Source organism: Elgaria multicarinata, chromosome 7 (genome assembly GCF_023053635.1).
Source record: "Elgaria multicarinata webbii isolate HBS135686 ecotype San Diego chromosome 7, rElgMul1.1.pri, whole genome shotgun sequence".
Lineage (NCBI taxonomy): Eukaryota > Metazoa > Chordata > Lepidosauria > Squamata > Anguidae > Elgaria > Elgaria multicarinata.
This window is the reverse complement of record NC_086177.1, coordinates 12,743,376-12,882,744: the sequence shown is the minus strand read 5'-3', so window position 1 is coordinate 12,882,744 and position 139,369 is coordinate 12,743,376. Positions and strand designations below refer to the sequence as shown.

At 42.2% G+C, this 139,369-nt stretch overlaps 3 protein-coding genes across 3 annotated transcripts; 1 reads left to right on the top strand and 2 right to left on the bottom strand.

The window, feature by feature from the left end:
• The first annotated feature begins 44,986 nt into the window (after positions 1–44,986).
• Positions 44,987–99,165, top strand: CTNNAL1 (catenin alpha like 1). Its single transcript, XM_063130207.1, has 19 exons — positions 44,987–45,243; positions 66,584–66,773; positions 68,253–68,440; positions 69,133–69,252; positions 71,022–71,111; positions 71,700–71,870; positions 73,581–73,781; positions 76,213–76,299; positions 79,128–79,286; positions 80,402–80,494; positions 82,519–82,669; positions 91,895–91,932; positions 92,984–93,034; positions 93,134–93,288; positions 94,649–94,697; positions 95,495–95,551; positions 95,731–95,850; positions 96,779–96,862; positions 96,951–99,165. Exons 1-19 carry the CDS (start codon positions 45,079–45,081, stop codon positions 97,119–97,121), a joined length of 2,340 nt encoding a protein of 779 aa, XP_062986277.1. The 5' UTR covers positions 44,987–45,078; the 3' UTR covers positions 97,122–99,165.
• On the bottom strand, positions 98,771–103,634 carry ABITRAM (actin binding transcription modulator). The gene is made up of 6 exons (XM_063130208.1): positions 103,405–103,634; positions 101,799–101,850; positions 100,257–100,386; positions 99,507–99,583; positions 99,361–99,430; positions 98,771–99,262 (listed from the first exon to the last, which is right to left on the bottom strand). Exons 1-6 carry the CDS (start codon positions 103,532–103,534, stop codon positions 99,137–99,139), a joined length of 585 nt encoding a protein of 194 aa, XP_062986278.1. The 5' UTR covers positions 103,535–103,634; the 3' UTR covers positions 98,771–99,136.
• A 4,341-nt stretch (positions 103,635–107,975) lies between these two features.
• Positions 107,976–133,306, bottom strand: SLC39A6 (solute carrier family 39 member 6). Its single transcript, XM_063130206.1, has 10 exons — positions 133,244–133,306; positions 127,559–128,260; positions 124,738–124,918; positions 124,280–124,449; positions 123,694–123,906; positions 122,702–122,798; positions 113,011–113,388; positions 111,902–111,982; positions 109,923–110,113; positions 107,976–108,946 (listed from the first exon to the last, which is right to left on the bottom strand). The coding sequence occupies exons 2-10, from the start codon at positions 128,249–128,251 to the stop codon at positions 108,794–108,796; spliced, it is 2,157 nt and encodes a 718-aa protein (XP_062986276.1). The 5' UTR covers positions 128,252–128,260; positions 133,244–133,306; the 3' UTR covers positions 107,976–108,793.
• Between the last annotated feature and the right edge of the window lie 6,063 nt (positions 133,307–139,369).

Below are 139,369 nucleotides of genomic sequence, written 5' to 3'. Positions count from 1 at the left end.
GCTTCAGCTCCTGGGGTTTGTATATCCAACCCGTCCACTTTGTGTAATGCAAAGCAATCATTCAGTTTGTCAGTTTAAATTTGACCATGCCAAATTCCTTGCTTCTCCCATATAAAGCTATAGATCAGAACATCATTCTAAATATTGAAGATTCAGATCAACAGAATATATTTGGAATTAGATCATGGATGTGAAATAAGGCATGAAGCATTTTATTTGGGAACTAGTTTTTTGTCAGCCTTGCATCTTTCATTTACCCTTCCCTTTGTTGTATCCCTACAGTAACATTTAGTTCCTCAAGGCAGGAACCTGCTCTTTTTGTGCTTAGTTTTCTAATGCTATAGTTTATTTTCTTGCAAGTTGTAATATATGTATTGATTTATTTATTTATTCTCCCTATTTATATACTGCTTCACATCTGAACAGATGCTGGTGTGCTGAGTTGTATACTCTTAATATGTGAATACTAGTATTTAAAGGTAACTTCTGATAACAGAAGAATGCTAAGCTGCTGTTGCAATTTTGCATTCAGTTTTATGTATGCATGTTTTACTGATTTATTGCATGCAAATAGCTGTCTGAAAGTTCTATGCTTTGCAGATGCTCTGTGACCAAACATCATACGTTTAGACCAGAAGTAGCATTAGCAGACATTTCAATGTACGTTAAAAAGAAACATTGCAGTGCTGTGAATTAACTGATGCAATGTTGCATGTATTCAGGGTAATTCACTAATGACTTAAGGCACAGTCTATCAAAAGTCAGTCTTCACTATATAACATTTAAAGCAACAGAACTGGACATAGTTGTGGCCAACTTTATGTCTGATTGATTTCAATGGAATTTTGTCATTACTAACCTTGGCAGGATTGTGACTATAGTGATTTCTAATCTCACTGAGACCAATTAAATTACATCAGCGTCTTACAAATTGCCTCTTACAGGCATTCTGTCAAATTCCTAGAAAAAGCACCCCTGCTTTCTCTTCTATCTACGTAATACATTCCAGTTTTAAAAGCTACCCATTTTAAAGAGCTCTTTTTAGCATCTCCTTCCTACTTTGCAGGAGGACATTTATATTTGGAAGGAACTTTTTTAACGAGACGGGCAGGAGTGTGACCTTTCCTTGACAGCTTTCCCCCCCTTCTTTAAAAATGCAGACATGTTTATTATTAATTTATTTAGATTTGTAGGTGAGCATATCCTGAAGGCTCAAGATGCATTAATAAGACTATGATTTCCACATTAAGAATCCCCTGAGCATCTCGACCTGCCCAACTGAAGAAAGCCTACATTTAAAGGTCCTACATTACACTTAAAAGTTGTATGAGCTTTAGTTATTCTGTGGGGGAAGGGAATTCTAGAAAAGAACCAACAACCAATGAAAAACATTAGTCTATTTCTTTTATCTGATAAGATTATAGTGGTTTTACAAGCACTGATTAACATGATATGTATGGTTTTTTCTATTTATTTATTTATTTATTGTATTTCTATACCGCCCAATAGCCGAAGCTGTCTGGGTGGTTTACAAAATTAAGACAATTCAAGTATAAAACAACAGTATAAAACCATAATATAAAATACAATATAAAAGCACAACCAAGATAAAAACAGCAGCAAAAAAGTACAAATTTAAAAAACAAATTTAAAACAGGAAGTTCAAATTAATTTATAGACTGTAAAAATTTTGGGAGAATGAAAGGTCTTCACCTGGCGTCTAAAAGAATATAATGTAGGTGCCAAGTGAACCTCCTTAGGGAGCTCATTCCACAGCCGGGGTGCCACAGCAGAAAAGGCCCTCCTCCTGGTAGCCACCTGCCTCATTTCCTTTGGCAGGATCTTGCGGAGTGTTTCACTTCAGCGATTTAAAGAGCTGAGATTACATGCTGAATATTATAATATTTGTTTCTTCTTCAACATCTGTGGAGGCAAAACTGGGATTACCTATGTGATGTCTAGAATTTATATTTTGGACTTTAGTAATGTCTTGTTCCTTATTTTTTATCCCGTCTCCTGATCGTCCCTATCTTCACATTTCCTTTTCTCTGTTTCTTCCTTCTCACCTCACAATGCCTTTAAAGCAAGCATTGTAAAGCCAAGCTATGTGTTGTGAGACTCAGGCCATAGCTAGACCTAAGGTTTATCCCTGGATCGTCCTGGGGTCAAACTTGTTAATCTAGGTGACACACAGGGGATCCAGTGTTCAGGCAGGGGCGAACCCTGGATGATCTCAGGATAAACCTTAGGTCTAGCTGTGGCCATATATTCATTCGTTTCCAACCCTATTGCAGGCACTCAGAACAGCTACCAGAAGTTGTACGTTGTATTTACAGGTTGATGTCCTTAACAAGCTCTTAATCAAAACTGATGACATGATTGTCTCAGGTGAAGAAGGGAGTAAAGGAAAAGAATAGGGGTGGGAGACAGAATTTGGAAATAGTGATAGCGACAATAACAATTTCCACATAGGGTTGTATCCAACATTATTGTTCTGCTGATGGAAGCAATTCTGTCACTGGAAACGGGAGGTAGGGCAATTTCCCCACCCTACCCCATCCCTGCACACAGCCCTTGTGCACACTCAGAAACCTCTCCAGAAGGCTGGGACACCTTCTGGAGCAGATCTGTGGGCAGTGTGGCAGGCTGCAGGGGATACAAGAGAGGGAGAAAAAGCACCACTAGGGATTTTTGCTGGTCTCACGACAGGGAGAAAAAGAGTTGAACGTCCCCTCCAACCCCATCCCCATGGTTATGAGGCTGATTAGTGCTTCCCCACATAACAAAAACGCATGGATGTTAATTGTATTCATGCAGCTAACATCATATCTAGTTTGGCCCTGAATCAGGCCCTGACTCTCTGCACCATTGGAGCTTCTGGTCAAAGGAGGAAATTACAGATGGTGCTAGCTGAGGCAACCTCCCCACAACCCATCATTCTCCTGCCCTTAAGAAGTCATGTGACATAAGAGAGCCAATCTGGTGCCAATAGCTCATATACAGTTCTCAGACCAGCTACCTTAATCTGGGCAGGTTGTTGCTGAGGAAAACCACTAGGACCTTCCACTGCACCACCAGACTGCAGGTCTTCAGCATGCCTGCCTGTTCCCCATGGTGCTCTCCTGTCCTTATCCATGAACACCTGACCCTAACTAGACGCAATGTTTTTTGTAAATTGCTTCATTAATGTTCTGATTTTTCATGTACAAATAGTGATTTTTCATGTGCAGTGCAATTGTGGCAGCTATATAGCCCAAGAGCCAAACTGACAGCAAAGATAACAGTTTGTGTTTATTCTAGGTAGAGCAAAAGGATATTCCGTTTTCCATCTTCCATAGTAGCGTCTTCTGAAGAAACCTTTAATTAGACTTTTAATGTAGGGGGAAAAATATTTAATAAATATTTAACACAGAACACATCTCTGTGGATTTTTTATGGTTGAAAGTAAATACAAACTCACAGTTTTTACCATTATACCAATTTTGAATTATTTCAAAGTGCTTATAATAATAATAATAATTTTCAAGCTGACATTAAACAAAGACTACATAGCCAAAGAGTTCAATTTATAACCAAATTTGATGTCAAATTTTAAAACTGTTTTTATGTGTGACACTGCAAACCACCTTTGAGACTCGCTCTTGTGCAATCTGTGAATGTTACTGCAGGATAGTAAGTAGCCTATGACCATTTTAAAATAAAATATACATTCCAGCCCATCTATCTATCTATCTATCTATCTATATCATTCTTATTATGGGATTTAGAATTGCTTATGTGTTCTATGTGGAAACACCTTAACTATTTTCCAGAAACGTGATTTTGATTTCTGATAAATCTCCATTTCAAAACCTCGTACCTCAAAATCTTTGTCCTCAATATTGCTAGATAATTTTAAACCTACCCACCCTGCATTTAGTTGGTATCCTTCAAGTTGGTATCAGCAGCAATAATTCAGAGTAACAAAGAGTAGGAAAAATAATAGTAAAATGCTAAAATTAATATGAAGACATTTTATTGGATTTTCGCGCCTTACTATGAAGCTATGCATAATTGAAAATAATTGAAAACCCTCATTTAGAAACATTATTGTAGAAAAACATAAGCCAGACAACTTCTGTTTTCCAGCAACCCAGGGAAATATGTTATCATTCATAATTATATGAATCGTATTCATAATCATATTTTGTCAGCAGAACAGTAATTCATGTTTCCTCTGCGAATCAGAAGGTAAGGGTTCATTAATGTACAGGCGGCTTGAATTGCCACCTTCTTCTTCTGGTTTTAGACTGCACTTCTGGCAGATTGTGTAATGCAAAACCAAAACACACGAAGGCAGTCATGGTGCAGACAGCCCAGTTCTGGAAACACAAAGAAAACAGAATAATGCTCAAGTACAAATGCTTTTAGATTGAACTCAACACCTTCCTTATGCTTTGATGTGCAGCAGTTAAGCATAAGGTCATATACTATGGCCAGGACTTGAACATTACTAAGCATGTGTGGCTGCCACCAAATGCAGCAGCTCTGTGGCTCTACCTCCTATGTTCTCCCTAACGTCTAGTAAAACAAGATGACCTAGTTCGCATATAACACTAACCCATTATTTAGTTAACCCAGGGGTTGTTAAATTCTATGTTGTTGTGATGTGCATACACAGCTGTGCTAACAAACTCTGGTCTATTAACCACAAACAACTGAGAAAGAGAACCCAGAACTGTGGGTTGTTTCCCCTGGCTACAGAGGCAGCGGCCAAGAGTGGACCCCCCCCCAAAAAGCAGCCATTATACATGCGACTTCTACAGCTCCACAAAGGCAGTTGTGGATATAAGAAAAGAGCAGGCAAACGAGGAGGGGAACCCAAGGATCGAGAAAAAATAATAATGGATTGTTCTATCGTCTGTCAGACAAAACACTGGGTAGGGCAACAAACCATGGTTATGTGTGAACCAGGTGAAGTTGTGACATGGTGCATTGCATTGCAACTCTCTTAAGCAGTGGTATAGTGGAGTTAGGGTACCAGGACTTTTTGAATAGCTGAGACAATGATGTCGTCTGCCACCACCTTCAGGCTTCCTGTTCCATTCCAGTTTAGCTGCAATCCTCACAGTAACCGGGGAGAAATGGATTTTCTCAGCAACAATATATTGTGGTGAACTATCCCACTTGTAATGCAAAGTATTTTGGGGGTGACTTGGGCATCAATGCATAATTAAGACCCATTGGCTTTACAAAAGACATACATAATACACAGAGAAAGAGATGGATCATCATAGCTGCCTGCATTTTTGGACTCTCCTTGGGGGTTTGGCTAGGGTGACCCTATGAAAAGGAGGACAGGGCTTCTGTATCTTTAACAGTTGTATTGAAAAGGGAATTTCAGCAGGTGTCATTTGTATATATGGAGAACCTGGGGAAATTCCCTCTTCATCACAACAGTTAAAGTGCAGGAGCTCGACTAGAGTGAGCAGATTTAAAAGAGGGCAGGGCACCTGCAGCTTTAACTGTTGTGATGAAGAGGAAATTTCACCAGGTTCTTCATATATACAAACAACACCTGCTGAAATTCCCTTTGCAATGCAGCTGTTAAAGATACAGGAGCCCTGTCCTCCTTTTCATATGGTCACCCTAGGTTTGGCTATGGGGACTGTCATTATGAGCGACAGAGATGGAGGAGTGAGGCTAGTGTACTTCCCCTCCTTGCTTGTTTACTAAACTCCAAGGTAGGAGACATGCATGGGACTTAAGAGAGCAGTTGGAACTAATGAAGAAGCAGGCTATCTCTGTCACAGTGAAGTTCCCCTTCCCTCCTTGTCTATGATGTTTCTTGTGGTGCAAGCAGAAGTTTGCGACACAAAATATATATATAATTCTGGATTTTAAAAGGGTTACATACATATCTCTCACAGAAGAGCCAATTGTCCAAGCAGCAAGTCCTACTATTAAATCCCCCTCTTACACATTTATCCTATACTCATACATTCACAGCTTTAGGTCAATTACTTTGTCCAGAAAGGCAGAATCTGGGTCATGTGATGATACAAACATGAGTGAAATCTGAGAAACTGCCAGATCCTTTGATGTCAGAAGCCTTGATGTCCAGGAGCCTGAAGTGAAGCAGACAGGATGGGTCATAGACAGAGGGCTAGCCTGAGGGTATTGACTTCCCCTTAAATGTTTGTTGGCTGCTAAGATGAAAGAATCTGCAACCCAGGGGGACAGATGCAACTTCTGCTTCTCTTCCTTCCTAGATATAGCTGCCAGTTCTCATACCACCACCTGCCCTTGACCTACATGTCTTGCTGTTACCCCTCTGTCACCTTATCCCTACTCAGTGCTGCTACTTTAGCCTAAACAAAACTCTGTATGTATGAACATATGAAGCTGCTTTAGTCAGCCTAGTAGTGTTTATTACCCAATATTTTTTTACCTTCTTCAGTCTCAGGGCCAGGACATCAAGGGCTGCTTGACAGCAATGGGTGGGACCATTTCTTAATGTGGGTAGAGCCACTGCTAGCATGACCCACCCACCCACCCACTCTTCCAGCCTCATCTCTTCAGTTGATACCAGCCCCAGCACTGACATAGGGCTTCACTTTACACTGGGCTTGCAGACAGAGACAGGGCCTGAAAAAGAAACATGGTGGTCAGTGGTGGATGGCGGGGGAACCTGTACGGGCCATATCAGTCTGGTCAGCCAAAGGTTCCCCATGCCTGGTCTACTCCGATTTGAAGTGGTTGTCTTATCAAAAGGCCCTTCCCAGCCATGCTACCTTGAGATCCTTTTAACCAGAGACACTGAGGGTTAAAGATGGGCCCTTCTGCATGCAAAGTGGAGCCCCAGAAAGCACGATCTCAAAACCACTATGCCATACCAACACACCCACTACATAGGGCAAAGCTGAATGATCTGTTAGCTGGCTTGCAAGCAGGCAGCTGGAGGAGCAAGGTGAAAATTGCACTGGCCCAGCTATCGCTATATTGGATTCAGCAAGAGTACAAGAGTTTCTTGGAACATGTGTCTTTGCCTTTCCAGCGTGAACTCCTTGAGGCATGCAGAACATCAGCCTAGCTGTGGCAAGCAGAACTGTGTACCTTCCCTCCCTTAGCATGTAACACCTGTAGTGTTTGTTTATAAAAATGGTTTTATCTGCTTTAAAATGGTTTGCTTTCATGATAGTTTTATTGCTGCAAGGTGTGCAAAGAGTACTTTAGGAACATATTGAAAAAACAAATCATACATGCCAGCTTCTCTCTGAGTCATTCCCAAAGAATGTTGCCTATCCATCCCCTTTGAAAATGTAAAATGGAAATATTCCTTTCCTCTTCTTTGTTATTTGTAACCACTACACAATTTCTGTATTTGTATTGGGCTTTGTGTATTGTTACCAAACAGTACTTACATAATGCAGTTTTAAAACATTGTAAATATTAGTCCAGGTGATTTACAACTCTAAAAAAATATCGTAAAGAAACAAACAATTTCAAAGAAGATAAACTAATAAAATACTACAGCTGGCAGTGTTTCATTATGATGTGTATTTGTTTTCATATTTGTTGAGATACATGACTGAATTCTCCTCCATTAAAAATAAAGCCTGAAAATAGAAAAGTAGAAGACAAGGCATTGTAGGTTAACCTTGTCCCTCACATCTAGTTTTTTTAAATGCATTCATTTTTAAAATATATATAAAGAGGGGCATTCAGTGATGTGAACCCCCTAAAGCAGAGGTGGGCAACTTGTGGTCTTTCCAATGTTTTGGCCTAGAACTCTTATCAGCCTTAGCCAACATAGCCAAGGGTGAGGGATGCTGTGAGTTGTACACCAAAACATTGGGAGCTGCCTAGACAGTGCCAAGTTGCCACTGCATTTAAAGAAACCCTGTGCTTTCTCTGCTGCTAATTCCTATGCAGAGAAAGCATGGGGTTTCCGTCAGCCATTCAGCCTACTGGGCCCGCCCTCTTCCCGGGCAGATGGCGACCAATCAGGGGTCACCACACGCCCAGGAATGCCTCTGCTGCGACACTGGAATGAGGTTAGACAGCAGATGCACCATCTTTGCCTCACTCCAGTGAAAAAGTCACTGCTTTTTTAACTCGCCGCTTTGCAAGAAAGCCTGGCGATGGCTGCGAGGTGGCTGCTGCATCGTATAACCAACACAGCGCCACCACCCACTCACCATGGGGCTTTCAGAAAGTCTAGCCAGCCCCCTGGAGGACCACAACTTGCCTACCCTGCTCTAAAGTGACACAACTCAGATTTTCCACCTCTAGGAGAACTAGGCCAAAGTTTCTTGCTAAAGAACATTTTCATGAGAAAAACTCATTCTCCAAGTTTGGCTATTGCAAAACCCCCAACTTTTATGAGAGTTCACATCTGTTGACACAACAGATCTAGAGCACAATCCCTTGCATGTCTCCACAGAAGTAAGCCTCAATGAGTTCTGTGGGGCATTCTCCCAGATAAGTATGTATAGGATTGCAGCCTTAAAAGTGTCTTCTGGCTGCAAATATGTATTATTGGGCGCCATGTGCTGCCCTGCTTAGTGTCTTGGCCATTAACAATTAATGCTGTTCAGGCAGGGGCAATCAGAATGGACAGTGAAGATGTGGCTGAAAATACTACTTGCCCGCTACTTCTGAGTGGTTCCAGAGATGAGGAGGGGAGTCGTGCTATTATTGGGGGCGGTCATTTAATTGGCAGGCACTATGCTTGGGGAATAGCTAGTGATGCCTAGTGTTGGCCAGTAACATTGGGGATGGAGCGGTGGGCAAAATAGGCCATTTTATATTTGGCCAAAAAAACAGCAAGAAGCCTGCATTTTGCTGCTGGCTAGCATGAAACAGAATTAGAGAGCAGCCAGGCTTTGCTGATGCTTTTGAGAACACTGATGCTGCTATAAATTACTCCCTTTCTGGGTATCTCCCTGTTTACACCTTGCAAATATAAGCAGATACTCGAAAGAATACCATAAGTCTTCATTCACAAAGACATGCACCTGCAATGACTACTCCTGCAACTTCCTACTAAACCCAGAAGTCCTAGAATTTATTTCTGAAATTAGGTAGTTTCTGAGCTGGCCTAAATCATTTTGCTGCCAAGATTAGGATGATCAACTGTCAGGATTTCCCTGGATTTGTCCAGGTTTTTGTTCTATCCTGGGTGTTAGGGGGGATTTTTCTATAATGTCCAGGAATGACACTTTAAGGCCACCATTAGCATAGCAGGGGAGAATGGCACACTTTCTGGAAGCATGTCCCATCCCCCCACTGCTCCAATCGGGGCATTAAAGGGGAAAGTGTGTAATTCCTGGACATTATAGAAAAGTCCCCGATTGGAGCAGTGAGAGAGGGTGAGAATGACACACTTTCCCCTCCTCCACCTCAATCGGGGCCAATCGGATTGGAGTGGAAGAAGGGAAAGAGCACTTTCTGGGACCTCCGGAAAACATGTCATTCCCCCTTGCCACACTAATGGAGGGTGTGCTTTCCCGCCCTCCCCTCTGGGTGTCCTCTTTTTTGGTTCCCCAAATATGGTCACCGTAGGTTCCCCTGCTCTGCAATAACCAGAAGCCCAACTGGGCTGGCATTTGACGCTTTGACACTGGTGATGGGCTAACATACTTCAATACACTTGACAAAAGCAGGCTAGCTCAGGGCAGACTGCATGACACATGGAGCTCTGTCTGCTCACCATCTCTCAGCATCTGCTCCCTAAAGTGGCTGCCTCACTCTGTCTAATAATAGGACCGGCCCTGGCTGGTTTGGCTTCCAGACAGAAATTATTGCAATCAATGCATTTGTTTTTCTCTCTTTCTCGCTCTCTGAATAGATATAGTAATTAAACATGTGCATTTGTGAACAGATACCAAAGCTTTAAAAAACACCACAAAAAACATTGGCATTGATGTGTATCAGCACAGAGCAACCACATCTTTAAAAATACATTTTTTAAATATGGTGAAAGGGGCTGGAAGAAGAGACGTTGCTACTGCTATAGCTGATGTCGCTTGCTGCTCCTCCACCCACATGAAAACAGCATTACAATGAAAAGTGGTGAGGAAAACAAGCTGCCATATGCACAGAGACAAAACATACCAAGGGATAATGGCAAGAGGTCATGCACACAAGTGCAAAGTTCGAACACTAATAATGTTTTGGGAATGGGAAATAGATGAAAAATAGGCGGAGAAGACAGGAATAGCACCTGAGTGTTAAACTCCTCTAGGCCTTTATTACTGAAACAAAATAATAGTGCTTTGGTTAGTAGGACCAGTGTGGCTGGCTGGTAAATGATTCACTGTATTGTGTGCTTAATCTTAAGCAACATCATTAAGGTTAAAGGACCTTCTCTCCTTCACACTGTGCGTTCTTTGGCAGCAGTCAGGCATTTCATACCACTTGCTACACTCATTTCCTTCTGTCATTTGGCTAGTAAAGAGGACAGGTGTAGCTTAATGGTAGAATACCTGGCTTTTCACTCCATCCCACACAGTTGGCTGAAAAAAGTACTCGAAATATACAAAATACATCCGTCGATCCAAAGCTTTTTCTGACAACCATCAGGGAGACACGGAGAACGACAATACACCTAACAATAGACAAGGATCATGTACAGACAGACAAAATAAATATCAAACATGGCATATTTCAAGGTGATGCATTCAGCGCCCTATGGTCCTGCTTGTGTCTCAATCCACTGTCCAACACCCTTAACAGCAACACCTACGGCATCAACATAAAACACCAGAAACAAGCAAAGCACAGAACCAATCACCTCCTGTACATGGATGACATCAAAAGCTATGCTTCAGCATTGACACAGATAAAAGGCCTCCTGTGAATCACTGAAGAACTGACGAGAGACATGAAAATGGAATTCGGGATAGGAAAATACAAGATGCTACACTCAGAGCTATATCACACCAGCGTTATACTGTGCAATCACTGCAAATTGTATGGAAAGGACTCCGAAGTTTCCCAGCTTATAATCTGCTTTTATTGTGAAGTACTCCAATGCATCCTGCTTTAATTGTGCTATAAAAGCAAAAGACTCGCTGTATTTTGATACTAGTTTTCAAGCATATCATCCAAGCGGCCACTGGGGCGCAGGAGCAGGATTTGAAGAAAAATTAAACAAATGCTTACATCTGCGTAAGCTTTAAAAATAAAGACATCAAAATTGGCACAGTAATAGATATTAACGAGAGCTTTAAGCATACCAAATTTGAATTGGATTGGGTCATCTGTTGGTTTTTAATGTTTTTTTTTTTACATTTCCCCCCTTAAACCCACTTCCAGGTATGCAAAGGATCTTGCCACCCAGTAGCAACAACAACGCTTAGCGCTGTAGAAATAATTCGAAGGAAACAGGTACGTGGGATGAAGCTTGTTCTTGTTCTTGGTGGTAACAAGTAAGAGATGAATTAAAATAATGGTCTACTTGCAATCCTTCTCCCCAGGACCTGACATCCAGAGATATACTGGCCTTACAGATGGAGGTTCCATTTACCTAACATGGCTACTAGCTAGTGAGTACTCTACTAGCCACTGAGGCCAGATCTACACCAAGCAGTATATAACACTTTGAAAATGGTTTGAAAACTGTATATGGAGTGTGTCCTGGGCCTCAACAGTTGTCACTACTGTTATAAACCGCTTTAAAGCAGTAGTGTAGATATTGCACCAGTGTGGTGTAGTGGCTAGAGTGTTAAATTGGGAGTCAGGAGATCCAGGTTCTAGTCCCCACTCAGCCATAGAAGCTCACTGGATGACTTTGGCCAGTCACAGGGCCTTGCTAGACCTGCCGGATAATCCGGCCGGGAGTCGGGGCGACGGCGCGCTGCAACTAGCGCACGCCGTTGCCCTTTCCCACACGTAAGACGCGACGGGGCAAAGGGAAGCCCCGTCGCGTCCGCCATTTTCTTTAGATCTTAAAGGGCCATGTACACAGGAGCGCACCGCCAGAGCAGGTAAGTGATATTTTAAAAATAAATAAATAAAGGGCTCCCGCTCCCCCTGCCCCTGATCCCCCCACAGTTCCTGATGCCCCCCTGCCCACTCGCTCGCCCGTCCTCCCCCATGCCCGATGCCTTGTCCCCCGTCCTTTCCCCCGTCCACCATCCCCGATGCCCGCTCTTCTCCCCCCACCCCCCCGTCCCCGATGCCCAATGCCCGCTCTTCTCCCCCGCCCCCGTCCCCGATGCCCGCTCTTCTCCCCCCATCCCCGTCCGCCATGCCCGTCCTTCTTCCCTCGCCCTCATCCCCCATCCGCCATGCCCGTGCCCGTCCTTCTCCCACCCTCCTGCCAGGTCTGGCCTTCCCCCCGGCCCCTATCTCCCCACCCCCGTGATCCCCCCCAGCCTGATGGGCACAGCGCTCCTATGAGCGCTGTGCCCAGTCCGTGGCTTCTCCTGGCTACTCGCAAGTAAGTGAGCAGCCGGAAAAAGCCACAGACCCTGCTAGACCTTCCTGGGGTGGGGAATTAATAAGATTCTGGGACAGAAAGATTACTTAAGGTGTTTCAACTTTCCCTTACTCCCACCACATTGCTTGTGAATTGCAGTGAGTCCTAACAGAAAAGTCTCTGAGCCTTATCTGTTGCTATTTGCCAATAACTTTGTCTTATGTATGTTTTTTGGTTTTCACAGATTTAAAGATTCAGTTTGAAATTTGGCTTTCTGAAGAAGCCAAAACATGGCAAAACAGGACTGAAATGGGTGCATGTTATACTTTGCCTATCTTGTAGAAAACCTGTGTTCAATGCACGCTCTCATGTTCTCTCCGTCGCCCAGCTGTTAAACCTCATTGTTTTTTGCACTTTATTTACGTCTTCATTTCATACTGAGTGTCTAGCATGTTTTGTGTAGACTCGTTCAATTTACTATTTTCTGTTTAATTGCATCATTCCTATGTTATGGTTTGTCACGCATTATAATATCGTTTGTAGAGTTGTGTGCTCTTTAGCATTTATTTTTAATTGCAAATTCAACTGGTGCCCCCCTTTTATTGGACTGATGATTGGTTCTCAAGCCAGAAACGGGTGGGGGAGGAGGACACTGGAAACTCTGTGCTCCCTCCTTGGCGTGAGGATTACCAAGCGCAACCCTGCAGGAGGAAAACTGCGGGCTTTAGGGGCAACATGGTGTCAATGTGGTGCCGTCAAAGCAGCCCTCTTTTCTAGGAAGGTTTTTCATGTTACTGGGGCAGGGTTGGAAATGACCATGTGGGAGAAGCTCCTCTGCTCTTCTGACTTAAGGCCAGAAGAACAGTTCTTCAAATCTCAATCCTATGAGCTCTTACCTGGGAGTAAGACCTAGTAGGACTTACCTGGGAGGAATAGGCGTAGGACTGCACTGTTAAGTCCACTTCCTGGACATGGATTCTGCTGGTCAAATCATAGCAACGACCACCAAATGTTCATGGAGAAAGCTATCTCCGCCAAATGCTGCACTGTGCTATCCTCAGAAAAGTGGTAAGATGCTATTTTTTTATTATTTTATTTTGGATCCGTCAGTGTTTCTTCCTGTGTGACCTCAGGCTTAGGGATGGGAGAATGAGCTTTGCCCAAAGAATGTGCTCATGGAATCTAGTGGTTGTATAATGAAATGTAGTAGAAAGGCAGAGGAAGAAACTACCTGGAAAAAATCATGTGTAAAGAAGCTGATCTTAGTATCACAAAGAAACCAGAATGCCCATTGTCTCTTGCAGTGACTCCTTTAATCACATACAAGACTTTGAACACGTAGCGGCTGGTTCCTAGGCTGCTGCTCAAATCGGACTGCGATACTAGAGAAACGTTAGGGTTACAAAGCGCTGACTGATGGATGCCAGATTCAAACCTAGGTGAAGAAGGTGATGGTTTTTGCTCTGGATCAGAGTTGATGGAAAGTGTGGATGACTAGAAACTTACCTTGCAGAAGAAATAGGCCACTGCTGAAGTCTCCCTCTGGTTACAAGTTTTTGCATCAAATGTGCTTGATATAGAATTAGTACAACAATGGTCAAATTGTGCTTTGGAAAAGGGAAAGACAAGACCAGGCACGCAGGCAGAAAGACAACAGGTGAAAGCAGAAGAATGCAGATTAAAAGAAAGGGCATTGGCAATAGCAGTTAGGGGCACAAGATGAGAGTTAAAATATCTTTAGTTCAAATACCAACTGAGACATAATCTAATGAGTCACTCAGCTGCTTCACTGTAATGTGCAGTTTGGTGATGACAATAGTGGCCTACAAAACAAGGTTGTGGTGAGGATTGTTCTGATAATGTACACAAAGCATTTGCATTACTTAGGAGAAGGGCCACATAAATGTTAGTGTTTATTGTTTCATTGTTGCTTGCTTTTCTGATGATTAAATGCCTAGATTATCCTGTATTGGTGTATGCCAGGTATCTCTTCTGAGTGAGTTTTCTGCGGCTATGCATGGATCAGGAGTTACACCAATGTAAACAAGAGTAAAGTTTGGCCCTTAATTACCTTTCTCAAAGATTAAAAAAAAGAAGGTCTGTGGACTTGAAAACCGTTGATAAAAGCATAAAACAATTTGTGGAAAGAACATGGAGGTAATTTATTTCTTGATTACCTTTTTATACCGCCCAATAGCCGAAGCTCCCTGGGCGGTTCACAAAAATTAAAACCATAATAAAACAACCAACAGGTTAAAAGCACAAATACAAAATAGAGTATAAAAAGCCCAACCAGGATAAAACCACGTAGCAAAATTGATATAAGATTAAAATACAGAGTTAGAACAGTAAAATTAATTAAGTTAAAATTAAATGTTAAAATACTGAGAGAATAAAAAGGTCTTCAGCTGGCGATGAAAGGAGGAGGAGGCGTTCCTTCAAATAACCTGGCCTCAAACTGTTTAGGTCTTCAAATGTGAATACCAACACTTTGAATTGGGCCCGGATCTGGACTGGCAGCCAATGAAGTTGTAAAAGGACTGGCGTAATGTGATCTGGCCAGCCTAGCAATGTTTCTAGGGGGGAAATGTTTGGCTTCAATGCACAAATTGTTTATGTACATTGCCCTGAAGTTTCTTCTTCTGTTGCAGGAGAAGGCTGATAATAAAAAAGTTGTAATAAAATTAAGGGAAAAACAACAACTCATCTCAAAATTCATCTTAAGGTTTGCACTGACAAACAGCAAGCCAACAAAATTACATAAAATCTTAACCTTAGTTATCAGTAGACATTGAACTTTCAGTGTGTAAGCTTCTGTAGACATGACAATTACACATTAATGATCACACAATTTAATGTGAGGGGGAAAGTAAGGGGTTCTTCAGACATTACCTCAGTGAAATGATGATGATGATGATGATGATGATGAAGAAGAATCTGAGTTCACAATTACACTAATTAGTTAAAGAGGAGTAACTTTGTTTTGCTGTTGATTATAATAACACAAGGCTATAAGGAAATACAAAGGTCGCTGTTTGACTGTTGCAGGTAAATGCTATATTTACAAAATGTGAATGTAGTAATGTCACATTAGAGCTTTATTCTGCTGTCTAAGTAGAATAAGAGACCTTCACAAATATTCCTCCTTAGGTAAAAACTCCAGACATCCCAGGTGCAAAAGTTTCAACAAAACTAGCAAAATCCTCCAACTGGGCTGTGGAAATTGACATTCTCAAGGTGCTAACTTGCCACTGAATTCAACCTAAGAGAAAAGGAGAAATTTGGAGGCACTGGAATAGATGCTTTCTGAGGAATGTGATAGAAGTGTTAGGAGTTTAGATCTGAGGAGTGACATTTCTTAGATGGATTTCATTTGACACCTTAGTTATGAATACGTTCGAATAAGAAATGAAGATCCTATCATGATTAGGCATAGATCATAGAATTAATTGGAGATTTATAAGGAGTTCAGATTACTAGGGTTGGGCAATAGGATTTAACAGGATTTTCTATTCGTGCATACATTATTGAAATAGTAAATTCGTCAGAAAACCTGTTTCAGTCAAGCAATGGAATGGTATCATAGAAGTATCTTCGGAATAAGAATGAACCATATTTTCTGTCCAGCACTAGTTCATGTTCATGGTTGCATAAACTGAGCCTGATGGAAAACAAGATATTACATTAGTTGTCCATTATAGATTATGAATGAATGAGAAGGTCTAAGCGACAGATGAACTCTTAGCAGAACCATTTTAATGGATAATTAAAATGGTGCTGTTGATATGCACCTGATACAATTTGAGTAACTATAGAATCAAGTAGGGCTGTGCACGGACCCCCCACTCCGCTCCGCTGCCGATCTGCAAATTGCGGATTCTGCCCGCTCCGCCTCGATCCGCCTAGGGTCCGCTCCGCTCTGCTGCAGAGCTTCGGCTCCAAATCGGAGCTCCGCAGCACTGTGGGGTGGCGCCAGGTAAGGCCCCCTTCTTCCTCCCCCTTACCTGTGTCTGTCCTGGCCCATCGCCAGCTTCACTAGAGCCCACAGCTCAACCTGGAACTGTAGGCCCATCTTGCGGCCTACACTTCCAGGTTGAGCTGCGGGCTCTAGTGAAGCTGGTGACAGGCCACGACAGACGCAGGTAAGACCCCCCTCCCCCTTGCCCACTTACCTGGCTCTGCCGCTGTCGCCGCATGGGCGGCGGCCGCATGGGCGGCGGCAGCAGGGCAAGGTAAACTCCCCCTCCCTCCTCCCCCTTACCTGTATCTGTCCGCTGTCCCGCAGCTGCTTCAACTGAGCCCAAGGACTCAAACAGAAAGACCAGGCCGCACTTGGGTGGGAAGCCGGCTGTCGCGAGGGGGAGGAGCAGAATAGAGGCACCCCTCATGGCAAAATGTAGACCATGTGAGGTAGGGAGGGACTGTGCCTATAAAAGGCAGCCCACCCAAGGCATCGGCCTCTTTCATTTCATAAATGGAACTGCCCTTTCCTGACTTTTTTTCCCCTCCCCTGGCCCATACTGCCTCGGAACCTAGAGGTTCTATTACATCATCGTGGCTAGCAGGCTTGGATAGAATGGCCAGGTTTGCACATAAGGGAGGACTGAGGTGCAGGCCAAATAAGCCACAATGGCTTATTTCCTCTCCCTGGGTGTGTCGGTCTCATGGTGGGAGGATTAGCCTAATTAGCCCTGGGCAGCGTGGCTCTGGCGTGGGCTGGTCCATGAAGTCACGAAGAGTCGGAAGCGACTGAACGAATAAACAACAAAAGCATGGCTTGTCATGTTGTGTGAACCTGATGGCTTGTTGCCATTGGTAACAAGCCACCCAAAACCCTACAGCAGGCCAAACACTCATTCTAAGCTTGGTCAGGGTGGGGTGTGTGGAGGAGCAAGTACTGGACAAGAGGGAGAGAGAGGCCAGGGTAATATAGGGCAAATGTGGGCAAACGTACTCACATGCACATTGGCTTTGTTTCTGTTGTTTCAGATTTGAACTAAGGCCTTAAGCCAAAAGCTCCATGGAAGAGATTGGATTAAAGTCTAGGAAACATTATTATTGCATTTGGACTTTCATATTATTGGGACCAATAAAGGATTTTTTTTTTGGGGGGGGGGGGGAAACCTGCAGATATCAAGTCAAGGATATTGTTTATTATTTATTTATTTTATTACATTTATATACCACCCCACAGCTGAAGCTCTCTGGGCAGTTCACAAAAGCTAAAAACAGTAAACATTATATATATATATATATATATATATATATATATATATATACACACACACACACACACACACACACACACACACACACACACTTTAAAAACCATCAGAGATGTAACAACAACAGCATAAAAACAGCAGCATCCATTTAAAACAACAATTCTTGGGTCCATTAAAAAACAAACTTCGCGTTCAATGCCATTAAATGCCTGGGAGAAGAGGAAAGTCTTGACCTAGCGCCTGAAAGATATCAGGGCAAGGATTTATCTGAACAAAAATAATATTACACTAGCTGATTCTCTCCTTAAAGTAGACTAATATGTGAGCATTAATACACACAGCAAGTAAGATTGCACCTTTTATTGGATGTTTCTTCACTTAATCCTGGAAGCACACTTTCAGGTTATGCTAAATGCTTCTTCAGATGTAGGTTATGAGTTTGAAACTAAACATCACACTTGGATAGTCAGGCTGATGGTTACTTCGTTGCAGAGCATTATGTGCCACTTAGTTGCAGAGCATTATGTGGCACAGGGATAACCTGGTGAGTTCAAATGTTATGCTTGAATATCATGGATGATGTCACAATCAGGATACACTTTAAGTTCTGGCAAAGTGTAAGACAGTTTACAGTCAGACTGAGTCTGAACGCAGTAAAAATGGGTCTTCGTAACAGGTATTGAAAAAGGTTTATTTTGGAGCTATATTAACTTTTACTTAGGGCTGGTTTGCAGATTGGATTTCCAATTCATAACCCACCAAAGCTAAGGGCAATTAATACACATTTTAAACACTTTTCCCATCAAAGAGCCAACCTTATATGAGAGTGGTTTGGTGAGATCCACAAAACCATATTGAAGATTTAAATATGGTTAAATATGCATTGTGATCTTGGAAAGCCAGACCCACAGGATAATATCATTTTCTGTTTTATATTATCATATAAGGAAGACTTTTCCGAGACTTCAGCTGAAATGGTTATGAAATTCACCTTTACAGCCATACTCCAAGCAATACAAGGGAAGTTACTTAGTCATGGTCTGCCTATAATTGTAGGTCTTCAAAACTACATCCATACCGTGACACTAATTTATTTTATCCTCACTGTGATCGTCATGGTGATAGTTTAATACTTCAATTCTTTGTATTGAAATGGAAGGGGTTCTCCTACTGGTTGTATAGGACCACGTATTTGACAGAGAAGAAGCCCATCAATGGAAGCTTCCTAAGGTTTTAGCTAACATTGCTGCCAAGGGGGTTCTGAGCATCTCTTGCTAATACAGAGACTTCACTCTGGGGCCTCATCTACACCAAGCAGGATATAGCACTATGAAATCAGTGTGAAAGTGGTATCTAAAAGGCAGGAGCCACACCAAGCAGGATATAGTGGTATGAAAGCAGTATAGGGTATGTATCAATGGGCCCCAACAGTTGTCAGTGCACTTCAATACCGCTATAAAGCAGTAGTGTGGCTCCTGCCTTTTAGATACCACTTTTCATAGTGGAATATCCTGCTTGGTGTAGACGAGGCCTGGATGATAAGGGAAGGCTGGAATAAAATATGGTGCAGCAATCAAGAGGGGTCTCCACTAGGGTTGTTGACAGCACCCAACTGGGTCCTGGAGGTTAATGGACCTCCCCCACGTCTGGCCTTACATTTGGTTCTGGAAATCCTTTGTGGAAGGGAGGGCCAACTGGTTAGCATCAATTTGGTGTTGGTGCTAAGTAGCAGCGTTCTGTCTGTCTTTCTTTGTTTCCACAAGCTGATATGAAATTTTGAAAGAAGTTCTTGATCTACTTTCATTGCACAAAAATGTCTTATAACATTTCTTTGGGTTACAGCAACTCTCATCACAACTCTGGCATTTTACACGTGTTTCATTTTGCAACACTTCTGCAGGTTTTTCTCTTCGTTAAGAAGGCTAATGAACTGGAGGAGTCCCCATGTGTATCCAAAGGATGATTTGGGTGTATCTGGTGAGGATCTAAGTCTTGTACTTCTGGTGTCTAAGGATTGGCTTAGGCAGAATTGGGGTTTCATACCTTTGAATTGCTATTCCATCAGTAGGAAGTCTCTTTGGGATAAGATCTGATACGCATCCAGTGCTTTATTAAACTAGAAATCATACTTTTTGACTATATTCCACATCATCTGAACACATCATTGCCCTGCACTGCTGTGGGTGGCTTCTGCAAACATTAAGGCAGGAGCCACACCAAGCAGGATCTAGTGGTATGAAAGCAGTATAGGGTATGTGTCAATGGCCCCCAACAGTTGTCAGTGCACTTCAATACCGCTATAAAGCAGTATTGTGGCTCCTGCCTTTTAGATACCCTTCCAAAATTCAGCTACAAGTGCAGATTAGCCACTGAATTCTGCCTCTTGGAACAGAGGGAGTCTGTACATGCCAAGAGACACTGTTGTTGTAAGGGAGCCTTTGTGTTTCGTCAGGCTTTTTGAGGAAGAGAATCACTAAGCCCAGAGAGGACACCAATGGGCCCCACCTGTCCATTCATTCACCAATTTAGGATTGCCATGTTTCAGACTTTGCCTGAGATTGAATCCAGGGGCAGGGCTGTCTCATTCTGATGGTGACAAAATTAAATTGCAGGGATAGTCCAACAAACTTGTCCATTTTATGGAATAGCTAGGCAAACTTTTGGGGTTTGAGTGCTGTACTGGCCCTTGATGAAATGTTCAAGGGCTGCACGAGTGAGCAGGGTTGATGGTGAGAATGGCAGTGGTGGGTGGGGTAAGACCTACAATTCCCATTCATTTCTCACACACTCATGAATTCTCTCTCTCTCTTACACACACACACACACACACAAGATCACTGTTTCCCCACTGCTAATACAAAATTAAATTGAAGGGTGGCCCAGACTAGGAGTGGGCACTGCTGGAGCCCCAATGCCCCATCATCTGTCCAAAGATGACATGTATTGGTGCCAGGCCTGGTTGTGTCACTACATTCGATATTAGCTGAGGCTTTGGAACAGACTTCAAGAGCAGCCTTCCATGAAAGGGGGATAGCAGCCATTAAGTTCTGAAGGTAGAAAACATGAGAGTTATGGGTCACAGGCCTCTTTTTAAGGTAGGAGAGATCTAAAAAAAGCAAGAACTTGTTACTTGTTACTTATCCTTCTAGAAAAGGAGGTAGAAGTGCACATACGAGACATGATAAGGACACGCTGTCCTGTTGAACAAGAAGTCCTTGAAGTGTTTTCTGTAACTGATCTGTTAGTGTCACTTGCTGTAGGTCTTTTGTTTTCTCTTTCTTCCTAGATGCACAGCTGTGCTTTACACACCTCCAGAATTTGGGGTCAAGTAACACCTACACCTTGGCCCATTCTAACCTCAGCCTATGGGCCATGAGGATCACTCAGCCTGTGGTGGTCTTAACGAGTGCGTGCAACTACCTGCAGCAGTTTTATGGGGTACAACTCTTCTTAATCTTTTTAATATGGTATTTCTACTTGCATACTGGGCAACACTTTGGCCATAGCTAGACCTAAGGTTTATCCCTGGATCGTCCAAGGGTCAAACCTGTTCATCTAGGTGACACACAGGGGATCCAGTGCTCAGGCAGGGGCGAACCCTGGATGATCCCAAGATAAACCTTAGGTCTAGCTGTGGCCTGAGTTTCTGAACAACTCCTTGCTTTTTGTAAACCTTGGATGAGTGTTCCTTTCACAGAAAAGTATTGGTTGATTCTTTGGCCTACAAAGAAAAGACAAATTACACGCTGGCAGAAGAGACTACCAGCCACATTGGCAGCACAATCCACTTGCTCTTTAGAAGCTTTGTTTTAAATTCATTTTTGTGACTTTACATTTGCATACAACCCATTTTTGGGATGATCCCCTTCAGTTCAAGGGGACATAGGCCTTAGCTAGACCTTAGGTTTATCCCAAGATTGTCCCAGGGTCATCTCTGTTCATGTAAATGACACACAGGGGATCCGGGGAGCAGGCAGGGACGATCCCAGGATAAATCTTAAGTCTAGCTAAGGCCATATTGAGCTGGGGCACTATTATTTTATTTTAACACCCACTTCCCTTGTTTTAAAAAACGTTTAAATGTCTTGTTTTTATTCTTAGGCTCTAATCCTAAACATGGCTACTGTGGGGTAAAATGCATTGATCGTGATGGGCTTACTTGGGCATGGGATTGCATGGTTAGACCTTTCTTATTGTGGGGTTTTTGTTTTTGTTTTTTAGCAAATAGAAATCTTGGATTTGGTGTTTCCCCCTCTTTCTCTCTTGGAGACACGGGGACACACACACACAAGCAAACTGAGAAATTATTGATTTCATTTGAATTCTTACTCATTTTTAATCCTATGCAGATCGCACCAGTACACCGGATGCGCATCAATGAACTTTTGCCATCTTTTATCAAGTCGGCCAGTGAAATAAGTGGCAATTTGGCCATGAACCTGCTCCATCTTGCCATGGAGGACATTGATAAGAAAACAGTGAGTATCGCAATGGCAAGGTTGGACATTTATATGTAGTCTGGCCTGTTTGGAGATTCTGTGAAAAACGCATGCCTCCTCATTCCAAAAATGCAGTCTCACCAGTCCAAATTGTTTGGAGGAACATGCATACGATTTGGTGAGCCATGCACTGAGAGAAACCAGGGTTCTGCTTCCACATGTTCCTATGGCTATGGTGGCCCCTGGATGAATTTAAAGAACTTGGCAAGGAGGTTCGCACAGAGTCCATGTTAATATTGAGAGTTAATGTCACACTGCTTAATTTGTGACATTAACTAGCTGAGCCCCCACACCCATTAATTTGATGGGTGTGGGGGCTCAGCTACTCTGGTTCACTTGTCAATCTTCTTCATAATCCCAGATCTGTGTATAAGGTGTTGTGGGAGGGGGTCCTTGGTGGGAGATAAAAGCCATGCCAGTTACAGGCCAAAAAGCACTCTGTGCTTGCTTTCCCACCTCCTACCCCTTGTTTTCATAAGGCCCACTGATATTGGAATGCAGGTTCCCAGATTGAGCCCTGCTTTGATTTAAGCCCTATTCCAAACATTGCCACTTGATTAACCTGTTCTGAAACTCCTCCCCTTCTTCCTTAGATGAAGCCTATGCAACTTGTGACCCACTAAGCTTAATGTACCCCATTTGCCCTGTATAGTGGCCCATGATGAGCTTGAGAAATCTCCTGAACTTGCTGCCTGCCTAGGACTGCAAGCAGGGAGGCTGCCAAGGTCCTGATGCGGTACAATACATGGATGGTGGGGTTCCATTAGCTTGATAGATCCAAAGTTGTGAGGCCTGCCTTAGATGGTTCCCAAAAGGGTATGCCGATCTCTCTTTGTGCTGTAGGATCTTCAGAATCTGTACAACGACGCAGCTGGAGCCATCGTCGAAGCTCTCTGGAGCTACATCCCAGCAGAAGTCCTCACCAAGCTGCTGGAGACTTTCCAGGGCCAGCTGTTATCAGATCGCAGCTCCTGGAAAGTGCTCAGGACACTTGCCTCCAAAGGTAGAAGAGGGTCTCCCACCATGTCACTTTGATGTTTGCAGGAGCACAGATTTCATATTACCATAACAGCAGCAGTGAATCTCTTCATATGTGTGCAGCTCACTGAGGCCTAGGCCTAATTTACCCCAAGCAGGATATTGCACTATGGAAGTGGTATATAAAAGGCAGGAGCCACACCGAACAGGATATAGCACTGTGAAAGCAGTATGTGGTTTGTGTCAATGGGCCCCAACAGTTGTCAGTGCATTTCAATACCACTATAAAGCAGGAGTGTGGCTCCTGGCTTTTATATACCGTGTTTATTTATTTATTTATTTATTACATTTTTATACTGCCCAATAGCCAAAGCTCTCTGGGCTGTTCACAAAAATTAAAACCATAATAAAACAACCAACAGGTTAAAAGCACAAATACAAAATACAGTATAAAAAGCACAACCAGGATAAAAACCTCGCAGCAAAATTGATATAAAATTAAAATACAGAGTTAAAACAGTAAAATTTAAATTTAAGTTAAAATTAAGTGTTAAAATACTGAGAGAATAAAAAGGTCTTCAGCTGGCGACGAAAGGAGTACAGTGAAGGCGCCAGGCGGACCTCTCTGGGAAGCTCATTCCACAACTGGGGTGCCACAGCAGAGAAAGCCCTCCTCCTAGTAGCCACCTGCCTCACTTCCTTTGGCAGGGGCTCACGGACAAGGGCCCCTGTAGATGATCTTAAGGTCCGGGCTACATATGGGAGGAGGCGTTCCTTCAAATAACCTGCCCCCAAACCGTTTAGGGCTTTAAATGTCAATACCAGCACTTTGAATTGGGCCCGGACCTGGACTGGCAACCAATGAAGTTGTAAAAGGAATGGCATAATGAGATCTCGCCGGCCAGTCCCTGTTATTTATTTATTTATTTATTTATTTATTACGTTTTTATACCGCCCAATAGCCAAAGCTCTCTGGGTGGTTCACAAAAATTAAAACCACAATAAAACAACCAACAGGTTAAAAGCACAATTACAAAATACAGTACAAAAAGCTACAGCTTAGCTATAGCTTCTGTTAGTAAACGGACTGCCCTGTTCTGTACCAGCTGAAGCTTCCGGACCGTTTTCAAAGGCAGCCCCACTTATAACACATTGCAGTAATCCAAACGAGAGGTTATCAGAGAATGGATAACTGTAGCTAGGCTATCTCTGTCTAGATAAGGGCGTAGTTGGTATATCAGCCTAAGCTGATAAAAGGTGCTCTTTGCCACTGAGTTCACCTGTGACAGTTCTGGATCCAAGAGCACCCCCAAACTACGGACCCGATCCTTTAGGGAGAGTGCAACCCCGTCCAGGACAGGGCAAACATCAGCTCGCTAATACCACTTTCATAGTGCAATATCCTGCTTGTTTTCTAACGTCTTAGCTATAGCTTCAGTGGACACAAACAAACCTTTCACAATGTTTTTATTTTTTAAAACACACACAATAAAACAACCCTTCTACCATAGGAATTATGGGAGGAAGAAAGGCTAGATGGGTTGGGAAGGAATATAGAATACAGAATATGTGGGCAAATAGGATGCGGTAAGCAATTATTACTATTATTATTATTAGTAGTAGTAGTATTTGCGTTTTTATACCGCCCAATAGCTGAAGCTCCCTGGGGGGTTCCCCAAAACTAAAAGAATTCAAAATATAAAACAAACAGTATAAAAACATGATATAAAATATACATTAAAACGGATTAAAACATACCATACATGATAAAAACATCTTTAAAACATCTTGAAAACATTCTAAAATTTCACTGAATAGGCCTGCCACAATAGATCAGTCTTTATTGCTTTTTTAAATTCTAAAAGACTGTCAAGTTGACGAATCTCCTCCGGCAGGCCATTCCACAGTCTGGGAGCAGCAGAAGAAAAGGTCCTCTGGGTAACCGTTGTTAATCTAGTTTTTGCTAGCTGAAGGGGATTCTTCCCAGAGGACCTGAGTGTGTGGGGTGGATTGAACGGGAGAAGGCGATCCCACAGGTAGTCTGGACCCAAACCATGTAGGGCTTTAAAGGGAATAACCAACACTTTGTACTTTGCCCGGAAACTAATCGTCAGCCAGTGAAGAGATTTTAAAACTGGTGTAATGCGGTCACCCCTAGGTGTACCAGTGACCAGCCTGGCTGCCATATTTTGGACTAATTGAAGTTTCCGGACTAGGCACAGAGGTAGCCCCATGTAGAGCGCATTGCAGAAGTTGAGCAAATAGAAGGAAGAATCAGTGGGTAATGCGAAGAAGCCTTTGCCATCTTCAATTGGATCTTCCATGACCCAACTTTTAAAAGGAACTAAGCTTCTAGTTCTTATTGTTAAGTATCTTAGTTGGATAAAATGAAATCAGTGTGGGAGAAAATGACAGAAAGCTGGCAAAGAGAAGCTAATTCATGCAAATTCCTGCCACGGGTATCTAGATTAGATAGATGTAATACGCTCAATGTGGGCCTGCCTTTAGAATGTATTTGGAACGAGCAGCTGGTTCAAAAGTAGCTGCTAGATTGTACTGGGGCTGGCCATGTGGAGCATACAAATGCTGGTTTTACATGTTCTTTGGCTTCTACTTGGTTTGCAAGCCCATTCAGTTGCTCTAAACATGCTGGGGCCAAGATACTTCAAGGGCTGTCTTCTCCCATAGGAACCTGCCTGCCCATTAATATCTCCCACAGCAGCCTGCTCTGTGTTTCCCTCACTGTCTGAGGGTCAAGGAGGATTTTTTATTTTTTACTGCTGCTAACTGCCACATGGGGGTGTTTTCATCGGAGGGCCCAGTTGGGGAGAGAAGAATTAAACCTCCCCACACACTGCAGTTCCAATCCAGTTGGCAGGGAGTGTGTTTACTCTGAAATAAATAAATAATAGAAGGGGGGAGCAGCACACTAGTGAGTTAATGTAACGTGTAGTTTAACCCTGAAGTATAGCGAGTACTAACATGGGACCCCATTTTTTCACAGCCTATCACATTGTTTTGGGTCAGTTAAAGCTCCCAGACATATTGTAAATGGGAGGTTTCATGCAGAGCTCATTTTAGTTATTTTACAAGTCAGGCATGTTATATACTTGATTTGCCAGGTCTGATTTAGAAAGAAAACCTCACAGCCATCTTGTCCAATAGAACAATATTCCTAACCAATGTATTTCTTCTTCTTCTTCTTCTTCTTCTTCTTCTTCTTCTTCTTCTTCTTCTTCTTCTTCTTCTTCTTCTTCTCCCACAGAACTTTTAGAGGAGGATTCCTCAAAAGCAGAGGAATGGAGGAGCAAACTGAAGAGGGTAAGGAAGGATCTCCACCTCTTGCATCTGGGTTGCTTTCGGCTGGGTTTAACGTTGACATCAGAGAACAAAGCATAGAATTGGGAACTTCGTGGTTCTCTCTACATGATGGTCGATTTAATAAATTATTCTGGAAGTTATGCCCAGGATGGGGCCCATTAATGGCAGGGAAGCCATATTGATGTTACACCCAGGGCAGATAAAATGTTTGCTTGTCTTATGAGGCAAAACACATGGCAGGTGAAACTTCTGCCTTGCAAAACTATCCATCTTCATCAGTGGCAGCTCTGCTTTGATGGACTCCTGCATCTCCCCAGCACTGTTATCTGAGGGGTTCCCCCCTTTGTGCCAGCATGGCATGGCCAAGGACTGCTGATCAGAATGTGGAGCTCTGAACTAGGCTTGCTGGGTAACAAGACCTGAGATGATAGAGAAGTGTCCCTGTGTAACTCATGCCCTCCTGGAGGCCTACTCTGACTAGAACCTGTGAAGTAGACTGTGGCATAGCCAGAACCTGTCAGCCTAAGCATGGTGGTAGTCGGGAATGACTATTTCAGTGTCAGGGATACAATGGCCATCCTCAGAGCACCTTGACCTGAGATTGGAATCCAAAATAAAAGAGAGGAACAGAAGATGACAGGGCGCAATGGAAAGGCATGCTGGATCAAGCCTGTTCGGACAGTGGGAGGGTTAGACATCCATGAATGGTGAAAGGCTTGATTTCTTTTCCAACAGCTTGGCGCCAGATCCCTTCACTACCACCAGGGGAAGGAATTATCCGGAATCCTCCACCAAGTATTCAGGGAGGAGGGAAAGACCACAAGGGATTCTGCCCTGCCAAAGGTCAGTGGAAGCTGCCTAAAGTTTATGGTGACCAAGCTCACCGTAAAGCAAGGTGGAATAGTCCAGTTTGGAGATGACTTTCTAGATGCAGAGCCAGTATCTGCTTCTGTATTTTCTTTTTGATAATGAGGTTTGGTCCAGAGTGGCAGGGAGGTGTCTCTCTTTTTGTCTTTTTCTCTTCACAAATGAACAGGGGTACAGACTAGTGCTAATACAGCATGTTTAGACTATGACTAAGTTTAAGTGTGTGACATTGACATGACACGGAAGTCTTGCTCATTCATTCCTGCCTCCCCGTCCCTCCCCTCCCCTCCCCTCCTTCTGTTATCTCCCCTATGTCAAAATAAAGATTGTATATTGACCAAAACCTGCACTTTGTAAACTACCATGAAGATGTAATGGTGGTACAATAATAGTAATATCCAACTTTCTTTAGGGCAAGATGAAATCATGAGATAATGGAGTCTATCTACATTTGCTGTCCCAATAAATGCAATCTTTGCCACTCCTTCTTGCAGCTCTTCCTGTACCAATATTATGGGGCCATTCTCCATGCCTCAGGAGATCATGCCCTCGTGGAGGAATCTCTGAACAACCTCCTGCAGTCATTGCTGACGAAACCATCAGATAAGGAGGTGAGAGGAATACAGCTGTCAGGCTTGGAACCGTGATATTTATTTTGAGCTCTATTTAGCATAATCATGATTATTCAAGTGTTACATTGATACATGCATTGATACATAATGTTGATCCATGCATTGTATTAATATTTTACAACGTGAAACCATCCTGCACTTTTAGCTTCTTGCCTTCCATCCTGGTATGATTTGAAAAGGCCCTCAAAGTGTTGCTACAGTGACCCTCTCGGATTGTGACTGTGTTTGCAGCAAGCGGGAATTTACATCCTTTGAGATCCCTCCCCCTTCGGCATCCAGGCACCTGATAAGAGGGAACTTACTTCACTGCCAATTAAATACTCCTCCTGCTTCCCCATGTGTGCACATTAGCAGTCCGCCCCTTAATCAGACCTGGGTATTTAATGCACTTCCCTACCTGCGCTACAAAGGAATATGTCTCTGAGCAGATCATAGGCTGAACAGAGCTTGGAAAGGAAACCAACTTCCCTCATACTTTGGAGAAGAGAATTTCTTGTTAGAATATGGGGAAGCATAGCAGGGGAGATCCACAGGCTTCTAGAGTGTTCTGTTTTCTCAGCCTTTGTGGGATGTACGATGAAATTATGAATGTGCGATGTCTCGAAGATATCGCGCATTGAACAGGGATCTGTGACCCCCATTCACAATGGAGCTATAAATGGAGCCCCGTGTCCCTTTTCATTCTGTATTTCTTGCCCTGGAGTTGGAGAGCAGAAAGGAAGCACACCCTGGCTTCCAAAATCCGCCAGGCGACTGAGGGACACTGGGAGGCTGCCTCTCCTGCTTCCCAGGAATAACACCATGCCAAGGGGGAGACCAACCTGACCCATCCTTCAGCCAGAGAAGGAGCGGTTGCAGGGAATTCTCTCCTCCCTCCTTGCCAGAAAGACCACTCAGCTCCTACTGCCTGTAGCTCTGCAACTACAGTATCAACAGAGAGAATGCTCTGGTCCCATCCATTGGCCAAATAGCCACCAAATAGTATTTGAGCAAGAACCCCAGGGAGAGAACACCCGCTTGGCCCAATGTCCATTTAAATGCCACTGCTATAGCTCAGTGCTTTGTTCTGGCCTTGAAAAACAATCTCCCTCCTCTTTACTCCTTGTCTCTATTGTCTCTTTACTTTGCAACCTAATGGCAAGAACTGTCTCTCTTTTCAATTGTTGTGGACCACTTTGGGAGACAATAATTTGAAAATACATCAGATAAATGTTTTTCAGACTCTCAAGGAAATAGGAATCAACTGAATAACCCCTGATTCTTCCTAGGGCATTCTTTCTGCCATTGGGCTTATTGCATCTAGCCATATCGAGTCCGTTTGCAAAGTCCTGAAGAAGTACTCTTCAGAGGAGGTCCTTTCATCAGAACCTCATCAGGTATCATGTCAGAAAGATAATGCATTTGGGAAGAACTGTGAGCCAGCACACTAAGCATGTGCGAGAAGTTATGGTCTTTCCTCACTCACTGAACTGGGGCTCTGTACATCAGGGGTGGCCAGAAGATAGATCTCCAGATGTTTTTGACTTCAGTGTTTCATGGAGATCCATGTTCTGCTCACCCACCCCCAGCATAAATCAGCAGCTTCCAGGACAAACCTGACGACTAATCATGTATCATGATGGCCTGCCTGATGCTTGTTTATGTGGTCGTAGCCAGGCAGGCAAACCAGCCAGCCTTTGGAGGGCTTTTTAGCAGGATGACTTGAAGGAGCTTCAAAGTGTGCAGGCACTGGGAAGTTCATTTGTGAATTGATGTAACATAGGGATATCCTGTTCGTGGGATTTGATCCCTGATGGCTTCTTCATACTTGCACATAATTGTCGATTAACATCACTATACAATTTGATTAGTTAGGGAAGTTCTAAGTAAAAAGTCACTTTTACCAGTTAAGGCTGAAATCCTATACTAGGGATGTATGAGAACTTCCTTCACCTGTGAAAATGTGAGGAAAGCACCCTGAATGCAAACTTGTGCATTCTTGAGCTTGCCATCACATTTGGAAGGGTGTATCCGTTTTGAAAAATGCACACTCTAACATGAGCATTTTTCAAAAAAGGACACATTTTTACACCATGGTTAATGTGGTGTGGGGGCATTTGCATTCTTGCTTGAATAAGTGTACATTTTCCCTGTTCGGAGATGTGCACACATTTACGTGAAAAGAACTTCCCTGAGGCTTACTTCCGAGTAGTCATGCATATCTGCACCGTAAGCTTTTCACATCTTCACATTACAAAATTCTGACAAGTTTCTTAATAGCACTAGAGGGACTTAAAAGATATTCTCTGTCTATTCCACTTAGGATAACATCCAGAACATACTGGTGGAGTCTATTGAAAAGATTGCTTCAACAGTAAGTGTCAATTTGAAGGGATGGTTGCCTGTTTGACTCAGCTTTTACGGTACCAAACGTATTTCGATAATCCTTATATTTTAAAGTTTGGGATACCATGAATTGCCATTCAATGTAACTAGAGGGGATGGCTTCTTAAGAGGAAGCCAAGGACTGGGGAGTGATATGAACTGTACAATAAGCGGGCAGTGCTGTGAAGTCGTTTTTCAAAACAGGCTCTTGGATTTGCACACCAAAAATCATTCCGACTCATTTCTGTACTAATCTGCAGGCTACAAATCCATGGCTTGTTTTTTGTGTGGATTATCCAAAGGTGCACATGTATGCATTTGCTCTCCCCATCAGATAAAGCGACAGTGCACGTATTTGCCCACATGACGTGCCTTTTGAAACATGCACAATTTGGGGACAGATTTTTTTTAATTGATGGAACTTTAGCCCAGCTGCCCAAGAAAGTGCAGATTTCCAGTTACAACTGCATTCTGGAATGCGTTTTGGTCTGAGGGGTGTGCCAACTGGATAGGTCTGCAGTAAAATGGAGACCCAATTAAATTCTCATCTAGCCCTAATGGCCAGTGCAGTTGAACCCACATGAGAACTAATGCTTTTTCCTTCATAACTCTTTCTCCAGGAAAGATACGGAAGCCTTTTCCAAGTTCGGCCCTTTAAGAACATGAATGAAGAACACCAGTCTTGAAGAGGGATTGATGACCTGCAATTATTTAGGCTGTCAATTCAACTGGGGCGTCTCTCTCTCTCTCTCTCTCTCTCTCTCTCTCTCCTTTGCTAGACTTACTGTTAAATCTGCAACTGAGGAGGGGAAAGCCCACGATGCAACTATCCAGACATCACGTGTGGTGAGCTCAAGAAGAGAGCAGTCACGTCTGCCATTTTTTTTGTTTTCATGCGCACAGGTATTGGTTTTTTAAAAAAATTAAATTGATTTTCCTGCTCCCCCCACCCTGCCCCCGATGGGCGCAGCACTCCTGGGGAGCGCTGCACCCCGTGCGCGGCTCCCAGCTACCTGCGAGTAACTGCGCGGGGCCGGAGTCAATCCACAGAAACGGGCCACACCTTCCGCGGTCCTGGGCTCAGCTTGGGACTGTGGAGAAATCGGGCCCACAGGCCTTTGCTAGACCAGGCTATATCCCTGGCGTATAACCGGGATCACCCCTGTGTGTCCAGATGATGCACAGGGGATCTCAGGCTCCGGCAAGGATCAACCCTGCCTGGCCTCGGGATATAGCCCTACACTTTGGGACTGCTTTTTCCACGGTGCCGGGCTGAGCCCGGGACCGCAGAAGGTGTGGCCCGTTTCCGTGGCTTGACCCCGGCTCCACGCGGTTACTCGTGCGAGGCTGGGAGCCGCGCACAGGGCGCAACACTCTCCAGGAGTGCTGCGCCTATCGGGGGCAGGGTGGGGGAGTGGGAAAATCAATTTAATTTCTAAAAATAAATTACCTGTGTGCGCGAGCGTTCGTGCGCATCATCCCTTTAAGAAAACAAAAAATGGCGGATGTGACTGCTCTCTTCTTGAGCTCATAACGCGTGACGTCTAGACTAGCGCAACAGCCCGCGATAGTTGCATCGTGGTCAATCCCCTCCTCCGTCGCAGATTTAACGGTAGGTCTAGCAAAGGCCTCTCTCTCTCTCTCTCTCTCTCTCTCTCTCTCTCTCTCTCTCTGACACACGCCTGACTCCAAGCAGTAGCACAGCCTGTTTTTTGAAGTGATGACACAATGTACTGCATGTATGAAAAAAAATATTAACATATTGTACATTAAAAAATATAAAGGTTCTATTGACTTCAGCTTCATTCTGTTTCATTATTACTGTTGGATCCTGGATTGGATCTGGTTTTTCTTTTTCCACTATTTTTCCAATTACCTGGAGACCTGAAGAAAATGAGGAGTCAGCAGAACATGCAATTCCCTCAAATGTCAAGGTGTCAGCTGGACAGTTATTGAATTGAACACCACAGGAGTTAACAGAGGCCGGATCAGAGTTAGAAACGCAGCCAGAACAGAAAGAGGAGGCGGCATTTATCCCCCCTCCCTCTCAGAGAGCAAATAAAGGAGTCCCGCCAAAGCGGTTTGCCTCTGAAGCCTTTAATATAAGCTTTGAGCCGAATTCTTACGCAGATGTACAAAGATTCGGTTCTTTAGAAAGGCAGAAATGGCTAGAAGCCATGGAAAGTGAGTTGAAAAGCCTAAAAGACAATGAAGTTTTTCAAGAAACAGTTTTGCCTCCAGGGCAGAAGTCTGTAATGTGTCGATGGGTTTTTAAGCGCAAACAGTTAGAGACAGGGGAAGAAAAATTCAAAGCCCGACTTGTCGCAAGGGGTTTTAATCAAGTTAAGGAGGTAGACTATACCTCAACTGTAAAAGCAGAAACTTTAAGATTATTTTTAACTATTGCAGCAAAAGAAAAGTTAAAAATTAGGCAATATGATTTCCAAACTGCATACCTGAACGCCCCAATTCAGGAAAAAATATACATGAGAAAACCTGAAGGTTTTGAGTCAGATGACAACAAAGTTTGGTTCCTGAAGAAAGCAATTTATGGCCTTAGACAGAGTGCCAGGTGTTGGAATTCTGTCCAAAACACCACTTTGGTAAGTGAGATGGGATTTGAAAGGAGCTGTGTCTGTACACAAAGGGGAGTGGTCAGAATGATAAAGCTCTCATGGTTTTTGTTGATGATGTTTTGATTGCTTGTCCTAGTGATGCAGAGGTCCAGAAAGTTGCAAATCAGCTTGGAAGCAGGTATAATTTGAAATCCTTAGGTCCAGTGAAGAATTACCTAGGAGTAGAAGTTAAACTAGCAGAAGACGGAGGTTTTTTGCTCAGTCAGAAGCAAAAAATTCTAAAGCTGCTAGAGGATTTTGGAATGCAGGATTGCAAAGGGGTCAAAAGCCCCATGGAATTGGATATCCAGAAAAACCTGCAAGGAGAAAGTTTCAGTGATCCAAGCCTGTATCACTCTGTGGTGGGTATGTTATTGTATTTGGTAAGCTGGTCAAGGCCAGATCTGTCTGCTGCGGTTGCTATCTTAAGCAGGGGGGGATCCGCACGTCACTCCCAGAGCGCTTCTATGGGACCCCAGTGCACCCCGAAAACGATAGTCTGACTTCCCTGTAAAAGAAACGAGGAAGAGCCGTCCATGCCGCCGCCGCAGAGAGCTCTCCGCCGGCGAGGAGAGCTCGGCAAAAGAGCTCTCCTCTCGGCAAAAGCTCGGTGAGGAGAGCCCGCCTTCTTTTGCCGAGCTCTCCTCGTCAGCGGAGAGCTCTCCTCCTCCTCCTCGTCTTCGGCGGCATGGACGGCTCTTCCTCGTTTCTTTTACAGGGAAGTCAGACTATCGTTTTCGGGGTGCACTGGGGTCCCATAGAAGCGCTCTGGGAGCGACGTGCGGATCCCCCCCTGGTTCATTGCCAAGCCAACAGTGCCTGCTTGGCATGCAACCAAGAGAGTGTTAAGTACCTCAAAGGCACCTTAAATTACAGTTTGAAGTTATCTGCTGAGCCAGATAAAAAGCTCTTGAGTTATGTGGATTCGGATTGGGCAGGCTGTATAGAAGACCGGAAGTCAACGTCTGGAATTGTGCTAATGTTGGGAAAAGGACTAATCTCTTAGAAGTCCAGAAAGCAGGCTTTTGTCTCCAGATCTTCCTGCGAAGCAGAGTATGGGGCACTGTCAGAGTTGTGTGGAGAAATCACTTGGCTAACGCAATTAATAAAGGATTTCAAAATCCAAATTGAAACGCCAATCACAGTGTTCTGTGACTCCCAGGCATGTATTGCGTTGGCAAACGCAGACATGTTCAAGTCAAAATCCAAACACATTGCTATTAAGTACCAAAATGTGAAAGAACACATAAGTAGTGGAACTCTGAAGTTGTGTTATTGTGAGTCACAAGAAAACTTTGCTGACATATTCACAAAACCTTTAGGAGCGACAAAACACAGGGAGATTTGGGAAACACTAGGTTTCAGGCAGGATGAAATGTAAACGTCTGTACAAGTGTTGTGTTGTAAAAACTGTGGCGTAAAAATCAAAAGAACGGGTGTTGGATCTTGAAGAAAATGAGGAGTCAGCAGAACGCGCAATTCCCTTAAATGTCAAGGTCATTTGGAAATGGCTATGTGGGAGAAGCTCCTCTGCTCTTCTGACTTAAGGCCAGAAGAACAGTTCTCAATGAACTAGAAGCCAACATGGATTTGTCAGGAACAAGTCCTGTCAGACTAATTTTATCTCATTTTTTTATTGGGTAGCCTCCCTTGTGGACTGTGGGAATGCTGTGGATGTCATATATCTTGACTTCAGCAAAGCTTTTGACAAAGTGCCCATGATATTCTGATTAACAAACTAGCTAAAAGTGGGCTAGATGGAACAAGTATTAGGTGGATTCACAGTTGGCTACAGAATCAGACTCAAAGAGTACTTATCAATGGAACCTTCTCAAACTGGGGAGAGGCAACAAGTGGGGTACCGCAGGGCTCAGTCCTGGGCCTAGTGCTCTTCAACATTTGTATTGATTTGGATGAGGAGGTGCAGGGAACGCTTATCAAATTTGCAGATGACACCAAATTGGGTGGGATAGCTAATACCCTGGAAGACAGAAACAAACTTCAAAGTGATCTTGATAGGCTGGAGTGCTGGGCTGAGAATAACAGAATGAAATTTAATAGGGATAAATGCCAAGTTCTACATTTAGGAAATAGAAACCAAAGGCAGAGTTACAAAATGGGGGATACTTGGCTCAGCAATACTACAAACGAGAAGGATCTTGGAATTGTTGTAGATCACAAGCTGAATATGAGCCAACAGTGCGATATGGCTGCAAGAAAGGCAAATGCTATTTTGGGCTGCATTAATAGAAGTATAGCTTCCAAATCACATGATGTACTGGTTCCTCTCTATTTGGCCCTGGTTAGGCCTCATCTAGAGTATTGCGTCCAGTTCTGGGCTCCACAATTCAAGAAGGATGCAGACCAGCTGGAGCGTGTTCAGAGGAGGGCAACCAGAATGATCAGGTGTCTGGAAACAAAGCCCTATGAAGAGAGACTGAAAGAACTGGGCATGTTTAGCCTGGAGAAGAGAAGATTGAGGGGAGACATGATAGCAGTCTTCAAATACTTAAAAGGTTGTCACACAGAGGAGGGCCAGGATCTCTTCTCGATCCTCCCAGAGTGCAGGACATGGAATAACAGGCTCAAGTTAAAGGAAGCCAGATTCCAGCTGGACATCAGGAAAAACTTCCTGACTGTTAGAGCAGTACGACAATGGAATCAGTTACCTAGGGAGGTTGTGGGCTCTTCCACACTAGAGTCATTCAAGAGGCAGCTGGATAAGCATCTGTCAGGGATGCTCTAGGATGGATTCCTGCATTGAGCAGGGGGTTGGACTCGATGGCCTTGTAGGCCGCTTCCAACTCTGCTATTCTATGATTCTATGACCCTGGAATCCCCTGTGCATCATCTGGATGCACAGGAGGGAGACCGGGCCTCACACCGGGCTAACGCCTGGTCTAGCAATGGCCACAGACTCTCAGCCAACCTACCTCACAAGGTGGTTGTGGTGAGGATAAAATGCAGAGGAGGATTATGTATACTGCCTTGGGTTCCTTGCAGGAAAAAAGGCAGGATATAAATGTAACAACAACAACAACAACAACAACTCTACTATCCATAAATTTAGTTAATTCCAAAAATGAATTATGTATTATATGAGGAACTGTAATTATATGAAAGCTTTTCCCCTTAGAGAGGAATTATAATTTCCTGGCCAATTAGAATGTATAAACCAGGACTCTTAATAGTGTTCTGTCTTTTCTATTAATTTTCTTCCGGAAATCTATTTACATCTGTGAATGTAACAGCTCTCAACCCAACTTGAAGAATACATTTCAGAAGCTGCTTCTAAGTAGGGCTGTGCTCCGCTCAGATCCAAAGGCGAATTTGAATCAGGTTGGGGGAGCTGCGGATTGAGGTGAAGCGGTTCGCCTCCATCCGGAGCTCTGAATGTAGGTATGTGGGGGGGCTCACCTGCTGCCGCTGCCACCGCCGCAGTCCGTGCGGTGATGGTGGCGGAGCCAGGTAAGGGGGTGGGGGGCTTACCTGTGTCAGTCGTGGCCCATCACAGGCTTCAGCTGAGGCGGACCACGACAGAGGCCCCAAGTAGGGGGGAAGGGGGCTTACCTTGCTCCACTGCTGCAGTCCATGCGGTGACAGCGGCAGAGCCAGGGAAGGGGGTGGGGGGCTTATTCGCCCCCCATTTTGCTCCCCTCCCCACTTATCTGCCTCTGCTGTCCTCCACGGAGGCAAGTAAGTAGGGAAGGGGAGGCAAAATCTCGATCCACCCCTCCGGATCTCGCTCCACGGAGCGGGGGAGGGTCGGATCAACCCAAAGCGAATCAGCCCGATCCAAAAGTTGTGGATCAGGCCATGAAGCGGTTTGGGGGGGGGGGTCCGTGCACAGCCCTACTTCTAAGCCACACATTTTATTTATTTATTTATTTATTACATTTATATCCCAGCTTTTTTTCCTCCAAGGAACTCAAGGCGGCGTACATAATCCTCCTCCTGTGAGGTAGGTTGCGCTGAGAGCCTGTGACTGGACCAGAGTCACCCAGTGGGTTTCCATGGCCGAGTGGAGACTAGAACCCGGATCTCCTGACTCCTAGTCTAACGCCTTAGCCACTACACCACACTGGCAGACTGGGTCTTTTCCCCTGGGATGGAGGGGTGGGTGAGGAACCCACTACCATTCAGCCAACCTATGGCAGACTGCTGTACTGTATAGATAAACAATTCAGTTAAAAAAGCAACCTGCTTGCATTGTTCTGTCAATCCTCATCAAGGATTAAATATTTAGCAGTGTTTCACCTAACTGTTGATCAAATATTTAAGACCCCTGGCAATTGTGGTTGAGGCCTCTAAGAATGTTCACTAAGGATGTACCTTGGATATATTATTATTTGCATTACGACTATACACAAAATGGTGATTCTGAATACCTTCTTGGAATAAAGATTTTGGGATCGTCCCACCACCGTTCTGTTTAAAATTTCTCATTTTGTGATGCTGTTGTATTAGTCTCAACAAATCGAGTATGTGCAGTTTGACCTATGCATGTTTACTCAGAAGTAAGTCCCATAGTGTTCAATGTAGCTTACTCTCTAGTAAGTGTGTATAAGATTACAGCCACAGAGAAAGTAAATGGATACTAGGTCAATTAGGGCACAATTCTGTTCAGAAGGTACTTTAACTGGGTCAATTAGAGGTGGATCCTGTTCAGACGATCTGCCAGCTGAGGGGCTTTGGGAAGCAGTAGAAGCCCTGCTATGCTGACACATCACTGGATCTACCCCCAGCATGATATCTGTGCTGATGCAACTACCCTGGGTATACCAGCAGAACACCCCATTATAAAAAGTAGCGTATCCCAGCTCCTGACATAATCTGTGTATAGGAATGCTCAGCCCATGATTGTGTAGTACGTACAAGCATCCAGGTTTTAGAACTCTTTTCTGCTGTTGTTTGGAACGGGAGAAAGAGAAAAAATATTTTTGGAAAGCTGGGATTCATATAAACTAGCTGGTGCAGAACCTTAGGCCCAGGTGCCAGATCTGCCCCCCACCCCCAATGTTTTGGTGTCTTCCTGGCTTTTGTGCAGTTCCTGCCCTGCCCTCATTCTAAAAGGTTGAAATGCCTCTTCTAAGGCTTAGTTACTGGCAGTAAGTGCATTAAGCTAAAATAGATTGGTATTTTGGGTTCAGCCTCACCCATCAATGGAATGTAGAGCCCCTGAAAGCTCCTTTGAAATGGAATCCAGCCCTTGGGCTGAAAGAGGTTCAACAGGTATGATATTAACCACAACAGTGATGGTCTTCTTCATTTCCTCATAACGTTGCTCCAATGACAGACATCTGAGTATTTGTACAGATGCCTGTCCTTCAGGATGTCTACTTTCAATATAGTTAGTATGACGGAGACATTTTGACACTACCTCGTAAGGAATATGCAGGGCCAGCAAGTCCTCCCCCAAAATGAACATGCACATACATTCATACAATGTACAACACTCCAGTATCTGTTTTATATACCACATTTGTATCCCCTCAGCTTCTTCCAAGGAGCTTGAGATGACATACATGGGATAATTCTGTTCTATTATCACATAACCTTGCTGAAGAGAACGTTAGGTTGAAAGACTGTGACTTGACCAAGGTCAGCTCCCGGCATCCTCAGGCAGCTGCTGAGCTCCACTGTTGACCCCTGCCATGAGACCCCCCATGAGAAAAAAAAATCTGGCTCGGTACTCTAAGCAGAGTAAACTACATCTAGCTACCATTCTAATTTCCCACAATTCCCTGGGGAATTGCTATGTTGAGGGCATTGTAGGATCTTTAAATGGCAGCTAGATGCAGGTTTCCAGCACTGCTTGGAGCATACTTATCATTTTTGTTCACTGCCCGCACCAGATAAGCCACCAGGGCCCACCAATTGAGGGATGAGACCAGCATTTCTGACAGCCCTTCAAATAGAGGTCTGTCCCCCATAAAGTAGGACACATGGGCAGCCTGAGTGGCAGAGAGCGAAAGAGAAGGAGATGTCCACATCCACTTCGGCCGTACCCACCAACCCTGTTTTAGGGGAAGTATTTAGCAGAGTATCAAGTAGCTTCTCTTTATGAAATAGACCATTTGGTATTGGCCCAAGCATATAATTAATTAACCAATGTTTCCAGCTTTTGCCAAACTGTATTAGGATTTGAAATTCCAAACCCTAAAGTACACAGCCAACCACACACTCCATTTCATACATATCTATAATATTGTAAATGTGTAGAATGCTGTGTTTTATCATTCTTAACTAATTTGTGTAGGACAGTTTGAGAAGGGTATTCGATTAAGGCTCCTAAAGGAAAAGACAAGACCGTTAAAAACATTATCACTCATATAAAATCACCTAATATCTGAGAGCACAGATGAGTCTCTGAGCAGAGCACAGTCTGCATCTGTTTATACCTCTGCAGATCTAATCACTAATGAAACATCAACCTGACCTGAAGACAACAATGCTGTCGTCATAGCTAGCGGCATCTGTGACTTTAATAATGTTAGTGTCTACAAGCCCTGCACTGTTCCTGATAATAAAATACAAGGCTTTCTGTATTGACTCCAAAAGGCAAAAAGAAAAAAAGAAAAGAAAAAAGGGGGGCGAGATGGTTTTAGATATGCTTCTTGCTCATTATGCTATAAGCTCACAGATACTTTTCTAAAAATTGTAACAGTGGTGATCTCTTCCCTTCACTAAATTCCACTGCATCTGAAATGTGAACCGAGAACAGAGAGCTTCGGCTATTGGGCGGTATAAAAATGTAATAAATAAATAAATAAATAAATAAATAAATAAATAAATGTCCCACTCTTAAGAATTGTGTATTAGGAGTTCCACAAGAGGCAAGGCATGTAACCACTCCTTTAAGGCAATGTTTGAACCAAAGGTAATGTATGTACCCACCCCATTATCCTTTGTGATGGCCGCCTTACCTTGTGTACTTAAAAGGCTAGAGGAGACCATGATTTGGCTGAAACTGGGTAGAGTCTGCAGATAAGGAATTCAATAACCCTCCCTCCAACCAATCTTTTCCCCTCTAATTTGAGCACTGATGTGATGTACAAAACAGATACTATGTGAAGAGGAAGAGAAAAGTGTTGAGACTCAAAACTACTTGAAAGCCATAACCTTGAGCTGGAATGATTGAACCCTTGTCTCAGATGCGTAGAGGACTTGCTGTGGTTACTCAATGGTGAGGGAAAGATACTTTGCTAGTCATCAGAGACACACCTTTTATTATTACTTCACCATGTTCCATGTTTCAATCCTGGCATTAAAACAGATTCCAGGGCTAAATCCTTGCTCAAAATAAGGGATTAGTTTAAGGCTGCCTTGTGAGTTCATGGCAGAGGTGAGATTCAGAATGGGCATTTCCAAGTTCAGAGCTAAACTAAGGTATTTTGCTGCCTGAAGCAAAGGAGAAGATGGTACTCTCACTCCATGTACAAAAGCTGATTGGGCTGGCAATTCAATCTTACTTCAACACTAGCAACACCCAATCATCTGTTGGGAGTAAAACCAACACACCATGGCTTATTTTCAGGGTGGCTTATAACGATGTGAGAACTGACACAGTGAAAGGAGTGTCCTCTGCTGTGCATCTATATCTATGTTTCTTGTGTGTGCTCTTTAAATACACTGGGGTGCTGTTGGTTTGTACTTCAGACTTCAATATATCCAACAACAGGAACCTCTACTGAAACTTGAAATGCTGTCTCTACCACTGAGATTCAAACAGGGTTGGGGTGGGGGAATGTATCTGTGTACTGTATACATAGGAACAGAGGCTGAGGACCTTTCAACATGAATGGGTGCCCATTGATTGATGTCTGGCAATTGAATGTTTGAATGGACTCCATCGAAAGGGCTATATGCCAAATGAGGTGCAAGTTCTACCCATCGTGTTTGATCTAGAGCAGTTAATTCCAACCTTCCAAAGTGACCACAAATGTGCAGTCATTAAGTGGTGAAAAGTAAGCATGTGTGAACTGGCTTCAGTTGTGAGTCCTTGCTTTTCTTCTCAGTGCTACAGTTACCACCTTTCAAAAGCATCTGATACCAAGCAGTGCTACCAAATAAAGGGCTTTTACCAGATATCTATAAGGCTACCTACCCCACCCCAACTTGGCAGAACTATAAAACTTCTGAGTCAGTTCTTAGCACGCCAAATAAACATTTAATAGTAGTTGTTATTATTTCAGAACAATTCTCACCTTTAGAAGTAACCTAACAACTTGATCCTAAAGCTTGAATCCTATGCTCATTTACTGATGAGAAAGGTCCATTGGATACAGTCAGACTTACTTCCAAATAGATTATGCATAGAATCAGGCTGTGTGGTTGCGAAGTTTAGCAAACTTACTTGCAAATTTCTCTGATTGAGGGATTTATTTCTGAGTAAATTTGATTCAGATGATCAGACTTCAGACATGTTTACTCAAAAACATATCTTGATCAGTTAAATGGGACTTACTTTGCAGTAAATATTTTCAGGAGTGAAACCATGCAGTCCAAATTCTAAGCATGTTTACTTAGGAGTATGAGTTCAATAGAACCTACTTTCTATTAAATGTTCTTTGAAAGGGTTATACTGGCTCCCAGTCCATTTTAAAAGAGCTACATTGCTGATTACGATCAATGTTCTAGTTTTAATCTCTAAAGATTTAAAAGCTTGGGACCTAGTTACATGAAAGACTATTCTTCTCCCACAAGAACCACCCTAACTATTGAAGTTTGTCCTCAGAGACCCTTATTTAAGATAAGGTGGTTGGTGACCAGCGAGCCTTTCACTTGCAGTGTACTGAATTCCTTCCACAAGGAAATGTGTCTGTTGCTGAGACTGTTGGGTGTGTGTGTGAAGGGATTGGGACAATTGAAGTTCTTTTTATTCACCCAGGCCTTTTAGATCTATCAGTTTTATTTGTTTTAATGTAGGACTGTTATCGTCTGTATTGCTATCTTCTAGTCTCTTGTCATCTGTTTTCATTGTGTAATTGTGATTTTCACTTCATTTTTTTAATGTTATCTGTTTTGGGAGCAAATCTCTTAAATAAATAGAGCTGCGATTCCTATGCACACTTACCTGGGAGTAACTGGATGACTGGAGTAACTGGGCTGGATGAGGGCCAATAAACTGAGACTGAATCCTGACAAGACGGAAGCCCTGTGGGTGAGTGGTTCCCAAGTCCGGGAGACAGGCTCATTGCATGTTCTGGATGGGGTTGCTCTGCCTCTGAAAGAACAGGTTCGTAGTTTGGGGTACACTTAGACCCATTTCTGTCATTGGAGGCTCAAGTAGCCGCCACAGCTTGGAGTGCCTTTTACCATCTTCGGTTGGTTCGCCAACTACGGCCTCTCCTGGACAGGGATAGCTTGACCACGGTGGTACAGGCATTGGTAACCTCAAGATTGGATTACTGCAATGCGCTCTATGTGGGGCTGCCCTTGAAGCTGCTCCGGAAGCTGGAGCTAGTGCAGAATGCTGCAGCTCGGCTGTTGTCTGGAGCTGCCCCTTTCCAGCATGTAACTCCTCTTCTGAGGGAACTGCACTGGCTGCCTATTCGCTACCGGGCCAGGTTTAAGGTTCTTGTACTTGTGTACAAAGCCCTAAACAACTTGGGACCAGGATACCTGAGAGAGCGCCTTCTCCCTTACCAACCTGCCCGGTCACTGAGGTCATCCGAGGGCCTGCTCCTGGGGGTTCCACCTAGATCCATCCTCTGATTGGAACCCACCAGGGGAAGAGCCTTCAGCGTGGTGGCGCCCCTCCTGTGGAATTCCCTGCCTCTGGAGGTCAGGCAGGCTCCAACCTTGTACTCCTTTCGGCACCTCCTGAAAACATCTTTATTCCAAGAAGCCTTTCTTTAACATGCAGCCTTGGATTTCTGTGTTGTTGTTTTTTGCTTCTTTTAAAATTTTGTTTTAACTGTTTTATTGTGTTTTTATTTTCATTTTACCTTGTACACCGCTCCGAAATTTTTCAATGGGGAGCAGTATATAAATATTCTAAATAAATAAATAACTCCATGGGATTTACATCTGTGCCAAAATGCATAGGTGAGCGTTAAATGAATCAATGCACTAAGACACCATGTGGCACGTAGCCTGCTGTTTCGCATGCTAGACTGGTGATGCTGATACTGAATTGTTCAGTGTCAGAGCATATGATAATACCACTAGGATTTTCTAACGTATCTTTAATTTAAAAAACAACACTCCCTTTCCTTTTAAAAATCAGTGCAGGACAGGTCATTGCAGAGGAAATTAATACAGCACACAGCAGATGGAGAACAGCCTTCTGGTGGTATTGATGGTGGTGCTCCAGCAATTTTCCTTGGTATGAAAATAGAAATGTTATAAATGGTGAGTGTCCCTATTTTAATATGTGAAATGTTGGAGGAGGATATATATTACCCACAATCCAACACAGAGTTCAACAAGCTTAAATCCATGGATTTGTGGCCATTATCTTTTATCAAGGAATTCTCCAAAATGTACATAATTTTTTTTTTGTCTCTCACAACATGCTTGGTTCAAATAAAGTGTGTACACAGTATGGGTGTTTAAGAACACACATCCGTTGTTCACACTTGCAGACATTGTCCTCTCTTGTACTCATTGCTAACAAAGCAATACGTTTGCAATAAGTAGAAGAGAGGACAGACATGCTTTTTGTTTACATTATCGTTTGATAAAACCTAGTTGACACACAAGTTGGGGTGTGTGTGTCTTGGATGTTGGACTACAACTGGGGAGACCCAGAAATAAATTCATGCTCAGCCATGAAATTAACTGGATGACTTTTGGAGAAGTCACACACTCTAAAACCAACCTCAGGTTATTATTATTATTATTATTATTTATTTATATAGCACCATCAATGTACATGGTGCTGTACAGAGTAAAACAGTAAATAGCAAGACCCTGCCGCATAGGCTTACAATCTAATAAAATCATAGTAAAACAATAAGGAGGGGAAGAGAATGCAAACAGGTACAGGGAAGGGTAAGCAGGCACAGGGTAGGGAAAAACTAACAGTAGAAAGTAACAGTAGAAGTCTGCACAACATCAAGTTTTAAAAGCTTTAGGAAAAAGAAAAGTTTTTAGCTGAGCTTTAAAAGCTGCGGTTGAACTTGTAGTTCTCAAATGTTCTGGAAGAGCGTTCCAGGCGTAAGGGGCAGCAGACGAAAATGGACGAAGCCGAGCAAGGGAAGTAGAGGCCCTTGGGCAGGCGAGAAACATGGCATCAGAGGAGCGAAGAGCACGAGCGGGGCAATAGTGTGAGATGAGAGAGGAGAGATAGGTTACTGTGAGGATAAGAGGAGGAGCCACGTGTGTCACCCAGCGTTCCTTGGAGGAATGGTAGGATAAAAAACGTAATAAATGCTGTTTCTATTTGAAAGCAGGTACCAAATATATCAATGTAAAAACGGGGTATTTTTATGGCAATCTGAGATACCATAAAAACCCGAGATGCCAGGTCATTTGATAACTGGCAAACATGTAAACTGAATAAATGGAAAGGCACCGTGTTGAGAACGAAAATTCTTGTCTGCGGTGCGTGCGCGGTTCCGCGACGGTTCGTTCTCACCTGCAAGGAAGTCGCCATCTGGTGCTGTAGACAGCGTGTTGTGAAGATGCATGTGTGGACACAGACACTGGCCACAGCTAGACCTAAGGTTTATCCTGGGATCCTCCAGGGTTCGCCCCTGCCTGAGCACTGGATCCCCTGTGTGTCACCTAGAGGAACAGGTTTGACCCCTGGACGATCCCGGGATAAACCTGAGGTCTAGCTATGGCCACTGAAAGGGTTCTAACAGTAGCACTTGATTTACGTCCCAAAGGCGGGGTGGGGGTGGGGGACACACAGACACAGGAGGCTTCGGGACAAAAATTGGTGTGTCATTCCTCCCCCTCTCCCCCGCCTGAGCGACGAACAAAACCAACTCAAGCCTTTGAGGCAGCCCTAATGCTCCGTTTGCAGCTGGAGGGAAGGGCGAGGGCAGAAGGCGGGAAGACGGAGGAGGAGGAGGAGGAGGAGGCCGGGGCGGAGCAGAGCAGAGCAGAGCAGAGCAGGAGAGCCGCGGCTTCAGCTCCTGCCTCCTCTTTCTCCTCTCCCCAGCGGGTCCCGCGCGGGCGGGAGAACCAAGAAGGAGCGAGCTGTGCGGCTCCGGAGCAATGGCCGCGTTTCCCGGCGGTGGTGTCGGTAGCAGCAGCGGAGTCTCGTGGCCGCGCTCCCCGCCGCGCTCCACTCTTGCCTCGGCTCTGGGTTGGGAGCTGCTGCCCGGGCTGCAGATCCGTTCGCGCTCGGTGGAGCAGACGCTGGTGCCGCTCGTGGCGCAGGTACAGGCAAAGCGAAGCTACGCGGGCGCTGGGGGTTGTCCGCGGTCCCGTTTCGCGTCCCGATCTCGGTCGCTCGGTCCTCATAGCTCCCGGGTTACCGGGATCCCCTGCGCCTTCCTTGCCTCTAAATAGCTCGGATCTATGTTTGGATAAATGCTATCCGGAGTCACTCCGGATCGGAACCTGAGAAGGCGCCCCCCTCCCCGGTACGGCTTTGCTACCGAAGTAGCTCCGGTGCCCTCCCCCCTCTGAAAGGCGGCTCAGGGATGGGGACTGATGCGAGGAGAGGGAGGCGGCTAGTTAAAAAACTCCTTGGAAGCCTCCGGGAGCAAGGACGCCCGCAAAACCACCCCAGTTGACCTCCTCCCCGCGCGCTTTTTCCCCACAAAGTGCCCGCAGGAACGACGATTCGGAACATGACTTTGGCCGCACATCCGGCTCCGTTCAATTCATTAAGCCCTCTTTTAAAATAGAAAATGCAAGCATGTCTTTTAACAACCCCCCCACCCCCACCCGCTCTTAAAAGACTGAGCCCAGGCAAGGGATAACCGGCTTGAGTTTAGACGGGCACATCTTGGGATTTCAGCCCGGCCTTTGTTGTGTTTTGCTTTTGTGTTGCCCTCGGGCCCAGAACTCGTGCGTAACTTCTGTTTTGTTTTAATAAACTCCTCATCACGAGCTGTAATCCTTGAAAGAGTTTTGACTAACTTCCGGAGGATTAGTGGCGGCGTTCAGCGCAGCCCTTGTACAGCACGCAAAGTTTTTGCATGACCGGAGGGGTGTTAATATTGCATGAATGTTACCTTATCCGCGGACGATGTGCAGCACGTATTCCTGTAGGCTGCAGCGTGCAAGGCGCTTGTGCCCCGCAGTACTCCACAAATAGTCCCCTGGAACTTCAGGAGGTGTGGATCAACTGTCGTTTTCAAAATAGTGAGCCCTAAAGCCGCCCCATAGACTTTTAAAGAGATTACAACAGAGTAAGGCGGTTTCCACTTTAACTTCCTTTAGGATCCAGCCTTTCCAGAAAAGTAGCTTACAATGCAACCTTGTACATGTCTACTCAGAAGTAAGACCCATTTCGTATAAGATTGCAGCTTTAATAAGGAGAACACAGCCTCCCACCCTAAGTAAGTTGCTTGAAGCCTTTAAAACCAGTAAAACTTACTCCTGATTCAATGTGGTTAAGCTGGGAATACAAATGGGCACAACCAACATTTACCTACACAGCGACAATTGCAAGAGCAATCTCCTAGTTTCAGTGGGAATGTTCACCTGACCATCCAGGTGGGTTGTGCCTGCTGGTCTCGGCCCTTGACAAAGCCATGTGGCAATTCAGTCTGCTTTTGGACTTATCTCTGTTCAGCTAGTACACTTCAGCAGGAGAGTTAAGAGGGTTGTTGAATTGCAGCATTAATTTTGTCAAATGTTGTCTGTGGGTGTGCAGTGAATTTCAAGTATCTCAGTTGGCAGCCAGAAAGCCTGGGAAATTGGAGCAAAAAGTAACGAAAACATATTTTGGTTTTAAGAGCTGAAACTCGAAAACATGATATTTGACATTCTTGGTGAATGTATTGTTTTTAAAAAGCTGTGCAAAAGAGTGGGCACACTAGAGAGTGCTGGCAGGGCTGCTATGAATAAATGACACTGGCTTTGTCCAGTATTGAACATCTATTTATGGCATTTATATGATTCATGATACGATTAAATCATTTTGTGATTTTACTGGACGTGGTTCATTGTGAACAAACTTAGCCAGAGTCCAGCTTCCTTTGCTGCTTTGCAAACTGGATAGTCTTCAAGTCCTGTCACTGTGGCCTCGTCTACACCAAGCAGGATATTCCACTATGAAAGTGGTATATAAAAGGCAGGAGCCACACTACTGCTTTATAGTGGTATTGAAGTGCACTGACAGCTGTTGGGGCCTATGACACACACCATATACTGTTTTCATACCACTTTCATAGTGTTCTATCCTGCTTGGTGTAGATGTGTCATGGGCCCCAACAGTTGTCAGTGCACTTCAGTACCACTATAAAGCAGTAGTGTAGATCCTGCAGTGCACTTCAATACCGCTATAAAGCAGTAGTGTGGCTCTTGGCTTTTATATACCGCTTTCATAGTGGAATATCCTGCTTGGTGTAGATGGGCCCTATATCTGTTCTCAACAATATTTAACGTTCGTGGGAATTACTGACCCTCATTTTATTTATTATCCTCTCCTGTCTGGGCAAATCCATATTAGTAGTTTGTAGACCATTGGTAGCCTAAAAGCACCATAAACTTGCTTTCAAAAATTTCCTTGCTTGATCACCTGGTTATTTGCCACAAGCAAATAAGCAAGTAACTATTTACTTGTCTAATTGCGTCAGGCATGATAAGAGTATTGAAACACGTTATACAGTGCAGTGCAGACCATAGCGTGGTGTACTCAGAGGTAAGTCTCGCTGAGTTCAGCAGGACTAGGCTAATATCTGAGGCTAATAAACACACAAGGAGAGAGAGCAATGCTAGAGCCCTGTCCCTCTCTGTTGTCCTGTCCTGTCCTCTCCTCACATTTTTATTAGCTCCAGCTATAGAATGCTTGAATAGAGCTATATTCTCACAGTTTTCTAACTTAGGATAGTATTCTGTCTTTAGCAATAGCATCTAATGCAATTAGGTTAGCTATGTTTCCTGGAACATAGGAACCTGTCTTATTCCAGAGGAGACAATCTAGTCCAGTATTGTTGATTCTGACTGGCAGTGGCACTCTGGGGTCTCAAGCAAGGATCTTTCATCATATCACCTCGGACAAAATAGATTCTGTTGGTGAACTGACTTCCCTGCTACTGCTTAACTGACTTCCTTTCTGAGCTAGATGAGGTGGTCCTGGTGTTAGTGCTGGAATCTCCACGGGGTTGTTGAGCGTACATCAGCGTACATGGTGAGGCCACTTTTTCCGGAGTGGCTCAGGAATTCATTAACTCCATGGCAACTGTTGGTCTGTCCCAATTAGTATCTGGCCCCACTCATTCAGCAGGGCGTACTTTGGATCTAGCTTTCTGTGTAGTGTGGGATGATGGTGATCTGCGGGTGGAGGAACTCTCATTATTTCTGTTGTCATGGGGAGATCACCACCTGGAGGGGTTTAGACTTGCTGAGACTTGGGGTCTTTGCAGTGGTGGGAGGGCCAGTTAAGATGGTCAGCCCCAGGAACTGCCGGATCTGGATGTTTTTGTGATGGCTCTTGGAGATTTTCCTATCACCTCTTCAATTCTGTTGAAGTCTTGGTTGATCTTTGGAATAGAGAAATGGCCTGGGCAGTTGACACAATTGCTCCTGAGTGTCCTCTTTCACTGAGTGGAGCCAAACGGTCCCCCTAGTTTTCCAGGGTGCTCTGGGCTATAAAGTTAATGGTATATTGCAGAAATGGGGGACTGAAATGATCAAGGGATTAGAGCAGCTATATGAGGGAAGATTACAACTGCTGGGGTTGCTTAGCTTGGAAAAAAAGTGAGTAAGAGAAGACATAACAGAGGTGTACAAAATTATGCATGGTGTGGAGAATGTGGATAGGGAGACATTTTTCTGCCTCTCTCATAATACTAGAACCCGGGGTCATCTCATAAAGCTGATTAGTGGGAGATTCAGGACAGATCAAAGGAAGGACTTCTTCATACAGCGCATAGTTGAACTATGGAATTCATTACCGAAAGATGTAGTGATGGACACCAATTTGGATGGCTTTTAAAGGAGGTTGGATAAATTCCTGGAGGAGAAGGTTATCAATGGCTACTAGCCTTGATTCCTTTAGGCTACCTCCAGTAATCAGAGGCATTAAGCCTTTGTATATCAGTTGCTGGGGATCATGGGCGGGAGGGTGCTATTGCATTCATGTTCTGCTTCCCATTGATCACTGTTTGGCCACTGCGAACAGAGTACTGGACTAGATGGACCCTTGGTGTGATCCAGCATGGCTCTTATGTTCTTATGATGTTGATTAGAGTGACATTGGCAGAATACCTCAAACAAGTCTTGATTGAACATAAGCTAGAGCTTATTTGAAAGCCTACTCCATGTCAGTGAGGGTAGCAAAGAAATTGTACTTCACCACCACTGCATCTGCTTTGAGTCATCCAGTGGAGCTTTTTTGGGTGGCCAGAGGCCTGTTATGCTCTGGCCCACAGAAAGAAGTGGACCAATTGCTGTGACCAGTTTGCATGACACTTTGTAGATAAAATCATTTGTATCTGTGTCAGCTTGGATACCATAGTTGCTACAGGTTCAGTGGATGTAATTTTGGCTCCTGGCTGTCCAGTTATAATGTGCAGCTTGAGGATGTGGACAGAATTCCTAGAGATGTGAAGCCTACTACTTGTATGCTGGACTCTTGCACTTCCTGGCTTATGAAAGCAGCCAGGGGAAGGGGGACTGGCTGAGTGGGTAAGGATAGTGGTGAATGCCTCTGTATGGCAAGGTGTGATTTTGTTTTGCCTGGTCTTCCTTGGACATGTGATCTCAGAAGGTGGTGTTGGGGGATTCCTGTTCGACGCCATGGCTATTGACCTGTGGTGTATCTCACGGTTCCATCTTATCCCCCATGCTATTTAACATATACATCTAATCAGTGGGAGAGATTGTACGGAGCTTTAGGGTTTGGTGCCACCAGTATTTTGATGATACCCAACTCTGTCTCTCCTTTCCATGTAAATTCAAAGAAGCTGTTCTAATTCTAAACCGGTGTCTGATGTCAGGAATGGACTGGTTGAAGGCAAACAAATTGAAACTTAATCCAGGCAAGACAGAGGTGCTTTGGTTAGTTGAAAGGCAGATCAGGGAATAGGGATTCAACCTGTGCTGGATGGGATTACACTCCCCCTCAAGGCTCAGGCTTGTAGTTTGGGTGTTCTCTTGACTCAGCCCTGAACCTGGATGCCCAGTTATGTGCAGTGTCTTCTGGATGTGTTTGATTAAAGTGGCAAAGGCTGACTCTTCTTTCTGCTCAAAATTTCTTCCCCACTTGTTTGTCACTGTTATATGCAGAACTGGCCTATGTGCAGAATCTTGCAATAATATTTCGCACCTCCCCTTCTTCCCTCCTCATCCAGGTACTCTTCGGTATATTAATCTCCAACTTTTCTTACCCTTTTCTTATTGAATCCACAGTTAAAAATCTTATGAGCATCTTGGTCATCTCCTAACTACGTCATTGCTGAGTCTTTTTGCTTGTCTTCAGTCTTCTTAAAATATCACTGTTGTCAAATCCCTTCCCGTCCTTCTGCTGCTGTGATCATATCTCCTGCTTTGACTCTCTTTGCTTGTTATCCATCACTAGCTACAGCAGCTTCAAGCTTCTAGTCCTTATCTTTAAACGTTTCCATAGTAAATCTTCCCTCATCTCCATTTGCAGATATTTCCTCTGGCAATGACATAGCATGTACAGCTATCAGCATTGTGGAATCTCCATCTCGTTCAGAAGATGGCAGAATGTCATCTTGGCAACACAAGTTGCCATGGACACTTGATTCCTATTCTTTGGAGATTACATTTCTTAGAGGCTATAGTCAAAATCAGGGTTGCAGTCCTTGGACAGAATCCAACAATGCACTAGCAGAAGTTTGTTGTAGAATGGGACTTTTTCCTTCTCCCACCTGTGCACCCCCCCCCGCCCCCAAAAATCTTCTCTGGATAATTCTCCAGCTCTCCAGAGAAGGTTTTGACCATGTGCAGGAGGGAAGGGGAATCCCCCCCCCGCCCCCAATCTCTGTTATGCTGACAGAAGCAGTTCCATCAGTGGGAAAATGTGATTGGATTCCACCCCTTATTTTTCAGGCCACCTGCTAGTTTGGGCACGAGAAGCAGAAAGATCAGTGATGTGGGGCAGAATGTTTTCCACCACTATTTTTCATGGGGGGGGGGAATCAATTCTAAAAATGTATTGCTTCACAAAATTAATTAGTAACATAATGAAATCATACAATACCAGTCATAAGGAGCACTTTAAAAGTTGTAATTGAACTTGTTTCAGGTGACTATCATGAGGAAGCATGCATGCATAAACTATGCACAGCCTCTTGCGTATGCTAAAATTAGTATGTTAATAGCCTTCAGGGCCTTAATATTTTTAAATTCCTACAATGTGATGGAAGTATAAGCTGTTGAATTGTCTTGCCTTAAAATATTAAGTATTGCAGTAAAATGATATGCAAGTAAAGCTTTGATTATATTTGAATATAACAAACCACACTAAGTACACTTAACTAATATTTTTCCCAGTCAAATATTTTAATTCAACTACGTTTGCTTATTTGAAAAAACACACATTTGGGGTAGTTATGCAGCACATAAAATTAACAAGAAGAACTTGTTTAGTTTTCTTTATGAAACATGCTAAATCAGATCATGGTTGATTTAGGGCAGGGGCAGGGAACCTTTCCTGATGGGCCACTGACCCACAGAAAAAGTCAAGTTAATGGTGGGTGTGGCCAGAGCAAAAGTGGGTGGAGACTGCACATTTGCAGGCGTGCCCATCTCTTTTTCTTTCTGCGCTACCTCATCCCTTGTCTGTCTCCTTCTCTTGTGTACACAGGCACAGTAGAAGAAAGAGCAATTCCTGGAGGGGTGGTCCAGAGAACAAGAGTGGCCCCACAACATCTGGAGAGCCAGATGATGAGAGGTGCATTTTCTGGAAAACCCATATCACTCTTACAAGGGCTGTGACTGTGTGCCTTGCACATAGTGGGGACTGTTCACATCAAGGTTAACACTCCTAAGTGTAGAAAACAAAAGTGGTTCCAAGGGATGGGTCTCATATGTGTGATGTCACCCCTTCTGTGGGAATTAAAGACCAGCCCAGTTGTTGATGACCCTACACCAGGGATGGGAACTTGTGGCCCTCCAAATGTTATTGGACTGCAAATCCCATCATTCCTCACCACTGGCTATGCTGGATTGGGGTGATGGGAGTTGCACTCCAACAATATCTGGAGGGCCTTGCATTTTCCATCCCTACCCTACACTCAGTGGGGCAGGTGTCAGGATTACACAGAGACACTATGCATAGGGAGTTAGATGTGATTCAGGGGTGCACACATGTGAGTTTATGTGTTATCTGCCTGATTTTCACTTTCCTTCCCTTTTTTGAGATAGAAGGCTTGTGGCCAATCACACATCTATGCTGACGTCTATGTCACATTTTATTTTGTACTGTGGAGGTTGTGGACAATGTTGAGACTTTCCCATGCCTCTCGTTGTCTTCTTAATCAGAAAAAAAGTTACAGAAATAAACCCTGACGCAATGGTGAAGTCTCAGTGTCAGCATGTTCAGGGTCCTAAAATAAAGTGGGGGAGTGGGGTCTGCAGATATTCAAATTAAGTGTTTGTGATGGTTACAAGGTTGGACCCGGAGCTACCTCTAGGATTGCTGAGAAACAGAAAGGGAATCATCTTGGATCCTCCATTTTGGAAAATTTAGCATCCTCCCAAGGTGTGAACCCTCTGTTGTCCATTGGTTCCTATCTCTGTTGTGCTATGTTGATAGGAAAAAAAAATCCTAGTCCTGGAGTGGGGGGTTGCAATAAAGATTCCCAAGTATCCGTTACTTTTTTTGGTGAACCGCCCAGAGAGCTCCGGCTATTGGGCAGTATAGAAATGTAAGAAATAAATAAATAAAATAAAATACTTCCCCTAGAGGTACTTGGTCCATCATTTTATATCTGCAGAATGACAAAGAGGAATGTAGAGGAAACACAAGTTCTAGCTTGAATTGGAGATGGTTTTTTTGGGGGTATGAACAGTCTTGTTAGAAGAATAAGTAGTTATGAGTAGCAATCATGAGTTCAGTAAAACAATGGCCATAGCTAGACCTCAGGTTTATCCCTGGATCGTCCAGGGGTCAAACCTGTTCCTCTAGGTGACACACAGGGGATCCAGTGCTCAGGCAGGGGCGAACCCTGGATGATCCCAGGATAAACCTTAGGTCTAGCTGTTGCCAAAGCTGTATCAGGTCATGAGGTTAAATGCTGGCAGTATGCTAGTTGTTGGGGTGGTGTGGTCTGCAGAACAAGTCCCCCTGGAAATTCAGTCATAGTAGGAAGGAAGTTGTTTCTCCCAGTTGATGGAAGTGGTGACATAAATTACAAAGTTGGATGGCAGATGATTCCAGAAATTGGAATGTGTGGTGTTCACATGTCCTTGCTCCACAAGGAAGAATGTTTTCTTTCTGTTTGACATAGGGATGTCATAAACCTCTCAATCTGCCAGCCTTGATTTTGGGGGTTTTCAATGCCAGCACTGCAAGCTCATTCATTATATCCATTCTTTATATAGCGTGTACTCGGTAATTTACAGGCAAGAAAAGCCTTCAAGTGATCCCAGGTTCATTTTCAGGCAGATATGCTTAAACCTCAGAACATATTGGTGAGCAACAAAACTCTTGGGCTGTCTCATAAATGGAATACATACCCAATTCAATGCCCTATCATTTTGAATACAAGTAAATATGTATTAAGAAACTTGACTGTTAAGTGGAAGGTTTTTCGGACAGGAAATCATAGCATTCCAGTATTACCTTAGCAGTGCATAATGAATTGCTGAAGGCCAAAGTGCATGATGAAGAACAAAGTATTTAACTGCTAAAAGAAGAGTCAAGATATTAGTGTTCCAAAAATACAATTGCCCAAAAGGAGACTTTTAATAATGGGTACAGTGTTGGAGACATACCTTATAAGGATATTACCTTAATCCTAAGAGCTGAAAAGCAAGGGAGGTTATTGTTTTGAATCAAATAACCTAAGAGTTCACACTTGTGTTCATAACTTGATAAATGCAATATCAAGTTATAATATGCATGTGTGGAACAATCACTGCAGGTCAACCTCCACAGACGGATCTTTCATGCCCTGCTAAACGCAATGCTTTTCAAGGGACACAATGTTTTTTCTTACATTCATCTGAGGCACTTTGATGAAATGCTTAGTGATTTATATATACAGGTATGAATCAGCTTTAAGTGACTGTAATTCCACCAGTTAGGAGTGTTGAATCTGAAGAACTGACATTGCAAGGTTGTTGTAGACCCTATTTTACTGAAGTGTTGTGGGGGGTGGGCAGTTGAGCCACTGGTATGTGAAAAGTGTTATGTAGGGTGACCATGGCCACAACTAGACCTAAGGTTTATCCTGGGATCATCCAGGGTTCGCCCCTGCCTGAGCACTGGATCCCCTGTGTGTCACCTAGGGGAACAGGTTTGACCCCTGGACAATCCAGGGATAAACCTTAGGTCTAGCTATGGTCCAAATGAAAAGGAGGACAGGGCTCCTGTATCTCTAACAGTTGCATAGAAAAGGGAATTTCAGCAGGTGTTGTTTGTATATATGGAGAACCTGGTGAAATTCCCTCTTCATCACCACAGTTAAAGCTACAGGAGCTAGACTAGAGTGACCAGATTTAAAAGAGGGCAGGGCACCTGCAGCTTTAACTGTGGTGATGAAGAGGAAATTTCACCAGGTTCTTCATATATACAAATGACACCTGCTGAAATTCCCTTTTCAATACCACTGTTAAAGATACAGGAGCCCTGTCCTCCTTTTCATATAGTCACCCTATGTTATGGCTGAGATCAAAGTAGCACATCACTTCTTTCATATGGCACAGGGTGATTTGATTTATATTTCTCAAAACAGCAGAACAGCACTCCCCCTCTTTCCCCAAGCTGCAGGGCAAACAACTTTTGAAACTGAGGGGGCTTTCAAAAGTCCCAAAATATGGCATAGGAGTCTGACGTTCAAACAAAAAAAGTAACAAGTCCCTCTGTGTGCACCCAATCTCTTGGATATGCCTAAAGAAGCAATTTTGGATCCTGACCTACAAAGTGCTTATTCAGGCTGTAGTCTTATACAAGATTACCTGGGAGCAAGCCTGTTGAACTCAATAGGACTGAGTAGACATGCATGAAATTGCACTATCAGTCACTGGATGTGAATTTTGTCATTGATAAGCATGCTTTAGCTAGGGTGACCATATGAAAAGTTGGACAGGGCTCCTGTATCTTTAACAGTTGCATAGAAAAGGGAATCCCTTCCCGTCCTTCTGCTGCTGTGATCATATCTCCTGCTTTGACTCTCTTTGCTTGTTATCCATCACTGGCTACAGCAGCTTCAAGCTTCTAGTCCAGAGTGACCAGATTTAAAAGAGTGCAGGGCAACTGCAGCTTCAACTGTTGTGATGAAGAGGGAATTTCACCAGGTTCTCCATATATACAAACAACACCTGCTGAAATTCCCTTTTCTATGCAACTGTTAAAGATACAGGAGCCCTGTCCTCCTTTTCATATGGTCACCCTACTTTAGCTACCCTGTCTTATCAAAAGGCAGAGTTATTAAGGGAGCAGTAGAAGAGTAGGCCTGCCTAACAAGTGGAACAAAGCTCACTAATACAAAACTTAATATAAGATTCTAATGAAAAGAAGCTGTTTTTATGAGTGCATTTTGTTATGGTTAGTATCGCAAAAGATTCTTATCTCCCCAAGAGGTACATTCTGCTGCATATACATGCCACTTGGGTAGTATTTTGTTCTGCCTTCTGTCATGGCAAAATTGAACCATGCTGAACTTGGGAGAAAGCATTATATGGAACATGTGGTGTATGACTTTAACACAGAGTTTGGCAGCAGCTGCTGACTTTTGGGAATTTCAGTTTTTATGAAGAAAGCCTTGGAGCTGCTTGGGCATTTCAGATAAATATTTAGTAGGGATGAGAAAGGATGGGGCAGGGTGGGAGAGAATTGAGACGTACATAGAATGAAAGAGAAAGAAGGAACTCGGGGTGTGTTCCTGCTGCTTCTGCGCTTGCCATCTATGCTTTCTGAAAGCGCTCAAAGATATGTAGATCAAAGATATGTAGATCAAAGCGCTCAAAGATATGTAGATAGCAGATATGTAGGTAGCAGTGGTTGTGGCAATTGAATGTGCCAGCAGGCTACTTAAGCAGGGCTTGGCTGGTTGGCCCTTCGCGCCTCACTTTCCAGTGGTGTGCTAACAAAAATCATTGCTGACCAGGGGATTCAGGATGTGATGACAATTTAATTTTGCATGGCTCCTGCTGCTCTGGTCAGGACTGGGCAAAGCTGATAATAGGCCCGGGCCAGGTGGGAAATGTAGGCCCCATTTCAAACTGCTGATTAAGTATTTTTTAATCAGTTCTAAATACATATGAACTAGAATGATTTATTAAAAAGGTAATGGCAAGCGCTTTTATTCAAGATGTATATAAGACATCACTTCTTCACATTCAGAAATGCTTTACGTGCTTTTCTTTGGGCAAATGCGGCAGGGTCTTGCTATTTACTGTGTAATCTGTACAGCACCATGTACATTGATGGTGCTATATAAATAAATAATAATAATAATAATAATAATAATAATAAAAAATCTAGCAACTTTGCCTTGTCAGTGTTAGTACTGCTCACTCACAGGAGATCTACTTGGTAACAAATCTTTACTAAAGGGTCCCCCTTTGCCTCTACCAGGGGGACTCGGAGTAGGCCCGCTCAAAATCGTAGGCCCATGCCAACTGGCCCCACTGGCCGCCCCCTCTGCCCAGGCCTGGCTCTGGTTGTATGGTTGCACGTTCATTCTCTCTCTGTAATACTGAACAGAATTGGAACAATTACTTCAGATTCAAGGCGACATGTGGGGAGGGGCAGGGATAAACATGGAAGTGGAGAGCAGATGGGAAGCATGCTCTGCCACCTCTGCTCCTGGCCAGGGGACCAAGGGCCCCTAGGAGGTTGCAGTCCCTGCTTCCCAGGAATGATGTCATCACAGGAGGAAGGCCACCCATCTTGACGGACCACAAATTGCCCACCCCTGGGTTATTTAAATCCCATTCACTTTAAGCAGTCTGTGTTTGGAATTGCTGTTCTTATATTTGTGAGTGCTTTCTCATATAAATACTTTTACCATAGATGTTTGGGCCTTTTAGTGCAGAATTCTCTCATTCATTTTAGTATGGGTAGGTAGCAGCAACTAGCTCTGTATCTTGAGCTGTTCAAAGTTTCCCTCACTGTGAACTCTGCTTAGATTAACTAAGCACTTCCTTGATTTTTAACATAGACTTAATCTATCAGGTATGCAGCTAAGTAACAGATTTAACTCTTGGTAATATTAATACCACTTCAAGAACTCTAGAAGCTTAAGGCTGTGTGAGGAAAGAGGCCCTTGGTATTTGAATGCCAAGGGTCAGTGAACTAAGATGTGGTAAAATTTTACTGAAAGTCAGCAGTGTAGATTCACTACAGTATAACGTTATTCATGGGAAGGGTTTCTCACTATAAAAAGATACAGGCTAAATACTTACATTTTATCTCTGAATTTATTTAGTAGTTTGAAGTCTTTCTGTGGCCTGGTTCAGACAACACGCTAAACCATTCTGCTTAACCACAAAATGGTTAATGGAATGCATGCATTCCATTAACCATTTTGTGGTTAAGCAGCATGGTTTAGTGTGTTGTCTGAACCAGGCCTATCTCTCTCTTTCTCAGTGTATCAGACTATTCATATTATAAATTTAACTGTAGATGTAGAAGTTATACGTGGGGATACTGACTGGGTTCGAACATCACGATAACCCACCGTGGGTTAAATAAGCCATGATAGCTTATTTAACCCATTATGCGTTATCATGTCATCTCTCAGGAGTTTTTTTGAACCCATGATAGCTTGTTAGGTCAACATACTTACTCTGATAACTCACGGTCTGCAGAGTGGCTTATTTAACCCATCATGGCTTATCATGTTCTGGGGCAAACACAGTGGATTATTTTGGTCACCTACAGAGCCATTGGCAATTGCAGTCAAAGTCACTGCCGTTGCTCTCCTCCAGCCAGCAGATCTCTGTTTCCATGATTTGCCTAGCAAGTGATGGTGCTTGCAGCCCGACCCTGCCCGAACCCTTCCCCCAGCAGTGCACTCTGCAACCTCCCAAGTGTCAAACACCATCTCGGTTGGATGGTGGCAGCTGTGAAGGGTTGTCATTTTGTCTTGTGTGCATCCTTGCCAGGGGAAGCTGTGTATGAAGTTTTGTCCCACTCCGGCAAACCTCCGTGGAGTTACAGCTGCCACCCCCTTTTTGGCAAAAAGGTGCTTTCGCATGCGTGACTTTGTCAGTGCGCAGGGTTTTCAATGGGTCTGGTGTGCGTCCCTGGTAGGAGAGTCTTAAGTTTGGTTCCAATCCTGCAAACTTCTAAGGGTTTATTTGTGCCACCTCCTTTTTGGTGCACGCAGGGTTAGGGATGGGTGAAATCACCCACAGCCACTTTGTTGGACCCTCGCCCTTGATGAGCTCTCTGCAGCTCTCTGCCCTCGCTCCGGAAATTACGTATTCCCCCCGTTGTGTAAATGGTGGCCGGGAAGGCTCCATTTACACAAGAGTAAAGGTGCAATTGCTCCATTAGTGTTGTGTAGATGGGGCCTTTATGACCACCATTATTGCAAGGGGGAAATGTGCAATTTCTGGAACCTCCAATGGGCTCCACAATGGAGGCCGCAGAAATCGTGCATTTCCTTCCTCGTGTAAATAGTGCCTTTATGGCCACTAAATCTTAATCTAGATGGGAGAGAGGTGCTGTGGGTAGGGGAACTGGCTGACCTGCATAGAAGAGTGCAATAAATTCTGGATAGGGTTTCACTCCCACTGCAGGACGAGGTTTCCAGTTTGGGGGTTCTCTTGTACTCAGAAATGTCTGTGGAAGCACAGTTAACAGGAATAGCCAGAATTGTCTTCTAGCATATTAGGCTGGTACATCAACTGTGAACCTACTTAGAGAAAGTGGGCCTAGCCATAGTCATGCATACACTAATTGTACTCAGACTAGGGTACTGTAATGTACTCTCTGTGGGACTGCCTTTGAAGACGACTTAAAAACTTCCATTTTTATTAAAGGTGGCCTTTCAGATGTTTCCTGGGGTTAAGTGAACTGAGCACGTTGCTTTGGTTCTGCACCGGTTGCACGGGTTTCAGTGCTTTTCTGAGCCTTGACCTTTAAAGCCCTAACCAGTTTTGGGCCAAGTAATTTGAAGGACCACCTGCACCTCTATGCACTTGCTTGCGCCTTGAGTATGCATCAGAGGCCATGCTAATTAGCCTGCCTTTAAAACTGGTTAGACTGGCAGGCAAAAGGACAGAGCCTGTTCAGTGGTAGCCCCTGCTCTCTGGATCTCCCTCCCAAAGGATATACAGTTGGCTCCTTAAGTCTTTGCATACAAAAAGGCATTAAAAACCTATCTCTTTATAATGGGCTTTAATTGATGTTGAATACTTGTTTCTGCTGGCTGCTGCCATTTAATTAAAAAAAATTAAAAAAAAGTTTTAATGTAATTCAATGTCATCATTGTTTGCTGCCATGAGAAGACTTTGTCCAGAAAGGTGGCCTATAAATATTTTAAATAAATAAGTTAAACAAAGCATGAGGTCTGGTTATTCTGCAAAGGCCCTTATTCCCTAAAGACATTACATGATTTAGAGATATTGCAGATTTATTCTCAGCTGTTAAAGGTTTTGTTCCTAGCAAAGGCTAGATTATCTACCAGGCAGTTGGAAAACAGACATTCTGAGTTTTGTATTATTTCCTTCTGGGTGCATGTGATAAGCCCTTGTCTGCTGTTCCAGAAATGGGAAGAGCTACATTCTGTGTCATATTTTGGCGGAGTGCCTCATAGGGGTGGGGGTTGATGAGTAGACTGGTTGCAAGGTTTAATGCTTTAATAGTCCAATCCTCTGCATATTTGATCTGAATTAAGTCCCACTATATTCCCAGATGTGTGTATATAGGATTGCAGCCTAAATTACCTTTAAAGCCTTTGTTTTATTAATCACTGGAGGGTAGAGGAGCTTGAATGTAAAAATGTGGAGCAGATGGTTTAGGAGCATCCTGGCTAATATATAAGAGACAAACTCTGCTTCTTCATCTTCCCATCTTTGGCTAGTAGTGTTTTTTTTTTAAGGATTTAACAAAGACCTTCTTTCTTGTCAATACTACTCCAACTGTTGGAAGAAATGATGGAATCTTGCCTTATGCTACAGACACAGGAGATTAGCAATCTTCTAACACTTAACGTCACTAACTAGGTGGATAGTGAGACACTTTTAAAGATGTAATTGTAGGAGGAGTGAAAATGAATTGACTATACTTTGGACATGACGGGTGAATCGGGTGATACCTCTGGGACAATAATTGCAGGGTGTAACATAGCCAGTAACATATTCCTATTGACATGTTTGGGACATACCTGGAAACTTCAGGATCTGCATAATTTTGGACTTGTTTTAGGATAAGGTCTCTATTATTCGATAGGCTTGATGAATATTGTGGGGGATGGCTCAGAGGGATGGGGAAATGTGTCTGGTTCTAATTATCTGCTTGCCTCCTGAGTTTAATTTTGTTGTTGTCTTTCTGCATTAGCTCTGCAGCTCAAGGCTTTAGCTAGCAACAAACTGTTTAACACAGTTGTCAGTTAGAATGTTTCCTACAGGCTTCCCGGAGTCTTGCTAATTTCGCTCTGTTGGCGGTTCTTAATTGTCTGAGCAGCAGCAGAACAACTGAAGAGTCACTCTGCGTATCGGCTCTCATCTGGCTGGTACAATGATGTTCTGTAGAACAGAACAGTTGCTAATGGTTGTGATAACTTATAAACGCAGATTTGCAATCCCGTTCATCTCAAAAAAGAAAAAAAGAGAAGAACTAATTAGGATTGGAGGTGATATGTATAAAATCAGAGTGGGCAACTTGGACAACACTGAAGATCCTATCAGAAATACATCCAGAGTAAAATGCTGTGACAAATCAATGTTGTTTTTTTATTTAGCAGCACATAATTAATAGGTTTTGCTGTCACACTCATGAATATTTTACCTATTAGAACAATACTCCTGTCTTCCTTTGAGGAGCTTACTGTGTCTGCATGTGGTATCTGTACGGTCTCCCATCCAGGCCACTCCAGACCTGCTTAGCTTCAGCTGTAGAACTGCTTCAGTTGCCTTCTGGCCATTCTCTAGGATGCTCTCAATGCCAAAGAATAGCTTGTGGAGTAGAAACTTAAATATTTTAAAAATGAAAACTATGCTTCTCATGACAATAGAATCCAGGAACTGTGTCTTGCCTATATCTGCATAAGATTGTTGTTCCAACTTGTGATGCATTTGTACAGACCATTACAAAGAACTTAATTCACCTGTAACAAATTTTAGTAGTCTGCCTATTTGCCTAGAAGCAGTTGTCACATGGCCTGGATAAGTATTTAACTGCACGACTGTCTCAAGAAATACGTTTTTTTTAATACGCCTCCCTCCAAACTCAACAGAAATGTTCCTGTCTTTGGCTTGTTTCCAAGGTGAACTTCCCTCTTGCCCTTGTGATCTGGGGCATGGGCACCGAATAACTTGAATATGAGTTAATTTGTTCCTGTACAGGCTTGTCCGCACTTGAGACAACCTAATTATTCTTGCTTGATTTTGGATAGGTTCGTTAAATCTATCATGAACAAGATATGTCTCATGGCAGCTGCTGTTGTATCTGTTACCTTCCTGGATTTCTCCAAGCCTTCAGTTCATCTATATAGTATCATGCTTCCTGTAGTGACTGAAGGACACGTGCTCCTGTGTCCCCATGTCCACTTCACTGTGCAGTGTTACTTCTCTGTGTCTAACGTGAACACCATCCAGCAGCTCTCAGCAGCATTTGGCTTATTAACCATACCTCCCTAAGTAGGCTTATTAACCATACCTTCCTACTCATACATAAGCCCCAATGCAACCAGTTCCATTACAACAGCTTGAAATTAACTACTCAAGTTTCCAGCAAATCCCAATGTCAAGGTAACAGGCTAAACTCATTTGTATAAAGCAAGGGTGGGCAACAGGTGGTCCATGGGCCACGTGTACCTGCACCACCCCATTGCCACCGCTACCTCTACTTTTGCCACTGAAATTTGGGAGGGAACTGATTTCATGCGTGTGCCCTTATTATTTATCTACTCTCAATTCTGCCTCTTCCTTCTTATGAAGTGAATTGTGTAAGTAAAAGTTCTTTATGTAAGTAAAGAATACCAGATGAAATACTTTCTGCTTGGAGATACCCCAAGCTAAGCATGTGCTTGCAAGTAAACTCAGGCCCTCTTGGTGCAATTTGACATAATTTTGTTTGTAGCTTATCCTGGGATGAAAAAATCCTCAATCATGGCCTGTGATTATCCAGGAGTTCTTTTACTTGTGTGTTGTTGTTTTTTACTCACGTTAACCTTGGATTCACCCCTTAAATCAGAGATTAAGGGATTGTTATTTTTCCAGAACAGAGAAAATTATTTAAGTTAGCACTTTCTATTGTATTGCCTGTGCAACTGCTCTTCATTGGGCTTTCATTTGTGACTTGTGCCTCCCAGGTTCCATCTAAAATGTATAATTGCTGTTCTATACCAGAAGATAGGAAGCTGCCTTATTTTGAGTCCGACTGACTCACAGCGGCTTTTCAGGGAGATTCTTTCTTTGCCCTACCTGGAGATAACAGGAATTCAACCTGGGGCTTTCTGCATGCAAAACACGTTTTCTGCTACTGAGCTGCAGCTTCTCCCTACATTTGAAGGCCCACTCAGCTTTCTGTGGTAGATTGCCTGATCTTAAATGCCATTAATACAAGGGTTCTTCCTACACACAGAGAGAGAATGTCCCTGATGCATTGTTTGTTTTGATATGGTTCTTTGTTTCAGATCTGAGAGGGGGGGATGACTTTCCCTACTAGCAGATCACAAAAAAGAATTATGATACCTGCCATCAATCAGGTTAAACCTCTTGACACATACCCAAGTCCGTCCAGCTGGGGCAGTTCAAAGCACTTTCAACAAGGATCTCTCCTTTCAGCCCAGCTCTAGAAAAATTAAAACAATTAAAAAAGGAAGGCACTTTGAATCTAGTTTCCCACAACCTAGAAGACACAAAACTTAAACAGAATCCTGTGAAATATCCGAAGAACTCAACGGGTAGCTTAGCAACCATGCAGTCTTGCGAATGGTGAAGGTTTTCTTGAGAAATTCCTTTTTCAAACAATGAAGCCAAATGTCAAATATAAAAAAGAAAGGTTTTGGGGGCGGTGGCAAAAAGGGGGTAGGGAATGGAAGAAAAGGGAAAACCGCAAACCATACATATACAATTCCAAATAAAAACCAATAAAGGGAGTCTAATGCAGCTAGTTACATGTTATCTATGTAACTAGAACCTTGGGTTTCTGCAAAGAGGCTCTGTGAGTGTGCTATGCCCAAATTCAGCCCATGTCGCCATAATGAGAAATGATGTGAAAAATGCAAAGATTCAGGTGTAATTGCAAGTTTCACCATGTGGAGTTATTTTTACATCCATAGGTATTATCTGGAACCCATTGCCATAGGAAGTACCAATGGTCTTGAGTTTAGATTACTTTAAAAAAAGGACTAGTCAAACTTGTGGAGGGATCTATCAGCATGAAAGCTTAAATGCAAACTCCAAATTCAGAGAGAGGATACTTCTAATTTCCAGATACCCAGGGCAAGAGACAGGGGAGGGGAGGGCTGGGGGACACATTTGGGCTGGAGTGTCCTCTCCTGCCCAATCCTTTTCAGGCCATGTGAAGTCAGGGGTGCAGCAATATCTCCACCATCATCCAGTCCCCAGGCAAAGCACTAGCTGTGGAACTCCAGCCGGTATATCAACTAGGAACTAGTTGTGTTGCACATGGGCATTCCCAGATGCAAAGAGCTCATGCGCAATGAAGCCTGCCTAGGCTGGGCATGATACCCCTACACCACATCCAACGGGTGGAGGCACAGCCCCCAGCTTTGCAACATGCATAGTTCCCCCATGGCGGCTTCTCCCAGTGCTGGCCATGTACTCACTGTTATTTCCAAACGGAGATAGGAGATAACATCCAAGGAGGCTGTGTGAGTAGACGTTCCGCATCCCAGGTGGCTTGTTGTGTTTGTGAGCTACCCAAGGGTATCTGGTTAGTCCCCGATAAAGACAGGAGGACTGGACTAGACAGAATCTTGGTTTGATCTAGTACAGACTGTTCATTTCTCATTGTTTTTTGTGTTTTTTTAAGTGAGAAGGAACTTGAGAGATTGGTGAAACAGGAACCCATGACCAGGCATCCTTTCAAGGGCGACTTTGTTGCCTCAGGTTAACTGGACTGCATGAGTGGGAGAGAAAGAGAGGGCACAGAATGCAATTCCAGTTCTAAGAAGTAGATTACCATCATCATTAAATCAAATGCAGTGACCCAATGCTAAATAGAAACATGTTCAGTCCAAAGCAAATACAGCCTTATTGCTTTCGTTGTTTAACGTAACTCTAAATTTAGAAGAAAACATGCAGTCTAAAGCACTTGTCTGAGCAAGAGTTAAGGGTGTCTTTTTAAAACTTGAGATGATTCATCATAAATTCAGGATGATGATGATTGCTGCTGCTTATACCCCAGCCTTCCAATGCATTTGCATTGCTCAGAGCAGCTTACAACAACAATCACACAAAATAATTCCATAATAGAAATAAATAAAATAACATAAAACCAGAAATGGGCTCAGTAAATAAAAATATTCTAAAATGAAGCTCTACCACATAAAAATTATCTGTTATTCTCTTAGGGGCAGGAGGATATCCACAGGTATATGCAAAACATTTATGGGTGCAAGACTGAAGGAAAATGTGTGAAAGTTATGTGTAGATTGTAGTGTGTGATAGCTGTGCACATGTCTTTTTCACTGTTTTCACATCTTCAGAAGACATGATTTGTCTTTGACTCTCCAAACTACATGTCCATGAAATGGTTACATATTTTCCTACAAGTACTTACTAAGGAGGGAACATTGTTAACACCTGAAATAGCCCTTCATTTTTAGTAGCAAAAAGATACGGAATTGCATTAATTGATGTACTTCAGGTCTTCAAATGCACATCTTTTTAGTTCTGAAAAAGTACCCATGTTAGGTCCAGTTCATATATATTTCTGGACAACAATTATCTTCATGAAGTTGAACAGATGTGTGCTAGCCCTTCCAACACGCATAAAATATAAAGTGGACAATCCATGCAGAAACCCAGCACAGAAGTGTGGTGTAAATTGAACCTCCACATGGAGTCTCTACCTCAGAGGTGTTAGCAAAAATGGTTGAGTAAAGAAGACATAACCCAGAAAGCAAAGAGCATGGCAAGCTTTACAAAGTTGTAAACGGACAATTCCCTGGCTAAGTAGTTAAAAACAGCAGAGCAAATTAGGCCTGGCTTCTAACAGAATGAAACCACTACTACAACAGCTCATATTGAGCATGGAAGTCTTTTTATACACAAGAAAAGGAAAAGGCTGAAAAGGAAAATTATTTGGCTCCATAGCTGCTAGGCAACATTCCCACCCCCTTGTCATCTCTGTTTGCACCAAAGGCTCCCTGATGCACCCAGAGCTGTTAATTAACTCTGCACCCTGAGTGACCCTTGCTGATGCATCTAACAATTGCTTTAAAAACTTCCAAGAACAAACTACCCCCTAGCTTGCATAGTTGATGTGATCTCTTGCCATCACTATTCCAACAAAAGGGCAAGGACTGCATTCCTTTGCGAGGTAATCTATTGTATGCTGCAAGCTGGCGGTGGGTGGGGTGGAGCCACCTCTTCCCTCTTTTCTGACATCCCCTTTATTCCCCCCCCCCCTCTTAATTTCCTTCCTTTTTAGTTGGGTATCATAGGAGGAACAGATCAATCTTGTCCAAGTCTCTGAACTGATTGCTTTTGGACAGCTTTTCAAATAGGCCGAGGGCTGCATGTTACCTACCTCTGGTCTTCATCATAGATTATATCAGAGTTAGGCATTGTGGTGCCCACAGATACCAATGTGCTCCTGGACATTTTTCTTGGCATCTTCCAAGTTGCCCTACATCTCCCACATTTTTTTCAATTAACCCATTTTCTTACTGGCAGCTGGGACCCCTGTGAAATAAGTTTATGTTGGTGCTGAAAATTGTGGGTTCAAAGGAGTTGTTTAGTGTGTTGGGGTCAGTTCCCACCCTCTGACTTGTACTCATTCTTTTGGGCATGTTACTTGTCCTTTGCTACACCTTTCATGGCAACCATTTTGTGGTGGTTCCCAGTTTCTCAAATTAGGCCAAGTGCGCCCATGGCCTAAAAGGTAGACTGCCCCTGCATTACATTATTTGTGTGATGAATATAGTATTAATATTACTTTTTTTTTTCTTTTGGGGTATTATTTTGAGGTGAAATTGCTGCATACAAGTCACTTGTACGTGTTTCAGGAGTACTTTTAACTGGTATATATTTTTCTTTTCAGATAACCACTCTCATTAACCATAAGGATAAACCAAAGCGGTCAGACAAGACTTTGAGGGCAGTCCAGCAAGTGGGCCAGGCTGTTAACTTGGCTGTTGGGAGGTTTGTTATGGTGGGTGAAGCTATAGCCAATGAAAACCAAGAGTTGAAAGAGGAAATGAAGGTTGCCTGCACTGAGGCAAAGCAAGCAGGTAGGTGGGTGTTTATAGAACATGAGAGGCTTGCCATAATCTCTGCTGTAACCCCCCCCCCAAAAAAAACTGCTTTCCTTCAGCTCTTCAAGATAGTTTGGGAGTTGGTGATTTAAGCCATTTAATGTTGATTTTGTCTGCATTGGAGCATTGCAATTTTAATCTTTTTAGAGTTTGGAGCTTTGCCTGTATCTTCCTGTAGGGAATTCCTCTAGCTAGGATGTCTCCCATTTTGCTGGTACTAACTCCTGCTGCTGAGCTGGCCCACAGCCAGTTAAATAAAGTTGAAACATTAACCCAGAGGAATTGTGGGATGACCCAGCCTTTCAAGGGTGTCTGATGTGATTATTTAAAATGGAGGTTATGATTATGATTGCAGTGGTTCCTCAGAGCATGATCCCTGTGGCTTCTAATTTACTCATGTTTTTGAGTGAGGTGAGAGGAGCATTAGAAAATTCTAGGTGCCTGGTCAGGTTGACCAAATTCTGCATTGTCAGGGGCCAGTCTGTTCTTTAGGTGGCAGTGTAGAAGGTTTCGGTTGGGGAGAGATGCACTAAGCAACAAAATGTTTGAGAAAAACATTTCCTCGTTGGCCTTGGAGCACTGGAAAATACCATCTGAATGATGCTAGAGCCCTATGCAGGCTTCAGAATATAGTGGAGAGCAGGGATACTGGCCACATCCTGAGAGGGATGTAATGTAAGGGGAAGGGCCAGTGCATATATCCCATATAGCTCCTCCACATCATGACTGAACGACTGAATACGGCATACTGTGACTACTGCTTTTTCCCCACCCTCTCTCACCCAATAATGTTAAAGAGTTGCCCTGCTTCCAAAATAGCAGCCAAAGAAGTGGAATGGGCTCACATGTTTCAGTTTATTAGTCATTATGGCAGGGAATGTGTGGTCCTTCAGATGTTGTTGGACTGCAATCTTAGCCCTAGCCAGCATAGCCAATGTTGAGGGCCACACGTAGGTACTTCCCCCCGCATGATGGTAAAAGAATTGGTGGGGATGCTGCCTGTGGTGGTAGCCTCACAATCCCCCCAAAAGTGTAGTTTCAGCCTCAGAGATTGGGCAAACTGTGTCTTGTATTGTACTTCAAGGAATTGTAATGGGTTGGAGTTGAAGAGATGTCAGGGAGGCTTGCATTTCTCTTGGCCAGTGGTACTTTCAGGGCAGGACTTTGGGTCAGAGGCCAAGGCCTCACTCAGTAGAATGAATAGGGGGCCTCCAATGCAGCAGGGCTAGAAGTAAGTAAAGCAATAACCATCCCCATCTAATCATCACACACCCGTTCAGAAGACCAGAATCTAACATTTCCTAACTGCCCCCCTTGCCCATAGCAACCAACTGTGTCTCCTAGTAAAGTCTGCCTTGCACCTTTAGCACTGTTGTTTTAAGTCAGAGTCCAGTTCTCAATATTTGGAACAGCTCTAATTATAGCATTAATTGCCCTAATTCACTTCATTTGTAGGTGAGACAATTGCACGGCTTACAGATGTGGCAACCTTGGATCATCCAGAATCTGATGGCCAGATCACTATTTTTACGGACAAAACAGGAGTGGTAAAAGCAGCAAGACTGCTGCTTTCTTCAGTGACTAAAGTGTTGGTGCTGGCTGACAGGATAGTTATTAAGCAAATTATAAGTTCTAGAAACAAGGTATTTGTGGTTTTTGTGGCACTACATACTTGCATGTCTGAGTGAGTGAGAACGACGATTTTGTATAGAATTGACAGTATGGCATTTTATGGGTGCGATTCAGCCAAACTAAATCATGTTTCAGTACCAGTGATTTAAATGGGAAGTAGTTAAGAATATGCTTCAATTTCCTGTTAAATTCAATGGGACTTAGAAGTATTTTCTTTGGCTCGTTGATACTTAATATCTATTAACCATTACTGGAGAATAATAAGTAATCCCTTTACACATCACTGCTGCACAGCAAAGCATAGGTTTGGAGTATTATGCTACAATTGGAATAAATGAACTTACATAACGTGAGTTGAATGGCAAAATGAAAGGCTGCTTTATGCAAGCCGGCCTTTGGTGTGCAAGTGGGTCTGTTGAGCTGGATGCTGTTTTTACTCTGTTATTGTTGTGTTTTTAATTCTGTTTTGGTATATCTGCTTATTATTGTTTTATCAAGGTTTATTGGCGATTGTAAGCCACCTTGAGTTCCATTTTTGTAGAAAATTGAGGTACAAATCAAATCAATCAATAAATAACATAGAATATAAAATTGTGTCTTAAAATGCAAAACCAATTTCAGTGTTTTGGAGATTTTTAAAAACCTTCCCCCCCCCCCCCGATATACATTTGTCCTTGATGGTTTCATTCAATATATTCGGCAGGTCCTTGTAACAATGGAACAGCTGGAGAAAGTGAGTAGTTTTCAGGAATTTGTGCAAATATTCAGTCAATTTGGAAACGAAATGGTGGAATTTGCCCATCTAACTGGAGACCGACAAAATGTAAGTACCAAGAAAAAATCTATTTGTGCTATGTTTAAAAATAGGTAAAATAAAGAAGTATATTAGTGAAATGTTCTTCCCAAACCTGCCTTCATACGGGAAGACCTGCCTCTGAACACTTAATATTGTGGCTAATAGCTAAATGTAACCATCACGTCCAGAAGAGACAAAAGATCTCTGAGTATACTAATCACAAACTCTTTCTCTGAGTGCCTATCCTTATGTATCCAAAATGGCACCATCCATGCAGAACAGGATGGAATCAGCTTGCTTGAGAGAACCCCAAGATTTTTAGCAGTACCTTCCAAAGAGAACATGGAATACTGACTGACTGTTCTGGGGAAGAATGTTAATCAGGGATGGGAAATGGAATGGGTATCTCTGAATGCTAGCTGCCAGGGACAAATAATGGGGAGGCGCTCATTTTCCAGAGCCAGCTGGCTAGATTTTATGAGAAACAGGATGTGGCCTTGGTGGACCCTTGATCTAGCAAGGGGCTTCTTATATTCGCACAGCCTTCCTTCTCAGATACTTAATGGCGGGTTTTGGCAGGGAAAATCTGCCTGTGAACTAGGCTTTTCTTGCAATCAGACTTGTGAGTCCTAAAATGGGACAAGATACTTTAGTATCCTGGATAAGATAGACATAAATGAAAAAAGTTCCAGTGCACTCTGGAGTATCTTGGTGAGGAAGTCCAACTTTTTGTGCTCCACTTGCTGAGAGTAACCTTGAACAAAAAGATCTATGTGGGTTAGTTGCCATGATGTCTATTCCATGTGTGTTTGTTTAGTATTTATTACTTATTTATTAAAATTATATCCCATCTCTCCACCAAAAGTATGGTGCTCAAGATGCCATGTTTGCATTTGCTTGCTGGTAATTTATCTCATGTAGGTTACCAGATCACAGTGAAGCAATGGCAGTAATAGCCCAAACTGGCAGAATTCCTCTGTCAGGATCATCTAGAGCAGGGGTCCCCAACCCCCGGTCCTGGTCTGTGGCCTATTAGCAAAGAGTTGTGTGCCAATGCTTGGCGTACAAGCCATCCCTCAGCGAAGAGTTGTGCGCCAATGCTACTCTGTAAGCTGCTGTTTAATCTGTTGATGCTTTGAGCAAGGATTTATGGGACAGTTCAGTGTCTTGCACGTTTCATGACTGGTTTCTTGTGAGGCCTTGAGCTGCTTGCCCTGCAGACTGGGATACAACAACAGGTCAGTTTCCATCTGGAAATCCATGTTCTGTGTCTCTTCAGTGGAGCTACTAGCAGAGTTTCCGGACACTGCCTCCTTGAAGTCTATGCCTGAGTTGCTACTCAGGCCTGCGAACAAGGCACAGAAATACTTGATGCGTGAAATAACATTCATGATTCCACAGAGACCACGCATTTCTTTATAACTAATGGAGATTTATTAGAAAGGAATGACATGGTAGATATACTCAAAATGGTGTAAGTATCTTCATAGGCAGTTGAGCTGTGAGTGAGCCGCATTGAGACCTGCATCCAGACCCACTCAGTGAAATTTGTCCGTTGTGCTGAATCTGTATGAATCTTGTATTCTGAAACCTATGGGAGAGCTGCCCAAATATTTCCCCATGTCCTCTTCAAAAAGAAATATATTGATTTTTGTCTTCTGTAAAAGATGATTCAAATAAATAAAGGGTGTTACAGAATTGTTTTTGTCCTCTCTTGTCAGCTGAATTAATTTGCCAGTAAGTAGCTAAATATTTAATTACTAATCAGCAAGAATGTGTCCCTTTCCTTTCCTTAGGATTTAAAAGATGAAAAGAAAAAGGCTAAGATGGCAGCTGCTAGGGCTATTCTCGAGAAATGCACCATGATGCTGCTCACTGCTTCAAAGGTAACTGATTTTCTCTGTTTGTCATTAGTAAAGCAAGCATTTGAGGGCTGCTATCAGGAGCCTCTTTGCTCCAGCAACACATTGGAGAAGAAATTGACTGAGGCAACATCAGTCAACACATAGGGAGGCTGGAGGGCTTTCCAAATGGCAGAGGTAGAAATGTTGACAAATGCAATGGTTGGCTAATTGACCGGCTGATAATCAGCCTCAGCATTTCTGCTTGAGGCAGGGTGTGTAGCGTAAAAGGGTTCATCTCGGCAGACTGCACAAAGACATCCTCCCAGAGTGCAGGACATGGAATAATGGGCTCAAGTTAAAGGAAGCCAGAGCTGGACATCAGGAAAACCTTCCTGACTGTTAGAGCAGTACGACAATGGAATCTGTTACCTAGGGAGGTTGTGGGCTCTCCCACACTAGAGGCCTTCAAGAGGCAGCTGGACAAGCATCTGTCGGGGATGCTTTAGGGTGGATTCCTGCATTGAGCAGGGGGTTGGACTCGATGGCCTTGTAGGCCCCTTCCAACTCTGCTATTCTATGATTCGATGTTTCTATGATCTGAGTGACTTCTTAAAATTTTTTATTTTTAAGACTTGTTTAAGGCATCCTGACTGTGAATCTGCACGTGTAAACAAAGGAGCAGTGTTCCGCAGAATGAGGCTAGCTTTGGAGCAGGTAATAGAGATTGTTACGGATTCTCGGCCGAGTGGAGAGAATGAACCAGGCCCAATGAGCATCTATACTGGCATCAAGGAATTCAAGGTAAGGACAAAATAGTTTCCGTTTGGTTTTGAGAGTTCAGCTGAAGTCCAGGATTTAAGCCATATGCCCATGCACCACATGGTAACTGTGCAGAATAACTTTCCCTGTGGTTTGGCTAATTTAAACCAAATGGTGCCTGTTTCGCCCTTTTGAGGGAGTGGAAATTAGCCACTGCATGGTTGAAATTAACCATCTTCTGGTGTGGTGCCTTTCTCCAATGGCTGTGTTACACAAAACCATCTATGTGAATTGTTGCATGTGAGCTTTGGTTCTAACACTTGCCATGCCACTGAAGTCTGCCATTCTTTTGGTCCTGAAATTCATATCCTCAAGAGAATGGGATGTTGCTGTGTGTTCCATATGTGTGCCTTGCATCTAATTTGCCCTTTGTTACAGATTTGCGTTTTCATGCTGTTTTAGTGATTCTAAATTGCAGTTGAAATAAATGGATCATGTACATATATGTGAAGTTACATTGTACAATAATCAATATAAATATCTTGGATGCCACCTTTAGGTTCATTAACAGAAGATTCTAAGCACTAGCTTGAGTAGTTTGACAGGGTGTAATAGATAATAAATATAATATTTGGCATTTAGAGTATTCATAGTGCATTATGCGTGCATTATCTTAATAACCTTTACAAGAGATCTATAGGGTAGGTTATCATGACCATGTTACAGGGGCATGAGAGACTGGTTTACCTAGGACTTCTGTCTCTTAGGATGCATGTTTAGACAGAAAATGCTGGCTGAGAAATGCTGGGAGTTGCAGGACCTTTTTTCTTTCTAAACATGCATTGGATTGTGCCCCTAAACAATGCCACAATAGCCCTGAACATCAATGTTTCGTAGCTTGGGGGTTCTTTTAGACCCATCATTGTCACTTGAGGCTCAGGTGACCTCAGTGGCACGGAGTGCCTTCTACAAACTCCGGTTGGTGGCCCAGCTACGCCCCTATCTAGATAGGGATAACCTGGCTTCAGTTGTCCATGCTCTGGTAACCTCCAAGTTGGACTACTGCAATGCGCTCTACGTAGGGCTGCCTTTGAAGACGGTTCGGAAGCTGCAGCTCGTGCAAAATGCAGCGGCCAGATTGATTTCGGGAACCAGAAGTTTTGACCATATAACACCTGCTCTGGTCCGCTTGCACTGGCTGCCTGTATGTTTCCGAGCCCAATTCAAGGTGCTGGTTTTGACCTATAAAGCCTTACACGGCTTGGGACCACAATACCTGATGGAACGCCTCTCCCGACGTGAATATACCCGGTCACTACGTTCAACATCTAAGGTCCTCCTCCGGGTGCCTACTCCGAGAGAGGCTCAGAGTGTGGCAACGAGGAATAGGGCCTTTTCGGTGGTGGCCCCCAGACTATGGAATGATCTTCCTGATGAGGCTCACCTGGCACCAACGCTGCTATCTTTCTGGCGCCAGGTTAAGACTTTCCTCTTTGCCCAGGCATATGGCGGCACATCCTAATTACCCACATGTTTAGTTTTTAATCGGTTTTTAATGCTTTATGTGTGTATGTTCTGTGTTTTAGAGTTTTAAATTTTGTATACTTGTTTTTACCTCAATTTTAGAATTTCTGTAAACCGCCCAGAGAGCCCTGGCTATGGGAGTGGTATATAAGTGTAATAAATAAATAAATAAAATGTTTTCTGCTTTTGGGAGATGTCATGTTTTTTTCCTTCACCCCCCTTTCTCAGAATAAAGTGGAAGGTTTGCGGGAGAACCTATACCTTCTGTCAAAGGAGAACCTTCGGGCAATGCTGCGGGTTGTCCTTGAACACACAGAGGATTTTACTGATTCTGCTTATACTAGCCATGAAAACAGGGAACACATTTTGGAACTGTCCAAGCAAGCAAAGATGGAACTGGAGCAGCTAGTGTCAGCGTGGATGTATGCTGTAAGATATATCTTTTTTTTCTAGCCAAGCTGATAGGTTCACCTAGGGTCAAAAAGAAATACACTTCAAGATCAATTTACATGAAACATTTTATATGATAATGCTAGTAAACACCTGTAACCCATCATGACATTATACACACAGTGAGTGTAATTAACATCCTTGTCTGTTTTAAAGGCCATTTTGCTTATTTGAGTTCTGCAAACATTCAAAAAACCGGATCTAAAACCAGACATAATTATCAGTTATATAAATACAACTCTTCACCTGTCACCACGGGTCAATATAGAAAACGACACTAGTGTTGGACGTAGTCTTTGTCCTCTAGAGTTTTCAGTCATCCTTTGCAACTTGTTGACATTCGTTCAGTAAGTGCTGCGAACGGTTTGGGAGCACTTGATGGTGCAGCATTGCTCATGTTAAGCAGGCAAGGATCTGACCTGTACTTTGGATGGAAGTCCACTAGAGATTTAAATCTCTGGCAAAATTCACACATTAAAAAAAGACATAAAAAAGAAAAGAAATATATAGAATACTTTCTAATCAAACCTCAACTTATTTTACTCCTTTAACAACATAAAATGCATTGCTAATTTAGTTAGCATATAAAATTGGACTATTTGGCATATTTATGAAATTTACAGAAAATATTTATTTATTTAAATAGCTTGTGGGTCTCTTTTAGGGTAAAAACCCTCCCAAGGTAGCTTACATAAAACAATCCTGTGCATGTTTGAGAGAAGACCTACTGTGATTAGTGGAGCTTATTCCTAGGTAAGCATGCATAGGACTGCAACCTCAAAAGTATAAATGCCTTACAGTGCAATGCTATAGGCCTACTCAGAAGTAAGCCCCATTGTGTTTAATGGGATTTACTCCCAGCATGTACAGAATTGCACCCTTAGTTTTGTATAAATACATTTGGGACTATACCTAGTGATACAGAGAGCTGCAAACTGGGGCATCCTGTGCTACCTAAACCCATGTGTCTTAGTTATTGCCATTTCAAAATTGAGGAAACATAAAAGGTGAAAATAGAAACCACAAATTTTGTAATAAACCAAAGTTTATTTAGTCAGAAACAATCTCATACAGTCATAATAGTATTAAGGAAGGAAAGGAAAGAAACCTCTTGTGCAAGCACTTGAGTCATTACTGACTCTTGGAGGGACGCCAGCTTTCGCTGACATTTTCTTGGCAAGCCTTATAGCAGGGTGGTTTGCCATTGCCTTCCCCGGCCGTCATTACCTTTCCCCCAGCTAACTGGGTACTCATTTTACCGACCTTGGGAGGATGGAAGGCTGAGTCGACCATAGCCGGCTGCCTGAGAACCAGCTTCCGCTGGGATCGAACTCAGGCCATGGGGAGAGTTTCGGCTGCAGTAACTGCCGCTTACCACTCTGCGCCACATGAGGCTTCTCGTATTAAGGACAAGCAGCATATTTGGATATCAGGTTCAATTTTGTAAGCATTGTACTTGAGAAGCATACACAGGAATTAACATCCTCTAATGCTGTAATAGATTGTCTTCTGTAAAAGTGTTCATATTACTTGTTTTGTGGGAGTAAAAAGTTGCTTAAAAAGTATCTCACTTATTCCAAGAAAGAAAATATTTCATAAGAGGGGATATTTCTAGCATTCACCCAAATATGCAGTTTTTCTGTTGGAAAAGTGGGGAAAAGTCCTCAGGAAAGAACCACAGAACCCTCCACATATCTAAATACAATTGGGATCCTTATGTAAAAACAGGATAGTAGTATAGGGTGGCATTCAAAGATTTTGCAAGCAGAAGGCTGCTCATAAAAATGAACTTTCCTCTGCCGTCCCCACACTGTGACCCTTAATAACCCGCTGGGGGCTGAGTGCCCCTCTTGAACAGCTGCAGTAAGCTGGGTAGGGGGAATTTAGCCACAATCAAATTGGAGGAACCTTGTACCTGTGGACTATGGGCTACTCTCCCAACAAGCATACATGGCCTGCCCCCTGTCATTTTATCTTTACTCCAAGGTAGGTTAGGCTGATGGAATGACCCAAGGTCACCCACTGAATTTAATGGGTTGAACCCAGTCTCCAGCACTTTGTCCATTCTGCTATATTGGCAAATGCAACAAACCTGTAGAATCAGGACTTAAATTGTGTAAACTCCGCTTCAGTTGAGCAGGACTCACTAACAAGTTCTTGTTGAACGGAAACAAAGTGGATTGTTGTGTATCATTAATTCTGTGGTAGAGAAGCATACTGGCCCAGTCCTATACATGTTTACTCCAAAGTAAGTCTCACTTTGTTAAATGAGCCTTACTTCCAAGTAAGCATGCATAGGGCTGCAGCCCTATTTATAAAATCATGTCGGTATTATTATTATTATTATTATTCAAAACTGAATTCAGGATTTCCAGAAATAATATATTTTGTGGGAATTGTTTCTCTCTAGCAAAGTCAGAAGAAAAAGGATGTCACGGAAGACTTGGAATTAACCATATTAAAAATGTGTCAGTGCATGAACGAGCTTCAGAGAGAAGTAAGTGAAATCCAGTATACTCTGCCAGACCTTTTGGATATTCTTGGGCTTCACTGTGTGTAACTCCTGCAAACTAAATACTTCGCTGAGCAGAGATATAATCATGTGTACTCCCCTCTAATTGAATCTGCCACTCGAGCCTTTTTTTACTGAGGGGTTGAAGTAATTACCTGAACACAAGCTTGTGGGCACGACTCGCGTGCAAGAATACAAGTGGATAAGGATGGTTTCAGAATTTGCCTCATATTCCTCATGAATCTCTCATGCTCTGATTTATACACTTCAAGGCCTGGCGTCTGTTCTGGGAGCTCTTGAAGTAGTAGCGTGTTTGTTTTTTTAAATTTAAGTGGGTGCAGACTTGATCAAGGAGATTTCTGGGGTGGGGGCATGTAAGCCGCTCTGAGCTTACCTGAAAAAGAACAAAACACAAGTCGCGTATGAAGAGGCATAGGGCTCATCTACACCAAGCAGGATATAGCACTATGGAAGTGGTATAAAACAGGCAGGAGCCACACCAGGCAGGATATAGTGGTATGAAAGTGGTATATGGCTTGTGTCAATGGGCCCCAACAGTTGTCAGTGCACTTCAGAACCACTATAAAGCAGTAGTGTGGCTCCTGCCTTTTACATACCGCTTTCATACCACTAAATCCTGCTTGGTGTAGAGAGGCTATTTCTACACCTGCCTTTTTTCCTGGGATCGTCCCGGGATCATCTCTATGCATCCAAATGACACACAGGAGATCCCGGGAGCAGGCAGGAACGATCCCTCCGTTTGCCTGGGATAATCCTTAGGTGTAAAAAGGGAGCAACACTCTTTAATTGTTTTGTCATGAGGAGCTGAAAAAGGAGTGGATGAGGTACAAACTCAGATTGGGACCCAGGGTGAACCTACTTCAGTGACTCAGGCCCTGGGAAAAACAGTTATGTCATGATGACAGGAACGTAGGAAGCTATCTTATACCAAGTCAAACGGTTTGTCCTTCTAACCCATTATGGCGTCCTCTGACTGGCAGCAGCAGAGAGGTTTTTCCGAGCAATGGGTACCTGGTACTTTTTTAACTGGAGATGCCAGGGATTGAACATGGACCTTCTGCATACAAAGTAAGTGCTCTCCCACTGAGCTGTGATGTATACACGCATGTGTCATTTTCAGTGCTTTTTATCCAGAAAGAAAAATACAAAGACCAGAGTAGCTATATTATATTATTGTTGATAACCCAATGAAGTAGACCACAGCTGTTCCTGTTTCAGAGTTGCCCATCGCAATGCTATTAATTCCTGACTGAGCCAGGTATAAATTCAGTGCTCAGCTATTGGCCATTCTGGCTGGGAAAGATGGGAATTCCAGTCTAACAAATCCGGAAAGCACCAGGTTGGGGAAGATTCCTGTAGTTGGATTACATGGCAGACACTTGATTCTGCTTCCTGATGTGTTAAGGATATGTTCACACCACCCAGATCCTTTCTGGGAGAAAAAGGAGATACAAGTTGTCCCTCCTTGCCTTTCCTCCTCCTGGGACTCTTGTTGCTGCTATTTGTAGGTAAGCAGTTAGTAGCAGCAAAGAGCAGTACAAGAATTACTTGTGAGCAGAGCACTGCTGTGTGCATGCAATGCTTAAAGACAAAAATAACATTCTATGCCAGGGGAAGCGTAAGTTCTGCACCAAGGAAAGGTCAGTTCTGTGACCTGTATGAATTATTTGAATCATTTATTCTAGTTTTGATAGGAGGTTTTCAGGGCCCTGAAGGCCTGTCTGCCCCTAATCATAGGGAACTATCATAGGGAACTTAGTTCAGCACAAGCCTGTGAGATTTCAGTAGGCAATCCCCCAAATGCTTTCAAGCATATCTTTGGCACCATAAGGGCTTGAAACTTGATGTATTATTTAAATGAAAGCTGAGACTCTCAGGAAGCTGGTTTCTGTGTTCCCATACAGCCCTGTGTGTAAGAGCTCTGCCTGCCAGGCAAAATAGAAGCATTGAGGTGCTTAATCATGAGGGACCAACAGTTCTCATCTCATATTATCATTTGGAAGGCGGCTGAGCAGCGGTTTAATTTCCTGCTTGCGCCAAGATTCACTTGAGATCGGACCACCACTATTCACTCAATTGTAGTCTCTCAGTCGCTCTTGATAGGCATCTTTACCCCCTTCTCCTTCTACAGTCCAACGCAGTTCCTTCTGATGTACTTTGTTGCTCATTATGTATTGCTCTTTTCAGGTTTGTCATATTAACCTAGTCTTGCAAATAAGTCCACAAAACGAAGTAGCTCATGAAAAAAAAAGTTTTACTAGTGTTGATACCCAAACATACTCATAAGTTTGGGTATCACCCTGTGGGGAAGAAGAAACAAGGGAGACAGGAGCAGGCTTCAGTTGGACCCCTTTCCCCCCACAGGGCTAACTGTCATCTTCACCCTGTGGGGAAGTAGAAGGAGCTGTTGGTCTGCCCCTCCATTGGGAGATGAGAGGCGGGGGGAGCAGGGCCTTCCCACCAGCCTGAACAGTCTCCTAAATTTCTTTTTATTTTCTCCCTCTTCCCTCCCCATCCCCTTTTCCTTGTGTGTCATGCCTTTTTTAAAATGTATGCCTGAGGGCAGGGACTGTCTTCTTTACTGATCAGTTGTAAGCCGTTCCGGGAGCCTTTTTGGCTGAGGTGCGGGATAAAAATACTCTAAATAAATAAATAAATGAGTTATTTGTTGATTCAAAGATAAAAAAAACCCAACACCAGGAGCAGCTTTTTTGTATACTCTCTAATTACCTGGAAATAATAATTGTTCGCCATAGGCCACCTAGTAACCTAGTGTTCTTTACACTACACAGCTCCACAGTGCAGCAACATCTGTTGCAGCAGACCTGATAAAATACCATTCAGATCATCTCATTTTGAAAGCGCTGAAAATCTGCGGAGCAGAAGGAAACATAGAAGCTGTGGCAGAGCGTAGCTGTAAGCTCTCCGAACAGAAAGAACAACTGATTGAAGTAAGTTGGCGGCATGTTTATTAATCTGTTTAATGGTGGAAGAAAGGGAATTCAAGACATCCTGAATTCTGCTTATTTTTGAGTGCACCTACGATAGCCATACAGACCTTTCCCCCTTGGAGTTGCAACATTGATAAGTGTTTGCCAAGCTGTTAGGCCGTTTTGTAACGTGGGTCTGAGATATGCCTGTGCTGTGCTGCAACTTGGCTACCTGGGCTTCCACTTGGGTGGGGGATTGGAGTATATTAGCACAGCATAGCAGAGCTGCAGATAATGCCTCTAGAGTAAGGATTAGCAACTGGAAGTCTGGAATGGCATATATGGTGGAGAACCACAAGCCCAAATCTGGCCCTCCCAGGGTTGCAGTCTAGCTCTCTAGGTTTCCCCAGATGGCCCTGCTGCCTTTCCCCCACTGCTTGGTGGTTTCCAGGCTTTTGTGTCTCTTTCCCCCATTCAAAAGGGTTGAAATCCCTCTCCTAAAGCTTAGTTATGGGTGGTAAAATAGGGTAGTATTTTGGCCCTGCCCCCTCTTGCCTTTCCAGCCCCCCCCCCCCCCCCCCGCATCTCTGAAACTGAGCTTGGCGTTTGGGCTGAATAAGGGTCAACATTCCTGCTCCATGGGCAACAGACCTTGTTAGCAGAACCTAGGCTGCCAAACTTTTAGTATCATGGATTTCAAAGGGAGACCGCTAAGCATACTCATGGTCTCTGAGGAACTAGAAATGGATCCCAGATCATCTGAAAAGTTCTAGTAAGAGGGAGAGATTTGGGGGAGAGGGCTGCTGAGCCCATTGCCTGGCAACTGCTGTTCCCTTATACTCTCCCCCTCCAGCTGCTTTTCTTTCTGCACTTTTGGGGTAGTTGAAAGAGAAAGGTGTGAGGGGCAGGAATTCAGAGGACAAGGGACAGGCATACCTTCTCCCACACCCCCAAATAGCTTTTTCTCTGTTCAGCAGAGATCCAGCTTTCCGTCATAGGTCAAGTTTGACCCCAGATTTCTGAATGCATTCTCTAAATTCTAAACGCTTTCATTTAGCAGCCACAATATAACGTTGCATTGTGTTCCTTAATGGTTCCGTCCTTAGTAGGAGGCTTTTTCTGTTTCTTCTTCTTAGATATGTCATTTATTGAGGCATGTCTCTGGAACAGAACCACTGGAAATTACTTGCCTCCATGCAGAAGATACTTTTCATGTGACTGGCCCTCAGGTATGCGTCCTGTTTACTTTTGCCATGTTAAAAGAGATGTGTGCTTGTGGTATACCCTTTGGATACATGATCACAGCCCGTTTAGGAGGCACTGTACTACTCCACCATACGGTTTTGACAGTGACCATTGCTAATAGTTTAACCTCTATCTCTCACTTCTTTTTCTCCATCAGAGAAAAGTTAGCCTTCCACAACCTGGTGTTCTCCAGGTCTGGTGGACTGCAGCTCCATCATTCTCAGTTTGCATGGCCTTATGGAATTATGGGGGTCACAGTCCAAGGCATTTGGAGGGATCCAGGTTGGGGAAGGCTGAGCTACAGCATAAATCATGGTTACATGAAAGCCATTGCTAATGTCGTCGTAAACTAGGGCTGAGGAACTTGAGATGTTCTTGGACTCCCAACTCCCATCAGCCCTGGTCAGCATGGCCAGTGGTCGGAGATGGTAGGAGTTCCAGTAACATTTGGAGGACCCCAGGTTCCCCAGCCTTGTTCCAAACTATGAACAACGCCAACAGGGGATACTGTCCACAGAGAGGCAAAGGTACACTACTCAAGGCTGGCTCCCCGTTTGCAAACTATAGTTAGCTAAGATACGGTGACCATATGAAAAGGAGGACAGGGCTCCTGTACCTTTAACAGTTGTGTTGAAAAGGGAATTTCAGCAGGTGTCATTTGACGAAGAGGGAATTTCACCAGGTGCTGCATGCATACAAATAACATCTGCTGAAATTCCCTTTTCTAGACAACTACTAAAGATACAGGAGCCCTGTCCTCCTTTCCATATGGTCACCATAGCTAAGAGCCAGCGTTACATCTGCGGTGAGTTTATTTGTATACCATTCTTCTGTATATGTTATGCTCAAAGTAGCTCACCGCAAAACAGTATATTCCTCTCCATATAAAAGATAATTCTAAACAATTTCATACTAACAAATACTTCGTAACATAACATCCATCTCAACGCAATTAATAATTCCATTACCATCCAAATCAAAGTTAAACGCCCCTTTGGTGTAGATGGTGGTGGCGATGGCTGCTGCAGCAGAGGGGTGAGGCCTTTGAAAGGGTTCCAGTGGGAGGTCTGCCCTAATTGGTAAGCGGCAGGTCACAAAGTGGAAGTCCTGAAGGTTCACTTGTTCTGAATGTGATACTGCTGTACAGTGCATCAGACCATTTGGCTGTGTATCCCAATGTTGTTTACCCTAACTTGCAGTAGCTTGCCAGAGTCCTGGACAGAAGACTTTCCCAGCCTTGCTATAAATCTGTTAGCATGAGGTGCCAGCGATTGAAACTGGGACCTTTATTCATGCATAGCATGTACTCTGTCACCAAATTATAGCTTCTCCCGTAGTGAAATATATTAAATTTTTACTATCTATATCAACATTCCATAATGCAAGAAGTTTATTAGACTTTGGAATGATAGCATTACAATGACTTTTTGAATCCCATGTTAGAGGGACCTCCTGACTTCATGAAAACGTCAATAGCAAAACTGTTTTAGGACAAAACGGAGTTCTGGTTGTGGGATTATTTTTAGTAACCAGTATTCTGCAGCTAAAGTACGGTTTATGTGGAACAACGGCTTGGCTCACATTTGCAGTATCACACATCTCTGATAAGATAATGCCCTATTTAAAAAAGCTCCAGTAATTGTGGTGGATTTCACACACACACCCTCTATAGAAGTATTACCTAAATGGATAATGTGTGATACCTATCTGGAATTACGTTCCTTATTATTAATAATACAATTTAAGTGTGTTTTCTGGATTCACTCAGTTTAAGAAAGCTGCTTGTCAAAAATGATTTTGCACAAAATACTCCTAGTGAAATGCCTTAGTGTTTGTAAGGCTTTGCAAAGCAAATGCTATGCCAGCCCTTTTTAATACAAATGAGAGGCTGTTTATTCTTTGCCTCTGGGGGTGGATGCTGATTAGCAATTTCATGTTCTGTGGCAAGTACATTGTTGGTGCTAAATAAATAAATAAATAAAAATAAGATCTGCTTTGTTTCCTTCAGATAATCTCTGCTGCAGAAACCCTGACATTGCATCCTTCCAGTAAGATTGCAAAAGAAAATCTGGATGTGTTCTGTGAGGCTTGGGAGTCCCAGCTGAGCGACATGTCCCTGCTCTTAAGAGAAATCAGTGATGTGTTTGAAGGAAGACGAGGTGAGCGGGCTGTTCTTAAATACAGGCAACCTACTGTTCTTAAATACAAGCTACCAGTTTACAGCTCACGCATATTCTGAGTACTGTGGCTATCACAGAAGATGGGTTCGAGGATCTAAACTACAATGTTCATAAAGTTCATGTGTGCAATCTGCAGCGAGGTTTAAATTATATTAAGCGGTATGCAAGTATTATCAGTCAATATTAAGTGGTATGCAAGTATTATCAATCAATATGTCTGTAAGTCAACGAGCTGGAGCCACGTAACATGTTATGAAGCTCCACAGGCACCCTCGTCTTTGTCACACTACAGTGTGTAAATTTTAAGTGTGGAGGGCAGTCGTACAGCTCCCAAAACAGTGGGTATGTGACAGGGAAGCCCCATTGGAGTGCTTAGAGGCACACTGCTCACTCTTATAGTGATTCCCCCAGCCAATGCTGGAGCAGCTATGTTGCTGTGTAAAGTGTAAAGCTGCTCTTGTAGGTGTCTAGATAATGACTCTGAATCAAATCTACTCTCTCTGTTTTCAAGGAGATAATGAGTATCAAGCTGAGACTGAGTCTTTTCTAATTTTAATTTCATTGGGACCCCCTGAGACTGGCACGGCACATTTCAAAAGAGAATTTAGTCTTGCCTAATTATGCCTACAGTTAATATTTTTAGAGAAATGGTTTTCAAGCTTCATACCTCCATCAGTCCTTTCTGATTTGACACCTACGGAAACCTTACTAGTCAGCCATGGAATTCCTGTACATTGCATAGGATTCCAGAGAAAGTTCATGGGTGCATTTTCATTTCTTGGGTCTAGCAGTCCCTCCACATGAATTGGGAGCGTGCCGGATAATGGCCCCAGGGTCTTTATACAGAAAATGCTTTCTGTATAAAGCATTAGGCTGCACATTGCCGCAAAGGGTTCTTTTAGGCTGCTTGTCCAATGCTGAGGAGCCCTGTTAAATCTCTACGGTACCTCTAAGACATTATAGTTTGAAAAGGGTTTATTATATAATGCTAGTATTGTCTACGTCTTGTTTTTTATGGAGGTACAACAATAAATTTTCAAGTGTTAACTTCAGGGAGTGTTTAGTAATGCAAAGCAGTTGAAATGTATGTTTCGTGAGAGTGTTGTAACGAGGCCTTCTTTCATTCTGACCTCAACTGTCCAGTGTTCTTGCAAAAGAAACACGCTGTATCTCTATTATCTGCTCTCATTCTGCTCGCTTCACAATGTAGTGAATGTAGCTATTTGATTTTTAAACTGCTGTCCTTTCTGCTTGGATGGGATCTCTCTGATGACTCTACACAACCTTTGCCTATTTTCTGTGGTTGGTAAGTCACCTGGTATTTGTATAGCATGTAGAAAAGAAACTGTAAAAGAGGAAAATCTGTCCCTTAATGTCCTTGCCTGAGGAATTGTAGTAGTATTTGCCAAGAGACTTCTCATTTCTAAGCATAATTTAATTTTCTTCAGAAGAGTTTCTCTTCGGCTTTTCAGTTTTGGGGAGGAAACTTTTTCCATTGGATTGTGCCACTCTTCATGTTATAGAAATGTAATGTTTGATGTATTGATTCAGTTGTGTATTTTATGGAAAAACAACAACTCAGGGCAAAAACATTCAATTTGATGTTAGACAAATGTAGACACCTAATGGTAGCTTTCAGTCTCTAAAGCCAGTGCAGTGTGCCAAAAGGGGGGGGGACCGTATATGTCCCGTTGTCCTCTCCAATTCTTACTGTACGGCCAGAGGACCAGGAAGTGTAAGGACCCACCATGCCTGAGTGCAAAATTACCTTTTATTGAGACCCTAGGCCAAGATTAAGAATGTGGGCCTAAGGCTACACTGTAATCGGAGGTCCCAGATATTTCTTGCGGGTACTACTTGCACAGTGTGAAGACTGAGGTAACGTTTATAGAGAAGAAGCCTCACCATATTTCATTCAGATTTCTTTATTTGTTTATGACATTTCTATACCCATAGCTGAAGCTCTTCTTTCTCTCCCTCCGACAGTTGAAAGCTCTGTTCTGCAACTTTTTCCAGAGTCATTGCTAACTGGCTACTTTGCAACTCTTTTTACACTCTGTGTGTGTGGAGAGACTGAAATAAGGCAATGGTCAACAACACACATTGTGGTACTTTTTTAAAAAAATGTGCTGGCAGGACAAGCCTGACAGCTGAGCCAGAATTCACTTTGCTGGTATGCACGTCTGTCATATAAACTGAAGTCATATAGAAGCTGAGCTCACATCAGGTGGAGAAGAATCTGTTGTAGCTTCTGCTTTAATATGAAATCAGTCTGCCCTAGACTGATGTGCATGCAAGCAAGGTCCTCCTAGGTTTGCTGTAGAGTTGGGTAGAAGAAGTGCAGTTCTCTGCAGTTGCGGGACAAATGGCACCTACCAAAATTCTCTCTTTTATACAATTATAAAGGCACAGGAGCCCTACCGCAAAGCTCCTAATTCACAGATATTTTATATCCTGCTGGATGTTTGGTTTTAAAGGACAACTGATAATTACTCAACCTTCCTGGTGTCCTGCAATAGAAAGCCATTTGTCGGTATGCCTTGTTTGGCTCTTAAAAATGGAAGAAGTTCCCCCAGTCCTGCTTAAATTGATAAACAAGCAGAAACTCTTCCTGCTTGTCCTGTGGAGGGCTCTTTATCTAATAGATATTTATAAAGGGAAAAAAACTAAGTGCAAATGCTGACATGGTTTGGAGGAGTATGAATAAGTGCCCTTTGGAAATAGCGTAGTGAACAGAAGCAAGGAAGTTGTGTTCCTATTGCACTTTTTTACCTCTTGATTTCAGTTCCTGAATTATATTTAAAAGCACAACAAGCATATTGGATGAACGCTTCTCCTTTCGAGGCCTGTTTGATGGGGCTAACATTACAGTTCTGAAATCGTAGAAGTCACATTAACATTGATTGTGGTTTGTGTCTTTAGATGAGGGGGAAAAAACATTTCCAACTCGTAGAATCAGATCCTAAATTGGGATTGTTGATTCTTTATAGTTCTTCTTTTTCAAATTCCGTAGTTACTGAGAACATTTTTTTTACTTTGTACAATAATTGTGTTTCCCCCCAGTAAACACATTAGCTGCTATGCAGAGGAATTTGGTCACATATACGCCCCACTGAAATCAATGGGGAAAGTTAGTCATGAATAAATTAAATTCCATTAATTTTAGTGAGACTTTAGAACAACCAACCCTCTCTGGATCAGAGTCAAAGTATGAAGGTCAGACGTGTGTTCCTAAATACATAGTGGATACACATAAGGGATCTATGGCCAATCAATAACCTTTTTTCCTCAGATTACGTATTTACTGTGGTGGAAAACACTTGTGGAATGCCAGCATTGCTATGGCAAACACAATTTCTGTATAAAGCATGAGGCAAGTATTTAATTTACCTCATCTGAACCAACTGATGTTACCCCAAAAGAAGAAGACAGAATTAATATTTGATCTTTTTCTAAAGCTCTTTTAAATTGGCATCTAAACCCAAAGCACAGCTCTCCACTTTAGGAGTGAGTTATGCCTAAATGACCTTAAACTTTCCATATCGGTAAAATGGTGTTGCACTTTAAACTATATTCTATGAAATGTTTGATTTATTTTCTATATAGACTTAGAAGATGTTAATACTATGCAGCTAAATATTGAGTTTGTGTGCGTTTATGAAATGGCCTAAATGTTATCCCAAGGGAGAATGGGGGAAAGGGGCAGCCTTCTAAAATAATTTGCTATATTTTGACTTATTTACATCAGAGCAAAGTGATCACTTGGCATTCAGGGCAAACCATGAACCATGGGGTGATATATGCTATTATCCAACTCTTCCTAATTCTTCTGTAGATTAATTTGCAGATACATATTTGAGGCAAAAAGGTTGCCCCGAAAACTGACCTTTCCCCTCTGTATTTGCAGGGTAAAATAGAGACTCCACTCAACATGACAATATCACAACTTGTCACGTCCTAAGAAAACCACTTATTTCACATGACCAATTTATTATGCAGATATTGAGGGGAAAATGTCACCTTATGACAGCCTTCTCCAAGCTGGTGCCCTCCAGATGTGTTGGACTGCAGTTCCCATCATTCCCAGTAAGCATGCATGAGTTGGTGGCTGGGAATCATGTGAATTGCACTCCAACACATCTGGAGGGCACCAGGTTTGGGAAGACTGCCTTATGATAACACTTACACCACCAAAATGATACTGTGGCCCAGTTCAGATGAACGTGGTTTAGATTAATGTGAATGAACTGCCTGGCTTGTGCATTTCCCCTCCTGTCTCTTCTTCCTTCCTATATGAGAGAATAAGGGAGTGGGCGTCTACTTTCACTTTAGAACAAACCACACTTGTTTGACATGTACAAACTCAAGAGCTGTCATTTGTTGTGACCGCAGTTAAAACAAACCACGGTCTGAAATCACAGTTTTATCCTGGTTTATTTTAACTAACTGTCGTTAGAATTATCACAGTCCCCAGAGTTCGTATAACAGGGAACTGTGTTTTTTGTTCTACTGAAAGTTTTCTCTTTGCTTCTCTTTTCACGTGCCAAGAGGGGATTGAGAAAGCGAGTGAGCCTGAGGCCTTGCGCAGGCTCACTTGTGGTCATATAGAAATGTTTTTTAGATGATCACCTGAATTGGGCCTGTGAGTTGACCTGCCAATTATGGATCATGTCGGAATTAACATTTGTCTTGAAAAGAAAGAACGTGACTAAGCACCCATGTCTTCCTTTGAACAATTTGTTTATTTAACATATTTGTACACCGGCCGTCAGCCAAACAAAAGTTGTGGCTAAGTAGTTGTGATTTGGCTCTGATTCTCAGTTTAAAGTTTGAATAACATTATCCGGGAGGGTTTGAAGTTCCTGCAAGACTATACTGCAAAAGAGCTGTGTTCATAGGAAGAACATGACACTGCCAAAGTGAAGCACTTTTAAGTCCCTGACTTCTCAGGATGATTTTAAGCACATGTTTAATTCTCCCATTCAAATTAATGGGATGTAACATATTTAACCAACCCAAAATCTTAAAAGCAGCAGCTGCTACAAGTTTTCAAATCTGATATTTAAATTGGGTTGTTGTAGTTTGCTTTTGGAGAACAAAATCACGTTCAGTGTCTGAGCAAAATATTTCAGCCCATGGCTATACTCAATTCTAGTATCACTGAATTGAGCTTGCCTTTTCCTTTGCTGTGAAAAATCTAGGAGTGCATTCTTGATAACGGGGAAGATGTCCTTAATTTCTTTGATACGGTTAGCATTTCTGTTCTTGAGTGGAAGACGGCTATATGCTAAAAGTGGGCTGAACGTTTAGTGGGCTAGTCCCCTCCACCTCACCCCTTAATTTACAGACGTTATATTTTTACAGTAATGTAATTTTTTTAACTTGTCACTTTACAAATGTTGGGTTTGATATGGGGAGATGATGGAAAAGGTAATGCCTGTGAGGCAAATGCTCTTTGCTTTTGATGATGGTTAAAAACGGAAGAGCAACCAAAATGTGCTGGACACTTTCTAATAAACCAAGTGTATTTTTACAATGAACTTTTTGGCTCAAATTTGATTTGTGTTTTCTTTACTTCCTGGGAAAAGCAGAAGTGCAGCTGGTTTAGCTTCAGTACTGACTTGGCACCCCCTGGCTGCCCCCACCCCAGTGTTTCTCATTTTCCTTTTCAGTCTCGACCACTTCCCAGTTTGTTCTGCTATTTTCCTTTTGCTATACATTCTGCCCTTTCCTCAGCATATTCAAGGTTTCTATACCTTTGACTGACAGAAGCCAGGAGTGAGTGAAGGGAATATAGAATATTCCATAATACTTTGGGCCAGTCACAGACTCTCAGCCCAACCTACCTCACAGGGTTGTTGTTGTGAGGCTAAAATGGAGAGGAGGAGGCTTATGTATGCCGCCTTCGGTTCCTTGGAAGAAAAAAAGTGGGATATAAATGCAATAATAAAAATAAATAAATAAATAATCACAATCGCTTTTACACATTTTCTGCAGAAGTACTTGGGTTTTGGCAAGTATCAGAGGTGAACCACTGAGCCGGAGTAATTTTGGGACTGGTCCAATGTGTTTTTAGCTATTGCCAAGCAGTGCACCGTCTGTTTCTCTTCTCACACTTCTTTTCCTTACCCGGAAATATATGTCCAAGAACAGCGGTGGGGAAATTGTGGTCCTCCAGATGTTTTGGCCTACACGTCCCATGATCCCTCACCATTAACTATGCTGGCTAGGGCTGATGGGAGTTTTGGCCCTTCAGATGGTTCCGCTTACCACTCCTGACTTTGAATTTTCTTTCCAGTATGCTAAGCATAGATTAGTCCAGCCAACAAAACTGCTAATATTTACTTGGTTCTTTGGCATGTGCTTCTGAATTGGACCTGGTTCAGAAACACGTGCCGAGGAAGGAGGAAGCTGGCACACCCCACCCTCTCGTCCATCACACAGAGGCCACGTAGGATGCAGATCCTCTCCTTTTTTGAAAGGGTTGGATGTGCAAACCAGGCATTGTGTGGAAAGTGCATGTACAACAAATAAGAATTATGTGTGGTGGAGGGGAGCAGGAACATGCCAAGTTTTCCTCCCTCTGCATGGAATACCGCCTGGTACATGTGGCTCAGCCAGACTGGTATTTCTAAAGTCTCTTTGGTAGTAAATAATTTTTCATATCTAACTGCAAAAGCTTCAAATAGCTAATCTTCTAGTGTACTACCAAGAGTGATTGTAACTTAATTAATGTGCCTCTCCAGATGCAATGTTTGAATCCTCTTGGAGAGATGACATTCAACTGTCAGATCTATCCATTCTGTGATGACAGAGCAGGTCTGATGCAATGAGATCAACCTTGTAAATAAAGCCACAAAAATTACTGGTCTTCAAAAGAGCTCTTCTCCACATCCCTGCTCCACCAGCCGGCTGCATTTCTGGGATAGTCATAGAGGAAGAGGGAGGGAAGACTTCCCTTCCTTCATGACTAGCGCAGAAGCCAAATTAGCAGGTGGTAGAAAGCTGGATTGATCTGTCCTTCCTTTGCCAATCGAATTCAGTCACTTGCATGGAATTCCTGGTCACTCATGGCTAGCAGATGAGTTATTAAATAGGAGGCTGAATTAGGTGTGTGTGTGAAACATTTATAATCTGAATACCAAGCCCCTGTAGCCAACCACATGCCATCAGAATCCTCCAAATACTGTCCAAATGATCTTAGGGGAGGAATACAAAGGTGAACTTGCAACCCACCCCACTTCTCCCTGAAAACTACTGATGTAGACCAAGATAGATAAATGGCTGCATATGCATCCAGCTGCAGAAATTATTGGGAAAAGATGCACTATCACAGCTCAGACATTGTACTGAAATTTGGTTTGGCATAATGTCTGAACTGACTAACTGTGGCCTGCTGTCAGACAACTCAGACTCAGAAACCATGGTTTGAAGTGGATTTGCTAGCTGTGGTTTGCACTAACTGTGACACTGTTCAGACGACTTGGTAAGCCATGGCGGCTAAACATTTTGAGCTAAACGTTATGGCTTAGCATGTCATGTGAACCATTTCTAACCATGGTAGCTTATTAAACAATTGCTGTGGAAGGGTTAGCAGCCTAACCATGGGTTAGTGTGTTGTTTGAACAGGCCCAGTATGGGTCAGCATATCGTGTGAACCATAACTTAGTGTGTCATATGAACCATGCCTAACCATGGTGGCTACATAACCACGGTTTAAACACACGCAAAAAGATTAGCGGCCTAACCATAGCTTAACATGTTTTCTGAACAGGCCCTGTGCTTTGGTATGAAGTCTGAATTGACAAACCATAGCTACAGATGTAACTCCACCTCCATAGGCCAGTGCACTACAGAAATGGCAAACAAATAAAAAATGAAATCAAATCAGACAAGCAACTCTAAACCATGGTTTGGCTGCTAAACATTTGGAAATTCAAACCATGGTTTGGGGTCTAAACTCTGATTAGCCTAAACTGGTTTCAGAGTGATGTCTAAATTGAGCCACTGCCTCATGGAAAACATTTTTAAAGGATGATTCTTGTGATAAAATAATGCTGGCACTACCCATCCAAAATTAAGCATTTTAAAGGCCCTCTGATTTCAGTAGAATAGAATTAAATATATGTTGCCCTGAGAACTTTGGCTCTAGAGCGACTTATAAATTAAAATTGAAGTTACATGTTGAAGTTAGCAGCATGTACTTATCCTATTGAAATCTATGGGACTTTAGCAGTGCAATTCTATGCATGTCTACTCAGAAGTGAGCCCCACTGACTTAAGTGACTTTTCATTCCAAATAAGTGTGTGTAGGAGTGCAACCAAAAACGTTCAGTTTTGGCCAACTTTAGATTGTCTCAGTTAATATTTATAAAGAAGCTTCTCTACCTCCCCCCCCCCCATCGGAAGTGTTTCACATTATCTCAATAGTCCTTACATTACCCATTATAATAGGCAGTAGTTTAGATGGAGGCTTATCCCATCACAGCTTGTTCAAGGCTGCCTTGTTATTATTATTATTATTATTATTATTATTATTATTATTTATTTATTTATTTATTTATATAGCACCATCTATGTACATGGTGCTGTACAGAGTAAAACAGTAAATAGCAAGACCCTGCCGCATAGGCTTACATTCTATTAAAATCATCGTAAAGCGATAAGGAGGGGAAGAGAATGCAAACAGGCACTGGGTAGGGTAAACAGGCACAGGGTAGGGTAAAACTAACAGTATAAAGTCCAAACAGCATCAAGTTTTAAAAGCTTTTAAAAAGTTTTAAAAGTTGTAAGTTCACAACTTGAGATGAACCTTGAACTATGGATTTCTTGGCTCACAGCTCATTCTATAACTTCTGTACTACTTCTTGTGCGTGATGTCGGCTTTCTTTCCCCTGTAAAATAGTTTTTCCCACTTGGCCATTCAGAAAAATAATGGAAGATTTTAGAAACACTATCGTTGAGAAGGAGGGCCTTCTACTCAACATGCCAGGGGTTTCAAGAGTCACAAATATAAGCAGTAGCAGAATTTCCTTTTTTTATACTGAATGCAGAATGCAAGTCCTATGTGATCTATGAAGAAGAATCATTAGAGGTAGGTAACTTTTTTTAAACAATGATTATTTAAAAAGCCTACAGAACTGAAGCAAGATGTCCCATGCATGCATGGAATCTACATGACCAATTTTGGTGTGTTGTTCTTAGGAGAGAAGCGTGCGTACCTGTCACTGCCCAGGCCAGGGGTAAGTTCACTTTAATGGAGGTGGGGATGTCTTTACATTTTTCATGTTCTGAAAAAACTAATTTGCTCCATTCTACATACCACCTCCTTATTTACCTTTTTTTCCAATAACAGAAGCAAAAATGTCACCATTATGTGTGCGTTTGAGAGAGAAACCTCTTTACATTTATGCATATATTCTCTAAATCAGAATATGAAAGATGACAAGCCGTTATAGAACATCAGTAAATGCAGCTTGAATTCCTGCAAGTATAGTAACCTTTCTGGATGCCACTGGAAGGCCCTCTCTCCCCAAGTCAGAGGATTATGAAAGAATTGTTACGGGAAAGCCCTCCATTCATAGAATCTTAGAGTTGGAAGGGACCTCAAAGGCCATCTAGTCAACCCTCCTGCCAATGCAGGAAATCCATGGCTATAGGAGCTCCAATTGGTGGCCATTTATGGAGGCTGCTGTGGTTGTGGATTTATGTTATTAGGCACAGTCCAGTTCATTATGAGCTCATTGTACATTACATGGATGGCCTTCTCCAATCTACAGCCCTCCAGATGCATTAGACTACAACTGCCATTATCCCCAGCCAGAAGCTAGGTGGCATGAGGTAAGGCTGGAGTAGACAACACCAGTCTAGATGGTCTGACTTAGTATAGACATAAGTGAAAGCAGCTTTTATGAACAGCCATGCCATCCATATTATGTACAATGAGTCCATAATGAATTGTCTTCATTTTTTATTTATTTAATAGATTTATATACTGCTTACCTTATTTAAAAAAATATCTCTATTAGACTGCACCTAACAGCAATGCTCCTTCATTGACCTCAGTCATTTGGAGGTTGGGGTGGAAGAAGGAGCTTACTCCAGAAGCAACACTCTTCCTTAGGAATAATTCTGTTTCCTCTGGGGTGTTGCTGTTCACTCCATCTGCAACTACATTGTGCCCCATCCTTGACTGTAGCTTTGCTGGGCTCTTAAACAAAGATAGATTCATGGTAACATTGGAATGAAATTCCATTTGGTAAACATTTTCTTTACAAATATTTTTTTAAACAGAAGCATAATGCAAATTTGAAAGCCTTAAAGCCAGTCAGACTTGATAGTGAGGTAAGATGCTTGCTTTATCTGCTAGTCCAAATTTGCTCAGCTTAATTAGCTTGCCTAATATAATGAGCAAAAGGGAAATGACTTTTATATCGTTTGTAGGAGCAAGCGAAACTTGGGAAATTAGGCTTAGAACTACATAAGCTGACCACACGTGTTGACTCCGAGATGGAGAAATGGGAAGACCCAGAAAATGAAATTGTAAGACATGGACAAGGCCTTTCCAGCATGGCTTATTCCATGTACCTATTTACAAGGTAACAATGAAAGGGGCAGAGAGGGAGGAATATTATGGAAAAAACAGTTTGTCGAAATTAAAAAGTTATCCTTTGTCTTTCCGTGACCCTCTCCCCTTGTCAAAAACTACATTGTATTTTCCTTGGGATTTAACCTTCCTTTTGCTTATGTTAATTCAAAGTCTAAACTAGACATTACACTAAACGTGGCTTGAACCTGAAAATATATGAGTAATTCATTCTCCGCTCCCTTCTGTAACATCAGGAACAAACTCATATAACTTGCGTTATAACATTCTGTTTCCCTACAACATTGGCTTGCTGATGTCGTGTCACGATATTTCACGAGTCCTACTTGATGTTATTAATGGGTGGAGGAAGCTAATATGTATGATTGCTGGTTTGGGCAGCAACCACACATTTGGTGTAATGCTTAGTTTAATTTGATGCTGAAAATCACTATGTATAAAAAGAATGGTGCTTATTCACTGAAGTTTTTTTGCTGTTGAAGCAAAACGTCACCTAACCTGAGTGCAGAAACTAGCAAAATGACTGCTTGAGGCAGCAATATTTTATGAGCACTGATGAAGTAGCATGCAGTCAGTCTGGCATTCCCCAAGATCTTTTCCAGAACTGAAGGGGATGCTGTAAGACCTTGGATTATGTGTGGCTACATGCAACTCAAGATTTCCACTCCCATCATCTTCTGCAGTGTGGAGAGCCTGTGTGCCTGACAGTTTTTTCCCCCCTCCATAGGGACATGATTTTGTATCTAGGGGAAAGTGCTGTCAACAAAACTTGAGAGGTGATTAGCAGGCATTTCAAGTTGCTGCTCTTTCCTTTTCTGAACCTTAGTGACACCAGGGGAAACTACATGATTGTAATTGCAGTGACTTCCTGTATTTCACCCTTAGTTGAGATCTCATGTTGCGCCCTGCGTATTTGCAGTCAGTGCTTTTTGGTGTGTGGGTATCTGAAACAGCCCAATGCTCTCCATGTTTCCTCAGGAATAAGTACCACTGCATACAGTGGGATTTACTCCAAAGTGTGCACAGGATGCAAGGCCAAGTAACCTTTACCCAATTCCAACAAAAACAGCTCTCACTTTGCGGGTGAATTGATGCAAAATCATTGTGCCCCCCCCCCCCCCCGTGTTTCAGTCAAACTGATCCCCAAGTCTGGAAAAGTCTTCCCAACTCTAGCCATCAAGGTAACAGTTCCCTCCTTAGCAGAGCCTTTTCTGAACCACTCAAGCCTCCTGCTTTTCTGTACCTTTAGCTACCCAGTCCTCCAGAGACACACTCACAGGGCATAGAGATTAAAATGTCTTTAGTCTTGTTGGTAGAATGATTTCTCTCTTCTTCTTTTTCCTCTTGTTTAGAGGGGAGGGACTGCTGAAAACCACTCAAGATTTATTTCAGCAGGCAGAGGTAATGAAGCAGCTAAAATGGGTTCATAAGCTACTTTTAAATTGCTGTCAGCAAAACGTTATGAAGTCTAATTCCTGGAACAATATACAGTCCTATAACAGAAATATTTGCCAATGAAGTTTTGAGGCCTGGGTGCTTGTTATGATGCCCATGGGATGCCTAATGAAAACAGCTGTTCAGGCTCAAATTAATATTTCCCCTCGACCTTATTCCTCTGACGGAGCATTGGAAATTTAAAAAATGTATCTAACAAGTCAATCTGTTTGCATACATATTAGTATTTTTATACTTTCTTTGGGGATTGTGTATTATGGCTGGGAGGGGAGCTGGGGCTTCCTTCATCCACTGCAAGTTGATTTTGTATCCTTCCCTCAATTGTATTTCGGTGAGGAGGATGTTGTTTTATCGCCACCCAAACTTGTCAGTTTCCATTGGAGGAGCCTGTCTCTCCACCCCACCCTGGCTGGATGACTTCAACCTGCAGGCCAGGACAGACCGCAGAAGAGAGTGCAGCTGGCCAGTGGTGCATGTTTGTATGTGCAATATTACCAAAAAGAAGAATAAGCCAAACAGCCCATCAGCTACATACGGCAGCTCACAAGGATTGAAAACCCCTTATTTCTCTTCCCTGTGTGGGGTTGGAAAAACAACTGAAGTATTGTTCTGGACTGCCCTCGGATAGTTGGGTCACACATTGGGTGGCCTAGTATACACACTTGAGGGGAAAGCAGGGCTTTTATTTTTATTCCTATGTTCTTAGGGTTTGTATTTAACTTTCCTCCAATTTTCTGTCTTAGGCCTTTGCTGTAGAAGGATTAAAGCTTGTTTCCGCTCTTCTTGCATTTTCTAACCAGGTACAGTACAGCTCCCCAAATATTAAAACAGTTGCTTTTTTAAAAAACAAACACCTCCAGTCTTCATGCTTTAATACTAGAAGTCTCTGGCCTTTGCTTTTCCTCATGCTTTACAGATGTCTTCCATTATATAGATTCTGTAATGTTTGCTGTGTCTCACTGCCGGACATCTGTTTCAGCTAGAAGATGATGATAAACCATTGCTTCTGCAGGAGATTGACAAGATGGTCCCTGTTTATCAGCAGCTTCAGGTAACAGCTAAAAACCCTGTTCAGGGTAAAACTGCAACTTTTACAAAGGTAAGCAATTTAATGAGTTTTAAACAAAGTCTTCCTATGGAAACATTTCCCCCAACAAAACCTAGTCTTTGGTTGTGTATCTTGAGTCTTGAATAGAATGTACTGAGAGTATACGATGCTGCTAAGTTACTAAAATTAAGCAGCCCTCCCATTAGCCTGGAAAGAAATTTTGTGCTCAAGAAATATCATGTCAGCAAAGAAATATGTGTCTGATCATTATTTTTTTATCTACAAGTCTCTTGATGCCGTCAGCACCTTATAAAAAAGGGTGCTCAAGTATTTCTCCTGTTTTAGAAACATGGCTGAAATACCGACAGGTGGAATTGTCTCATGAAGCTCATTCCAAATGGGTCAGCATACTGCTTACTTCACGATTTTAATAAAAATAATAAAGGCTGTTTTCCTTCTCTCAATAGCTGTGAATGGTAGGCTCTCTTTAATATGTGAGTGTATGTTTTATAAGGGAAACAGTTACCTTTTTAAGAACTCTAAAACAAAACAAAAAATCACTTTTAAGGTGATGAAAACTGTAATTGATCAATTGGTTAAAATCCAGCCAGCTACTTATAGGACTTAACTGTCTTTGAATCAGTTAGCATCTGCACTTTCGGGGCACAATCGAGTAGGATATTCTGCAAAAGGCCAATTTAAGTAAACTGGAGCTCTGTAGGTGCAATATCATGTCCTTGTGCACGTCTTGTTCATGTCAACGCTACTTGTGCAAGGTACCTTCTGGCGAGATCATGTGCTTTACTTCTTTCAGAAACCGGGACGAGGAAACATCCAAAGGGGGGAAATAAACTGTAGTGGAGTTTGAGCCACTAATAAGTGTACTTAAGAAACGTTTAAAACAAAGGCCACTGTTTTAAATGGAAATGTTTCATGAACTCTCCCCCCCACCCCCACCCCGAATTTGCTATGTATTTAGGTGGACACCTGTATTCATAAAGCAAAGTATATTCTGGATACACTGGCCCAAGTTCTTCCACTTAGCTGCAAGTTACTAAGAAAGGTGAGTTGACATGCATGTAAACGTGGTAAAATGAGTGCATTTCTGGGTTGGAGCATTAATTATTTTTTATTAAATACATGTATTGCAGCACAAAGCAGGAAATGGCTATCTTAGAGTACATCATCCTTGGAGAGAAAACGGCTTGCATGCAGCTGTAAGGGAAGGCAGAGGCCTGGCTGGGAGAACCGACCCCTTTGGAATCAAATCCTTGGAACAACATGTAGCAAACCTCACAGTTTTGGAGAACAAACAATTCTAACGCGCTTATTTGGGAACGAAAACATTTCCATAAGGGAGTTGTACACTAAGCCTCGCCCCCTGATTGCTTTCTTTTGAGAAAGGTGAAACCAGGTTAGAAAAAGCTGTTGTAACCTTTTCACATCTAATAGATGTCATGGTACTTGGCAGTTAACGAAAGCAAAAGTCAGCTTTAATGGCTGCATTTTTTGCAAGGTGAATAACTTTTTGTTCACTGTTAACACGGCTAGTTTTGCAATCAAATACGCTTATGAATGTCTTATTCTTCAACCCCAAAGATGCTGCTATGGATGCTTAATGCACATGAACTGGATAGTCTTGGATATGCTACATGAAAAACTACTGGTATTTTTTGTTTTGTTTAACAGTCATCACTAGCGTGAGCCTAGGACCTTGGTCTATAAGTAGTTATTGCGTAGAAAAAGGAGAGGCTGGCTAAGCCTCTTGACCCCCCCCCCCCTTCTCCTAATGTGGCGTGCCAACAAGTTCTGTTGTCACAGATACCACTGTTACCTCTTGGTGGGCAATTGGGGGCGGGGGGGGGGGGGGCAGGCTACATCTCTTAAGCGACTGAGGTCCAAAGGCATCCATGCCCCTTAGAAGCATAGTTAATTACAAGAAAGCTTTAATGATGAAAGCCTTCTGAAAGCCTCACTTTTCTCAAATATATTTACCACCTTATTAGCCTACAAATAGAAGATCGTTAGTGCTAATAAAGCCAGCTACAGTTAAGAGCTTGCTTTTGTCTTGCTCCTTTTTACACAACTTTACATTCATTGAATTTTTACGGTGCGAACTAAGCAATTGTATCAGAAGTCAGTTCTAAGGGGTTTAGTGAGACTAGCTCCCTAGGATTCTAGCCGTAAATGAAAAGTTTAGCAGGTGGTAGAACAAAGTTATCAATTTAAGCTTTATCATTCCATTTGGAAGTAAGGTCTAGTTATTAAGGTCAGTCACTACAAAGGGCATTATTTTTTCCGTAAAGACTAAAAAATCTTCTCTAAGCTTGTTTGAGATATATGTATGCTTGCTATACTAACTGAGATATCACTGAGTGCACTGGTCCTACATTTCACTGTTTTTAGTATCACCACTCATCCCCCCCCCCATCTGGAATACTGTAAACTGAGAATCTTAGAAAAAGATTGATATGGTTACGATAAACTATGCCATTCATCTTTTACCTTATCTTTAGGATAGAAACTGAGCAAATCAGTAGTAAACAGAGGATTTCCAATCCCATTTGACTCCAACATACAAAGTAGGGCTAAGGAACAAATGTAATTGGTAGGTAACCATTTACCACCTACTTTCCTCTTTTCCTCTGCAACCCCAGTCCTGTGCCTGCTCCCATCTGTGGCATGTGTAGAAAAGTGGCAAGTGGAGGTAAATTTGATAATCCCACTCATCATTTTTGTCCTGCCAATTCTGGGCCCCTCTACCGCCCTGCCAGACACACTTTACGCATCTGAAGCCAACGCAGGCTAGTGAGTGTCTAGTTCTGGCTTTGGCTATCATCCATTGTACCTCACTCAGGTGTATGTTTCAACAACAAAACCTTCAAGGTAATAATATTGTAATGAGAAATTGATGATATGCTGTAAGTTTAGGGCTTTACTAATAAAGTAGAGGATGATCATATAGATGGAAAACTGGTAAATAAAAGATTTTATTGACATTAGAAACAAGGCAGTATTTTGGCATTGCTCCTTTAAATACAACAGTACTGTTATGGTCGAACTGCAGTTAAGGTATTTTGAAGTTCTATTGAGATCACTGGGAGAAATTTAAGTACATGATTGATACCCTTATTAATAAAGGAGCCTCTGGGTGCTTAAAAACTGTCTTGATTGTGCCTCATCTGGCTGAAAATGAACAACTTTTCAGTCATGTTGCTATTCCAAATTTTAAGTATGAAAACCCATAAAGTCACTTTATCATGGGATAAACTGGAAACTGTCTTAAACAATTCATTTTTCTGCTATGAAATATTTTGTTCTCATTCTGTGTATTCTATCATGTGGAATTAAAACGTTTTGACAAAATATCTTCATATTCTTTTCGCGTCAAAAGCCCCTTGGTTATTCTTTTGCTTTCTTCAAACTTTGGTAAAACAACTGCAATGTATCCCTCTGTGGAAGGCTAGGGGGGAAAAACACACACAGGAGAAGTGGGATGAAAAGCAGAGGGAGGGTACAGAGGGGGGGAGATGTGGCTAAAATCTAGTTTGAAATACTCACCTTTTCTTGTAGAAGAGATGGATTGTCCAGAATCTTTTCATTCACTTCTATCAATCTCCCTCTTATACAGCTGCAGAGAATTTCCAGTTTAGAAAAATCAAGATCAGTAAAAGCAACACAGTATAAACAAAACTCCACCTACTTACCTATATATAGTATATTCTTCTCCATCAGAGCACAAAATTCGACACAGAGGGGCGAGTTCTGTTAAAAACTGAGCACCCTGGATAGAAACATAGCATTGCAACTAATTAGGATTGTGAGAAAAGGACAAGCAACAAGAGACTACATTCCTACACCAATGGATATGCTTTTAATACTTAAATTCAAGGGATGTCACTTTATTCAGCTGTTTGTCTTCCTTCCAATCTAAGAGTAAGAGGACACTGCTGTGCCTGGCTTTAACCAGCTGTCCTCCTTCCTGTCTTCTCTGTAGATAAGCAAGTGGCCTCAGACTTGCTCTGCTCCCCTTTTCCCAGCATGAGCAGTAGAGGGAATTCAGACAGATTGGATCATACCAACAAGAGCAGAGAGCCGCCTCTTATGGCACTCTGATCTCCCCTTCCTCCCATATAGGGTCACAATCTCCCACATAAGCTCCCACAAAGGAAGGGCCAGCAGACCACTTTGAAAAAGCAGGACTCACAATCATGCATTAAAAATGGCCTGCTTCTAAAACTATCTGCCAGCACATACCCCCACCCCCATTACTCATGGCCCCGTAAGGAAAAGCAAGAAGCACAGGATAGCTAACCAATCCTTATGTTAAAATAAATCCTACTCTGAGTCATTAGGATCAGCCATTTTTTTTTAAAAAAAAAAGATTACTTGATTGAGTCGCTCACCTTTAAAGCTGGGTGTTCAGTTAAATTACAAATGAAATGAACCATACTCACCCGTTTAGATTTTCCAGAGACTTTATTTTGCAGCCTGCTGCAGTTGGCACTGATCTGGTAACTAATACTCTGAATTGTTTTTTTCTTTTGAAGAAGAGGATGGGCATCTGCTATAGTGATGACACAGATTCTACAAGAAAAGAAGTTAGAACAATTACCTATTTTGTCCCCTCTCAGGAACTAACAACTTGGCAACACTAGGGAAATGAATACAGTAAATTACATTACTCTGGAAAGTCACAGTCTTAAGCAAGAGAAACACTTGCTTAAGTCTGCTTAGTTGTACAAATATCAACTATTTGAAGGGGGAGGAAAGTGTATACTATTACTACCGTATTTCTTCAATTCTAAGACGCACCTTTTTCCCCATATAAACATCTCTAAAAACAGGGTGCGTCTTAGAATCGCGGGTGCGTTTATTATTTCTTAGAATCAAAGCTTTTTTCCTGTTGGTGGTACTGAAATTAGTGTGCGTCTTACAATCGATAGTGACTTAGAATCGAAGAAATACGGTAAATAAAACTTCTGTTGAGCGAAGTTAGTCAAAGAAAGTTCAAAAATATAATTACTTTGCTGGAGTCAAATCAGAAGAGACTTGCTTCCAAGTAAGGATGCATGGAGTTGGACAGCCAAAGTATTTAATATTCCTACTCTTACAATAATTTTGGTGGGTATAAAGGCCCAAATAAAGGATTTTGTGATGTCATCTTCTAAGGGCCTTTCATTACACTTCAATTGATGCCAAATTATAAGGAAAACATGGGCGGACAAAAATCTAATCTCAACAGGCCATTCTAGCTTCTATTATGCAAAAGATGCTGCATTTTTATGGGGCATCCAAATGCACACTACCAGCATCTATATTGCAGAGAAACTGGTTTTCCTAGCTAACTACATGTTCCGTAGATAGAAAATGATACTTAAATCACTAGCCCCCAGTCTGGTAGTATGCACGGGCTACTGGTCAATGTATATGTCTGCTAGTGATATAATTCCTGATGAGCAGCACATGCCCATCCAAATAATCTGAGAATTTTTAAAAATGTACTTTTAGTTGTGTTTACATCTCCGAAGTTGGATGCTCTCCACTATATCACTCCAACAAGAACCCTCCTGTAGTCTTGAAAACCAGTAAACAAAATCTGGGAAACACCTTCAAGGCAATATCCTATCCTACAGTGCTGCTACTCCATTTTAAGAATTTTAGCACTATGCTGTACACTCCTACTTTCTAGTATTAGAGTACACATCAGACTTGTTTAGCAAAAAACTGGAAATGTGATCCTCCTCCACTGCAGCTATCTCATCCATTCTTAGTCTTCTAACATTTTTAAAATGTAGAAAAATACTTAATGAGGAGCAGAATTCTTCAGACTTTAATTATCACCTAGTGGCAGAATAATTTTAACCCACAATTCTTTTGAGGTGGGAATCATGTTTGATGTCTGCTAAAAATATGTTACATTACTAGCAGTGTGTGTTTTCATACTGGATAAACATACTGAGTAAACACGCATCTACTTGGGCTGTAAGTCCGCTTACCTATTAGAATGCTGCAATATGCAATGGTCCTCATACTGATTACCTTTTACATCTGGAAAAAAAGTTAAGGATTACTTGATAATTTCTAGACTAGAAATGTGCAGAGTGGAAACTGAATAAAACTGCCTTCCTCTACTAACGCTACAAAAAGTATTCCGGCATCTCCAAGGCTGACACATGTATTTATGGCATAAGCTTCCATAGACCAGAGCCTACTTCATCAGATGCACAGAATGTAATCCTAAATTCATAGAGATGTAGGTATTTGTGTGGAAGGAGAAGGAAAGCAGAGGGGAATGAAATGTAAGAAATATAGACAATGATAATTAAATTGAGACTGAGATATATGTAAAATAATTTACAGTGATGATTCACAAGGCACTGTTGACAAACATCCTAGCATTGATAAGTTAATTAACACTTGTAGTATTGCTACTGAAACTACAGTCCTATGTACTTTCTTGGGAGTAAGTCCCACTGATATCAGTGGGTGTGAGTCCCACTGATACCATTATTACTATTTATATTATGCTATCAATATATTTGGCAATACAGAGCAACATAAGGAAAACAGACAGATCCCAACTTGCCCCAAGGGCAAGGCGCTGCCTATACAGCGCCAGGTTGACACTATGTTCCTCCTAAACCCTGTGATTTTACTCCTGTGGAGTGGCATTGGCTAATCCCCACACCAGGACAGAGCACTGGGTTTCTGGCAGTCATCCCAGTATTGGAGCCCCTCCCACCGGGTTCCAGTGACCAATCGCCAATTGCCATCCGCCCGGAACGCCCACCCAGATCAACCACAGAGCAAGGTCAGATGCCCGAAATTGGGGTAAGTCCCCAACTTTTTAACAGCACAGCTTTGCAAAAAAAGCTCCATGGTGGCTGCAAATCTGCAGCTGCGTCATATAACTGATGCAACACTAATCTGCAGCCACCGTGGGGCTTTGAACTCATAGACAGCCCCCAGGTTTCTGCAGCAGGGAAAGGCATGGATGATAAGGGATGAGTGGCACCAAATGTTGCATGTACAAAAAGTTGCTGTGTGCCAGTGATGTGGTCCAGGCTTACAGCCAGAAAGCAATGCTTTCTTTCAGGGTACTCCATCCTCCCCCCACCCTCCAACAATCAGCCTTCCTTGGCCACTGGGAATAGTCCTCATTGGGCTGTTTTTTTTTTGGTAGTGATAAGAGGAGGCTCGCCCTACTGAAGGTTTTTCTATTTATTTATTTTTATTATTATTATTGTATTTTCGCAAACCTCCCCGCAATCTACTGGCATTTTCCTCTACTTGTGCGTTGGATGTGCTCTTTGGGCTACCTAACGCTCGGCACCCGGTTTGCTATTGGTACCGTTAGTTGACGATGCATCAGGTTGGGGCAGCCTTACCCCAACCTGATGCCTTCCAGTTGTGATGGACTACAACTCCCAGCACCCCCAGATCTCGTGTTGGCTGAGATGCTTGGAGTTGTAGTCCAACGCGCCGGGCTGAGGGTGGGGGGGCTGCCTTTGAGCATTTCAAAAACTATGCCTTCTACTGGCCCTGCAAGCCCCAATTACCCTTCTGGGGTGGGGGTCTGTGTTGCAATCATTCTCCCTTTACCTGGTTTGTACCAACGGGTAAAATACCGCTCCGTCACGCCGGGCACCGTTGTCATGGCAGCTGGAACCTCCGGGCCTTCCCTGTTCTCCGTTGCCATAGCAGCTGGGGCCTCGGGGCCTTCCGCCGCCATGATACGCAAGCGTGAACTGAGAGCCGAGCCAACCCCCCACCCCCCGCTCCACTCTCGCCCCCGAGAGACTTCAGCGGTATGAGTTTAGGACCCCACAAGCCCTACGCCAGAGCGGGAATATGGAGAGCCATAGAGCTAAGCGAACAGCAACCCGGAACAGCTTCATGACCTCAAGGTCGCCGCCGCCGCCGAGCTCGGGAAAGGAGAGAGGCGGGTCTCTCTTTCGAGGCAGGGAGCTTCCGGGTTTACACTACGGGCCATTTTTAAATCTCCCCAGTGGTAGAATCATGGAATAGCAGAGTTGGAAGGGGCCTATAAGGCCATCGAGTCCAACCCCCTGCTCAATGCAGGAATCCACCCTAAAGCAGCCCTGGCAGTCCAGCTGCCTCTAGTGTGGGAGAGCCCACAACCTCCCTAGGTAACTGGTTCCATTGTGGTACTGCTCTAACAGTCAGGGATCTACAGAAATCAGTGAAGACATCCGGGACTTTAGCATCGCTCTGCTTGGGCACCAGTGTGCCCATCTCGAACCAAGAGGCGGCACCAAAGAGCGCGATCCTATATATGTATACTCAGAAGTAAGCCCCATTGAGTTCAACGGGACGTACTCCCGTTAAGACTGGCTGAGTTGGGGGGACATGCTAATCAACTGGGGGGTGGGGTGGGGTGGTAATAGGAACGGAATGGGAAACAACCGTTGATTAGCGTGTCGTCCGAACTCGACCAATATGTAGGAAAATGTAGTTTTTGGGAGAGTTGGATTTTAAACCTTGAAAAGCTAGCACCGCCAATGCAACTGTTAATGCAAAAGCTGTCTTTTGTCCTTTTATTGCGAGGCGGGTTTATGGTAATCAGCATGTGTGGCAGGGTGTTGCTGTTTCATTCTTTTACTAATGTACAGCACCGTGTACATTGATGGTGCTATATAATTAATAATAATCAGCTGAGAGAATGGCTCACGACAGTCTGGCACAGGAACACCCGCTATCAATATTGCAGGTTAAAAGGTGGTACTGAGTGTGGTTTCAGATTGGGTTGCCAACAAAAGTCTGGTTGTAGCAAAGATCAAGTCCAGCACCGTTTCGCTCTCACAGCCCGTTCTCAATTGCACGTAGAAGTCTGGCTTGCGTTTTTAAATAGATGTAAACTCAAAAAGCACGTGAAGACAGACCTAAGAGTGAAAGAACCATTGGCTGTGCAGGCAAGGGCAGATGGGAGTTGCAGTCCTAACATCCGGAGAACCTCACGTTCACCACCACTGCTCTATGGTCTGCCCAAGACGGAAATTCAGATGATGTCCCTCGTACCACTTTCTCGCTCTAGAGGCGCCACAGAGTCCACTTTCGCGGCTACGTGCGGGCATCCCGCGTGGGGTGGGCAGAAGCTGAAGAAAGGGACAATCATAAGGGTGAGGGTGCATATTTGGTCTACAAGACCCTTGATCCCTGCCTGATTTGCAGGAAAGCCTGCTTCCCTCCACCTTCAGAGGGCTGGATTATTGGCGCGATTTTTACTTTGGTATTTTGAAAAACACACCTCCCTCCCTCCCATGGCCAAAGCCGCTCCTCCAAACAAATCTTTTAAATACCGTTATCAGCCTCTTTCCTCACTTCCCTCCCCAACCCCCAAACATGAAGTCTAGAGACACAAGACCAGAACCAACTACTAATTGCGGCCCCACGTGGTAGCCAGCTTGGGGGCAGTAGAGGAAGAATAGCAGCTTAATTTGAATTAGTGCTGGCTACTTGCCCTATAGCTTTAAGGTGTCAACTATTTCACAGCCATAACAGCTTCCCTAATGCCTAGATCCCCCACCACACTCCATTTCCTTGATTTAGAAGCATGGATAGGGGAGTGCGAGCTCACCTACTTAACATCTGGCTATCACACAGTTATCACACACAGGAATCCTGCTAGGAAGGTGGGGGGGGAGCAGGAAACAATCAAAGAAGTATGAGCTGTTTTGTCCTCTGAAAGGAAGGGGCAATCATAATCCTAAGGGTAAGGTTGCACATTTGGGTTATAAGAGTCCTGAACAGTGAACTTCTTTATAAGGTGACTGCTGCGTTCAGGTTCTGTGGGAAGGACTATGCCACTGCTCTGAGAGTCTAGCTCTGCCTGGAAGGTCTCCGCTTTTACAAGACTTCTTGTCGCCTCTGTGCAGAGATGCTAGTAGACACTCCAGTTGTGCTACTCCATGAGGGTCCTGAGACTCAGGTTAAGGGTAAGAGTTTGGGTTTGTTGTTGTTGTTTTTTTAAAAAAACACTGGCTGGAAACAGGGAAGGTGAGAATACATTTTATAAGTTCCAAAGGAATGGTTACCAATTGGGATGCTTCTGTCCAAGGGTTAATAAGGGAGATTGTCTGTCAGAAACGTGCGTTATTTTCATTCAGTTCATGCTTCTAGGGGTTTGCCAGACTGCTGGGGAACGTGAGCAGGAGGGTGCTATTGCACTTGTGTCCTGCTTGTGGGTTCCTCGTCTACTGCTGCTTGACCACTGTGTGAACAGAATGCTGGACTAGATGGGGTCTTGGTCTGATCCAGCACGGCATCTCTTAAGTTCTTATGTATCCCAAATTTGCCAGTGTAGCCTAATTTGCGTATGTAACATGCCAATGGTTTTGCACAGCAAGGTTTTTTGTGAGGTAGACAAGTACTTTTTACAATATACTAGTGCCCAATTAGTTCTTGCTTATCATTAAAAAAAAAAAGACGCAAAAGCCATGGTAACGTTCGTGGAGGACATACGCTTGCTAGCTTTACTTCTCTTATAGTGGGTTCTGAATCTATCAGGCAAATTAGTCTGCCTGTGGAGTAAGCAGGAGACGAAGAGGGCCCCATAGCAATGGCCTTCCTCTTTAATGCGATACCAAGAAAAATCTACAATCATCTCAAAGATGAACATTGGGGGGTGGAATCAACGAAGTATCTCCCTGACAGCTCTGAAACAAGACTAGTAGTAGCAACAACACATTTTTGGTGTACGGAAAGCCTTTATCAGGACAAATTTGCACAAATTATGTAGTTAGAAGTTAGTATTGTAAAATAAGGATGACTTAACTGGCTAGTCTGTGAAGCTGAACTATGAAATGTCACTAATCAGCTGCTTTAGGACACTGGCAATTCTGTTACACATGCTTAAAGCTTTTCATAGCATCAAGCTCTCAAGAATCCAGCTCTCTAGGAAGTGAAGGATGTTCTTTCCATCAGTGATTCTATTTTTAACCATATGCATGGTGTGAAAAAGTTGTTCTGATTCAAACTATTCACCCTCTACCAATTGGCTGCTTAAGACTCATATGCACCGCTAAATTTGGACAGAACTGCAACTATTAAGTGTGCACAAAATGCATAGCTCAGAACAGAATTGTCTGCAGTCTCTTCCTAACTACTCATGTTTCTGTCTGTGTAGTCTATCTTTAGAACTATCCCACGATTGTACCTCTGGCAACCTGCGTTTTTTATTGGTCTTATGTTTCTGCCAGCACTTTTACCTAAATCAGGGTTGGACAACCCTAGTTCACTTTGGGTTGAGGAGTGCATGTTGTGTTGGACACCCCCATCCTGATTGGGGTGGGTGGAGGATTTAAACTTGCCTTTCTTCCCAGCGATGTTGAATAGCATTGTTGGGATGAGGGGGAGGTTAAAGCCTCCCCCCTCCATCCTAGCCATCCTGGTCATCATGCAGGGGGCGGAATGTGTGTAGTTTTCAGCTCACAATCTCCTTCAGCAATTCTGCTAATTCCTTCAGTGAGGCAGCTAGAAAAGATCTCAACTTCAAACCAGACTCACTATTCCTTCCCTCTTTCCACACAATGCCATAGCATCTGATTTTTGAGGGCAGGAACCATAAAGCCCTGTGAGAGGAACTGCCAGAGCATCTGCTTGAGGAGGGAGAAAGAAGCAAATGCAAAAAGACAAATGAGGAGGCAGTTTCTGCCTTCTAGACGAGGCAGATGGGGGAGGAGAAAACAGCACATTTTGTCGTGTTCTTTCCCTTACTATAGGACTCTGGTGCTGTGTGGTGCCTCCCTAACACTCTATCTGGCTAGATGTAAATATGTCTAGGTTGACATTGGTACCCACAGTGTTAACCAAAACACTGATTTCCAGGAGGAGGGGAGGGAAAATTGGCGACACCAGTGGATAACCAATGGCGGGCCGTACAGAAGATTCTAAGCTTGTGGGCAGGAACTGTCTTAAGAAATATTTTTGTAAGCCGCCTTGAGAGCCTTTTTTGGCTAAAAGGCAGGATAAAAGTGCTAAAATAAATAAATAAGCCATGTGGGGCAGCATGTGTCCACAGGTTATGTGTTGTCCACCCCTTCACCTAAATCAATTGCATAACTTGTCAAAAAGATGTCAAATTCCAACAAGGAACTGCATATATTTGTACAGTGAAGAAATCTGGCTAGATTAGATTTTTGAGGCAGTGGGAGTTTTTCATTTAGTACATTTAATTATTCTAAAAACATTTAACACATAGACCAAGGAGCATGTAATTTTAATGGCAATCCAATTATGAAATCTCTTCATTAGGACACTGGTTTATATTACCATAACCATTTAAGAAAGCTCAGGATACTATCTTTTTTTCTATGAATACCATGAGTGAAAATATTTTGTTTTTTCTGTATCAACTATATTAAAAGAAATCCCAGTTCACATGTTCGTACCACTTTAACACAGACAACACAAAACTTGACACTGCATGCTGTAGATATTTTCACAATATTAAATAACTTCTTTAAAAAGTACAAGTTAAGAACTACTTCCCTTATAGTTTTAGCATCCACTATGTTTGGCAAAATGTAGTATTTCTCCATAGCGCCACATACATACAGTATGTATGCAAGAATGTCGCCTACTAAAAATGCCTACTTTAACTGCCTAATCAGTAGAGAAAAGGGAGAGAGAAAAGAAGTGCCTCCTGTTAAATTTTCAATGCAATGTCAATATCGGGAAAGTAAAGAAAATATTATGGGTTGGAGTATCGTGGAGTAACATTTCCATGAAAAGAAGGGCTCCTTCCATTTGTGGAAGCGACCGAGATCCACTGGAGGCTCCCCACTAGGAGAGGTGGGGGGAGCAATCTTTGCCCATTCCTGGTGCACACTACCTACACTTCTCATGCTGCTCCGGAGGGACACCAAACCCCTGGAACAGATGTTTAGAGTGCTGCAGGGGGAAGGAGGAATTGACAGAAACCACCTCCCTCACAGGTGGAACTCCACTGAGTGTAAGTCTGGATCTACCCCTATAAGTTTATACTGAATACAATTTTATGTTCAAACACAGAGATAAGTAACATAATACCAAAACCTAACAGAATTCCAGCATTCTGTAAGAGGAAATACCCCCAGCGGCTACATCCATGATCACTAGCGTCATTGTGGAGCATTTCAGGCACCTGGATTCAAAAACATACACACAATTTTAAATCAAAAACATTGTCAGCATATTCAAGCGTTACAGTTGATTTCCTAGCTTTTGTGCCTCCCTGCCCCCCATTCTAAAAGGTTGGAATGCCTCTCCTAAGTCTTAGTTACTGGCAGTGAGAGCTTTAACCTAAAATAAGGGGATATTTCGGCCCCGCCTCTTTTGCCTTTGGCTTCGTTCACCACTGGAATGCGGTCCCTGAAAGTGTCTCCAAAATGGAATTTGGCTTTTAGGTGCAGGGCCTCTTTTACCCTTGTTCTATATGGTACCTGTGGGATTTGTTATGAAATGTTGCAGTGTATCCTTATCCCCTAATAGTGCTCCTGTTCAGAGTTCCAGCCAGCCACTTCCACCATGGGTTCCTCTAGTATATGCTAAGTTGTTAGGGGCTCAACCAATCCAGTTTACTCTTTCTCCATCCCAGTTACCATTCCCCACCCCCTAACAGACACACCACATTCCATGGCTCCTGGTATCCACTGACTACGCTTGGTCCTTACCAGACTACTGCAGGGTGTTGGCCCCTTTTGAGTTTTTTTTAAAGCTTATTCTGTATTTTAGCTAATACCTTCCTCTTGTTTCTCAGTGGACCTAACTAGAAGAAGTAATAGCTGACTGCTATGCCAGATGCAGGAACAAACTGCTCCTCCATACCTTACTTGGAAGCTTTCTGGATGTACTGTTCGGATGCTGGACTATATGAAGCTTTGTTTGATCCAGCAAGGCTCTTATGTATATATATTCTTTTATTGGAATATTTTTGGGTAAGTTTCTTAATGTAGTTATTTCCTCTGCACACCCCACTTATTTTATGACCCAATCTGATAACGACATAATGATGTCAATGCCAGGAAAATGTCCCCAGAGGAATGTCTCTCTGGCATTCCAGAAGAAATCTGTAGCTGCAGCTATTTTATACCAATACCCAGTGCTATTTGTATACTTACCATATCAACAAGGGCCACATACATGAACAGCCCAGCAGTAAGAGCAAAGATCCACATGGAAACATTGTCAGCATAGTGACCAATGAGTATCCCAGTAGCCATTCCAAGGTATGCCAACATAGCAGAGAGGGCGTTATAAAGAACAGCTTGCTTGACAGTCATGCCAGCTTTGAGAAGTACAGCAAAATCTCCTTTACAAAAAAAAAGACAAATACTGGTCAAAGCAACTGCCCTAAAACATATTTTGAAGTCTTAAAAGCTGACTTGTTTTTTTGAAATCAGGTCTTTAAAAACTGGTAGGACAGGAAAATCACCCAATAAGCTTTATTAGTCACAGTTAATGTTGTTACATTTTGCAATTCTGCACGGCCATACGCACAGAAAATGTATCTCAGATTTTCCACCACTCCACTAGAAATTTATTGGGACACTCTTACAATTTTATATTAGTCTGAAATAAAAATATTTAATTCCAAGATTCAGAGTCCTCACAATTATTCATTTCAGTCAGAACTGGTCATTAAAACATGCTTTAACTCAGTGGAAAACTCAGATATCTTGTTTAACTAATTATATTAAGCTTTATTAAGCACCACAATTAAACAATATTAAGGAAGATCTCACTAATTTGCGTTAAAGGATAGTGATGGGAAACTGCCATTCAACAATGAACACTGCAATATTAAGCGTCAAAACTTTTGCTTGAAATTCTGAAAGGAAGATAAAACTCATTTGCTTGAAATTAAGGAACATTAGAGAACTGTATTTTAATTGTCATCCTTTAACATCCTTTTAGGGATGTAAGAAGTGGGATCTCGCAAGATCATTATTGTACTTTAATGTTTTTATTCAAATATATGGGGCGACCACACTTAGAATAGTGACCTGGTTTGATTGACACAGCAGCCCATTGTGGGTTAATTTATCCTCAAGGAGCTGCAGCATGTGCCGGCCACCGTTCTGAATATGCAACTCCCGACCAGGGGTTGTTGTGTCATGCAAACCCACCTGGCAGGAGTTGAGGGCTAAACAACCCTCACATAACCCTACAACAGACCATGAATTATGCAACGGTTTTTTAGCCCTCAAATAAACCTGCCAGCTGGTTTGCATGACACGATAACCAGGGATTGTATATGCATAATAGTCGTCGACACATGCTGCTCCTCCAAGGCAAATTAACCTGCAATAGGCTGTTGTGTTGCATAAACTGACACGTTGCATACAATGCTAATCGCCACCTCTCAACAAGGGTATATAGCTGAAAAGGGTGGGGAAAGGGGAAATCAAATCTCCTAGGAGGAAAGCTTACAAAATTCAAGTCAATTTAGTTTAGGAAAAAGGCAAGTAAATGAGCTTTGGCTATTGGGCAGTATAGTAATAAAATAAAATTATGCATGAGGTGTAGAAAGTAAATAGAGAGATGTTTTTCTCCCTCTCTCATAATATTAGAAACCGGGATCATCCAATGAAGCGGAGTAGTGGGAGATTCAGAGTAGACAAAAGGAAGGACTTCTTTAGACACTGCATAGTTAAATTATGGAATTTGCTTCCAAAAGATGTGGTGATGGCCACCAACATAGACAAGGGGATCAGATAAATTCATGGAGGATACGGCTATCAGTAGCTGCTGATCATGATGGCTATGTACTACCTGCAGGATCAAAGGCAGCATACCTCTGAATACCAGTTGCTGTGGAACTACAGAACAGGGCTACTGCCCTCGTGTTTTGCTTTTGAGCTTCCCATAGATATCAGGGTGGCCACTGTGGTAAACAGGATGCTGGACTCAAATCAGTCTGACCCAGCAAGGTTCTTATGTTCAGGCAATTCTAAAAAAGTCTTAAGAGGATGGAAATTACTGTTGTCATTCAAACAAACTGTAGTTAAGCAGTGAAATCCCCTAATGCATATTTGGCTGATTGCCATTAAAGTATGGACATAATAAACTACTGTTCACCAACTCACATGTGTCTTACCTAATTCATGTGGTAACTCATGGCAAAAGACCGCAACAGACGTACTTAAGCCACTAGATAAACCTTCAGTAAAAGCAGCACCTAGGAAAAGGCAAAGATTATTACTGATAAGTAATCTCACTTGAAGAATGCAGTTAAATCTCTCTCTATATATATAATAAAGGGTTAACATGGTTCATAATATAGTCACTATACTACAAGTAGAATATACTAGAAACAGAACAGGCACAAGGGAGGACAGCAAAAGTTACCAGGAGCAGAAAATATACTCCATATAGAAGAAATTGCTAGCATTGAGATTCTAATATTTCCCTTTCAGTCCCACAGAAACCAATAGACTCTCTGTAAATTTGTTAAGGAATCAGATGTACATGAGGAATAGATTACAGGTATATAAAAATCATGAAAAGATGAAGAGCTTTAATACTAAGTAAATGGATAAAGAACTAAGAAGCATCTCATGAAAGGAACATTCTGCTGATGGAATGAAAAAAGAAAATATCTTTTTAATGCAATGAATAATTAACCAGTAAGAGTATAACTGTATATTCACAAGTGTGTATGTACACATCTACACGCACATGAACACAGACGTGAGGCCTGATATCCGTACAAGGTTTTAAGGAGTGCTCAATTATTTTGACAATACAACAAGCATGTTTTCTTAGTACTTTGGAAATGGTTCACCCTGATTTTCAGATAGGATAAGAAGTAATCAGCTAACATTGAGAGCCTGGCCTTGGTTTTGTATATAAGTAAAATTGACATTTAAAAGGCTAGTATCAAAAGCACCACTTTATTTTAATCCAAGGCTATCTTGACATTAGTCAATAGTGTGGACATGTTTTGCTAACTATCTTTTAAAAATTCCAATACAAACATCAACTAATTATAGATCTACAATATTTCTATCATTGGCTGAGTGTCTTACACAGGACAGAATCTTGACAGAACTGATTCCAACACAAGGCTTCCATCTTTCCCCTTCTATACCAGTAAAAGCCCAGCAAAGAAACTGTGAGGGATCCATGGCTAAGAAAAATTGGGAGCTGGAACTGCCACCCACACTCATGAACCAGCCTTAGGAAAAACCAAGAAGATACACTAACCGATTGCAAGACCGTCACTGAAGTTGTGCAGTCCATCACCCATAATTACCATCCAGGCTAGAGTAGCTATACCAGCATCTTTCAGTTCTTCACGTGAGTAGCGCTGGCTATGGCTATGCGGGTGATGGTTCTGATGGTGATGGTGATGCAAAATATGATGGTAGTCGTGGTGATGATGACTGAGGTGGTCTGACTGTCCTAGAGTGTCATGCAGATGTGAATGGCATTTATTTCTACACCCCCTGGATGCATATTCATTGTCAGCAGCCTCTTGGTGGGAGTGAGCTATCATGACTTCTTCTTCTTCTTGTACTGCTGGCTTCTGCGAGATGAAATTTGACGGATCTTGTGAATGTGCTCCCAAGTAAGCTTCAGGTCCTTGGTAAAACAAAGGAAAAGCAGAAGTCAGATAAGTTATCAAATTAATTTGAAACAAAAAGTAGAATGTTCAGGAACACTTTTCCATTTTACCTACTCTACTATTTTCAGTATTTGCATACCTCAGTCCTAAATTTTTTTAGCTATTACTATTTCCATAGGTCTCAGTGGGAGGTACAATGTATTTGTTTCCGATCCATTTTTATATCATTCTTGAGGTCAGTTTACAGTTGCAAGCCATGCATAGTTTCCCCATCACATCACATCTTTAGGATTGTATAGAGAAATGTAAGAACTGAGGTACATGTGAATACAGCCTCCAGCCTCTGAAAGCCATTTCTGATGGCTAGAAGCAGCACTGCTGCAACTGCAGAAATGGGTTTCAGCCACTGTGGGCTAATGCATACATTTCTCCAGCTGCAATCCTGTACATGGGAGAAGAAAGTGACCAGCCTGCTCGCACGTATGAAGTGGCCCAAGTTGCAGCAGGAGAAACTCATCTCAAAACATTTAACTACAAAAATGTCAGCATTTTAGTCTGAAAGCAACCCTTGGTGAGGTCACATCACACCTTGAAGGAATAGGGTAGCAGAGCTCAGCCTCACAATGCTCATTTTGGTCAAGAAAGTGTGTGTTTGTCATCACTGCAATGAGAAAATTAGAAGGATACGAAAGAAAAACTAAAAGAGGGTTTGAGGATGGTAAATATGAATTCCACTATTTGTGAGAAGCCTGAGGTCAGGGAGAAAGCACAAAGGTCACAAGCACAAAGGTCTCCCTAGAGAAAAATCTTTCCTGAACCAAAAAGTCTGAATGGAGAACAGAACACCATGAATGAAATTATGGCTGTGGTAACCCCTAGTGGTAAAGTGAAGGAAGTTGCCAGTGAATTGTTCAGCATCGCTGCAATAAACAACTACGGTGAATATGGAATCCAAAAATTCAGCACAACCAGTCAGGAACAAGACAAGACAGTCTTGATGCTACAGCCACTTACCACAACCAAACACCTTCTACGCTGTCCTCTCTACCACAATTTCAACAGCAATTAGCCTCACCATATGAGGTTTTTACAGCAGTAATGGCCATCTTCCTAAGCCTGAGAGGGGAACTACTGAGCCCATCATCAGCCAAGCTGCTTGAGACCCAGACTATCTCAATTACAGGAAGGCTATGACACAAGGGCAGAGGTGCCTTAACTGCTCTTACGGAAGGCTAGCTCTATTTTACACCAACAATAAAATGCATCATAATGGGTGGTATCCAATTAATCCCGCCTGCCTACAGAACAACTTCTGTCAGCAGAATGGGAAGGGGGTGATTCCCCACTCCCTCCTGCAGCCTGCCACTTGCCCTCAAAATCTGCTCTAGAAAGGTGGGGTGTGGGGAAGAGCCAAGGCGAAAGTCCCACTGCACGAGTGGAAGTCTGCCCAATATTAGGTTAGTAAAAATAAATTCTTCCTGTTATATGAATGCTAAAAAATATTACTATGAAAAAGTACATACTTAACCAGTGCTACCCATTTGCTATTTGTTCATTCTTAACGAATCAATGGAAGCAACTCTCAATGCAATGCTATTAACTACGCCCAAAAGCATAAGCTTCCTAAAGATTCAAACGCAAAAATGAAATATATAACTAAGCACACAAATAGCCAATTATGTTAGACAAGGCAGTATAAAAGTGCTCTCTTTGAAGAAAGCCACACATTACAGCACTTGAAAATTGGGCTCCTGATATCAAGATAAATCAGAAGGAGCTTTAATAGGCAATTCCACAAACCATTCATACCTTCAGCAGTAGCTACATGCCACTCAAAGTGAATTGTTATCCTTTCCTGCTTTTAAAAAGCAGAAAAGGTAATTTTCAATATGATTCTGAGAGAGCGGATCACCAATTAGCATAAAACAAAGATATAAACACATCCTGTATTAATGAGAAATGTTTCCTGGAAGAGAAGATCTCATCCACACTGATCAGCTAAACATGATCAGACATACATTTTGAGGATGCAGATTCATACTGTTGACATAAGCTATGGGTCAGCCTCAACTTTTAAAGCCATTTCCAGAGCATTTCAAACTATGACCCAGTCACGGTGACAATTCCTGGGTTGTTTAGCCCAGGAACTGTGATGACGAATGGAGTGTGCAAGTCACACAAGTGCCATTTCTGTGGTGTTCTGCTCCTAGTTTGTTTCATGACATCTGAATCTGGAAAATCTGAGTGGTTTATGGTTAAACAACCCAGAATTAACCCAACAACTGCTCACAGTTTGTTGTTGGGTTAACTCTGGGTTGTTTAACCCATAAACAACCCAGAATTTCTGAGTTCAGACATTACGAAACTATTTAGGAACGGGCTGTTCCTGGGTTATTAACTGAAATTAGAAATGGCACCCATGTGGATTGCGTGCTCTGCTCATCACCACAATTCTTGGGCTAAACAACCCAGGAATTGTTGCCATGATGTGTGATATTAAAATGCTGGAAGATCAGACGCAACAAGAGCAAAGGCAGCTTTTCATATCAGCAACAATGTAACTGTTTAGCTACATGTGCAGAAAATTGCACACAATGCCTAGATGGCCAAACCATGCGAGCAAGTTATGGGAATCCTTTAGCACTACTCTTACTCCCAAGAGGTCATACATTCCAACATCAAGGTAGGTTTTCTGACCTGGTATCTCCACTATTCAATAAAGATCTAAAACTGACAGAAGACCCAGGTGGCGTCTAGCACCTGGCAAGTACCATGCCTATCAGACTTGACCTTGTCACAGAATGAATAAAGGTTGACATCAGACAAAGGAAAGGTGTATCAAGTGCAGTTTCTAAGACTGAAGAAAGTTTTAAAATTTGACTAACAGAAAGGCAAAAAGATTGCTCTAGCTTTCAGCTTTCTTCATGTAGGCTTATGCAAGGAGACATACATTATTTCAGAAATAGAGCACTCTGTGGTATAGTGGCTAGGCAGTATCAAATTGGGACTGAGGCCCAAGTTCAAATCCCCACACAGCCATGAAGCTTGCTGGGTGACCTTAGACCAGGCCAGTAATTCTCTCTCAAACTAACCTACTTCACAGGTTGCTATGAAGGTAAAAATGGGAGGGAAGGAGAGAGAAGAGAACTACTTATGCTGTCTTTAGCCTATTGGATATAAATACAATAAATAATTTTTCAGCTTTATATAGTCCCATTGGCTTAATGAAGTAGTGGATTGGCTTATACCAGCATTTCTGACAGGAACTCTCTCCTGGTATTTTAACAGTCTATAAATTAATTTTAACAGTCTATAAATTAATTTTAACTTTGTTGTTTTAAATTTGTATTTTAAATTTGTATTTCTGCACTGCTGCTGATTTTATCCTGGTTGTGCTTTTATGTTGTATTTTACATTATGGTTTTATACTGTTGTTTTATACTTTGAATGGTCTTAATTTTGTGAACCGCCCAGAGAGCTTCGGCTATTGGGTGATATAGAAATGCAATAAATAAATAAATAAATAAATAAATTGGGCTATTCAAATTTGGACAACCTGATCAATAAGCCAAAATACAAAAGCTGATGAAGTCTGCAACACTATACTACTTACCTGGGAATAAGCCCCACTCTATTCAGATTTATTTTTGAGTATAAGATTACAGCAAGTTCATTACAAACCTTAACTCAGACTTTAGTCACTAAATATATCATCAGTGTGGTTAGAATTACCAATCAGTATGGCCATAATACAAACAGCATTTTTCTAAAGCAGTCCACTACAAAACTTATAGTTGGTAAGTTTGAATCAATTTAATACTAGCTTTTTTAAAAAAAAAATACACACAATTTCAATATGCTTATAGACTAAATATAATCTAAATAATACTAGACATTTGGAATTCAGAACCAGAGTAGTACTTTTGCACATAAAACTGATCATGAGTAAATAGGAATGTTCTAGTTTGTAATATAACTACATTTAAGTTTATTTAGTCTAGTTATTATTATTATTATTATTTATTTATTTATATAGCACCATCAGTGTACATGGTGCTGTACAGAGTAAAACAGTAAATAGCAAGGCCCTGCCGCATAGGCTTTAAATGGAAGTAACATTGACTGATTAGCTTCTGGGTTGGGCTAAAAGGAAACAAATATAATCAGTTACAGATTTTTAAAGTTTCCCTAACTGTACTGACATGAGGATTACTTGAAATCTGGTTAGCTGTTAGAAATCTGCTCAACATATTTCCATATGCCAAGCCTGTCATCGTATGATGACAGGATTCAGTAACAGCATGAATTTGTAAGCAACTGTCCTGGTTCATAAGGTTAAATCATTTATAATATTATAGTTCTGAAAAATCTGTGTAAATTCTTGGAACAGCTGGAGTAGGATGGTGGCTAAGGGACTGAACTAGATAGTGAAATCTCTGCCACAAACTCAGAGCACCCTCTACCTTCCCCCTCCATATACGCATACACAATTTGCAATAAGATTATAATAATTATTGACCTACCTTGCAATCTTTCCAACATCACTTTGTAACAAAGTAATGTATGCAAAGCACTTTGAACAGTCTAAAATGCTCTCTAAAGTGCTACTTTATAGTAATAGTTGTATATTTATATTTTTATTATTGTACATTATAATATTGTACTGCCTAGATATATTATACATCACAGGTGGTATAGAATTTTTTAAAATAAACACATAAATGCCAAATAATTTCAATCCTTAAAAAACAAACACCATAACTGAGGCCTCAGTGCTACCATTACTTCTTAGCATCTGGAATAATAAAATGACAATATCTCAGATGCTAGGGACGTGTCATTTCTAGGGTGATCAACATAAAGTGGTGCTTACTAGCATACAAACTGCAATACTGAATGATAAACAGAAATGGGGTAAATGATTTAAAGAAACCTTTTAGATGTCATAATAGTACCACAATATATTTACAATATAACAGAAGATTGTTAACAATATCATAACCATCATAGTGGTTTTGGCGTGGGGAGAAATTAAAGGGCTCTTTCCTCAAATTGAACAAAACTTATTACCATCCGTAGTAAGTATTTGTTCTGACTTTATACTGTTAGTTTTACCCTACCCAGTGCCTGTTTACCCTACCCTGTGCCTGTTTACCCTACCCTGTGCCTGTTTGCTTTCTCTTCCCCTCCTTATTGTTTTATTATGGTTTTATTAGAATGTAAGCCTATGCGGCAGGGTCTTGCTTACTGTTTTACTCTGTACAGCACCATGTACATTGATGGTGCTATATAAATAAATAATAATAATAATAATAGTATTCACTCTTGATTCTCAACCAAACAGTTATTAAGGAGGCTGCCTGTTAAACAAGTTCCTTACTAAGCATCTTACAACTGAAAACAACTTTTGTTTGTTCAAGTTTCTTATCAAGCATCTCGCAACTATAAACTAAACAAGTTTCCTACTAAGCATTTCGCAACTATAAATAACTTTTGTTTAATCAAGTAAAACAAGTTTTCTATCAAGCATCTTGCAATTATAAACTATTTTTGTTTAACTGTGGACAACTTTGTTTCATTGTTTATCAAGCGTCATGCAATTATAACCTTCTTCTGTGTGGTCAGAGCACTACATATTACGTGCCTGATATTGTTAACAATCTTCTGTTATATTGTAAATATATTGTGGTTCTATTATGACATATAAAACGTTTCTTTAAATCATTTACCCCATTTCTGTTTATCATTCAGTATTGCAGTTTGTATGCTGGTTAGCACCACTTTATGTTGTTAATTTCAACTGCTGCCTTCTATACTGTATATTTATATTTCTAGGGTGATTAACATTTCTATTATGTTTCAGTAAAAACCTTAGAAAAAACTTACAAGAAAGAAGGATTGAAAGTCCCTAATGTAATAGCATACTACTATGCAACCTGTTTAAAGCTGTTTGCACAATGGATTAATATATTTCCAAGAATACCATGGAATGTGATTGAGCAAAAATATGCCAAGGTCCCTCTTGCAATATTGCCATGATATAGTAAAAGATAATCAATGGTTCAGTTCAGACAACATACTTCTCAACTGTGGTTTTAGAACTCCACAGTGGAGTTTTTTTTAGAAAGCACTCCTCACTGAATATCCACACTGTGCAGAGGAGAGTTCCTGCAAAACTGTTGTGTGTTTTGTGGAAGGCTCCGTGGAGTTTCCCATTGCACTGAGTGGGCTTTTCCCACTGGCTACAGAGTTCTCTGACAAGAGTGGCAAAAGGAACAAGATTTTTTTGCAGCAATGGCTGATGGGATACCACCAGGAGGACTGGGGTAGGAGAGGGTGGAGGAACTGTCAATCAAACATCTCCATGGGAGCCCAGTCACACAACAGTGGAGTTAGAACATATTGTGTGGTGAGTACCCCCTACAAATTCAACCACTGAGTGGAGTTTTCCCACTGCATAGAGAAACATGTTGTCTGAACTGAGCCAATGACTCACAGGAAATAACCAACTATAACGCATGCATTACTGCTGCTATGCTAGTTTGGGATAGCTTTAAGAATATATTTCCCCCAAATATTTCTTTGCCTGCATAATTCATTTACAATGATAATTTCACATTAATTGGTGGAGTTTCAAACTGGATTAGACACAAAGTCTGTACAAGTGATGAAAACCTATACATGCATTTCCTTAAACGATCTTACATACAAAACAGGACAGGTCCCCCTTTGGCTTCAATATAACCAATTAAGATCCTACATAAATTCTAATATTCATAACACCATGCTAAATACAGATCTAACTGCTTTTGAACAACTAATTTATGAAAGGAAGAAATGTAAAGGCTTGCTATCACAGATTTGTTTGTTAATAATATAGAGAGATGAAAACAAGGGTAACAGCTTCAAAACTAGATGAGAAAGAGCAATAGGACATCCAATTACAACACAGATGTGAAGGAAAATATTCTTACAAGGCCCAGCATGCTCCCCTTGTGTTAACATGAAAGAGAACCATTATAAAATACTATTCCAATACAATCTGACCCCTAAAAACTGAGTCATATTTACAGGAACTGTGAAGGTCAGTGTTGGTGATGTGGAAATGATAATTTTATGCATATTTCGTGGGAGTGCCCGATTAACTATTTCTGGAGTGAAATTGTATGTGTGATATCTAAATTACACATATTTCTACATTTTGTGACCCTCTAACAGTCTTGTTTCTATCTGTGGAGGAACAGATAGACCCCATATAGAGAGAGATGATTCAAAATCTTGTGATTGCTGCCAGTATTTTGGTTGCCAGAAACTGGAGGAGTAATGCTATCCCCACACTAAAAGAATGGTTGTGCAAAATCTGGAAGGTAGCAGAAATGACCAAGTCAACCAAATATCCTCGTCTGAGAGACAGAAGTCTAAAAACTGCTCATTTTTCCAATGCCTGGCACCCTTTCATTGTCTATATGAGAGATAGATATAATTTAGACATAGATAGATAGAACTGACCAAAGAGGAAGCTTACAAATGTACTCTCTATAACCTCTGTGATTGGCATCACCTTATATCTTTGTTTTCTTCAAATCTATTGATGTTAAATGCGATAATGAGGGTCTTTTTGTCTTTAAAGATAATCAACCCTCATCCTGGCTCTTTTGGACTCTCAAAAATCTGCTATCGGATGTGAACTAAAGATGTAAAGACTTTGATTTGATCACAATGAACACTTACAGTTTTGTGAACCGCCCAGAGAGCTCCGGCTATTGGGCGGTATAGAAATGTAATAAATAAATAAATAAATAAATAATAAACTCTAGTAATATTCTAGCAGATGACAATTCCCAGCTGGGTTTTTTTTTATTCTGCAGATGAAACATATAATGTATAATATAAGAATGTAAAAATGTATATACATAACTTAGTAACCCAGAGAACTGATGTCTTATTGATTGTAGTATGTGTTCTCTTACTAATTATTTATATAGTATGTATCATATTGTTCTCATTATATATATAATTATAATAAGAATTTTATATAACACTCAGGCACCTTGGAAAACTCCAAGTCCCAAAGACCATGGTGTTCTAAAAACCAAGGAGTATCAATTGCCCTCCCTCCACTGCTGCAGCTATGTAGATTTTTTTTGAGGGGCGGGAAGAGGAAGGGAACAGCTGTGGTAGTAGTGAACAGTGGTACTGCAATACTTTCATTACAAGCTCAGCCCGAACTTCAGTAGTGTTTGGCCTCAGCTCGTCGTGAGATCAAGGGTGAGTGTATGAATGTATTGAAATATATTCCTGCACTGTGGGGTTTGTCAGTCACTGGAAGTGGCTCTTTCGGACCTTCTTGGTGGATTAAATTACGAAAACCAATCTCCACCCTCAAATACACCAGAGGACAAAGGATCTAACCACACCAAATTATAAATCAGTAAGTGCACTTTTACTGATGGCTTGAACATATAGACACATTTCTGAAGACCTGGCCAGCATATATAGAGGCTTTTGCCTACAACCTGGGCCAAGGGATCATGAAGGCTCACCTGTATGCACGTTTCATCTGATGATACAATGACCCCTTATAACTAAACTTGTTTATGTGCTTTCTCCATACCCAGCATCTTTCTCCTTTCTGCTTCCCCTTTTATTTGGCGATGGGTGTATTTCGGTTAGTAAATATTATGAAATTTGTTATTAAAAAACTTATTATCCTGACCTATCACTGAGGGTTGGAGATCCACTTGGAAACCACCAGAAGCTCAGCCTTTTGTTTGGTAGCTCCCACCCTACGGAATGGCCTTCCAACTATAAACAGGCACGCATCTACACCACTTTGTTTTCAGTATTTGCTGAAGATTCTTCTTTTCAGGCAAGTGTTTCTAAAATGACAAGTAAATTCCCTTTTTTGATCTATTTTTTTTTACTGTAACTTTTTGTATTTTTTTGTTTTAACTTATTGTACACTGCTCTGATCTCTCTCAGTGGGAAGTGGTAGGGGGGGAAAGGGAAATAAACAAAGCGCAGCTTATCAAGAGAGATCGGAGCAGTGTACAATAAATTAAAACACAAATATACTGTACAATGCTGCTCAATCAGAAGGGAACCAAGTAGGGATACGCTTACCCAGCTTGAGGCAAGTGCATAGAACAGGAACTTCCCCCTAGAAGAGGAAGAGGGCCACGCACTGGTTCCTGCCCTTTTAAGCTCCAGAAGTTTCCAGGATGTTGCTCTTGCAACACAAACCCCATGAGTGTGACTGCACAGAGACCACAAAGAACAGCTCGCAATATTTTTGATTCGCATAGCTGTATAACATTTACTGAAACTTACGATCATCGGCATCAATTTTTTCTTCATTAGTTGAAAGCTGAGAGTCATATTTAGACAGCTGCTTCTTGATTTCTGTTTCATCATCTTCATTCTTTTTCTGACTCCCAAAAAACAACAACCGAACATTGAAGTTATTGACATTTTAGCCACACCTCTTCAATGCTACATATCTCACTGGACTGTAGAAAGCATCAATAGAATAGACTCGAAGTTGAAATACATGAGGAAAACCTCACATAAGTAAAAAAAAAAAAGTTCAAGCAACAGAATCCAACTTTGCTTAGAACTGAAGTTTCAAATCTAAATGAAACACTTCAAACAAGGTTCTATTTCACTATGCATCTCAAACACAGGAAAGGATTTAACATAACTTATTAAAAAAACTTCTCAATGGTTTAATTAATCTAGCTGGTAATTCATCTATTTTGCTGAAAAAGCAAGCTTTTGATTCAGTTATTGGTTTCAATACCCAATAAAGTATCTTGTTTTATAACTAGAGTAAGTACTTTTACATCTCAAAGATTTTAATTGAGAACTAAGTAAAAGTTTAACTTTCCTATGGATATCAATGGTAATTAAAAATGCCAGAGCACAATTATTCTAAGGGGGGTGGTAGGCAGCCTTTTAGCGCCATCAGCACATTTGGAAATCTGAGAAACTGTCCTGGGCACACCCATAAAATGGTTACAGTGGGCGGATACAGCTAGTCTCAAAGGCCAAGTAACCTGCCCAGAGCCATCCATGTGAAATTAAGATGGCTCCAGCTTCGTTCTGAACCAATCACATCTGCCTGTAAGAAAATATAAACATATTCTTTAAATAAAATTCTAAAATAAAAATTGGGAGGAGTAGGGTGTCTCGGTGGGCACCAAGACAAGTGTTGCCTACCCCTATTGTACAGGTTATGTACAGTTCAAGCTGCATGCAAACCATCCCTCAGGATTCAGAGACAGAAAAAGTTAAAGCCACTTTTCAAAATACTGCTTTCTTACCTTTTTTTTCTTGTCTTTAAACTGCTTAATTAAAGTGATCAAATGCTCAACGAGAAACATAATGTATAGTCCTCCAAGTGCTGTGAGGCCCTTCCACGTAGAATCCAAATAAGCACTTTCTTCTGAACTTTGAAAAACAAGATGCTTAAAAGGGGGATCTTTATTGTGTTCCACTAGTGGTTTCTCATGATGGTGATGGTGACTTCCATGAGACTAAAAGTTGGAAGGGAAATACATATATAATTCAGACAATTTTCCAAACAAGACGAGATGAGGTGGGGGAGATTGGAATGGAAGAGTCTGTCAAACCCAGATTGCGCTTGGGATTTGGGAGGGGTATGTAGAATAATGAAGAGCAATTCTACCTCTGTCCAGATACATTCATAGACAAAGACATGCTCTACACATGGTAATATGATCCTGATGTGGTTAAATTGGCTGTACAACTTCAGACTACAGGTAGGGGCACTACTTTTCAATGCTTCCTCATGTAACATAGTTAACCCTAAACCTTTATCAACTTACAAGCTTCTCCTGACCAAATATACCATGCCCCAAATGACACATGTGGAAAGATGGTACTTACATGTGGAAGGAGATGTAAAAGAGCATCTCCACTTAGGGTACCAACTGCTAATGCCACGAGGAAACTTAAAAGGAACTTGAAAAATACACGATTCATAAGAGGCACCAATATTACACCAAGTAATGAAAGAAAACTGATGATGGAAATGGATATAAATCCACCAATCCAAGCTGAAAAGAAAAAAGAGAAAAAAAAGCTTTCTATCAAATAGTTCATTCAAACATTGTTTTCTTTAATAATGGGGTTCTTCCTTCCACATTATCTCGGGGGCAGGGGGAGGAAGTTGGTCATAAAAGAGGATACTATTTCCTTTGAAGGATAGTTTCTTATCCTTCAGGACACAACCACAAAGACTTTGATTTAGGAGAGTCATCCAAAACAAATGTTTGCTCAATTTGTTTTTAGCACAGAATCAATAAAAGGAGATATTAAAATCTTGACTTCATCATCAAACCTACCTACTTGCAATGAATACGTTTTTGGAGGTGTTTCTGCCTTTTCACTTGTTGCATGAGTTATACAAAATCTGCCATCAATCTGGTCAACGATAGCTGGGCAAAGATAGCTAAATTCTGCGACTGTCAACGGAACTTGTGTACTTATTCCATGAGAAAGCATCAGTTTTGAAGCATTGAAGCACTGTAGAAGAGGGGGAAATATTTAAGCCATGTGTGCACATAAATACTAGGAGATCTGCCTTCAAACTACAGTAGCTCTTTTCTTGTCTGACTGGTAAGCTTCAAACACTTTGTTTAAAAAAAAACAGGCCAAAAGGGTATCTGTGTTCATTATGTGAAAACAAACAAAATATAGGTTTGTAGCACTAACTACTATACACATTAAGCAATAACCTGAAAGAACTGTGTAACTAATTATGTGAGCCCAGGGTTTTTCAAAATTATGTTCCCCTCCCTTCACAAACAACAGCACCCGCAGAATGTGTGGCTAACTGCTTTTGAAACTGAGAGGAATTTTAAAAGTGAAGTTGTGAGATATTGCGCAATATTCAAAGTCAAAATTCTATTGGATAAGTGCAAGCCCCTTCCATCAAGCAAAATTACTGTAAGTTTGAAGTTTTGATACCAAAAGTACTAAAGGCCGACAGGACAAGCAAAATTAAGAGGCTAGTTACAGACTGGCCAAAAGCTTTCACCCTTCCAGTGCATTACTTCATAGTATTCCAAATAAGAAATAATCCAGCAGACAACTTGACCCCTGAAGTCAATTATTTCTGTAGAGGATGGCCATTCAATAATGTTTTCATATATCAAGAAAATTACACTCACTGTAAGTTTTAAAATATGGCTTAACATTTTAGTCAACTCTCATCAATAGACTAGAATGTTTAGTTTTTCTTCATTAAACACACAGTCAAACCTATAAATAGCTATATATCTGATCATCCATGGTGAATAAAGAATCACTTCAAGATGAGAGGCCGGGAAGATTTTGCAAAGAATGTAGATTCTTTCCCCCGATTTTATGACCAATATACCAGAAATGACTGAGAAGTGGTAACTATTGGCTTTATTAACTTACTCTTACAAATATAAAAAATTAGCTACCTTTCCATTCTGTTTGCCTGCTCTAAGTGATCTGTGTAACTAGTGGTCTCAAGACAATTATATAGGATGCAGGTCACATGGAAAGCTCTTAACCACATCAGCTTACTATATGTGCCACATCATGTTTTAAATATACTTTCCATATATCCTGGCTCACATGTATAGTGTCTGCATGCCAGCAGCACACCCACCGAGACTAGCAAGTGACACTAAATGCATGGCAAGTACATTTAAATGTGAATGTGCAGAAAGCTGTGCAAGAAAACCAGTGCAGTATAGTGGTTAGTGTCAGATTCAGAGCAAGGAGACTCATGTTCAAATCCCCAGTCACTCGGTAACTTTGAGCCTGTCACTTATCACTCGGCCTAACCTACCTCACAAGATTATTTTAACGATAAAAAGGAAGGCAGAAAATCAGTAGCCCCTAACCCAACAGCTCTTGGTAAAGCTCTTCTAGAGCAACCTTCGGTCACACAGTGGAGAAGTACTGAAATCTGTAACAAGCCTCTTTTTTCAATTTCATAGTTCATGAAGTTTCTGATTTCAGCTTGCTTATACATTCTGAAAAGGGCGAAGAAGATGAAAGCAGAGTTTTATCTTTTCATGAAGTGAAGTGCAAGCTTATCTAATTGAGATTCTGATGCTCTCTGAACTCAATCAAACTGTGACCACAGGACCTACGAGTACGTATACTTATGGAATTCTGACAAATAATATTTTACAATGGAAGGTTTTATTCATTAGTTAGCCATGAAAGGTGAAGCATGGTGGTATACTGGTTTACTGAAACTTGAGAGAAGCAGTCAGTTACAGGTCTTCCAGCTATGGACTACCACTTTAGTCATCTAAACTGTGCTTTTTAATTTTACTAAATATTAGAGCCTTTCACACTCTAGCTTGATCTTGAATTATTCCTGTCTCCTGATTTCCTACTCCTGATCACCAAGGTATTTTTAGAACACAGATTTTATTCTCAGACTTGTATACAGCCGCTTACTCGATTGCCTGAAAAAAAATCCCTCCAGGCGACCAAGCAATAGACTTCCAATTTCTAGCCCGTCTTGGAGGATAAGGCTATCAGTGGCTGTTAGTCATTAAGGCTATGCATTACCTCCAGTATCAGAGGCAGTATGTCTCTGCAGACCAGTTGCTGGGATCACAAGCAGGAGGAGACTGCTGCAATCATGGTCTAGGCGCTTGTGGGCTTCTCATCGGCATCTGATTGGCCACTTTGCTAACAGAATGCTGGACTTGATAGGCCTTTTGGTCCAATCCAGCAAGGCTCTTATGTTCTTATTACTTGCCAATATTACATACAATACATGACCTATTATGCCATTTATAATACCTGATGTCAATATGTAAATATTTTTCCCTGCTGTTTTTTCTAAAATAATTCTCTTAAACTACACAGTAAAAGTAGTGTGTGTAAACTGCTAACACCCATGCATATTTCACCCATAGACTTAAGAAATCAAGATTGCCAGAACAGGCTCTAAATTACACAGGTCCGTAGACAAATGGAACTCCAACATGCAGCTCCAGGAACGACTCCCCTGTGTGAAAACATCTGAACTGACCCTTACATGGTGTTTCTATGGAGGTATATAGAAAAGTCAGTAAGAGACAATCGATACAGTTTCTACTGAGAATAGGATTACAGTATTACCAAATATCACAATATTCCTAAAACAAAACCAAAAAACCCAAGTACCTCTTCCGTAGTCTGTTTTCTTATTTTAGAATACATGTAACTTCCTCTTTCAGATTCTCTCACAAAAACGAAAGATTCATTTGCTTTTCCATTTACAACTGAACTCAGATTGCTGCTCTCGAGAACAATGTTGGGATTGGGGCTGACAAAGCCCATATGTGTGGACTTCAATTGTGCAGTTTCTGAACGCGGTAACAAAAGGTTGCCCTCTGTAGCCATGGTGTAGGTGGATGCAGTTATGGCAACTGTTGTGCTCTTGCTGTTCACAGGACCCTGCTGGTGGTCAGCACTCTCTGTTTTAGGCCAATCCTGATTGTTTCGAAGGTCTTTGTTTCCACCTGCAGATTCGTCACTAGGGCAACCTGTTTTCTCAAAGTTTGTACTGACGGTAACACGATTATGATGGTGGTGATGGTGCTCATGATCTGGGGGAATTCTTTTTGCTTTCTCAATGCCAATATTCCGCAGCAGTTTTCTAAACCCTTCAATAGTCAATGTATTATTCTCCCCGTAACGAGAGAAGAGTTCCTGAAGGTGATGTTTCTGCTTCCGTTCGGCCAGATCAATATTGATACCAACTGCCTTCTCCGGAATAAGTTTTTCTGTAGTTTGAGCTGGTCCATGGTGGCGAGCTCCACAAAACAAGTGTATGGAAAGTAATAGGAGCAAAATCACATAAAGCTTACTTGCCATAGCAGAGTCCTGTCAAAAGAGAATAACATAAGAAAGAAGACAATTACTCATGTATTCCATCCTCAAACTGATTCAGCAGCAAGTACATAAAATATTTTCCAGAAATTTCTGCAAATTTAAAACATTAAATTGTACATTTTTCTTTCTATATGTGACCATTATATAATTACAAGAGGAATCTAACAATAAAGTGTTACAACGTAGACTGATACTGCTCAGAATTCCAGCCATGCCCAATTTTAAGATACTCTACTCCATTACCACTCCCTCCAATTTTCTATTCCCCCAACTGTCAGTCAACATCTTGGGCCCACCAATGATGCTCAGTTTTAATTGAGCTACGGGGGGGGGGGGGCTCTGCAAATCTTGGAGTCCCCCCCAAGACTGTTGAAACCTTCTTCTGCATGAATGTTTCTGTTTTGGATACATAAAGATCTGTACTCACTAATGAGTTCACTATTATCGGTAAATCAGAGGGTAAGACATTGGTACAAATGACTTACTATACCATTAATTCTGACTTACCACTGCATCCAGAGCCACACTACTATTGACATAAATATTCCTTCAAGTGTCCCAAGAAAACAGATATGCCACAGAAAAGTACCTTCAGTTAAAAAAAACACTTTGATTTTCTTATAACAGGGATGGGTAACCTTTTTGGGTCTGAGGGCTGGATTCCATTTTGGAGAAACTCTTTAGGGACCGTATGTAGAAGTGGGCAGGACTGAAACATCCCCCTCTCCTATTCCATTTTTACCAATTCATAGTAGGACGCATGTCTACACAGAAGCATAACTACGATGTCTACTCACAAATAAGCAGGACAAACCTCTACATGTCTACTCATGTAGCATAAGCAGGACTAAATCTCTCAGCAGCACTTTCAAATAGCACCCCAAATATCAAGTGTAAGAATGTCTACTCAGGACAAAGCTCAGAAGGAAGCAGGACTAAATCAGTCACCACCACTAGCAGCTTCTTTCTTTCTTCTGGCCTGGCACTATCCCTGCCCCCTCTGCCCTGCAGGGGAAGCTCTCACCTTCGATCAGCAGCTGATCAGAGATAAATGCTATCTCCTGCTGATCACCAAAAAAGGTGCCTGTTTTAGAGCTAAGTAGGGGGAAAGCACTGATCTCCAACCAGCTGCTGATCAGAGAACGTCTTTCCCCTCCTTTGCAGAGGTGCTGAGGCCGGAAGATGATGGGCTGAATGGGTTCCCTATCCCTAGTCAATAGATTGCCTTTCTATCGAAATGAAAGCTCAAAGTAATTAAAAATAAATAAATGAAAGTGCATTAAAAAAAAAGGAATACAATCCTAGAGAGGGGGGGGAATCACATTTCAAGACAGTAACCAAAATTATGTATTAGCAATCTTCCATCTTTAAAACTTATCTGAACAGGTAAGGTCTTTGCCTAGTAAAACTTGACAAGATTAGACTCTGTTAGATCCAAATTCCAAGTCTCAGTTCTGCGATACAAAAGGCTTTGTTCTACAATTTAATTTGTCCTCAACAATTTTACCTGAAGCAAGTTCTCATCCACAGATTTAAATTGCTGATCCCAGGCTATTAAGAACTTCATAGGTAATTACTAACAGTAACAAATGTATGTTACATCAAAGAATGCTGTAATTATTTTAAGTTGTGCCTAGACATGTTTTGAAGAACTACAGAAGTTTAGCAGGTGCAAAGGAGAAACTAGATGGAAAACCTGCAAAGATTTATCATTGGTGACTCTAGATCCCTTCAATAAGAACTAACCAAAAAAGCAATTTTCTTTTACACTGCTAGTGTATCTTCTTCTTCTTCTTTATAAAAGGAAGCATTTGTATGTCCTTGATGGACTTAAAAACCATACATCTGATTGTTATGAATCTTTTAAGATTCTACCTCTCGCTGGGATGGTTTTAGGCACAGTGAAAAAATTTCTTCCATCTTGAAACAAAATAGCAGCTGATTGAAATTTCGAAAGATTTACAGCTTCAATACCATTTTATTGATTTCAGCCAAACTTGTCATGAGGATTCAGCACTGCAGTGAGTAAATTTTAACCATACATTTTACTACCTATCATCATAAAAGAGGATGTGTCTCTGTCCATCTGCCTTTCTGTCTGTCATTGCTATAGTTGCAAGACCATGAAAGCTAGACACCTGAAATGTGGCACGTATATTAAGGAGACCCTATGAATGTGTAGTTCAGTTATTTTGTTTTTAAAACACATTAATTTTCATTAATTTAAATGTGTCCACGTGGTTGAAGCCTGCAGTTAGGTTTTCGGCCACTAGGGGTAGACTTCACTAACTAGTACATAGTTTGCTCTCCATTCTGTTTAGCAGGTTGAGGGACACAGTAACACACCAGGGACAAACCCATCCCTCAGGGGGCTATAGGGGTGCACCATGGCTGTGCCTGTGACTAGGGGTGTCAGTGGGCATGGCTTCACTCAGATGGGGTGGGCACAATGTGTCCAATTCTGACAGCTTTGTAAGTTTGATTGGAGGCTTCAGTGCATCAACATAAGGGCTATTCTCAGCTGTGCGAAGCTGAGTCTATTTGCTAGTTTCATGTTATGACTACTACCAGATGACTGTTAGAGCAGTACAACAATGGAACCAGTTACCTAGGGAGGTCATGGGCTCTCCCACAATAGAGGCCTTCAAGAGGCAGCTGGACAGCCATCTGTCAGGGATGCTTTAAGGTGGATTACTGAATTGAGCAGGGGGTTTGACTTCATGGCCTTATAGGCCCCTTCCAACTCTACTATTCTACGATTCTATGACCTAGTAGTAGCAACATAGGTAGAATGTTAAGATCGTAATGCTTTTGCATAGAAAGATTGTTTCAGACAAGAACAGCTTATCACTTGTGAATAAATATCTCCTTCCTCTCTGCCTCCAAGGCTGCTCTCTTTGTTCATAAATGGAAATCTGGACATGACTAGATATTCTAAAACATGCTTTTAAATTGTTATTGCCTTTGTTTTTAACCTGTTTTATAATATGTCAAGAAATATTTTTGTAAGCCGTTGTGAGAGCCTTTTTTGGCTGAATGGTGGGATAAAAATGCTTAAATAAATAAACAAATAAAATCATATGAGCCCCCCTGAAAACATTCTGCTGTACGGTGACGTAATTATAATAAATAAAAAGACAAAAATGCATAGAACAGGGCTCTTAGAATGTTTTGCTATTAGAACAATATATATCCCACTGCTGATCATTATGTTTTACATTCGAGGAGCTGGGTTTTTTGATCATGCATCTGCAAGGAAATTTGCTTTCTATAGAGCAGAGATTAATCCATCTATTTTGTACCTAAGTAGAGCTTAATAATATTAATCAAAACTGAACAAGATAAAGGAATGACTAAGAGTGCACTTGGTGCATGAATAATAATGGGCTACCACAGCCTTCCCCAAAGTGGTACCCGCAGATGCTTTAAACGACACCTTTTATCAGCCCCTGCCAGCATGGCCAACATTCAGGGCTGATGGGAGCTGGAGTCCAAAACATCTTGGAGAGTGTCAGGTTGGTGAGGGCTGGTTTAGCACTATACTCCAAAGTCTGTGAACCCTTCAGTCCAACCTATGCACATGTACTCAGGAGTACGACAAAACTTAATGTGACATACTGCATAAGAATGCAGAGGACTGCAACCTGTCCAGAGGATCAATAACTAGTTCAAAATATGGCAGCCAGGTTGGTCACCAGTACATCTAGGGGTGAGCATATTACCCCAACATTAAAATCACTCCACTGGCTGCCAATTAGTTTCTGTACAAAGTGTTGGTCAAAGTGTTTGGGTCCAGGTTACCTGCGGGATCGCCTTCTCCCATACAGTCAGCCCTGCACACTCAGGTCCTCTGGGGTGAACTTACTTCAGCCAGCTAAAACTAGGCTGACATCAGTTTCCCAGAGGACCTTTTCTTCTGTCGCCCCCAGATTGTGGAATGGCCTGCCGGAGGAGATTCGTAAAATTAACTCTCTGTGTGATTTTAAGGCAGCTTTAAAGACTTTGCCTTTTCCGGCAGGCCTATCCAGATCAATGTAAAATCAAGAAATTTTAAGATGTATTGATTCCTGTTCTAATGTTGTTCCCCGCCTTGATCCAAAGGGAGAGGCGGGTAAGAAATAAATAAATATATTAATAATGATGATGATGATGATGATAAGCCCTAAATTCATGTAGACCATTTTCCTTAGACATTTTGCTTATTGGTAGCGGGTGCATCTGTTACCTCCTCAATAGCGGCTTATAGTGACCTCAGGTGAGCAAAACAAGTAAGAAGGTAGTGATAAGATGGTGGTCAGGGCATGGCTACTGACTTGCAGGTGCATTAGTGGGCTCTAGCCTCAGGAATTATAGTAGCCCACCACCTATGCGTCTAGATGCAGACACACAGGGCTCCAGCAACCTTCAACAAGCTCTGCAGCAGGTTTTTGGCAGGTCACAGCTTGCCCTGTGGAGGCGAAGAAAGCTGCACTTTCTGGAATTCCTCTCCTACACAACTATTAGAAAGGTACCGGAGGGGCAGCGCCGCCACCCCATTATGAAAGAAGTACTTTGCTGGTTGAAGAGGTGGGTGGGTGCGGGAAGGCTCCTCTAACCCGGCCTGATCTGCCTTTGGGAAGGGTCCACAAGCAAGGCGCGAAGGCAACACCCCTCTCCTCGTTTGTCTCCAGCGCAGATAGACTGCCTCGGCACAGGGAGGCTTTTACATCTGCCCCCCCCCCACAGCTCCCTGCTTTCGCTGCTCCCCCGTAGCCAGCCCCGCCTCGCCTCTCAATCGCGTGTGGTGAAAGGAGGGCGTGAGGCAAGGGCCGTTGCTGGTCGTTTAACGTCGGGAAGGAGGAGTCCCCCGCCTCCTCCACCGGCTCCCCCAGGAGAAGCAGGAGGGGGGAGTCTCCCCGGGGGGCCCTCCTTTTCTCCTCACAGGCAACCGGGTCGGGCGAGCGAGGAGGCGGCTGGTCATGCCAGCACACTTACCCCACATAGAGCACCGCGTCGCGAGGCTCGGGCCTCCTCCTCCTCACGAACCACCTAGTTGCCTCCCTCCTCACACAGTGCCTCTTTGCTCCGGTAACGCGGCACAGCGAATCGGAACCCGGCCTACGGGCGGAGAGGGATGCAGCCAATCAGGATGCGGATCGGTGTCACGAGGCCGACTGAGAACCAATCGGCGCGGCGCGTGTTATGACTGGCCGGGTCTTGGGCTCCGAGGGGGAAACAGCCAGAGAAAACGCCGCAGACAAAAGAGTCTGTATGGCAGACCACGTGGTGAGGATGGCGGCCAGTGGAGGCTGGTGGCTCCGATTTCAGTGGGGCTGTCAATCCGTTCTGGGTTTCAGTCACAGGTCCCTAGCCAAGGTTCTGAGCCCATTTTAGGGTTGGGCTCAACCCCTTGGCGCAGAGTGGTGAGCGGCAGTTACTGCAGCCGAAACTCTCCCCATGGCCTGAGTTCAATCCCAGCTGAGTTCGATTCCAGCTTAGGTCAACTCAGCCTTCCATCCTTCCGAAGTGGGTAAAATGAGTACCCAGCTAGCTGGGGGAAAAGTAACCGTGACTGGGGAAGGCAATGGCAAACCACCCCACTACAAAGTCTGCCAAGAAAACGTCAGCGAAAGCAGGCGTCCCTCGAGGAGTCAGCAATGACTCAAGCGCTTGCACAAGAGGTTCCTTTCCTTTCCTTTCAACGCCTTGAGGTAGCTCCTGTAGAGTGCTGACTGAAATCTAGAGCAGATGCATAGCCCCACTGAAATCGGAGCCACCAGCCTCCACTGATGGTGGCATTTTGCACAAGCGCGATCGGAGGGGCGCTTTAAATACTAGTGGAAAAGAGGAATCCAGTCTGGCAGCCTGTCTTCTTATGCTCATTGTGGTCATTGTATTTTGGGGTCGTCTTTGCGTAAATCCTCTTTTTAAAATATAGGTAAATGTGACCCCTCATTTGTTTCCCCACACACACACACTTAATGGCAATTAAAGTATACAAATCATTAGGGAAAATATCCTCCCTGAGATACGTATATGAGGGGTGTGCAATTCTCATAACATCCCTGTGAGGTACATTGAGCTAAAAAAGATCAATGCTCCCTACCTAAGGCCATCCCAAAACAACAAAAATTCTTGTGACACCTTAAAGATTAACAAATTTATTCTGGCATAAACTTTTGTGGAGTATAGCCCACTTCATCAGATGCATGGTGGTATTATGGAGAATTTCAGGTTTATATATAGTACATATAGGGACGGAGGGGGAAAGAACTGTAAACACTGAAGTCATTCACAGAACTCCATTACACCAGCAATTTATCACACTCTCATAATGCCTGGTATGTGTTTTTGCAGCGTGGTACTACTTACATGATGTCGTTGGTGTCCTGTGTTCATCTCACCTCTTCCTCTCCCTTTTCAGTCTTATTTTGGAGCGGGGAAAGTCTGTTTCCCCCCCCTTTATGCACAATAAAGCCACTCCTCCCCCTTGTGTATTGCTGTCCTTGTGCTAAATCAGAACATCTTGGTTTTTGTTGTGTGTGTGCCGAAGGGCGGTCTCGCTGACAAAAGAGGAGGGTGGTGCGGTTCTCTGCTCAACTGCTCAGCTATGAAGGGGGAGGGAGAGAGGGCACCCATCTACCTTGCAGAGAAGGCGAGTGAGGCTACCGCGGCCCGTGCCTGGACTCAGTCCCGTTCAACTCTATGGTTCTTACTCCTGAGTAGGCATGTGTAGGTTTCCTGACCAGAACAATGTTGGCTTCCCACTGCCATGCCAACATTGACCACAAACTTCTCCAAAATGTAATACTTTCACTTCACTTACATTATTTAATATGATCTTAGGGGAAACCATAGTGCGTTGTTTTATCGTAATTGCGCAGTTTTGGGCTGCTGTACTATTATATTTGCACAGAACTAAAAATATATAAAATATATATTTAAAAATTAACTGTAGGGGGGAAGGAGAATGCAGGGGGCTGGGTGGGAGATTTCGCCAGCATAGTATCAATGGAAAAGATACATTTATTTTTTTATTTATTTTACTACATTTATATACCGCCCCACAGCCGAAGCTCTCTGGGCGGTTTACAACAATTAAAAATAGTAAACATTAAAAGTATACAAAATTTAAAAACTATCAAAAACATAAAAAACAGTATAAAAACAACATGAGCTGAAATAGCGCAACAATGCAGGATGTGGAAGAGCCCAGCGCTAGACTCACTAAGGAAACAGAGGGGGAAACCGCAGATTCAAAGTAGGTGTGATGGAGCTCACAGTGACATTGTTGTGCCCAGTGCTGTTATCAGCAGCAACTACTCTGTGAATAACCATTAATAATGTGATTGCCACTCTCAATACTTACTGCATTTAATTTCCTTCTGACCTCACTGTTTACAGTTCTCTTTTGCTCACCCACCCACCCTGATACTTACTATAAAAACTTGAAACATTTTCTATAACACTCTTTGTATTTGATAAAGTGGGCTATAGTCCACAAAAATTTATGCCAGAATCAGTTAGTCTTTAAAGATGCCACAAGACTCTGTTGTTTTTCCTGCAATAGTCTGACATGGCTAAGCCACCCTCTAGAAATACTTATTAACGCCATCCAGTAAAATTCACATCTGAGTGCAGATCTGAACCCTACATCTGAACCAACTACGCCCTTATCTGGACAGAGATAGCCTAGCTACAGTTATCCATGCTCTGATAACCTCTCGTTTGGATTACTGCAATGAGTTATACGTAGGGCTGCCTTTGAAAACGTTCCGGAAGCTTCAGCTGGTACAAAACAGGGCAGCCCGTTTACTAACAGGGACTGGCCGGCGAGATCATATTACGCCAGTCCTTTTACAACTTCATTGGCTGCCAGTCCAGGTCCCGGCCCGATTCAAAGTGCTGGTATTGACATTTAAAGCCCTAAACGGTTTGGGGCCAGGTTATTTGAAGGAACGCCTCCTCCCATATGTACCTGCCCGGACCTTAAGATCATCCACAGGGGCCCTTCTCCGTGAGCCCCTGCCGAAGGAAGTGAGGCAGGTGGCTACTAGGAGGAGGGATTTCTCCACTGTGGCACCCCGGTTGTGGAATGAGCTCCCTAGAGAGGTCTGCCTGGCGCCTACACTGTACTCCTTTCGTCGCCAGCTGAAGACCTTTTTATTCTCCCAGTATTTTAACACTTAATTTTAACTTAAATTTAATTTTTACTGTTTTAACTCTGTATTTAAATTTTATATCAATTTTGCTGCGTGGTTTTTATTCTGGTTGTGCTTTTTATATTGTATTGTGTATTTGTGCTTTTAACCTGTTGATTGTCTTACTATGATTTTAATTTTTGTGAACCGCCCAGAGAGCTTCGGCTATTGGGCGGTATAGAAATGTAATAAATAAATAAATAAATAAATGAGAGTTTCTGAAGTTTTGTCTCTGAAGGTGGGGGGCTTTATTTTAATAGCTTGTGATGTAACATTTTGATTTGGGGGGGAAGGAAAATGGACAGATAGTGTTCAGATAACAAAAGACAGCTCTCTATGATCTAAAGGCTTTGCCCAGTTTACATTGATTCAAAATCAGTGCCTCTACATGGGACACGTGTCCAACTACTATCCCAAAAGATCTTCTCTGCCTAGCACTGCCATTTTATGCTGGATCTCAATTGGACTATCAACACTCCTCCAAAACCATTTCGAAGGAGGCTGCTATTGTGCTACTGCAGTCTTCAAACCTGAAGTTTCTTAACTAGAGTAGTAGTACACCAATTAATTTCAGCCTGGATCTGATGTTGATGAAATGAATTCTGAAGCTAGTGATTGTTCACAAGTGTGGCGAGGATGAGGGATGTCATTCCTGGTAGCTTCTTTCCTGAATTGGGCAGGATGAGGGAATAGCACTGAGAGAAGGCATAAGAGATAGCTGACAAAGGCCCCTCTTTATCTTAAGGCAAGATATATTTTATTTCTGCAGTCCTAATGGTTAGGCATCTTAGGTTCACTTTTATTCTGCTGATACTATTTTTAGCCGCTCTTGCTACTATTATTTATATTTTTAGATGAGTTGTGTTTTATAACATTTTATAATGTGTTTTTTGTTTTGTTTTAATATGCTGTGAGCTGCCTTGGAAGAGGTAATCCTGAAAGGCAGCCTATAAATAATTACATTTTAAACATCAGTGAAATATTTTTATGTGATTATCAGTATTGTATTTTGACTAGGAGTGACAGTTTAGAAAGTACTTTGAACTATCTTTCGATCTTCTCAGAAAAATAATGGGGGAGGGATCTAGAGATCATTTTTGGAGTCTACCAAGATTTGAACTTAAGATTTCACACTAAAAATAAATAAGGCAATTTTGTTTTTCTAGATTTTAGCATGGTCCACTCCTGGCTAACTTGAGTTGGTAATAATTAGCCAGATGTCTTTTATATTTAAAATTATTACTCCTTTCCCCCCACCATGAACATCTTATTTATTTAAGAGCACCCTAACTATGTTGAACTTCATAATTACTTGTTATAATTTCAAAATGTGATCACAGGTTCTCTGACTCCTGAATATAACATTAGTAAAGGCATTTACGCAGTATTGTTCATTGATAATTAGAGTCACTATATTCTTCAAGTTTCACCTTTAAGTTCTGTATAATGTTTCCTTTTTCCCATTAAGGCTGCAAATCCCTATCCACTGACCTTGGAGTAAGCCACATTGACATCAATGGAACTTACTTCTGAACAGACCTTTATAGGATTGTACTGCAAGTCCTTCAAAAGAAAGTGGGCACAATCAGGCAAAATTAAGCATTTATAAGACTATTTATTTACCCGAGAGTAAGCTCCACTGAATTCAGTGGGTCTTTCTTCTAAATAGTCAGGCATAGGATTGCACTATGATTCTCATTTATTTCAGAAGGAAAGTTAAGTATATACTTAAATCTCTCTTATTGAAAATAATTAAAAGGTGCTTAACTTTCTCTGGATCATATCCATAATGAGTATCTGTGTTCACTTAGTTCCAGAGAGATTTATGGGCTGAATCAACAAGTTCTAGTGCTTTGGTCTAATAAGGCTATGGATATAACCACAGGAAGAATAATAAGTAGACAGCTATTGACAAAAGCAGACATCAAAAGTAAATATATGTAATACTGTTATGCCTCAACAGCTGCTTGGAGTTTTTTTTTAACCTCCAAAGGAATTTTGTGCTTTCAGAATGGCTAAAATACTCATTATTGATCAAAATGTAGAAATCTTGTGATGTTATCAGAGGTGCTTACATCAAACAAGTCCCAACTGATCTGTTTCCTGACATGGTGGCACAAACTACAGCATCATAATTTACTAAATAAATGGGCCAGTGGGAAGCACAGTTACTATAAGAGCTTTTGTTTTACATATGGAACCTAATGGCACCTATTCAGAGAGAGGAACCAGAAAGGAAGGTTCCAAAACTGACCAAGGTGGAAGCTCTGGTGTACACGGAAAAGACCAAAATTCAGTATGGGTCATCATTGAATCCCAATGACATAAAGCAAGATCCAGAAAACCAAATCTACCACCTTTAGTTGAGAATTGCATCCTGTTCAGAAATAATCTTGATACAGATGAACTTCAGCACCAAAACAAAAAACATAATCACTTTTTTTTTTGGTAAATAGTTGCCAGAAATAGATAAGGAAATCCCATGTATAATATAAATAATATGAGTTATACTATTCATCTTAAGTGTATTTAGCTTACCGTACAAACACGGTTGAAAAGAGGTCCATCTATCCATACCCAAAGAATCTCATCAATTTATTCAAATTAAGCTCAATCATCTGAGATATAGAGCTCCATCACACTAGTGGTTTAACACACTCTCGCCACGTCTGGTAACCTGGTATTGCAGCGTGGGACTCACATGACATCATTCCTGTCCTGCATCCATCTTGCCTCTTTTCCTCCATTTTGTGTATTATTTTGGTGCGGGGAAAGTCTCGATTATTTTCCTCAAGCAGATTTAATGCGCCCTTAAGCTTCCATGTATTGCTGTTCTCTTGCTTTTTCCTTTTTTGGGAGCATATGCTTTGAATGGAGTCTTGCTGACAAAAGGGGAGGACAGGTCAGAATGGATTTGTGC

What these genes read in the sequence shown, in the direction of transcription:
- CTNNAL1 (XM_063130207.1), top strand. Translation starts at nt 45,079, where the DNA reads ATGGCCGCGTTTCCCGGCGGTGGTGTCGGTAGCAGCAGCGGAGTCTCG. An exon ending in TGTGTTTGAAGGAAGACGAG is followed by an intron (nt 82,670 to 91,894) that starts GTGAGCGGGCTG and finishes TGTTGTTCTTAG; the next exon opens with GAGAGAAGCGTGCGTACCTG. An exon ending in GCTGCAAGTTACTAAGAAAG is followed by an intron (nt 96,863 to 96,950) that starts GTGAGTTGACAT and finishes CATGTATTGCAG; the next exon opens with CACAAAGCAGGAAATGGCTA.
- ABITRAM (XM_063130208.1), bottom strand. Translation starts at nt 103,534, where the DNA reads ATGGCGGCGGAAGGCCCCGAGGCCCCAGCTGCTATGGCAACGGAGAAC. An exon ending in TACCCGTTGGTACAAACCAG is followed by an intron (nt 101,851 to 103,404) that starts GTAAAGGGAGAA and finishes CTTTTTTTCCAG; the next exon opens with ATGTAAAAGGTAATCAGTAT. An exon ending in TCTCTGGAAAATCTAAACGG is followed by an intron (nt 99,584 to 100,256) that starts GTGAGTATGGTT and finishes GTTTCTATCCAG; the next exon opens with GGTGCTCAGTTTTTAACAGA.
- SLC39A6 (XM_063130206.1), bottom strand. Translation starts at nt 128,251, where the DNA reads ATGGCAAGTAAGCTTTATGTGATTTTGCTCCTATTACTTTCCATACAC. An exon ending in GAAAACAGACTACGGAAGAG is followed by an intron (nt 124,919 to 127,558) that starts GTACTTGGGTTT and finishes CCTCTTCTACAG; the next exon opens with TGCTTCAATGCTTCAAAACT. An exon ending in AACGTATTCATTGCAAGTAG is followed by an intron (nt 124,450 to 124,737) that starts GTAGGTTTGATG and finishes TTTTCTTTTCAG; the next exon opens with CTTGGATTGGTGGATTTATA.